The sequence below is a fragment of the Homarus americanus genome, unplaced genomic scaffold, assembly GCF_018991925.1.
Source record: "Homarus americanus isolate GMGI-L3 unplaced genomic scaffold, GMGI_Hamer_2.0 scaffold23110, whole genome shotgun sequence".
Taxonomy (NCBI): domain Eukaryota; kingdom Metazoa; phylum Arthropoda; class Malacostraca; order Decapoda; family Nephropidae; genus Homarus; species Homarus americanus.
This window is the reverse complement of record NW_024752122.1, coordinates 265,480-409,658: the sequence shown is the minus strand read 5'-3', so window position 1 is coordinate 409,658 and position 144,179 is coordinate 265,480. Positions and strand designations below refer to the sequence as shown.

Below are 144,179 nucleotides of genomic sequence, written 5' to 3'. Positions count from 1 at the left end.
TGCTGGTCTGTTACATCAACAACATTATTATTATGGTCCAAATTCCACTGGAGAAAACCCGGTCTGATAATTTCACCAATGAACTGTATCTCATAACCACCAGGAATGACTTAAGGCTCTGATACCTGTCTGGTGTGTGTGTGTGTGTGTGTGTGTGTGTGTGTGCGTGCGCTGCGTGCGTGTGTGCGTGCGTGCGTGCGCGTGCGTGCGTGCGTGCGTGCGTGCGTGCGTGCGTGTGTGCGTGCGCGTGCGTGCGTGTGTGTGATAATAATAATAATAATAATTTTAAAAGAGCTTGGCAGCCAGAAGGCTGAAAATATACAGTTACATATTTGGGGAATGGGTTTCGAATTACAAATAATATACAAGTAACATAAGTGATATAAATAAGATATATAATAACTAGATGGGAAAAGCTCAAACTACAGTGCATTTCAACATAGTGACAGTGCAAGGAGTAGTGTTTACTGGGAGTGAATACACTGATTTATTACAAGTTATTGATAATTTTTACAATGGTTGGGACTGGGCTGTTCTTATAGCGATCAGTTCGTGCACGTATGGGCTGGATGCGGTTGTGGTGTCGAACAGCAATTCTCGGACTAGGGATCTCAGGTGGTAGTAGGAGCCGGTGTCGAGGATGGTGTAGAAGCTTCTTACCAAATTTGCAGATGAGGTCGTGGTGATGGTCAGTGAGAGTCGAAAGGGTCAGTGTGTTGAGCGCTTCTTGATATGTGGAGTTGTTGTTTTAGAATATCTGGCCACTTCGCCTTTCGGCTATTTCGGCCGGAGCTGCTGTCTTCTTTGTTCTTCTGAGTCATTCTTGAGGGGTTTTTTATTCTTGGTCAACATTCTTGCACTTTATTACTCTGATGGCCTTCTGTCTTCTTTTTCTTGGTGTTGTTGTTTTGGTTTTTGGACGGGTTATGCGATGAATGGCTGATATGATAGTGAATAAATGAGTGGGGGATGAATCAGCCGGTGCCAACATCGTAGAACCGGCCATACCTCTGGGCGCGACATCTGAGCACGTTGTGAGTGTGGACCGGGGTGTAGGAGGGCAAAAGACTGTTGTATCCGGTCCAGTGAGCAGACATGTCGATGTCAAAAGGTAGCTCGTGGATCATTCTCAGGACGCGGAGTATGGCGGTCCTCTCAGTATGTCGTCCCATTTGTCTCTTAAAATGGTGCATTATGAGCCATGAGTCGTCTAACTCACAACTCGTAACGTAGTCGAGGAAGACGAGTGCGTGGAAGGCGCAGGTCTGGTACAATGGCTGTTGAACTATTGCTTGTACAACTGATACATCCTCGTAGGGGATGCCGTGACGGTCCACGTATTCATGAAAGCAAACATGTACTGGCCGGGGTGTGGAGTCGTGGTAGAGGTACCGGCCATCGGGACACCGGTACAAGGATACACAGTGGTAAACATCCTCTCCCAGTGACACTACCAGGAACACTCCCTCACCGGGTACCAGAGGAGGCAGGTACTGTAAGTAGTCCTCTTCGACATACCGGACACGCTGGCCGAAAGGACGACTTGTGTTTTCCATTATCAGGCACACTTCTTCAAGGAGAAGCATTCTTAAACTTTTGTAATATGGGTGATAGGTCCCCAGGTACTCTACATCTGTATCGAATTCACTCATTTTTATCTAACTTTCTGGGGGTGGTGATGAGGGAAGAACAGTATATGAAATTGAAATTTGGGGGTAAAGACAACTTTCTTATGCTATAGTGATGACGTTGGTGGTGTAGTGAAGATGTTGGTAGTGATTTAGTGATGATGTTGGTAGTGTAGTGTAGTGAAGATGATGGTAGTGATGATGTTGGTAGTGTAGTGAAGATGTTGGTAGTGATGATGTTGGTAGTGATGATGTTGGTAGTGTAGTGAAGATGTTGGTAGTGATGATGTTGGTAGTGTAGTGAAGATGTTGGTAGTGATGTAGTGATGATGTTGGTGGTGTAGTGAAGATGTTGGTAGTGATGTAGTGATGATGTTGGTAGTGTAGTGAAGATGTTGGTAGTGATGATGTTGGTAGTGTAGTGAAGATGTTGGTAGTGATGATGTTGGTAGTGATGTAGTGATGACGTTGGTGGTGTAGTGAAGATGTTGGTAGTGATGTAGTGATGATGTTGGTAGTGTAGTGTAGTGAAGATGTGAATGATGACGTTGGTAGTGATTTAGTGATGATGTTGGTAGTGTAGTGTAGTGAAGATGATGGTAGTGATGATGTTGGTAGTGTAGTGAAGATGTTGGTAGTGATGATGTTGGTAGTGAGTGTGTAGTGATGTTGGTAGTGATGATGTTGGTAGTGTAGTGAAGATGTTGGTAGTGTGATGTAGTGATGATGTTGGTGGTGTAGTGAAGATGTTGGTAGTGATGTAGTGATGATGTTGGCAGTGGTGTAGTGAAGATGTGTGTGTGTGTGTGTGTGTGTGTGTGTGTGTGTGTGTGTGTGTGTGTGTGTGTGTGTGTGTGTGTGTGTGTGTGTGTGTGTGTGTGTGTGTGTGTGTGTGTGTGTGTGTGTGTGTGTGCGTGTGCGTGTGTGTGTACGAGACATGTTAAAAGGAAGAAGGGGATCTCTTCTCATGGCCTAACTAGAACACAGAGGCACGCGGAAGACTGTGTACAAGCGTTGTCAGGCGGGCCACTTGATCCTTACTACCAGTCACTGTAACACTCTCTACACCCAAAAAAATTCCACTCCTAGAGGCAGGGACATATATGGGGTCTTGCTGACACATCTCGAACAGATGCCAGACATTTAAAGTTGAACCTGAAAATATAAGACTATTGTTGGGATAATAATTTTATCTTATGTATGTGTTGATCTGCTTCCAGAAATAGATAGGGTATTTTAAATAACTTTTGTCTGTCTGTCCGATTTTCTTGTCAATTCGTTGCAATGGTTTTTTTTTTACGAACTGAAATGTTCTCATCTGCTCTGGCCAAGCTTTTCAGGGTCGATACTTCATAATGGTCAGCTCTTTACATACAGCTCATAATTCTAGTAAAAAAAAGGGCTCGTGTATGTTATTGACTGGTATGTCTTAGCAAGTATTTACGATGCAAATGTCCTTCAGTATTGTCCTCTTGTGAAGTACCTGCGTAAGTCATGCACCACACCCCGGCAGTTTCCTTTTCCTAGACCAGTCTCCACCTTTTCCAGTACCCAACGGCGAGAGAGACAGGAGAGAGCTTCACCAATATATGACTGTTTTTATGCATTCTTGGGCACACTTGTATTAGGTATTGCGAGTCACTCTGTTGTGCTTTACTTAGCCCTCGGCACCTGTATGACCCGGGGGATGGGGGGGCGGTGCCATTACTGGAGGTAAGGGGGTCGTAAAACTTCGGGAATTTCGGTATAGTGGATGGTGAGATCACCCTCTAAAAGTAGTCGAAAATTACCCCCAGAGAAGATTTAAAATGATCTTACTAGTTTGGTGAGTGATGAAAGAGAGAACGCACACGCACGCACACACACACACACACACACACACACACACACACACACACACACACACACACACACACACACACACCCAACATAAGACTACATTAAACCAGTGTTGGTCAGTTAGAACTTTAAGTCTTGGAAATGCAATGTGTCAGAAATAAAAAGTGTGTTTTGCGGTGGGAACAATTTAGAAAGTTTTGTAAGTAATCATGTAATAACAGTAACTGGACTCCTGACTGCATTTCTTTGCAGTCTTTCAGTTCCTGTCAGTTTCCGGTGTGGTTACTTGCAAGGTCGGGGTCGTAGCGGCCAGAGGGAGAAAGTCTGCCAGAAGGGCGACGCCTGGAGGGTGATGGTACCTGCTTGTCGCCTCTGTGTGCAGCCCAGGTGATGCTGGTGGCTGGTGGGCACTGGTACTCAGGGTTGTGAGTGGTCGTTGTGGTTCACATTTCTGGCGTCCTGTACGTGTGTGTGTGTGTGTGTGTGTGTGTGTGTGTGTGTGTGTGTGTGAAATATTGATATGCTTATGAGCAGTTTTTGGTGAATCTATCATTACACTTAAACTTTTCGAGAACTATCCTCGTAGAAGCTTTTATTAATATTATTGTTTTTGTTTTCGATGTTTTTTATATTATTAATTTACTTACTAGACTGAATGATTTATTTTGTGGATGGAAATAACAATTCACGTCTCCCACAAACAGAACATTTTGCCGAATTAAACCACAGAAAACCGGAATCACGCACTGCTAGACATGAATGCGACTGTCAGTAATGAGTCAAGCGGAACTTATTGCTAATTACTTATACACTGTGTGCGTAGGTAATATGCATTGGGGTCCTGACAGTTAATTTAGCGAACTGATATGTACATCTGGTAATATAACTTTTGGGGGCACCTGTAATTACTAGTACCTGTACCAACGGTAAGATGTAGGGCTCATTTCATTTACTCGCCATACTTCAGAGGTTAGGATGCTTTACTCACTGGCCTAATGGATCTCACTGGAAGGGTTGACAACATACTCAAGGATTGACATTGTCTTACTCACTGAGAAAATTTTTATTGTGCTGGGGTGGTGAGGTAGGGGAGGGGGAGACATCATAAACAAAGGGTTAAAGTGAATTTGTCTTCTAAGTAGTTAGTTAAGGGTTATGTTCTCGAAATAGGTCAAGATATCGATTTCTAGAATTTTTTTTATCACCGTTTGTCTTGTGGCGATGTTTCGACGGCATCTTAGACAAATCTTGACATCATACGATTTCTTGACATGATTTTAAGATGATTCCAGCACTCGGGTGAACCGGTTTAGGTAATACTTAGAGAACAAACTGTCAAGTTCTCGGCCAAATGACTGTAGGATCACTCACATCTGTCACGGTGCATAGACTGGCTGGTGCTTGGAGCGGAAACCACATCCTTGGCGACTTTAGCTGGGATGCGCCGCGACTCCCCAATATTACCACTGACTGTTTGAAACTTTCTGTAATCTGGATACAGTATTTAGGACGAGGATATACAGGTAGACGAGGAAGACGGAACATTCCTCCCCCGTGCATGTCGGTGAACGATTTAGAGACTCGTTTAACCTCGAAGTGATTATAATCAAAAGAAAAAAAGTGTCTTGACTCTGGAGAAATTTCTGGGGAATAATTTCTGTGTTGAGGTCTCCTGAAGTTCTGTTTTTAACGTGTAACTCTTGATGAATTTTATATATACAAGTAAATTTGTTTTCATTCTTGTTTGGTAGTAATAATATATTTTTTTTTTAGTAATTTGATCTTAATAATAGTAATAATAATTATTGATGATAAGTAAAAAACACTAAAGGGTAACAACAGTGTACCATATCCCACGTAGCTGTTCTTTGACTAAGACAATATTAATTAGGTATTATATATTAACATGTTGAAGTACACGCTTTTATACCTGATCTATTATTATTATTAATGTGTGTGTGTGTGTGTGTGTGTGTGTGTGTGTGTGTGTGTGTGTGTTGGCACTGGCACCATACATGTGGCTACACTATTGCACTCCCTGACACTGGCGGATTCTTATCTATATATAACTGTATATTCTTCTGTGCCTTTGCTTGTATTTTATATTTTACAGTGTTGGTGGAGTGGTGGAGAATGTTTAGGAGTGTGTGGTAGTGTGGTGGAGGGAGTGTGTGGTGGAGGGTGTGGTAGTGTTGTGCAGAGGGTGTGGTGGTGTGGTGGAGAGTGTATGGTAGCGTGGTGTGGGTGAGGTAGTTTGGTGGAGAGGGTGTGGTAGTGTGGTGGAAGGAGTGTGGTAATGTGGTTAGGGCGTGATAGTTTGGTGGTCGGGGTGTGGTAGTGTGGTGCAGGGGGGGTGGCGTAGTAGCGTGGTGAGGGTGTGGTGGCGTGGTGAGGGTGTGGTGTTGTAGTAGCGTGGTGAGGGTGTGGTGGCGTGGTGAGGGTGTGGTGTTGACTAGTGAGGGTGAAGTCAGGGTCAGTCACTCAGTCCCTCGGCAAATATTGGCTCCCACTATGGTAGCCTCTCTCTCTCTCTCTCTCTCAACATAAAAACAACTTTCTCTGTGACAAGTTTCTCAGGCAAAGTCATCTGTGTATACAACCGTCACGTGTTTCATGCAACGGCGTGAGTCATCTTGTGGGAGGGGAGGGGAAGGACGGGGAGGAGGGAGGGAGGGGAGGGGAGGGACGGGGAGGAGAGAGGGAGGGGTGGTAAACCTGGAATGACGGTATGCGACCCCACTCTTTCCCTCAACACTCCAAACCTCCTTTACCCTCCACTCCTTTCCCATTCTCATCTTCCTTCCCACTTCCAACATTCCTTTCATCTCGTGCACCCTACGTGAGAGATGTATTATTATTATTATTATGAGTTAGGTTGGGAAGGTAAATTCCCTACCATGGCTCTGCGTTCCCAAGAGATGTTTCCCTAGCACTGACTGGTTGGTTCCGTTTTCTGTGGTTTATATCGTTGACTCTTTATAATTTTCTGTTTTGGTTTGTGTCGTGGAAAATTCCCATGAGTGTTTTCCAACTTATTATTCAACCATTACGTTTTCTGTAATGTTTCCTGAATCTTGTTCGCTCATCAAGGAGTAAATATTGAGTTTCACAAGTTTGGTTTGGCAAGAAGTAAATATTGCTTTACCTTTGTATTAGTTCAAGCGTAAATTCTAACCTTGACTTCCACTTTTATGTTGTTTTAAAGTAACACAAGAAACAATAATGTCTTAATAATTGATGGAGGTTATAATGTAATGTATTCCACAAAGTTGATTAATTTAATGATTTGTTTCTGTTTTAATTAATGCAGTTTTGTATAATGAGATTAAATTCATACGTAAAGTAGGTTTATATCAGAATTACAATTTGCCATCAGTGTGTGGGAGTGGGTTAAAAAACTGGTATTGGAGGACTGATAAAAACATGAGCCTCTCGGGGCCTGACCTGACCAATATCTTAAAACAGGTTGTGGGTCCTTTGTGTTGACTGTGTTGTATGTGTATTGTATAGAACATGTTAAGTGGTGTGTGTGTGTGTGTGTGTGTGTGTGTGTGTGTGTGTGTGTGTGTGTGTGTGTGTGTGGAGTGGGTAACTGACTTTATTTGGGAGGAAATGAAGGAGGACAAGTGCAGTGCCGGTCACATTGTTTCCTTATCTAAAGATGCTTAGAGTCATTGTGCCATCTGTACTGTTCCTCGGTCCGCCAGCCCTGTAGAACCCACCAGTTATGTATTCCGGGGTAATAGTTAGCCAGTGCAGTTGGCGAGTTGTCCGGTCTTCTCGGACTATTCCTTGACACTGGGTCATGCAACTCGTTAACTTGGGGTGTGGTTGTTGTGTTGGCGACAGCTTCTACACCTTAAACAAATTCACGCCTTGGTGGCCCTTTGGCCGGCCATCCTCGAGGGGCAACCATTATTATGTTTGTTTTAATTAAAGCTACACTTGGGTGTCTTCGTTATCCACGATCTAAAACTCCGCCTGCCACACATCAGCTCGTACTGCGGCCTGGGTACACCGTTGACCTTCCCACTTACCACCTGATGAACGCTTCCTCTCTCTCTCTCTCTCTCAATGTTCAGTATACACATTCACTCGATTCCACACCATTAATTTAGAAATATCAGCTTTATTCAGGGTTATATACACATTTCAACGTAAGAAATACACATTCAACATCTTGCACATGTAGATATCACAAGAACACTTTCCCTCCCACACACCCAGTGACACACTGAGATTCACAGGTCCTGGAGCGATCACCCAACCGAGGCTCTTCAAACACTAGTGTGAATGATGGTGGCCGTTTGTTACTGGATTACATTTGGGGTTGTGGCTGGAGCCTGGAAGTTCCCTGTTTGCTTAACCCTGGTGTGTGTGTGTGTGTGTGTGTGTGTGTGTGTGTGTGTGTGTGTGTGTGTGTGTGTGTGTGTGTGTGTGTGTGTGTGTGTGTCTCCCCCATGTTTCCACTTCTATTAAAATTTACATCGTACTTGCATGTTTCTTAGCTGTTAAAATGATATCGAAGAATTTTTGTGTACAGTCAGATATAATTATCGTTTGTATATTATTATTATTATTATTATTATTATTATTATTATTATTATTATTATTATTATTATTATTATTATTATTATACGATTTTTATTATTTATTTTTATTTTTTTGCCGACCAGGGAAAGCTTTGTAACTCTTAAGTTTAGTTTACTTTAATTTCCGGGCGGAAGTGGAATTTCTTGAGAGAAAGAGAAGGTTGTGCGTGATAGAGGGATCAGGGAACTTATTTTTATCGTAAACATTATCAGAAAATATTGTGAACCTCAGAATAATACACGGACACGGTTCTTGACTCAGCCCCAACGAGAAAAGAAAATCTGTGTAAAATATCTAGCTGAAATATTTATCTTTACTCTCGTAAATGATCCATGCAAAACCCAGAGTTATTTTTCACAATAGTTATTTATTTTAGTGAATGATATAAATAACTGAATGTATAAAAAAAAAAGAGGAAAGCGGAGGATTCAAAGAAAGTTGGACCGAGAACATACACTCAATAAAAATGTTTGTGGAAAAATTAAACTGAAAATAAATGCAATGTTCGTGGATCTGCGGAAGGCGTGTAATTGGGTGGATCTAGTGGCTCTCTGGGAGGTGTTGAAGATTCTGGAGAAGGTGAATAATGCTGTGTGAGGCAGTGGAGGCATTTTATAACAGTAGTAAAAGGAAATGTGAACGTAAACAAGAGGAGGAGTAAGTGAGAGTTATGGGGGTGTTGTGAGGTGGGAATGGGAGAGGACTGCGTTATGTCCTCATGGGGGTGTTGTGAGGTGGGAATGGGAGAGGACTGCGTTATGTCCTCATGGGGGTGTTGTGAGGTGGGAATGGGAGAGGACTGCGTTATGTCCTCATGGGGGTGTTGTGAGGTGGGAATGGGAGAGGACTGCGTTATGTCCTCATGGGGGTGTTGTGAGGTGGGAATGGGAGCGGACTGCGTTATGTCCTCATGGGGGTGTTGTGAGGTGGGAATGGGAGAGGACTGCGTTATGTCCTCATGGGGGTGTTGTGAGGTGGGAATGGGAGAGGACTGCGTTATGTCCTCATGGGGGTGTCCGACATTTATTAGACAGTGGTAAGGGAAATGAAGGCAAGGTTGGCAGGTACGAGTGACAATGAAGCAGGATGATGAGGGTTGTAGCCATTGATAACAAACATTTCAGAGTGCGGATGATGCCGTGTCCTTCGCGGAGAATGACTAGGAAGAGAAATGATTGTTTGGAATGACAGACGTTGTAAACTGTTGAGTAGTGGCATGAGTAAAGATAGGCTCACTGAGGTAGTATTGGGATATTTGAGGAGGCAGGAGGAGTGGTATATAGGGAAGAGGGTGTACAGGGGCAGTGCTACATTCTGGGAGACACAGATGGAATAATACATTATCTAGAGGATAGCGAAGGACGGAGGAGACAAAGGGGAGAGAAATAGAGAATATGAAAGACGGAGGAGACGAAGGGAAGAGAGATTAAATAAAGAACAGGGAAGGACAGAGGAAATAAAGGGAAGAAAGATTAAATAGAGAACAAGGAAGAAGACGAACGGAAGAGAGAGCACAAGGGAGGTATGTAGTGATAAGCGACCCGGAAACTCCTCTCTCATGGTCACCCTCCAGGAGGAGTATTTTGTTCTTTTTTTTTTTCTTTACGGGGATCAGCCCACCCGGGCACAGGTCACTGACCCACATCAGGGCCTGGAGGGCGAAAAATGTAATAATAATGATAATAATAATAATAATAATAATAATAATAATAATAATAATTCATAGTAAATACAATTATAATGAAAATAAATATTCATAGTAGATAAAATTTATAATAAAAATAATATAAATAAAATATAAAGTAATAATGATAACAACAATAATAATATCAACACTGAATAATAATAAAGAACCATAAAGAAATATCCCCCAAAAAATCAATAGTGAGAAACAATATATGTTTGTTGTGTTGTCAATAGTAAGAGAAACAATTGAGACCCTGCAGTTGTGTGTAAATGAGGCAGAAAGTCAGATGAGCAACCTGGGACTTGGTCACAATTTTTTTTATGCTATATGTCAGCAGGGTCTACCATTAGACAACACATTGTGGTGTTGTATATAAGATAATAGGAGGTTAGTTGGAAATTATAGAAAGAATGGGTGTTTAATTATCGAGGAGAGAGAGACATCTGTTATTGCAGTTCTGTATTTGTTAGTTTTTTAAATTGCATTTTGTCTTTAATTTGTATTCCAGTGTTCTATTTATTTATTTTTTCATTATAACATTGTCCTTTTAGAATAATAACTACGAAATCATAATATATATAATTTTGTCGTGTGACAACTGTTATATAATGTGTAATATTATACTGTGTTTGAGATTTGTTTTGTGACAGGTGATGGTAGTTCAAATTTTTTTTTATTCCCGTTAGCAAAATTGGAAGTTGAGTTGGATGTTGTTAGGCAACAGAAGATACGTGACTGGAACCTGGAATCTTGTGACTGGACATGCTAGACATTTCCTGGTGTCTGGTATTTACTGATTAGATATACAAACACATATTCCCAAGTATTGTAATCTGTACGTTTGAGAGCAAAAAATATCTATGACAAACTAAAAAAACAGATGGGGATTATTATTTTTGTAAGGTAAAATCATGCATGTGGTGTTTTTATGAGTTACTGTATATATCACCGAAAAGTCTGTCCAGGAACCACTGTAAAATCGCTCGCAACGCCCCTTGACGTTCCATAAACACAACAACTGCATTCCAGTCAATTACACAATATTTCATAAATTTTTCTTCAACCTCTGAGATTATCTTTTGGACTGGAAACTTTAAGCACATTATTTTTATTATTGCCCTACAAGATAAAGTTTTAATGATTTATTAATTTATTATGCAATTAGATTCAACGATCCCATATCTGTGAAACTGTTGTGTGTTGAATTTATCCTGACGCTGCACTGTATTGACGTTCATGAAGTTAGGAGCTCCTCTGGTTGTGTCCGCAGCTGTTGATCAGTAGTGCCACCGTGTTCCCTTCATCCATTGGCGAAGAGGAACTACATTTCCTCTTTGTCACTATTCACTTTTTTTGTTTCTTTATTTACGTTCCTTATATGCATATAATGTTAGTTTTATTTTTACATTCCTCTTTTCTAAGGATGTAGTTCCCCTCGCTCATATCACCGACCTTTATGTATTTTAAGTAAACTAAATTGTTATGGGACCTAATTCATGTTTGCGTATAATATAATGAAAGGATGAGTAGTGATTTTAATCCAGACATTGTCCGCTGATAATTTTTTGAGTTAGTCATATGTGGGTGTTCGTTTTCTGTAACAACTGAGAGAGAAAATGGAACTTCCCACAACCAGAGCAACTCGTCTACTACCTTGACCACAACATTATCGAGGAATGATCGTGGAATTTAATATTATAAACTTAATGCATGGATGAAGCACAGTAAATTATGTGGAAATAAATTAAACTATTTAACACAAGTAAATGTAGTGCTATTTGTGTATTGCTGTTACATGAAGGAACACATTTCGTATTTTAATGTTGTCAAGTACAGAATTTAAGAATCCATTAAACAAAAATTGCACAATACCATTTTTATGGAGAATCTTCTTAGTTGTTAGTTGTGGATTATGATAATGAATCTTATTTCACGCTTCTGAGCAGTGACTAATATATTGTTATTGTTCTTTCTCCCCGTCAGGTGAGTACAAAGCTGCCAGACGTAGTAGTGTTGATGGGAGATGGGAGTATGGTAAGTGTACTGTTGATATTTCTTTCTTTCTTTCACTCGAGGACCACAAGCTCTTAAAGATACCTCCTGGCATAGTGCTTTAACTGGCCTTATTCTTCACGTAGTTGAGTATTCTCTTACAACTATTCGTTTCGCCAGAGGCTCCCATTCGTGTGACTAACTGATGTATTCCACTAATGAGGGTTCGTCAAGTGAGGTGGTGATCTGTCGCAGTTCACAAAGTTTGCTGGGTCCTCTCTCTCTCTCTCTCTCTCTCTCTCTCTCTCTCTCTCTCTCTCTCTCTCTCTCTCTCTCTCTCTCTCTCTCTCTCTCTCTCTCTCATTAATCACAGCTGCACTGGACTTGTATGGATGGGGAAAGTTAGTTAAGCTTTTCCTCTGTCAGCATTTAGTGAGAGGGTAGGAGGATTGTCTTATGTGCGGCGTGTTGAGGTCTTTATTGTATGTTGTATCTTATAATTCAGAAACCACGATACAGGGATAGACATTGATATAGTTACAAGGAATTCAAAATGATAATTGTAAACGAGTCTCAATCAGGATTTAATGTAACTTAACGTAACCTAATCAACCTAAGTTAACCAATTCTAACATAATTTAACCTTAAACCGACCTAATCCAAATCAACCTAACCTAACATGACCGAACGTAAATCCATCTTTACCTAAAAAAAAATACAGTAACCTTGCCTATCCTAATCTAACACAACCCCACGCTTTCTAACCAAAGGTATGTGTGTGTGTGTGTGTGTGTGTGTGTGTGTGTGTGTGTGTGTGTGTGTGTGTGTGTGTGTGTGCGTGTGCTGCTTATCTCTTATCTTTACAATCTTTATGGTTGTGTGATCGGGTTATCTCTTAATGTGCATTCTTGGCTGATGAGTAAAGTTAGTCTCAGGTAAACTGACGTATAAACCTTGGGGAGTTCACCTGAAGGAAAGTACACCTGTCAAATTTAGGCTTTTGCATATGTGTTGTAAATGTGCAACTTGTCTTTTAAAGTCATAAATTGCTCTTTAAAACCACAATTGGCCATATAAAGCCATAAATTTCCCTTTAAACCTATAAATTACTCCGTTCGGTTACATCTGCTGCTTTAAAAAAATATTGCACCTCATTCCATACAGCGCCTTTAAAGTATTGTAGCTCCTTTGGGCTAACTGTAAAAGTCATTTAGCTGCTTTATGGTCATAACAGATGTTTTAAAGTCACTACAAACTCCATGAAATTCTCATGGCCTCCTGGGACTAAATGCTCCTCTCTTGTCTTCGGAGGTCGTACAGATTTCAAGTCTAGCTCCCTTAAAGTCACCTCATGTGGCCTCTGGGACTAAATACTCCTCTCTTGTCTTCGGAGTAGTAAAAACTGAAATTTTGTTTGTTTACAATTGATTGATTTCAGAGTCAAAACACTTCTCCCGATATAGCAATAATGTCCACGAGATGTTGGGAGTGACTTACGACTCTTAGGTGTTTGGAGAGGTCATATTAAGAGCTCAGTGTTGATGTGGAGTTTTGTTTTGAGTCACTGTTTATGTGTATGGGTAAATACGTTTAGGGTCTGTCTATAGGCACGAAAGTCAGAGTCCTGCTGTATCCCTGAACTGATCCTTAAATGTGTAATGAACTAAGATTTCTGGTTGGTTAAGATGTTTGAACCCTGAGAATGACCTTGTTTAAGACTGAAGGGCTGACACCAGACTACGAGACTGGTGGAGCAGGAGAGGTGAGAGGGTCAGAAGATGCCTCACCAGAATTTGATTTTCCTCCTGGTTGAAGTAGGATTTATTTGAGCGTCTCATCTCTACTTTTTGGAACAGAGCTCAATTCTGTACATTTAATCAGGGTCAAGAACTTAGTGAGCGATATAATCTATTTCTTCCAGCTGCTTCGTACAGTGAGCTGGCGTGTTATAAACCTATTTGTAGGTTAGTTCCCGTGACAGCTTAATGCCATGAGTAAACAAATTGTCACACACACACACACACACACACACACACACACACACACACACACACACACACACACACACACACACACACACACACACAAAAGTAGCTCGATTAACACCTTCACAGGTATATAACGGGAAGTTTACTTGTCTTAAAGTACAGACAACTGTTCTGATGCTCTCGTGATGTGTTCTCCGTCTGTTTGTCTGCTTCACAACTAAGATGATCAGCCAACAGTAAGACAGGTGTGGAAACCGCATGCAAATTTTCGTCTTGAGTGACACAGCAGACTGTTGAAGGAGGTGCCGTAAGTTCACACGCCGCGTCGCCGGGAGAGCTTCACGCTGCTGGCTCATGTACTGTTCGTCCGAGTGAGGAGGAACGTCTAGTCTTCTGTTGGGTATTAGATGCGCTTGGTATGACGCCAGGAACTCATCTTCATGGAAATATGCTTCCTGCGTCTCATGACAGAAACGGTGTGTATAGATCGGAATAATGACTTGAGATCCTGCTAAATGTATATGGATGTCTTCTATTTTCACCATCGATCCTTCAAGCTCAGGCGTATATCATCTACGCATGAACGAGAACGGATATTGGAAAAAAGTTTACAGACTGGAAAGCTTGAGTCGTGGTAACGGAACGCCTGACCCGAGGGTTAAAATTATGTTCGAGTCATATTTAAAAATTTGAGTTATGATTTTTATATTTTCAATGAACGGTGAATACTCGACCATCCTCGATGATGTTAGCTTCCGGGTGAGTTACGTGACCAAAACACTGGTAAACTGTGAAGGTGAGATCATTATCTAGTCTTACCTTCACTAGACCACAGTGGATAATTCTTGGTTATTGTACTTAGTGGTAGAGACGTCTGGGGGTCTCCTTTGTTTTAAATATTAGAGAAATAGCAACGGTAATGGTATTTCCAGAGTCGCAACTTGAGAGAAGTTTATGATTTCGCTGACTGGGAATAAATTTTAAAGTTCTTAATATGTCGCAATAAAGTTTTGCAGCTATCGTAATATGTAACTCTGTAACTAATATGTTACTGCAAAAACAACCTAAACTTGAGGCAACCAACTGCCCACACAATATCTCGAGCCAGAACTTGTAAGAGTACGGACGCACCACCACGGTCTTGTTTCTTTACAATAAATCTTGATTCGCAAATATTCTGATAGATAGAGAGAGATGTTTCTTTCCTATCTCAGCCCGGCTGTAATAAGTGAGGGCAGGCCTGCGTGGCTGATGCTGGCGACTGACATCTAGATGTTTCGGACTCGCCTGTTTGAGTAAGCAGATCGTTGCCTGTAACTCCTGTCCTTTCCTGTAAAAAAGAAAAAAACAAGTCGGTAGAAGTGGTGGTGGTCGTGCCTACAGCTCACAGTCAGGGATCCCCAGTTAGCTGGGATGACAGCCAGGCACTCCTCGCCAGGGGTGACTCAGAGTGCCACTACCAGATGGGAAGTGAAGAGTGTTGCTTCCTGGTGTGAGTGGACTGGTGCAGGCGTGTGTAGGGGAGGTGTGTTTGTCTCACATTACTGGTAGTGTTGAGACTATAGAGCCATCACTTACACGTGACTTAGCATAATAAAGAAGGTTCACCATCATCAGTGGGTAATGGAAGAAGCTTAATGCATAGCTTGTGTATTAAAAAAAAAAAGAGAAGCGATAACTACGATACCAATGTTGACAGTATACAGCTCATACACAGTAGCTAAAGAAAGGACTGTATATGAGGAGTGATGAAAAAAAGAAAGTAGAGGAGAGCAGCAGCAGCACACAGACAGTAAACAGCAGCAGCAGCAGCATCAAGGACAAAACAACACGGCACCCAAATAGGGATCTTGCGTCATGGTGCCGCTGCTACACTGATGATTGTCCTTCCTCCTCTGGTCTGTTGCATCCGCCCGGGCCTACCCCCCCCCCTCCCCCCATTACCCCCTTTCCCTGTCCTCCCCAACACTATCCTTTCCTCCTTACTCCCCCCTCCCCTCCTCTCTCTCTCTCTCTCTCCACCTCCCCACCTCTCTAATGGCACACTCATTCAACCAGTCAATCTCTTCCTACTTATCATATTATTCTTGCTACTTCCTGAATTCATTATCTCCATATCCTTTTCTTTCTCCCTTAGCTCCTGTTCCTTTTTTTTTCTTTTTTTTTTATTATTTATTGGCCACTCCCCTACATCCTTGTGTAAGGTGAAGCGCAGAAGCGTTTACAGTGCCCAACAGGGAAGCACGCTAAGAATGGGGGCTAGGAAGTGTGTCCAAACAACTTCCACCGGCCCGGGAATCGAAGCTTCTGTTCCTCTTCACTCTTAGTTTTCTTTCTCGTTTTCTCTTCGTGTTCCTCTGGTAGACTTGAATATTTTTTGTTAACTGAAGGTCTTGTATTGCCACATCGTCCCCGTGTTGACGTTACCGAAAGATTATTGATGATCTTCTCTTTTTTATGGTTATTAAACTGAAAGCTACATTACACGGTGATGAAATGAGACCTCAACACTGTAAATTATATCCAACGTGAACTCAGTTAATGTGTGTGTGTGAACAGCTGCCAAATATTACAAATAAAAGTATCACCTCAGCAGAGTTTGATGTTTGGACTTAGTTTACCATGACCAATTGACCCTACAGTCATAAAGAAGTACAGGTATAAATAAACACGGGAGGTCGACACGGGAGACCATTCTGTTTTGTTATTGTAATCGTTAATACTTTTATTTTATCGGTATTATTATTATTATTATTATTATTATTATTATTATTATTATTATTATTATTATTATTATTATTATTATTATTATCAATTCGTTTGCGAAGTAGGGAGACGTTGTTTTCTCTGTTCGTTGCTTTTTCAATTATGGGTCAAAATGAATAGCTTAAAACTGATTAGGTTTGTATCTTTGTCCAATACTTCCTGGTAATTGTTTTTATTCTCACGTTGGATTTTTCTTTTTTTAGGTCGGCTAAAAAAAATTCTTTACAAATACTTTTTTTTTTATTAAAGTAAGATTTTGGTATTGGTAATAATTTAGTTGGCTCAGGTAATAAAAAAACAACACCTGATTTTAGGAGTTGTGGTTTATTATCCTGTCTTAATTTAACCATTATACATGAGACGTAAATGATGGTTAAATTAGTGTTGACGTTTTGGGACCTTATTATTGGTTGAGGTTTAGCGTCTTGCCCGTATAATGTGACCGTGTATTATGTGTGACTGTGTGGGAGCTCGGGACGTGTTGCAGTCGCTGGTGAATGTTGGTTTCTTTAGTATTATGATTATTATTAAACCTTGCCATTATGTTTAGGTAGTGGCATACCCCCTGGAAATTTGCGTGGGTTATTTACACAGTTATGAAGGAGTCACTTAAAATTACTACTTACGCGACTTTTTGTATTGATATTAGTATGTATGTACAGTAGAAACTTCGTCTATTATAATGTGCAATTTCAGTAGATTTTCCTTTGTAATAAATATCGTCATAGACAAATTTAATATTAGCGTATTATAATCACTATGGTGAAATACGTTGAATAAATTTCTTTCGATCTCAAGAATAATTTATATTTTAGTAATATTGGTTGACTACTGTAGGTAGGCTTCGCCCTAAGTCCACCTGAACGAGTGATGTTCTTCTTTGCTCACTGGAACGGAAATTCTCCTTTGACTTCCTGTTTTGATCTCTTCCCAGTCACAGTTACACAGCTGAAGTCTTATGTTATGCCTCTTGGTGTGTTCATTGAATTTTATCGTAGTTTTCCCTCACCACCACAAGGCCTTCGTTTACCTTCTCGCAAGGTTGAGGTTCCGTGCTTGGTTGCTCAATTGTGTAAAGTTCCTTTCCTATTTGTATAGCTTGTTTTATTTTGAAGTTTGTTTACTTTCGGTAGAATATTATAAATTATACCTTTATACACTAAAACTTGTGTTGCTGAGTGTCTCTTAGAGTCAGTCAGCCAGCCAGCCAGCCTCGACATAGCCGTCTGCCATATTGGACTTCGAATTGCACCAAAGAAAACGGAGAGGCTTGAACCCGCTGGGGACCCTGGACTGCAGTAGTTACGTTGGAGTCGTTGGCGACGGTGGTGTTTGAGCCCGAGTGCTCGATCGGGAGTGTCTTAGTGGTGTATCAGTGAAGTGATTTCTGACTTTGTGAAAAAATTTATTTGGAATTGATATCAGAGTTATATAGTGTTCGATGTGCAGAACTGTAACTTTATTTTGATTGATAACTTAGAGGGTATTAGAACCAGTGTTGCCGGTAAATATGTTAGACACACTGTAATTTCTAAGGTCTTGATCGTCTAAGACTCTTTACGAAGAAACAGTTTTAAAGACCATGGAATTTGCGAAGTTTGAACATCTCTAAACATGGTGACTGTAGACATAGAGGAAAACTGAACATAGTAACATAACATCGTATGGAAAAAAAGGGAGAGCGCCTGAGTGTACCGGAGGGAATAGCAGGAGTGTGACTAATGGTCATGACGCACAACCTTGCGTCTAGTGTTACGACAGCAATACTTAGGACCACCACCACCAGCTCGACCCCTGGTGCCGCGCCCTGTCCTGCCTGCTGGCCTCTCTCGGAAACTTGCTAACTCTCCCTTGCTAGCTTCCACTCTCGTGTTAGCTGTTACTCTACTGTTACCTGAAGTTCTGGTATTAGTTGGCACTCTGGTGTGATCTTCGTTTCAGTTACTCTGTATACCACCTTCAGTGTCAGCGGTCATTCTCATTAATACTCTCAGCCCGACTTTATTGTGGCTGTCATTAACTCCGCCACCTTTCTCACCAGCTGTGACTTTTAACCACCTCGAGTTTAGCGGTCACTGACAGCTGAAGTGTTCTAGGTGCCAGTTGTACCATAGCCCGGATGTTATTAATTCCCTTCCTCATCCTCCTCTTGTTGGCTTTCGCCGAAGCTGTCAGACAACACCCGGGTATTCGTGCGGGTGTCTTAAAATAGCTTGTACAGTATACGGATATGGGAGGAGAGGGGAGGCTGGCCTGCTGGTTGGAGGCAACAAGCATCTGCTGTACAGGGTGGACCCGCAGCCTCCTGGACTTGGTTCATATCATGGATTTTATTTATTTTATTATGTGTAACCTGAGGGAGACAGCATTGTATATTTGTTGAGGAGACCTTCTTATATTTTTGCTGTAGAAGTCGTCGATAATTGTGTTAAAATATGTTAAACACTTTTAATATTTGGGATATAGAAGCCCGAAACACACCTTAGTGAAATGTTATGGCTTGTACCGAGTAACTTTACATTAAGAATACGCTGATGAAGCCTTCAGGTTGTGTATGTGACTCCACTGATTATAGAACCCGGATCAAGTAATCCTGAGCTCTTATACGATGTAAGAGGATTTAGTATTGTATTAGTGTAAGCTTTTTTGTACAGCTGTTCTCCTCCACCGGATCCAGTGTTCTGTACCTAATGCTTTGACGTTCAGGACCAGTGAATATATTTTTTAACTGGTAGAAATTCAAATACTACTGGATTTATCTTTATGAATTTGCAAGATTTATACCGATTATGTCTGGGGAAAACGTTAGCAGTTTATGCCAGGTGCATATAATAACTCTCGAGGGTTTATGTGTGCGGCATACGTAATTGAAGTGAACGCTTGAAAGCTTCACTTGGTTCAACAGAAAAAAAATGTGTTAGTGCAAGTCGTTTATACATGCTGTAAGATAGTGAGTGTGCGGCTTCTTCGGTTTAAGCTGTAGTTGTGAAGAAAAGGTCATACCAATGTGGCGGTTGTTGACTCATGATGCGCCTCTCTCTCTCTCTCTCAGAAACACACACACACACACACACACACACACACACACACACACACACACACACACACACAAATAAAATAAATAATAATAATAAAATAAATAAATAACAATAAAATCGCCGCGTACTATACTGTCATTTGCGGGAATAGACCATAAGATTAACCAAGTTCTAGTAATGATAATTGCTGCAGGACGCCTCTTTTGATATTCTTGTTCCTGGGTATTGTCATCTTGGTCGAGTGACTGACGACAAAGCTCACCATTTATGTTCATGTGTGCCACGTTACTCACTACTCTCACTGGATTTTGTTGTTTCTCTTGTTCCAGTACTTCGGTAAGGCCTTTATTCGTTAATCACGGGATATCTAAGGGCATTAGTGATACCAAGACACATACTGGATATTGATGTACTTGTTACGTGATTACTGAGTTGTAGTTGATCTTTGTTTACTGATTATAAAATTTGATGTGTTTTAGGAGCGTCCAGTACTAGTTCAGGAAGGGTTTAGCGTCTTTCTGACTGGGGGAATATGAGGAGGCCTTCCATTGTCTTGTTTACTGAGTCTTGTGTAAAATATCATAGTTAAGGAAAATTGATTGTAATGCTTATTTACTTAGCGTTTATTCTTGTACCCTTGAATTGTTGTGCATAATTGGTATTCGTTGGAAAAGTTTGTAATTAAAGTTGACCCACATTTTATTTATGGTTTTCTGAGCACAGGGCCACTCAGGTAACACTTCCACGTCTTAAGTTCGTTTGTATGTTACATAGTTTTGTTGTTTAAGTTAGAGTTGTAGTGTCCTGGGCCGAGGTGTGCAGCGCTTAACGAGTGTACTAAACACAGAGGAATGTGTTAACAGACAGAAGTTGGGTGTAGGTATAGGCGGTGTTGCAAGCGTGAGTCATGTGAACACTGTGGTCAGGAGAGACAACATTCATGACGGCACTGTGTACATTCACTGCCGTAACAGCTGCCGCTACACTCACAACAAGACCTCTCCTCGACAACACTCTTAAACGATTTCAAAGACTTAAAATAAGATGCGAAGGATAGATGATCACTGGAAGTCTTCACAAACGACAGTACAGTACACTTATTCCTTCATGTAAAAAGAAACTGTATTATACACTGCACAAGACAGGCTTCACTGGTACCCTATTGTAGTATACTGTATCGCCAGTGTTGTATTATTTACCTGTGAGAGTATATCCGTGTTATATAAGACAACATGTGTCACTCATTGAGTCGCGCCTCACGTACTATGTTTCCCGGCTGTTGTAGTAATGGTTCAGTTGTTACCTGTGGTTTATAGGCGTGTTGTAGCGTCATGGCGGGTCACCTGTGTTATGTAGCCGCTGTAATATTATCTCACTGTGTTTGTATGGATCATATACTAAACCTGTTATATGTATCATGACTTGTATATATATATAGTTTATAGCTATTGTAATGTTGTTCGTTTTATAGATATATAATTACGATCCATAGGTTTACCTCATTAGTGGAATAAGTTAAGTTACGTTATATTTTGATCATCAGTCATGACTCTTGATGTGTGTGTACGTTATGTTGACATATCTGTACGCTATCGTTGTTGTGAAAGAGTTTGGAGCACAGTGTCAGTCACTATTACAGAAGCTGTTATCGCGTGCGTTGATAACATCACTCATCGCAAGGGTAAGATAACATCAGATCGTGCTGAGGAGTTTTTAAGATTGAGGGAATACCAAGACGAGATATCACGAGTTGTATGAAAAAAATGCTATTGTTGAGGACCTGGACCAGAGTGAGGTGGTGGAGGGACATGGAGTGTGTGGTGTGGAGGTGGAGTGTGGTGGGGGTGAAGGGTGGAAGCAGATGTGGGAGATGAAACATGGAATGTGTGGTGGAGGTGAAGAGTGGGAGCAGATGTGGGAGGTGGAGCGTGGTGGGGGTGTGGGGAAGGAGCGGACACAGGTGGGAAACATGTGGTTGAGCGGGTGAACTGAGTGAGTGACTGTCATCCCCCATTAATGTCTTCTCCTGGAGGGTCACACAGCCCCGGAAGAGTGAGGAGTCGTGGAGGAAGATGCCAACACAATAGGGTTTGCTACCAGCCTACCACAATAGAGCTGCTAACTCGACAGTGTTGGGCCAGAGGAGAAGTTCAGTTGTATCAGGCTCGCTATCTTCGCTATCAAGGAGAGGTTTTTATCAGGAGGGTCGTCTGTCCTCGGAGTGTCCGTGCATCTCTCTCTCTCTCTCTCTCTCTCTCTCTCTCTCTCTCTCTCTCTCTCTCTCTTAGTGCATTGTTCCAACTTTCAGACATTTTTTGACAATAATGTAGTTTTCTTTTCGCCCTTAACCCGGATTACCTAACGATTATTATAATATTAAATAACGATTATAATTATCACAGCGGACGAGTTGAAAGTAAAAATAAATGGACTTATCCCCTTGTGTTCGGAGTCGCCTCTGAGTGTCCCCTTGTGTTCGGAGTCGCCTCTGAGTGTCCCCTTGTGTACGGAGTCGCCTCTGAGTGTCCCCTTGTGTACGGAGTCGCCTCTGAGTGTCCCCTTAGCGAAGAAAGTTAAAGACCGAATTAAGAGCAAAAATGTAATAGTTCCACGAAATAAAACTTATTTACGGAATGAGGGAAAAGTATGTTCACAGATTAAGGTCAATTATCTTACTATGTGAGCGCGCCACTGACTCTGCCTCGGAGAATGAATAGTTCCTCTGGTCTATTCTATGGACAGCGAAGATGGGACTGGTGAAGTGTGTCTGAAGGTGAGGCGAGGCAGCGGATGTAGGTCATGTTTCTGGTTTACTTGTTAATACCTTTAAGTCGGTTTAATATACGTCCACACACCTGATGTTCTCGTAAATGTGATAAAAAATGTTCTTGTGGGATTATATTATATGTATTGGCGATACCTGAGTTAATTGTGTTCAGAGAATGGTCATAGATATGGGGATTACCTACTGATATTTCTGTATTTTCGGATGTCATGTCACTTGTCTTGATTTTGATAATCTTAACGTAGATACCTGAGTACTTGTGTTGAAAATGTTTACAGTAGCACTTCTTTATTTTGTATGGACATGAAGTGGCACTAGCTATTGGTACTAAGAAGCTTATCCATGACTGCCCAACACAAAATATGTTAAGCAGAAGTCATGATATAACAGTAGAGATTAAAGATAGCGAATTACATGGTTTGCATTTGACATAGGTTTTGAATTGCTATACAGTTGCTTGTCACGGTGGATTTGGATTATTAAATTATGAGAATAATCTGTTTTGAGAGGATATTTGATGCTTATAATTCACTTCGTATCTTTGGCGGCTCTCGAGAAAAACCTCCCAAGTTTTCACCTGTGCGTATAGGACCAATCCCACGTGGCTGTCGTCGTGGCTTAAATCCATGGTAGATATTTCAAAACTCGAACGTTTGATTGAAGGTGATAGATTGATAAGTGACTATAATTCGTGTCCTGCAGCACCCAGACGAATAATTGCACACTCATAGAAGAAAGTTTCACACCAGTACTGAAAACCTCTTCTTTTCCATGAGTGACCGGGCGGGTAGCTCCCACTTCCACCTACGCCTGTCGCACACCGTAACCCACGCGAGGTGATGAACCAAGCAACTATAGCCCGAGAAATGCTGACTTTATTCTTTAACTTTCCAATCTGACAATGAGTAGAAAGTGACCCTTTTCGCTACTCATAAAGACACGGGGGGGTTTATGACTTGCTGATGGGTGATGCAGTATTGAGTGAAGATGGTGAGGATGAATCACACACACACACACACACACACACACTCACTCACTCACTCACTCACTCACTCACTCACTCACTCACCCACTCACTCACTTTTTATCACACTTAACAATTACATGAACTGGAACCCAATATAACCTCACCTGTGTTATGATCGAATTTACTAATGACCTTGTGATAGTTTCTGCACAGGTGTATTGTAGATTACTGATTAACGAGAACACATGGCCATTGATTTTATTGAAGAGGGAAACCTATTCCTAGTAGATGAAGGATAAATTTAGTAATATGTGGAGATTATGCGCGGAGGTAATAATAATAATAATAATAATGAATTAACCTTGGAGACGGGGAGTGAAGGGGAGTAAAGAGAAAGTCGACCATTGTGCTTGACGGTCTTAGTTATAGTGTATAGCATGAAGTTATATATACATTGTGTAGTTATATTGTATGGTGTTATTTATATAGCTGTGTATTCGGTGATTTAAATAGTTAGTTGAGAGGGTTTTTTCAGCCATATATTATTATTATTATTATTATTATTATTATTATTATTATTATTATTATTATTATTATTATTATTATTATTATTATTATTATTATCATTATTATTATTAATCATCCGTGAACAAATTAGTGACCTCGGCTGTCTTGTTCATAGCCTTGACAGGATCTCCACGTGAGGGCGAGTAGTGACGAAGGTCTTGACAAATATTCTTGAAACTTGACCAAAAGACGCGGAGACGTTGTTCTCGGAAGTAGCACGGGTGAGCTTGACACTATGGGCGTGTACAGTACAGGGTCACTTTGGCGAATTGGTGGGCCTATTTTACCAACTACTACCAGAACAACAACTACTACCCCTATTACCGGTACTATTACTACTCTACAACTAACTGGAGATGATATTGATGTAGGTATGTGGATGGTTGTATTGTAATGTAGGTGTCTGTGTACCTGGATATAATATCATTGGATTAGTGTGTTTGAACCTGTTGTTAATTTATGTGGATGGGATTGGTTTAGCGGATGTGTGGATGGTCGTTTGGTGATGGGGATATTGTTTATGTGCAGGTGTGTAGGGGGTTAAAGAGTGTATGTAGTGAGGTGGTCTTTTGATAAATATGGCATATTGTTATGGGTGTGGTGCGGTATATTGATAAATGTGGTGGTGGGCGTTAAAGGTAGGCGAGACTGTGTTGGTGGACATGTAAAAATGGGTGGGGCGTGATGGCAGTGGGTGTGGCGGGGTAAAGGGTGTGGCGGGGTAGAGGGTGTGGTCACATAGTTTGTATCAGCGTGGTTCGGTCATCGCCATTTTCCTAGGCTCGACCATCAACCTTCTGAAATCCGCGTACACACACACACCCACACACACACACACACACACACACACACACAACTGGAAATATATCAGCTTATACGTTATAATCTTGTTTACCAGTTTTCCTTGTTCTTTAATATACTGTATATTATTATGGGTGGGTTTTTCCTCACCAAAACACGGATTCAATTAATTATTCAGGGGTGTTTTTCTCGAATCATACATTATTATTATTATTAATATTATTATTATTATTATTATTGTTATTGTTATTGTTATTGTTTTTATTATTATTGTTATTATTATTATTATTATTATTATTATTATTATTATTATTATTATTATTATTATTATTATTATTATTATTATTGACAGTCAGAACATGACCCACACTCTTCTTAATGGTAGTTGACCTCATTGATCGTTCTTCAGGTATAATTTGTCAACTCTGAAATTGTGTTGACGTTCTTGTATCCTCGATATGGACACTTATTGCCCTCGCTTTTAACCAACGCCGCTACTGGCAGAAGACCCACCAACGTTCGTCTGGCGTGCTGAAAGATTCCCAATAACGAGAATGTCATCTTAAAAAAATCAGAATCACATTAAAAAGTTTCTGTCTCTCAACATCGGTCTCATTTCCTAAACTTGATTCAGGTAATATTTATGAGCCAGGCGTTTTTGAGTGTGTGTGTGTGTGTGTGTGTGTGTGTGTGTGTGTGTGTGTGTGTGTGTGTGTGTGTGGAATAAAGCCCACAAGTGCCATATATCAGGTCAAGAGAGTATTTACTTGATGTAGCTAGGATTAAGGTTTGATGGGATTGGCAGTAATATGTGGTGGCTGGGAGGGAAGTGGGCTAATCTTGTATCTACTCTATATAAAACTATAATATTCATAAGCTGCCTATGGTGACTATTACCTCAGAATTACACCTGAGATGACCTTAATTTCTTACGTTTATTCCACCTAAACACTAACCTAACCTAACCTCACCTCACCTAACACTAACCTAACCTCACCTAACCTAACCGAACCGAACCTAACACTAACCTAACCTAACCTAACACTAACCTAACCTAACCTAACCTAACCTAACCTCATCCCCCCAAATATGGTTAGCGTGGATGTTGCTGTGGAGATTCTTCTTTTTTTTTAAGTGTTGAGATAAATGTCGTGAGAAGTTACTGATGAATAACACTTAATAGGAGAGTTAGCATGAAGTTGGTGGTGGTTGTTGTAGTGGTAGGAACCTGTATACTGTGTTATGGTGGTTGTGGTGATGGTGGTAGTGGTGGTGGCAGTGGTGACGGGGGAAGTGACCCATAAGCTTCGTGGGAACATTTTAAGGCTTCTTTCTCCACCACGGTCCTGATGCTCAATGACTTGTACGTCTCATAAAGTACATCCTCAGTGAAATTTGGTCTTTTATTTGGGCTCGTCTCCGCGTCGTAGGCTAATTAAGGAAGATTTTAACACGTTCTCACATATATTCAGTTATCGCTCGAAGGTTTCTGAGTCAGACGGCCGATTTTCTCCCTAACTCACCACACCACCAGAGTGACACATCAGCTCTTCAGCCTGTAGGTGTTGGCTGGTTTTCAGGTTTTCTTATTCAAGGCTGTGAAATCAGTCGTGTGAAGGCTCATAAAAGTGTGGCTGTACAATTGACGTTTCGATTGTGTTAAAACTGTCAATTTTGATCTACGATTGAAATAATATCACATAAGTTCATTAAGATACACTTGAAAATTCGTTGTTGTATTTAATGTTTTGAGATCTTCTGAAGATTATTGATAAGAAATTAAGAAATAGTTGAATTTAGGTTAACACTCGAGGCTTATTAAGTTTGAAGTGTCACTTGACGTAATGAAGGTAAGCCCTCGGGGCACTAAAACTTGGACCCACCCTCGCCCTTGTTATGGTCACCGGCGGTCCTGTTACCCGCAACACAAGGACGAATGACTCTGTTGTGGTGGTGGAAATAGTTGTTGTTGGGTCGTGACTGTGGTGGAAATAGTTGTTGTTTGGTAGTTGTGCTTGTGGTAGTGGAAATAGTTGTTGTTTGGTAGTGGTGATTGTGGTAGTGGAAATAGTTGTTGTTTGGTAGTGGTGCTTGTGGTAGTGGAAATAGTTGTTGTTTGGTAGTGGTGCTTGTGGTAGTGGAAATAGTTGTTGTTTGGTAGTGGTGATTGTGGTAGTGGAAATAGTTGTTGTTTGGTAGTGGTGATTGTGGTAGTGGAAATAGTTGTTGTTTGGTAATGGTGGTTGCGTTTGATTTGGTTCTTGTGTCCATTCTGGTGTTAGGTGTCGTCATGGTAAGTCTGAGTGCTATAAATACTCTGGAATTTACTCCTGAAACATATCACTTCTCGTTCCTCCGTGTCGAGGCTGTAAACATCCCTCAGGTTAATCTTTTTACAACACGTGTCCTCCTCTGTCTCTGTTTGGTCATTCAGCGTCACTTATCGTTTATACCTGGCTGTGGGGACACGAGGCTGACTACTACAGGTTAATTAAGTAGTAGAGAGCAGGTGTGTGTGTGTGTGTGTGTGTGTGTGGCTACGTTAGGTTACTGTGTAGTCATTATGCTGTTGTGCCCCGTGCTGAAGGTGTGAGTGGTGGGCTTCCTTGTTACTCTCTCACACAAACACACACGTGAGCACCATACGCACATTAACTTTTGTGTGTGTGTGTGTGTGTGTGTGTGTGTGTGTGTGTGTGTGTGTGTGTGTGTGTGTGTGTGTGTGTGTGTGTGTGTGTGTGTGTTTGTGCTGTTCAATTATTTCTTTGACAAATAATAGTTTATTTACATCTCTCTCACCATTCTTTATTACTTACAGAAAAAAAAAATGCAACATTGAACAAAATACATTACATGATGCGTAAGTGTGTTAGGTGAAGCCGGACAAAACCCTGCTCCCACCACGACCCCTCCCCCACGACCCCTCCCTCCACCTAGTGCTCTCTGCCTCATAGTTTGTTTCTCTGCGGCCTCAAGTTTATATGTACAGTATATATATTTGCTTCATGTTGTGGTGTTTTTAGGTTTAGGTTTTTCTCTGCCTGTCCTTTACTTGTAGTGTTATTCATGGTGTGTGTAATTTTGAATATATTTTTTTTATTGTGTCTTGTTTGAGTGTCAGGTGTATCTTGTACTCATGTTTAGTAACGTGACAAAGAGTTTTAGTTTGGGCTTCCTTCCCCATCTCCTCCTGCAATAAATGTTCTTCAGCTCCTCCTTCAGTAGTAGTTCCCAGTTCCTCCCGCAGTAGTTATTCCCCAGCTCCCCCTGCAGTAGTATTGTACAATGTGGACTACGTGGGGGGAGCGTATAACTAGGCTGGATGTTTTCCCTGGAGGTGTAACTTACACTTTATGTTCCCCGGAGTACTAAATTACCCGCTCCACGCCGAGTCCTGCCGCTCTGGCTTCTTGGCTGAATAAATGTTGTTGTTTAATTAGTTCGTGTTGTTAAGACTTGAAGAATAGTCCTTCCACTCCCCATTCAGTGTCCCTATCTCTTCCTCTGCCTTACCTCCTCTTTCTCCTCTTGTAACTTGCTTCTTTACCTCCTCCTACTCCTCTCCCTTTTAACACTATTCTTGCTCTTTCTTCCCCCCCTCCACCCCCTCCACCTATTCTTCGTACTCCTCCTTCTCCTTCTTTCAGTATAACTCCTCTTCCTCCTCCCACTTCCCTTTTCAAGTTTAAAAAGTATATTACATCACTAACATCAAATTCAGGTGTATACTAATATATATTTATATCAATATATACAGTACATTTACGTGATTATTTGAGAATTATGTTATATAAGGGCAGTGGGGTTCTATTATAACTAAATCTATTTAATAACATAACTAGACTCATTATCTATAACCAGTAACTCTAAGAAGACATTATATATGGGGTTTAAAAGTATATATATGAACGTATGGGTTATAAGGAGTGAGGATAGGAATATACGGCAATGTGTTATATATATATTTACTGTATATATGTTCAAGTTTATAATTCGTGTTTAGATAAATAAAATGAAATGTTTGTTTACAATAGATGAACTTTTTTAATTTGTCTTCCCTACAATTCTGTGTTGTTGTACTTGTGTTTAATTGTTGTTGTGTAGGTCTGCTTATAATGGTTGTTTGTGTATGTGTTTGTAATGGTTGTAGTGGTCATGGTAGTGATTGTTATAACCGAGAATTATATAGTTGGAGTTGTGATTGTTGATGGCATAAAGTGATTTGCCACCCATCAATCAACGTCAAGTAAACGGTAAATACACAGGTCGACGAGAAATTAGCTGCAGGGTGAAGTAATCCAGATTGATGATAGGCAGTCATAATTACGAGTTGGGTTAATTACCATACTTACTGTACTTGCCTTGTTGACACCCGTAGTTGGGGGGGGGGGAGGTTAATGATCAGGCTTACATTCTGCTGCACCTCTCGCCCCTCCACTTGCTCTTGTTCTCGCCAGTATACTCAACAGGGCTGGGCTGGGCTGGGCTGGGCTGGGCTCTTGGTAAACAGGGCTAGACTACTGTTTGTAGGTTGCTCAATGTTAGATTAGGGTAGACTAGACTAAGTTGAACTAGACAAAGCTATGCTAGAATAGACTAGGCTAAATTTAGGGTAGACTAGGCTAAATTAAGCTGGACTAGACTACTTTAGGCTAGACTAGGCTGGTGTCATGCACGTCACCTGGAGATGGCCTCGCGGCGCGGTCGATAGCGACGGCTCCGGCGCATGGCAGTTTGAGTCATGTGGGTTACGGGGTGGTGGGGGGGAGGGGGCACCTCATGACCAGCTACCATCTCTGCAACACTCACCACTCCACTCCTTATTCCTCAAGACATCACAAACCCTTCTCTGTATTTTCGTAACCATCCACACATTATTGGTCAATATTCTCCATAAGTTATATAGATAGATCCATTTAATATATTCTTACGTTAAAAATAATACAAATTATGAAACGTAGAAGTTACTGTTGGCGTACGACAGATTACGTATCATATGTTCTGTCTTGTAAGTCATAGAATATATTACCGGCCACGTCAAGCAGTCCTTCCTGCTTAGACACACAAGGACTCAGTCATGTCATATTTACTCTACTCATTTCTCTGTCTCTAATGACCTGCACTCACCTCCAACAGCTATGCCTTGTTTGTTTGTTATCATACAGGGATTTTTGTTGCTGTTCAGGTGTTTTTTTTTCTACATTTGCCACTTTTGGTGTGTGTGTGTGTGTGTGTGTGTGTGTGTGTGTGTGTTTTGGCAATACGGTCACAGTGTCCTGACAGTTGAGTTCCGGTGCCAAGGGTCTGACTGAGGGAAGGACGGCCCCTAATGTCCTTTGTTTCACGTGTGTTGTTTTGGTTGTTGACGGTCCTTTCCTCACCTGGTAGCGTTGTGTGTTTATTGGAAAAATTATTGATGGTTCCTGCCTGTGAAGCTTAGTATAGTGATGTCCTCGTGAATCTTAGGGTAATGGTCTCGTGAGGCTTAGTATAAGGTGGTGTCCTCGTGAAGCTTAGTATAAGGTGGTGTCCTCGTGAAGCTTAGTATTGGGTGATGTCCTTGTGAAATTTAGTATAGATTCGTGTGCTCGTGAAATATAGTGTAGGGTAATGTCCTCGTGAACTTTAGTATACACTGTAGGGTAATGTCCTAACCTAACCTAACCTAACCTAACCTAACCTAACCTAACCTAACCTAACCTAACCCTACCAAATAGTGTTAGGTTGGTTAATCTTTAGGTGAAATAAGCAGAGGTGGAGATTATTCAAACTTTTTATTCTGGTTTAAGAAAAAAAAATTGTGTACTTAAAGAGTTTTAGAAATAACTTGACCAATATTGTTTCACTATGTTTTGTTGTTTATTAAGAGTCACTGTGTAGGGAGCTGGAGGAAGTGGATGGGTGTTGTAGTAGAGAGTTCACGTTTTATTTTTAGGGGGGCAGGTGAAGGACAGCTGTAGTTCAGGTTATGATATATTCATCTCCCGGTACCTTCACCTTTATCGGTCGTTCAGCCTGACCTTGGTGCAGTCGATCTAAATCCAAATATTTCCTGCTCTCTCTCTCTCTCTCTCTCTCTCTCTCTCTCTCTCTCTCTCTCTCTCTCTGTGTGTGGTGGGTGACATTAAAGGTGATAGTTACGCTTGATGTTATGAGTTGATGGAATATTTGTTAGTGATAGCTGCTAGATATTAACGATTTAGGGTGTACTATACGGCATATTACCCTGTCATAGTTATAATTATATGCTCCCCCTTCGCCTTCCTTCCCCTCCACTTGGCTGTCTGGTATAGGGAAGGAGTAAGGCAGACAGACAGACAGACATATAGACAGGTAGATAGATAAATAAATACATAGATAGATTGATAGAAAAGTAAATGGCAATATAAGTGATGGAAAACACAGTACCCAATAAATCCTCCTTGTCTCCAGAGCTTCAGAACGTGTGGACTACTACTGTGTGGCCTCATGGATCTGTGTCCCTCCGTTAATGTCTTCACTATGATTAACTATTTTTTTTATCTCTGTCAACATGATTATGGGGTGAAGAGGTGAGTAGCAACAGGTGAGGAGGAGAGGGGGGAGGGGAGTGTTGGGGATGGAGGGTGAGGGGTTGTGTTGATGGTCTTATATGAGGGGTATATGTGGGGGGTATGAGGGGTATATGTGGGGGGGGAATGTGATTGGCTAGATGTCTGAGGGTTCGTGTTTGGGTTGTTGGTGTGGGCATCTATAAGGCTTTTTGGGTACATAGTTGATAGGTATTATAATAGGTAAGTATATGTATAGGTTGGGAAGATGTATATAGTGTTTTGGTAATAACCCTTTGTGTTACTACTGGAAGGTGTATTGATAACAGTCGTCTGGGGTGTTGGTTTAGTAATGTATGAATCGCTGGTGTGTGTGTGTGTGTGTGTGTTTATCACGATAGAATAGATTATTGGCAAATGCTGTAGCAAGTTGTGTGTCAGACAATATATCAGATTATGGACCTGGTGACGTCAGGGTTATGAAAAGGGGGCGGCCAGCCTACAGTCCATGAGATCAATTATTGTCCCTGGTAGAATGTGGGTTTAGTATGTTTCTCCTCTCTGTGATTTATGTTTCTATTTGAGTTGGTCATGGATAGGAGAAAGTTAACCATCTAGTGAGAATGAAAGAAAAGATCAGGAATGAGGATAGTACTGAGGGCCAGGGCTCCAGTGTGGTTGCTAATGTGTGTGTGGGCCGGACTGGAGGAGCGCCACGCGCCACCCTTCCAGTTTACATTCAACCCCGGCGGCGCACGAACCTCGGAGCTGCTCCTGCTGTTGTCACTGCTGGTCCGCGTTTGACAGTCTTTAATTGGATCACTACACCAGCATCTTCCACACTACACCGCTCGTGCTTCCGAAGAATTTCTTAACCAAGTGTGTCATTGTGGTGTTAAGTGAACTCTCAGTTTTCGCCAGGAACATAAGTGCAAATGTAAAATATGAATCTCAGGAGGAAATACTGAGACACGACTGAAACAGTGAACAATCAGTGTTGGGTGTTTCCCAAGTGAATTAGTATATTCGTGTGATAAGTTACCTCAACACTTGTAGATGATGCGGGATATAATATACTTTTTATAAATGAAGTAACTGGTGCCAAGACACGACTCGACAGTAAAGCTTCGCCACTGCACTCGATAATCTTATGCATTTGTTTTTTGTTTACATCAGGAATGTAAAGTGACAGCTTTGAGACATTTACCACAGAAACTCTTAGTCTTGGTCTGTTAATATTTGGTGATTCTGTCAGTTGTCGCTCTCATAATATGGTGGTGTTATGTTCACGTGAACCTCGCCTGCTGTCGCTTGCTGCGGTATGGATGGTTTACCGACGATTGGGTCCATAACCCGCTCTCTTGTGTGTCTTTTATTTGCCTTAGACGACACCCAGGAGACACACAGGTTTTTGTAGTCTTTATAAATCTATTCTCCGGGGTTACAGGGGTGGGCTGTGGTGTATTGGAGCACTGACTGGTTGGTTGTGTGACGGTGCCGACAACCTCCCTCCCCCTCCTCTACTCTTTCTTCAAGGTTACCAGCAGCGTAATGTTAAAGCTTCTTGTTGTGAACACTGGCATTCCCGCCTAAGCTTCCGGCATGACGTAAAACTTTCAGAACAGACCTCTATCCTCAGCCTTGGTGTATTTGTTTACTACTGACGGACCACTCGTAGGAAGTCTTAGCTGTTACAAGTGTGTGTTGGTTACTTTTATATATATAAAAAAAACTCATCCTGGGTCAGTGATATACATAGATCAATATTAACCTTGGGAGAAATCCATACCTTGCTCACGAGAGGTCTATAGCACTCAACGGTATCGATGTGAATACGTTGGACTCGCTCTATAATGACGTTGATTTTTTGGGTAAGACTCTCAGTAGTAAGAGACGGAAGGGACACTCGCGATGGTGGGAGGGGTTGAAGTCGCCAGTCTTAGTGACTAGGCGGACCACTTGGCATTCTTTTGTGGTACAGTAGTATACCCATGCACATAACAAGTGCCATCCACCTTGTGTGAGTGGTAGGGTAAGCTCCTACTATTGAGTGGACACTCCCTAGTGGGCGAGTGTCCCTGATGTCTCTCGTCTGGAAGCTCCATTACTAACTAAGCCTGACGCTCCTCTCCCTGTAACACCAGATTAGAACGTTTCTTGTATTGCTCCTCAACCCCCATGCTCCAGAACGCTAATTATCCTCACATTACCATTCTTCCCGGCTCCAGGGTTCGCTCTGGTATTTTGACCTTATTTATTAATAGCCTTGCCACTGGTTGTTGGTAATAACGTCGCCACGTTTTTCACTGTTTTGTATATTCTAAAGTGTGTTGGAAGCCTACACAAGATGTTTATCATTGTTATGGAGTTAAATTCTTGTTGGAACTTATTAAAATAATGTGGGATAGCTTACTGTTAGGCACCCGGCGTGTCACTAACGTAAGTGTGGATTAGGAAAATGCTATTTATAGGCCCGTATGCATGTTACATAGCAGGTGGATGGTGAGCAGGGGCTGAGAACATAACCAGCTAACTCTGAAGAGTCTTTTCTGTATAATAAACATGCAGGCGCCTTTATACCAAAACACACAGACAACATATTATAATATAAAGTCAGGATCTTTTGACCCTTGTAAGAAAATCAATGCCAGAAGATAGTGTCATTTATTCTGGATGTGGCGATGGTGCTGGAGCCGGGTCGAGTGTACTTGATGGCATTATAACCTGTGGAGTCCTTGAGTCATAATGATTATTTGGGGGAGACGGAGGAGGGCTTGGAGCCATCTTCCATCATATCTAGTTAAGGGTTTCAGTCACGCTTTGTGGTGATTAGTAGTCGTCGTTCCACTTAACTATTATAATGGTAAGTTTCTAGTCACGTTCTATAATAATTGACAGGAGTCCTCAATCATGATCCAGAATGATTAAAGCAGCTGCTAATCACCAACTTTGATTAGTAATGGTTCCAATCACGATCGTTGGTGATTAGTAATGGCTCCAATCACGATCTTTGGTGATTAGTAATGGTTCCAATGACGATCGTTGGTGATTAGTAATGGTTCCAATGACGATCGTTGGTGATTAGTAATGGTTCCAATGACGATCGTTGGTGATTAGTAATGGCTCCAATCACGATACTTGGTGATTAGTAATGGTTCCAATGACGATCTTTGGTGATTAGTAATGGCTCCAATCACGATACTTGGTGATTAGTAATGGTTCCAATGACGATCGTTGGTGATTAGTAATGGCTCCAATCACGATACTTGGTGATTAGTAATGGTTCCAATCACGATCGTTGGTGATTAGTAATGGTTCCAATCACGATCGTTGGTGATTAGTAATGGTTCCAATCACGATCTCTAGTGATTAGTGAAGGCTTCCAGTCGCCTTGCGTGTTATAGTGTAATGTGGACTATACTCTCTCATGACCATTCTAATTCAGTCTACCTGCTTGAGGGAAGAAAGTTGTGCTCTCACTCTCTCCCATTACTTTCTCACACTTTCTGCCAACTTCACACTCTTCACTGCTTTCACACTTCTTTCCCCCCACTGCTTTCACACTTACCTCCTCCCTCACTGCTTTCACACTTCCCTCTCATCCACTTTCAGTTACCTCCACTTCTACCACGTTCCTCCACTTGTTCACTATCGTCCACTTCTTTTACTCTTCCCTACTTCCTTCACTTTCCTCCACTTCTTTCACTCTCCACTTCTTTCACTCTTTCACTTCTTTTACTCTTCCACATCTTTAATTTTCCTCCACATCTTTCATTCTTCTCCATATCGTTTATTCTTCTCCACGTCTTTTACTCCCCCACTTCCTTCCAATTCTTTCACATTCCTCTACTTCTTTCATTCTTCCACTTCTTTCTCTTTCTTCTACTTTCTCTCCTTCACTTCTTTCACTCTTCTATTTCTTTATATTTCCTCCGCTTCTTTCACTTTTTTCTCCACTTCTTTCTTACCTAAGCTGTAAATTCACACCCTCTACGCCAATTTCTCCCCCCATCTACATTAACAATATGTCAGTTACAATATCTACCTTTCCTCTACTTCCTCTTCCACGTCAGTTTTAATTTCCCTCATGATTTCATTTCTTTTTTTTTTCCCCCTTTAAGTTTGATTAACGTCTGGTTGGATGTAGCCACTGAGGATGGTGGGTGTGGTCATCCTCCTGACATCACCATTTTCTGTTCATCGCCCAATGACAACGTTTTTTATTCTCGGACGGCTTGTGACATCATAGGTGTTTAAACTTAGACTGTACATTATTTTTATTTTGCCTTTGACGTCAGCAAGTATTGTCCACGCATAGTATGAATGGAGTCTGATGACATGACGCTACTAGAGTCAGTCCCATCACATTGTTACAGGGTTATGACGACTTACCACGTCACTAGTTTTTATCCAGTCGTACAGCTTTAACTTTCGAGTAGGAAGATTGTCATTCTTGACCACTCTCACGTGTAGTTCTGGTAACAATTACAGTGCATGGAGGTATTTGTATGATAGCTGGAGAGAGTACGTTGAATTTTAATTATACTCTGTAATCTTTTAATTATTTTGGTAAGTTGGCGATGGTACTAAATCATGTTTATTTTCTACATTAAGATACATTTTATTAAATTTTGATGATAGTTTGAGATACAATGACTTATATACAGCGAGAAAAAATAAGTTATTCACCGTCGCTATTCTCAAAAACAAATTGATTATATTATGTTGCTCCCGCATCTCCTAACCTAACCGTGCTTAACCTAACCTGACTTTAGTGAACAAAGTCTAGGAGATCTGTGACACTATCTTTCCACTAAATTGTGTCATTTGGTGTGTGGTGGTGTGAAGGTATGGCGTGCATTAACCCTGAAGCTGTGTACTCACTGATTATACTGTAGGCGAAGACTTGAGACGCCGTCGTATAGGTGGAGCTTGGTGATTCAGTGGATGGTATCGACCTCATGGGGGACGACCTTGTGGGTGTGTGTGTGTTACGTGAGGGTTACTCATTATCATACCTCAGTGTCATATATCATACCTCTGTGGCATATATCATACTTATCATTTCTTAGTATCATATAATATGCTTTAATACCAGACGTGATTACACCGATTTTCAGAAATATTGAAATGTAAATAAACTATCGTATAGAAACTATACGTATATAGATACTACTAACCGTACCTAACCTGTGTTACGAGGACTGTGTAACAAAGTCTAGGGTGTCACGTGAGGGTGAAGGTATGGGGTTGTGTCACGTGTATAGGGAAGACTTGAGGGCACGTGTGTGTGGTGAGTACGTGACGGGTGGGTGTGTGTACGTGAGGTTATGTCGGGGTTTGTGTTACGTGTGTTACGTGGGGGCACTTTGTCACGTGAGGTGGGTAGGGTCACTGTGTCACGTGAGAAAAGGATGTGAGATACGTGTCATTGTTGTCTGACTTTATATGTCTTTTGGTGCACTATGATTTTTCCTGTGTGTGTTTGTGTTCATTTATCTGTCCTGTAATATGTGTGAGTCTTGGTATTCATGACAACACAGCATAACGGTGATAAGTAGGAGAGATACGTCCATAATCGAGAGAGAGAGAGAGAGAGAGAGAGAGAGAGAGAGAGAGAGAGAGAGAGAGAGAGAGAGAGCGAGCTCATTACCATAAGGCCTTTAACGGCTGACTACATTTTAACGTACTGTGTGTGAGAGCGTTTGGCTGACTAACGGAGGAAGGTCAGCTGAGTGGAGTGGTGTTAAGTACCCTGCTAGCCATTGTTGTGGATGGTCTTCGACAGTAATAGAGCGGTCGACCACACACACCATCGTTGATAGCATATGGTCACTGGTAAAACTGTTTCTTAACGTACAAAATAAGGTTTTCTAATGCTTGGGAATCGTTTCAGTGTAACTTGGGCAGTTTATATATTAAAATTATATAAAAGCAGTATATGTGATACTAACGTGTTTGTACTGAACTCTTCGCATTTACAGGTTTATTAATTAAAGAATTATAAAATAAGTACAGTGGTAACCAAGAACAATATCAAAACTGCGGCTTGACCTTCTGCGTGAGGACAATGTTAAGTGTGAGGTGTGGGAGAGAGTCCCAGGAAGACGACGACGGGGAGGCTGACGGCGACGCTGAGGACCACGACGTCAGATAGCACCAGCACCCGTCCTCCCTCACACCTCCTCAGAAAGCTGTCCTCAAGTTAAAAAGGATTGATAAGAATTGTTGTGCAACTTGTTGATTTGTTCACCTTAATATATTTATTTCGTTGAAATCGTTTAGTGACAGTGACAGTGATATTTGTTGCGAGAAGTTGCAGTTTACTGAAGAAAACAGTTACCGTTGTTATTGGTGTGAGAGAGTTTTGGGCACTATCAGTGTTTGGTGCATTATTATTGAGTAAGGCAGAAGACAGTTGTGTGCCAAAATGCTTAATTTAGTGTTTAACGAGACCACTGTCAGCAAAAGCTACCGTAAGATATAAGTGGTGATATTTTTGCCTCGTAAGTTTGGAACAAACTACCCACAAACTAGTCCTTTCGCCCGTAAGAGGTGGCTAATTACGTGCCCTGGGGGTTCACGGGGTGGCCGCTGCCCCCGCCCCCTCTCATCGAGGGCGTCGACCGGCGAGCTCACAGACAGGCTAAAGACTGGAACGCGCGTTACCAGCAGCAGCATGAAGAACCGCGGTGTGTGTACCAGATCTACCAGCAGGACCACGGAGACCAGCAGTCCAAGTACCAGATCTACCACCAAGACCACGAGTACTCCACCCTATCTGTTGGACATGAGGCGGGATACAGCCGAGAGTTGAAGACCTTCCTGAAAACGAGTCCGCTTAGAAAATGGAGTCAAGAGGTCCTACTTCTCGAGCGTGAAAATGGTGGCAAATTGAGTCTCGTCCTGGAAGAGGAAAGGAAGCAGGAACTGCAAGATGACCTGGACAATGAAGAACAAATGGTACAAGACACAACCAGTGGGGCGCCACCACCAGCCATCCATGAGGCCTGTGGTTTCTCGGGTAACTTGCAGAACATAGGTGACGAAGACTCGGACATTGAACCAAAGGCGTTACATCAGGAGGAGATAACGGACTTGGTACCAGAAGTTTTGCATCGGGAGGAAAATTCACTGGAAGGCACTGAAGTAGACGATGACGACCTGCGACAATCAGTTGAAAGCCTTCAGCTCTCTGTCAAGAGTGAAAGTTCTCCCCAGCAGAACATCTTTGTCTCCGTGGCTCAGAACGAGGAGATCATTAAAGTGGAGGTGGAGGAGAGGGAGAACAACGCGCCTAAAACAGAGTGGAGGAGGGACTCAGAGCAGTACCTGGAGGAGGTCTTCACGCTGGGTGAGGCCATGATAGTCGATGACGTGGATGTCGAGGGTAAGTGTTGTATCTCACAGTTATAATGGTAGAGTACAACATTATTACTACTGTAGTTTTGGTCTGCCTCCCACTCTTTTTACGTCTCATAAGATGACTTGGAGTTTCTCATGGCAAAAGGCTTGAAGGAAGGTTATTTTAAGGACAGTGCTCGCTCTCTCTCTCTCTTTTTCTTTTTTTCTTTCTTCCTTTCTTTCTTTCTTTCTTTCTTTCATTCATAAAGACGATGCTGTTTGCTTGTCCCTGCTACTGTTGGTGCAGATTGTAAAGTAACATTGTAAAGTAACCCTGTATATTCTGTATGGCAATATTAAATGTCTCTTGTTATTGAATTATTAAACCATAACACATCTGATTTTTACTTTCGTATGGGATAAATATTTATTCATATTTATGTCTCTTCAAAATTCCATAGATTCGTATAAAAATTTTGTCCTATCAACTGTGTCTAAACCTCTCCCCTTGCTGTAGTCCTTCGTTTATTATAGTTTAAGTACGACCCTTTACTTAATGAAGCAAAGTTAGCAACAAGGATTAGAGGAAGGGATTGGTTGGAATGTAGGGTGGGGTGGATGGTATAGGATGGGAGGGATGGAGTGAAGGATGGGGTGTGAGGGTTGAGGGATAGGAGGAGAAGAGGTGTAACCAATCTTTAACCAGCACGGTCACCTGAACACACCACCTGGTTGGGCAATGATTCATGACCACCCATAAAAGTTGAGAGAGAGAGAGAGAGAGAGAGAGAGAGAGAGAGGACTTGAATTTGAAAACTTGACTCGAATAGGTTAGTGTAGTAGGTTGCAGGGAATCATTGGTGATACTGTCAGCTCCTCTCACTGTAACTCCATAGTGGTACAGTTACATGCATGGTAAATTAGTTTAAGATAAGTCTCGTGGTTAGGGCAAGTAACGCTTGGGGAGATTTACATACAGAAGAAGCTTACTGTGAAAGGGAAACGTGTCACATGGAAGGGTGTTAGAATATCGTATCATCCATCAGTTACTGAAAATACTATGTATTTACCACAAATCCACGCAGAGCTTTGTGTATAGGACATGTAGGTGAGGAAGTGTAATGATGATGATAAGAACTGCAATAATGATAATAATAATAATAATAATAATAATAATAATAATAATAATAATAATACGGTAACAAAAAAAAAACAGTAATAACAACAGTACAGCAAAAATAATGTCAAACATAATTGACGAGGGAAGAAAGGAAATAATCTCTTCTGGAAATCGTGTATGAGTGAGTGTTTGATGTCCATTGGTTGAGAACTTGACTCGTGTAGTTGATGAAGTCACGTCCCGCGTCACAAGGCTCCGTCAATGTGTTACGAGAGGATGATGGTGATGGTGGTGGTGGTGATGGTGATGATGATGGTGTTAGGTGGTGATGGTGATGGTATGAACTCTTTGATATATATGCCTTGATAACGAAGAGGTAGGAGTGGGGGTAGAGGAAGGTTGTGACGGAGTGAGGCTGAGAGAGAGGGTGTAGATTTGGGATTGAAGTAAGAAGAGAGGTGACTACAGACTGACGCACTACCCTTTCACTCACACCTGATACGACACACACCACCCTAGTGAATGTTGAAGTGTTGTGTGTTGTTGTACCGGGTGTGTGGCGGGTGTGAGGGCAGTGATGGTCTGATGATTATTACATTAGCAGTCTGGTGAAGGGAGGTATATGGGATACTTCCGGGATGGAATAGTGGCGAGAGGTAAAATAGTGTATCCCAGCAACACTCGGGGTATCCCAGTAACATTCAGGGTATCCCAGCAACATTCAGGGTATTCCAGTAACATTCAGGGTATCCCAGTAACATTCAGGGTATTCCAGCAACATTCAGGGTATCCCAGCAACATTCAGGGTATCCCAGTAACATTCAGGGTATCCCAGCAACATTCAGGGTACCCCAGCAACGCTCGTACGCTCAGATATTCCTAGCAACACCAACGACCCAGCAGTAGCTCTCAGACACTCCCAGCAACACACAGGTCACCTCCAGCAACACCGAGGAACCAGGAACTATACACCCCATCACCACTCACGAACCCTTCCCTTAGTTCCTCCACCCCATCACCACTCACGAACCTTTCCCTTAGTTCCACCACCTCCACCCCATCACCACCCACGTACCCTTCCCTTAGTTCCACCACCTCCACCCTCATCACCACCCCTTCCCCAGTCCCACCACCTCCACCATCACCACCCACACGTACCCTTCCCTTAGTTCCACCTCCACCCCATCACCACCCACGCCCTTCCCTTAGTTCCACCACCTCCACCATCACCACCCACGTACCCTTCCCTTAGTTCCACCCACCTCCACCACCACCACCCACGCACCCTCTCTAACCTACCTCTTACATCCACTACCGCACCTTTCCTCCCCCCCTTTCCCTCACACACACACACACTCCAGTTCAGGTGGCAGGTGTCGCCGAGGGTGAATTGGGTCGGTTAAAGTGGTGTGTCGAGGCGCTGGGATGGACGGACACCTGCAGCCTCCCCCACCTCGTCTGCCACTACTGCTGGCTGGCTGGCTGCAGGAGGGACGAGGGAATTGTGTGGCTGGATTTAGTTCCTCTTTGTCGCACCTGGTACCTGTAGGGAGGAAGGTAATTGATAAGAGGAGGTAATTAATTTGGGGAATAGGTAATTGGTTAGAGAAATAGGTAATTGATTTGAGGTAGGGGTAGTTGATTAAAGAAAGGGGTAATTGATTAGAGAAGCTGGTAATTCGTTAGAGAAAGTGGTAATTGATTAGAGAAAGGGGTAATTGATTAGAGAAAGTGGTAATTGATTAGAGAAAGGGGTAATTGATTAGAGAAAGTGGTAATTGATTAGAGAAAGGGGTAATTGATTAGAGAAAGGGGTAATTGATTAGAGAAAGTGGTAATTGATTAGAGAAAGTGGTAATTGATTAGAGAAAGGGATAATTGATTAGAGAAAGGGATAATTGATTAGAGAAAGGGGTAATTGATTAGAGAAAGGGGTAATTGATTAGAGAAAGGGGTAATTGACAAGAGAAGCTGGTAATTGATTAGAAACTGTAAATGATTAATTTTATCAACACAGACGATTGAAGAAAACAGGCGACTGTTTATATACAAGGATAAAACTGATTAGAGACACCAGTCATAAATTAGAGGAAGAGATTGATTGTAAAAGCACATAAGTGATTGGAAAGACAAAATGACTTAATATAAAAAGTTAACTGATGATTAGAAAATTAAATATGTGATTAAGACTTGGATAAATAAACGTTTTGTAAAGAAAAAGGTCATTTACGTTTAAATATCTAAAAATAAAAGTTACTGATTAACAAGAGAAAATTACTTAAAATACTCACACGGGTGATTGGGTAGAGACACAGGTAACTGAGTACAACTGACAGGTAAATTTATATAGAACAGGTATTGGAATTAAGAGCGGGAGGGGGAAGAAGGGGGGAATCATGAGGGTGGGGGGGTTGTTTACTTGATAAAGAGATCAGCTGACAACATAGAGGTCAGCTGACAATAGAAATATCAGCTGACTTATTGTTTCTGTCCCCATACACGTGGTTGACTCCCTGACTTACGGGTTACCAGCTGATGGCCTGTTTCTCTTCCTTACTAACGGCATCATGAATGAGGTACCGTCTGTGATTGTTGAAGTGGTAAATACTGGTTGATTGATTGGATCTAACGAGCGAACTAGGTCACGGATTGGTCTAATTCAAGGTGACGGTTGAGTTGAGAGAGAGGAGGAACGCTCACCCCGTCACCGCTGCAGTGTGTTATTGTTTTTAGGGTGGAGAAAAATGTCAGCCACCCCACCTCCCCCAGCACCTCCCTGTCAGCCCACCAGCCTACCACCCCACATGTCAGCCACCAGCCTACCACCCCCCATGTCAGCCACCCGGCCACCTCCCCCACATGTCAGACCACCTGGCCACCTCCCCTACATGTCAGACCACCCGGCCACCTCCCACATGTCAGACCACCCGCCACCTCCCCACATGTCAGACCACCCGCCACCTCCCCCACATGTCAGACCACCCGCCACCTCCCCATGTCAGACCACCAGCCACCTGTCAGCCACCAGCCACCTCCCCATGTCAGCCAGCCACCTCCCCCACATGTCAGACCACCCAGCCACCTCCCCACATGTCAGACCACCAGCCACCACCCCCACATGTCCCCCACCCAGCCCACCCAGCCCACCTCCCCCACATGTCAGACCACCAGCCTACCACCCCCACATGTCACCACCCCGGCCACCTCCCCACATGTCAGACCACCCAGCCACCTCCCCACATGTCAGACCACCGCCACCTCCCCATGTCCCACCCACCTCCCCCACATGTCAGACCACCAGCCTACCCCCCACATGTCAGCCCACCCGGCCACCTCCCCACATGTCCAGGCCACCCCCACCTCCCCCACATGTCAGACCACCAGCCTACCACCCCCACATGTCAGCCACCCAGCCACCTCCCCATGTCAGACCACCACCCACCTCCCCCACATGTCAGCCTACCACCCCGTCCAGCCACCCCCACCTCCCCCACATGTCAGCCCACCATGTCCCACCCCTCCCCCATGTCAGCAGACCACCCGCCACCTCCCCACATGTCAGACCACCAGCCACCACCACATGTCAGCCCACCATCCACACCTCCCCCACATGTCAGCCCAGCCTCCCCCACATGTCAGACCACCCACACCTCCCCACATGTCAGACCACCCACCTCCCCACATGTCAGACCACCAGCCCTACCACCCCCACATGTCAGCCCACCCAGCCACCTCCCCATGTCAGCCACCCAGCCTCCCCACATGTCAGACCACCCCCCACCCCCATGTCAGCCCACCTCCACCTCCCCACATGTCAGACCACCCGGCCACCTCCCCACATGTCAGACCACCAGCCTACCACCCCACACATGTCCACATGTCAGCCCACCCGCCACCTCCCCCACATGTCAGACCACCACCACCTCCCCATGTCAGACCTCACCCACCACTCATCAGACCACCTGTCAGACCACCAGCCTACACCCCCACATGTCCCCCACCTCCCCATGTCAGACCACCTGTCACCTCCCCCCACATGTCAGACCACCGGCCACCTCCACCACATGTCAGACCACCTGGCCACCTCCCCACATGTCAGACCACCTGGCCACCTCTACCACATGTCAGACCACCCGCCACCTCCACCACATGTCAGACCATACCTCCACCACATGTCAGACCACCTGGCCACCTCCCCACATGTCAGACCACACCTCCTGGCCCACCTCCACCTCCACCACATGTCAGACCACCCAGTCAGACCACCAGCCACCTCCACCACATGTCAGACCACCCGGCCACTCCACCACATGTCAGCCCCACTCGGCCACCTCCCCCACATGTCAGACTACCTGGCCACCTCCCCCACATGTCAGACCACCCGGCCACCTCCCCCACATGTCAGTTCTCGTCTCCGCCTGGACTAGAGTGTTCTTTTCTACTGAGTGACGTCACTGGAGAAGCCAATACTGTGTGACCTGGCAATGTTATAGGCACTCACACTGGTACAGCCACTACTACTACTGTTGCTATTATTATTATTATTGTTGTTATTATTATTATTATTATTATTATTATTATTATTATTATTATTATTATTATTATTATTATTATTATTATTATTATCATTCTTATTATTATTATTATTGTTGTTATTATTATCATTATCATTCTTATTATTATTATTATTATTATTATTATTATTGTTGTTATTATTACTACTATTACAAAAAATTTCCAAATATCTCTATTTTTATGTATTATATTAGTCAATATTTCAAGGTGGTTACTTTCTGGTGAAGATGATTACAGCTGTGGTTCACTTGTTGATCGGTTATTACCGTTAGTTACATCCTTCAGCGGTCAGCTAATTAGCGCTATATCTGGTTTAATGTGGATAATTACCCACTGTTTACTGAAAGTCCGCCATCATCATTGTGACGAGATGTACTTTGCGTGTTGAGGTTTATTAATGTCACTGTCTTTAAGTTTTATTCAGTAGGAGAGAAAAATATCGATAGCCGTTTATAATTCAAGTGTTATCACTCAGTCATGCCTTTGATGTTTTAGTTAAAAAAATGATATCGGTAATTTATTGATGGTATTGTGATGACAGTGGCTCTGTGAGGTGTATCTTGGTGAGGTAATACAGTCGCCTTTCAAATGTGTCTGCTGAAATAAGATTACGATGGAGACAGTTTCTTGCGTTTCCTTCACGTCTGAGCCTCTGAAATATGGTGAGGGTGACGAAAGCTGTGATCAGGTTACGTAAGTCATGACGGTACACCATGAGTATCTAGTTAAGACTGAGGCCATACTGACCACACGCACACACACACACACACACACACACCGGCGCACTGATAACTGCTCAGACCGTCCACACCGGTGCGTCATCACCTGGTTGAAGGTTAATGAGGTAAGGTAAGCAACGTTTACTTTCCATGGTCAACTTTCTTGGGTTTTACTGCTCTTAATGATGATGATGATGATGATGATACGATATTTTTCTCTGCAAGAACACATCATAGTGAACAAAAAACAATGCACAGTTACTGTCTAGAAATCGTACGAGGGGTATAGATTTGTGGAAACAGACGTAATGTAAAAAAATATATATATTAATAATCAAAGTCTTTAACCTTCATGAATTGGCTCTTCTAAACGGAGAGACTCACAGCTAGATACAACTTTTATTATTTTTTCTCAACTTCCCCCTCTCGCCTCCCCCCCCCCCTCGCTTCCGCCGCCCCACTCGCTTTTGTTGTGGATTAAAGTTGTGCAGCTGATAGAGGGGAACTTAAAGTGTAGACAGCTGATGGCGGCGCCCCTCGCGTCCTATTCAGACCCTCACCATTAAGGTAATCGTCCTCATGATGGTTGTGTTTAGTATTGGTGTGTGTGGCTCCCATGATCACTGTGCTTGTGTCCATACATATGTAGTGTACTCATGCTCTTGCCTGTCGTTTAATTCACCGTAATTGACGTGGTGCGTTTAGCCAGAAGTTGGGATATTCCTTTGCTTGTAAACACCTTTTCTACACTACCTGATGTACTTACTTTATACACTTTAGTCTAACCCAGTTTACTGATAGTCCTTATTGGGTTAGATACTCCAGCCTGCTACCCTACCAGACACCTGCCTACTGTGAGCCGAGTTATTGTCACTCTCCCGCCGTGTTCCAGGAGCCTCTCTGTGCCTGGCTTCCCGGGACAAGTTTACTCATATCTCGAAATTGTGTAATGCTGTTTAATAATTTCGAGTTGTACCCCCTTCCCTTCACCACTCTCCCTCCCTCAACCCTCCCCTCCCCTTCCCATAACCACTTTCTATCCCTCGATTCACCCTTCTCCTTTACACCGCCCCTTTTTCTTCCCTACATTCAGCTCAACCCCTCTCATTTTCCTACCTTCACCCTCCTCTTATGCCCCCTTACCTCCCCACCTTGTCTCCATCTCTTGGGATTGAGTGATGTGTGATGTAAAACCTGTCAATTTGTCCTCTGGTAAGGTAGTATAAGAGTAAAACCAATCCCTTGTCTAGCGTTACATACGTTCGTGCCTTCCCTTATATGTTCGTGCCTTCCTTCATCCGTTCGTGCCTTTCCTTATCCGTTCGTGCCTTCCCTTATCTGCTTGTACCTTCCTTCATCCGTTCGTGCCTTCCCTTATCCGTTCGTGCCTTCCCTTATCCGTTCGTGACTTCCCTTACCCGTTCGTGCCTTCCCTTATCCGTTCGTGCCATCCCTTACCCGTTCGTGCCTTCCTCTATCTGTTCGTGCCTGCTTCCTATCGCCCGTTCGTAAATTTTATGGTGAGTTTGGTGACTTTGTTTGATGTGTGGGTAATGTAATGGTGAATTTGATGACCAGTATGATGTTTTTGGTGAATTTGGTAATGTGTGTGGCGTGACTCATGGTATTGGTGATTCGTGTGGTGCCAGAAGGTGTGTGGGGGTGTGTGGGGGTGTGTTGGTGCCTTGGTGATCATCTTGGTGCACCCAGTCAGTCGGTCCACGTGGGTGTGACCTTCGTCCAGTGAGCGATCAATAGCGCTCACCACCACTAGCAACAGGAGGCTACCTACCCCCTTCCTGCTGGTGGTGGTGAGGATGGAGATGGTAGTAATGATGCTGTTGGTGGTGGTGCTGGTTGTGGTGGTGGTGATGTTTTTGATGGTGGTGATGATGCTGTTGGTGCTGGTGGTAATGGTGGTAGTGATGGTGGTGCTGGTGATGATGGTGCTGGTAATGGTAGTGGTGATGTTATTGATGGTGGTGATTATGCTGTTGATGGTGCTGGTGGTAATGGTGGTGGTGATGTTATTGATGGTGGTGATGATGTTGATGCTGGTGATGGTAATGATGTTAGTGATGGTGTTGGTGATGATGTTAGTGATGCTGGTGATTATGGTGGTGATGGTGATGCACGCTACAGCTGTAGTTGATGGTGGTGCTCGCTGCTACGGAGATGGTGGTGATTGTGAAGCATTTCCTGCTGATGTTAGTAGTAGTAGTGGCATTTCCGATTCGGGATTTGCAACTTGTCGATGTCTGGTACAGCTGTAAAGGTGCTACTAGTGAATGATAGTGCCTGGTGCTGGACTCTACCGGGTTTACTGATAATATAATTTTGTTTACATGATGATAACAGCCCTGACGTGTGTTCTATGACTGTTATTAAAGTCAGTCCTTTATGGTGTCAGTCTTCCAACACACACACACACACACACACACACACACACACACACACACACACTCTGCTGCCAATACCTGTCTGTGATATTGATCGTTCGCGGTTGCTTGCTCGATGGCTAAACCAATTTCCAGGTGTGTTTTAACTATGGTTTAGGTTTAAGCGCTTTTGGTATTTAACATCCGCTGGGTTTCACAGCTCTCAGAATTATTAAACATTAGCTGGGTTTAACAACTCTCAGAATTATTAAACAGTCGTTGGATTTAACAACTCTCAGACTTATTGAACATTCGTTGGGTGTAACAACTCAGGGATGTTAATCACGAAAGATACAAATATAAACGAGCGAGCATCAAGAACTGGATTCAGTGAGAGTGAGAGATTTACTAAGTTAGATCATGGTTTGGTATTCAAGATCCGGCACCTCGTCTTTACACTGCCTATCAAGAAGAGGGTCCACATACTGCTCGAATTGGCAATGAAGTGTTCTCAAGCTGTTTGGGTGTAACAATGATTGGGGTAGGACTGTTTATCCTTTGTAAAATAAAGGTCATGTGGATTCTTAAGATGGATGGATATGAAAGTGAAAGGAATGAGGTGGCTCTTTGTTGATCTTCTTTGAGGTTTGTAGGAGTTCTTGAGTGTTCTTGAAGTGAATGCTGTAAAAGACGGATTTAGTACTATTTTTTTTTTATGGGAAGTTTGGTAGAATTCTGGGTTCTGGTAGAGACTTTCGCGATGAAGTTTTTAAAATGGTTAGAAATTGCAGGGAGGAGTAATGCTTTATTGATGTGATGTGAAGTTTAGCAGAGTCGTGGGTGTTGTTGGGAGGGAGGGAGAGAGAAGGTAAAGGCTGAATATGTTAATGCCTCCTGCAAAGTTTACGAGGACCCAGTGTGTGTGTGTGTGTGTGTGTGTGTGTGGTCGTCATTATTGAACTGTACGAAGTCACCAGGTTCACCATCTATGGGTCATACTAGATCACCAGGTCCACCACACCAACATTGGGGTCATAGTAGGTCACCACCAGGTCACTTCAGGTAACTTGGTCTTCAGATAACAATATCACGTGCTCGGGGAGAGTGGTGGTGGGGGGGTGACTAATGGGTCAACATACATGAGAACAAACATTCACTCGTCCTATGTGTTGTGTGTACAGGGTATGTGCGTATGTGTGTTTTCTGCTATATTTACGTATGTGTACATGTAAACTCGTACTTACATGAGTGTGTAAATGGAAGGTTGTCAGGCACGAATCCAATGTGTACCTTGGTAACTTTTGTATCGTTTTTTTTTTCCATTAAAAAAATGAAGCTCCAGGGAACTTTTTTGTTTACTAATAGTGGTGGTAATAGTGATGATGGTAGTAGTACTAGTAGTAGTCATCGTACTCAGGGGGTTAACATTCTTCGTCCTTCCCTTTCAATGTCTTCTAATTAATGTTGTGTATTTATCATTTTCTCGTTTCTCATATTCCCCTTCTTCCTTTCATTATTATTCCTGTTGCTTCTTGTGTATTAATGTTATCATTCATGGTCTTATTTATGTCACTTTCTCTCATTCCCTTCTTTTCTCTCAGTTACGAACGACCCTCGTTATAACCCATCTCAGCTACGACCCACCCTAGATTACGACCCACCCTAGATTACGACCCACCCCAGATACGACCCACCCCAGTTACGACCCACCCCAGTTATACCCACCCCAGTTATGACCCACCCCAGTTACGACTCCAATTCGTTTCACCCCAGTTACCCACCCCAGTTACGACCCACCCAGTTACGACCCACCCCAGTTACGACCTCACCCAGTTACGACTAATTCTCACCCCAGGTAGCTACGACCCACCTGAGTTACATCCCACCCCAGTTGTGACTCAACACACCACAATTTGCTGCTGTCATGAGAAATTAACGTGTTGTTTTACTCACACACTCACACACACACACACACACACACACACACACACACACACACACACACACACACACACCTCAGCTCATGGTAACACTGTAGGTAGCATATATAAGTACTGGAGCTAGGTGAGTAATGGCTTATGGTAGTGAGTGTTTGTGGTGCAGAGTAAGACGGCCACAATAGTTGAGTTACCGCTTTGTATTTTGTTTTCTGTAAATATATAAAGTAAGGTGGCGTTTGTAATGAGTTAGTGAGAATATATTTATTTTGTAATGAGTAAATGGCACGGGAAGAGACGTGACGCAGAGCCAGTGTAAAGATCCATTTACCGGGGCGTATGACACTGGGAATTTAATTAGTATCATAAATAGTGTCATTAGTTGAGGCGACATAATCAATATTTAGACCAGCTCGCCTGACGTCAGTGGCAGCAGCAGCAGCAGCAGCAGCAGCAGGAGGAGGAGGAGGAGGAGGAGGAGGCATACCGTGAATATTTTATACCCGGGTCGTATTTCAGGTGTTTCCGGGTCGAGTATCATGTGAATCCGAATCTAGTTTTAAAGCTCTTTCCGGGTTGCATTTTCCGCTCTGAAGGTAAAGCTGACTGCGATAATCACCCCACCCACCCACCCACCCACCGTCTTTAGGAAAAGTTGTATTCAAGGAAATTCTGGACGATATAATCAAAATTCCTGTATATTAGAGTTTTACAGGCCATTCTACATCATACGATATTGACTTAATAAATGATCTCGTGAATCATAGTAGATGTTTGTTGTCTAATGTTTATTTAGGATGTAGAATGTCTGTGTCTGTCTGTGTCTGTCTGTGTCTGTGTTATGATGCTGACCTTTGACCTCTCTGATTATTTTATTTATCTCTTCTGCTTTTTTTTGTGTTTGGTTCCCTTTTCTTCCCATTCTTGTTCTTTTCATTTCTTGTTTTCTTTGTTATATTTCTCGTCCTCTTTATCACCTATCCTCTTCTCCCCCTCTTCTTCTTCTTCATTTTACTCTTCTTCAACGCTTTCCTCATCTCTTTTTCTCCTCTTCCTCCTCCTCCTCCTTCTTCTTCATCTTCTTCATCCCCCCCTCCCACTTCCTTCTTCACTCTCTTCAGTCCCTCCGTCTCCCCCTCCCTCTACATTTTCCGTATCATCCTCCTCCTTACTTCCTTCATAATCTTCCTCTTCCCCCCTCTCTATTCCTTTCGCCCTCCTCTCCCTCTTCATTTCCTCCTCCTCTCTCTTCACTCTCTTCATCATCCTCCTCCCTCCTCTTCCTCTTTACTCTCTTCACCTCCTCCTCCCCCTTAACTTCCTTCCTCCTCCCTCCTCTTCTCTCTTCACCATCCTCCTCCCCTTAACTTCCTTCCTCCTCCCTCCTCTTCTCTCTTCATTCTCTTCATCACCCTCCTCCCTCCTCTTCTCTCTTCATCCCCCCTCTTCATAATCTTTATCCTTCGTCTCCATATTTACGTAAAAGTTGTGAAAACCAACATTGAGGCAGATATTGCTCTCTGTGGGCTGTGTCGGGGGGGGGGAGGTGATTCAGGGTGGTAGGGTGGAGGATGGACTGGCTGGCTGGCTGGGAGTCTAAGGTTGAGGTGAACTAGGGTGATATGTGCTAGGGTGAGATAAGTTACTGAGATTATCTTGGGTGAGATGAGGTAGAGTGAGATTAGCTTGAGTGAGATGAGGTAGAGTGATGTGAGGTGAAGTGGCTCAACTCACTTTGTTTTACCCTCGTTATCTCACCCTAGCTAGTCGCATCCTAACTCATCTCACCCTGGATCATTTTACTCTGACGACTCAACCCTGCTGCGCCTTCTCCACTAGCAGAGTGTCAGGGGAGGGCTTAAATCACCTTACGAGGAGCGGGGGGGCGGGTGGGGTAGGGGGGGCTGAGTGGGGAAGGCTATCTGGGGCGTGGTCTTGCCAGGCTGGGGTGTGGCTGACCTAGTGTTGGGAGCCAGGCAGAATCTAGAACGGATCCTCTTGGGGGAAGGTGGGGGGAACGAGAGGGAGGTGAATGGGGGATGGAAGAGGGGAAGGTGAGTGGACTGATAACGTTGATGATATCTGATAGTGGAAACAATAATGGTATTACTAATATTTTTAATAATAGTATTAAATATGTTAATGATAATAGTGATAATGAAAAAAAATTCTGATTACTTAAAAAAAGATGATACTAAAATATTAAATAATTGTACTAACAGTGATGTTATAAGATATTAATCTGGGAGTAATGATGATGATGATAATAATAATAATAATAATAATAATAATAATAATAATAATAATAATAATGATAACAACAACACCGGTTGACAAGAATACAAGTAGAGAGAGGTCATTCGTGTGTGCATCGTCTTTAATAAGCCCATAAGCTTGTTCCATATTTAGGAAATTAACAGTAGTAGACATGAACACGGCCACCCGCCACACACACACACGGCTAAATCTGCTGTAAATATTGCATTTGATTATTTATTTTACATCAATATTAAAAAGACTGAACGCACCAGTACTGTTTTTACAGCCACCGCGCTGGTTAAAGATTGGCTCACGTGATGCTCAGTGTGATAATGTGCATGTGTAGTGACCTTTAGCACGAGGTGTGTGTGTGTGTGTGTGTGTGTGTGTGTGTGTGTGTGTGTGTGTGTGTGTGTGTGTGTTTTAGACAGCCTGACCCACCTCACCTGTTGTACTGTAGGTGGTAGTAAATTACTATAATAATGGGCTGTTGGTTCCTCAGGTAGGGTCGCCGTCTCATTATTTTACTGTATTGTGTATTTTAAGCTGATGTATCTTTTAATAATTATTTTAACTTTTAATAATTATATAAATTAACCTTCCCGATGTGTTATTTTTATGTTAATTATAATAAATATTAAAGTTATTTGTTATGTTTATGGTCATTATATTTCATTATAGTTATCACCGGTACTTTACACGGGATATATTTCGTCCAGCAGAATAAGTTGTTTTAACCAACAAACAGGAGATTATACTAAGAAAATTTGCCGTTGTCTGAAGAAATTTTGTTTTGAGATTCAGAATAAAGTTGTGTTCATATATTAATTAAGACGTCACTATTGGTCCATAAAGAGAATACCGGACTTAGTAATGTGTCATGTTGGGGTGACCTTCACCTAAGGACAAGGGGGAGAGATATCTGTGTTAGTTTATGTTTGTGAGGTGCGCGCGTGTGTGTGTCTGCTGTACAAGCTTGGGTGCCTCTGTGGAATGTCCAGGTGAGAGTGTGTTGGCGTCCTGAGCTTATTGCACTCTCCTCAATATCTTCAAGGTGTGGTCTTGTAAAACCCGACTTTTTATTTATGTATTTATTGAAGTATACGTTTACGTATAATTTTATGATAATAGTTGTATAATTTGCAGATAGTTATGTAGTTTTCATGTAACCAAAGAAAACCCAGAGTTTCTAAGATTCCTATGTTAATTTTGTCTCGTAGATGGTGATATAACAGTGCATTTGGATGTGTTAATTAGTGTTTGGTACAATATGCAGATGAGGATAGTTCGATTAACTTCAAATTTGAATTAAAACCTGGACTACATTTTCGCTCTTTTGACCACAGTTATGAGTAAATAAACCCAACGGATAAATGTTGAGATTATCCGTAGTTTGATCGACACGAGTAGCATGGCAGGTGTGAGGTCTACTACCATAAGTGCGCGGGAAACTTAGTAACAATATGAAGATACAAGATGAGTAGCTTGTCGAACACACTTCCTTGAGGGAGGTGATGAGAGTGGTGGTGTGTGGCAGGAGCACCGGCAATACTATAGTGGGTGTCATGCAGTCATACACGTACACAGTAGAGGTGATGACTATGAAGGCTACTGAAGGTGTAGATTCTTGGTCGTACAATTGTTTAGTTCAGTCATTGGAGCGAAGAGAAGATTGTAGGTATTTCCGGTGTGTCTTGTTAATACTGAACTTCTCTTGTATGAACGTTTCTCCTTTAAGATCTTTAGACCTCAAGGGATCACGCCCCAATCTTGCCTGTTTGTAGGAACTAGGGATGTACAGTGTGTTTGTTTTCATTATATTAATAATATGATATTATTATTGTTTTAATGAAAAGTGAGCTTAGAAATATAAGTTACCGTAAGTACTGTGAAGTTGTAAAAAAATATATGGAAGGAAGTTGATACTTTGGATGAGGAAGTTGGCGTGGATCGTACATGGTGGTGTTGAACATGACTTGTAGTGCATGACGGTGCCTGCCATCTTGGTGAGTCAGACTAGTCCTGTGTATGCGTTTGAGTTAGAGGCCAACACCAACGTGACCAGCCCCTTATAATCACTCCCCATTTCTCGCCGCCAGTCTTCCTCCCCGACACATTAATGTTAATATGACTACCATCACCATGTACGGCCTGCTTATCTCCACACCTAAGTCACCACTGTGAGAGTAATTGGTACTCGTCCACCACTAAGTAAATGGAATGTGTATGTGCGTGTGTGTGTAATAATAATAATACTTAATGGTCTATTGAAATAACATGACAGCCAAAAGGGTGAAAATATACAGTTACATAATTGTGGAATGGGTCACCTGATAGATAAATAATATTCAAGTAATATAAATGACACAAATATGATATATAATAACAAGGTGGGAAGAAGGTCATTCTACAAGTAATTTCAACATACTAACAGTGCGGAAAGGTAAGATTGACTGGGAGTAAATACACTGGTTGATTACGAGTTGTTGATAACTTTTACAGTGGTTGGGTCTGGGCTGTTCTTATAGCGATCAGTACGTGTTCGTATGGGCTGGATGCGTTTGTGGTGTCGAACAGCTATTTGTGGACGAGGGATCTCGGGTGGAAGCAAGAGCCGGTGTCGTAGATGGTGCAGAAGCGTCTCACCAAATTTGCAGATGAGGTCGTGGTGATGATCAGAGAGAGCCGAAAGAGTCAGTGTGTTGAGCTCTTCTTGATATGTGGAGTAGAAAGGGGAGAGAATAATCTTGCATGCCCTCTTTTGCACTTTTCTAGGTGTTTCCGTTGTGTGGCATTTAGGAAGGAAGACCAGGCAGGGGAGGCATAGGTGAGCTTGGGAAGTTTGAATGTTGAGTAAACACTGAGGAGCTCGGGCGCCGGAACTCCGGGGGACTTGAGTTGGCGGAGGAGGTGGAGACGAAAACTGGAGGATTTGACAACTTTACTGACGTGTTTTCCAATTAAGTTTGCTATCTATAGTGACGCCGAAGAGCTTGGTGGAGTCTACAACAAGGCGTGTCTTGGGGCCCAAAGTAATGGAGGGAGGTGGGACAAAGTCAGAGGAGAGGTTGATGTGTATAACCATGGTCTTGGTATGGTTGATGGTGACATGGTTCTTGGTGGCCCAATATCTGAGACTGTTCAATATATTCTGGAGGGCGATGTAGTCAGGAGACGAGTTTCTCACACTGATCCTAATGGTGGAATCGTCGACAAATTTCCAGCGAGCAGAGGTTTCTTTTGGGGCATCATTGATAAGCATGAGGAACCAGAGCGGTCCCGTCCCATCTTGGTGCCCCTCGGAAGCGTACGGCTTGGCGTCGGTCACTAAGGAAGTCTGTAAGCCATGGTATAAGAATTGTCCGAAACTGGAGGTTGATAGCTTTGTTGATGATTAAATTGTGGTCGACTAGGTCAAATGCCTTGGTGAAGTCAATCAAGGCACCAGCAACAGACGGCATTCGTTTATCCAGATGGCGGTATATGTAGTCAAGAAAGCTGACAAGACAGTGAGTGGTGGAGGAATTTTTCATATTTCCAAATTACTGAGGATCTATGGCGCCTGCAATATTAGCATAAGCCCAGTCAAAAACGAAACTTTCGCAGATTAAGCTGGGTATTGGGGTGATGGCAATGGCTGGTTGACTTGGGCACTGGTGACACATATGAGGTCTTCCAGTCAGCCAGGCATCTTGCTTGGCGGAGGGAAACATTGATGATGGAACAGAGGGGTTTCATTGGTAAGTCAATGGGGGTGGTGGAGCGCCTTAACTTCAGTTTGTCCAGACGTTTTACTACTTCAAATTCTTCTACTAAGTCAGTGGGAAAGAGGGCTGGTAGGTAAGCAGGGAGACTGGTTGTGTCAAGCCAGGGGAGCGTCTGGCATATAGTAGCGAAATGGTTGTTTGTTTGCTCAGCTGCGTCACCATTAGTGAGATGGCTAAGGAAGGGGAGGGGGTGTGTCTTATTGTTTAGTCCACAGAGTTCTTTAAGCTTACCATACCACTGACTGATGTTGGTCTGCTTCAGGTGTTGCAACTTGGTTGGGTAATAAGACTTCTTTGCAGTGCGTATTTCACGGATGACTCGGTTGCAAAGGGCCCTGTAGCGGTTATGGTCATTGAGATAAAAGGATCTCTCTCTGTTGCATATGTTTTTTGATCCGAGGTGTGATCCAGGGCAGGTCAGTTGGGTGTGATCTGACGGTCTTCTCGAGGAAGAAGAGGCGGTGAGCATCCGTGGTGGTGTTTGTATAATTTATCCATTTGGTGTCCACGTCATCCACACTAAGTACATCAGTCCAGGGATGGTGAACTATCCACTGCCCGAAGAGAGACGCACTGCAGAGTCAGTGATCGGCCTGTAGGTTTTGATTAAGGTCTTTGCAAGGTCTTTGCACTTGGCTGGTAGTGGGAGCTGAGACCAGAACACTGACAGGTGTGTACTACACCCGATAGGAAGCATTGGTTGAGGCGGTTAGTGTGTGTGTGTGTGTAAGAAGGAGGTATCTGTTAATATTAACCATAAAGTACAATACACGGGAGTTAGGGGTGAGTGTCCGGGCAGCCAGCAAGGTAAAGAAGAGAGGGGTGTGGAGGTAGGGAGACTAGACGACACTTCCCACGGTTCACAGGTGGTATCTTGCTCACCTGGGCTGAGGGGAGGCGAGTGTGCGGGTGTTGTTGAGGCTCCTGCTGCTGAACTAATGGATCTTTTAATGGTTGTGTTTATTTGTTTTTAAATTATAATATAAGTAAAACCTTTCTTCAGAATTCTTATTATACATTTATAATCATTGTTTTTATATCTTATTGGAGTAATTTCTTGATGTAATGACTTCTGTAAATATTAATCTCGATAATTGGATTTCATACAGGATATTTTTATATTTAATTCAATTTCTATATCATAGTTTGTCAGGTGATTTATCCATACGGCGATATTTGAATAATAATTTCTCAATACAAAAATATTTATAATAATATTCACTCATATTCCTTCAAAATGACTAACATTTTCTCTTTCTCTCTGCAGGTGAGTAACAGTGGGTGTGTGAGTGTAGTGGAGACCAGAGGAGGACTGTAGTGCGGTAAGTCTGTGAAGAATTTTCATACCCGGTTGTTTCAAATGATGTAGAGGCGCCTGAAAACATTCCACTGAAAAAATAACCTTTATAATATGGGTCCAAAATAGCCCTATAATGCGGTATTTAAAGATTCTATAATATGGACTTAAAAGAGTATAATATGGCCTAAAAATGGGTATATAATAAGAGCAAGAAGAAGTCTATATTATAGACCAAAAACGAGCCATTGTGAATAACAGGTAAGGAACTACATGCGACTATTGAGATTTTTAAACACAAGAGAAGAAGAAAAAATACGAAGAATATCCTAAATGTACAGCCAAATCTTCGAGAAAATTAATAGTTTCGTTGTTTAGAATCACTCATTGAAGTTGACTTTACATTTTGTATCGATAACAAAATGTACAAACGTAAAATCATTTCGTGAATTCCTTTTTTTATCTTGTAATATATTTTTTACAGGGTGTGGCGTTTACACTGGAAAATACTATTTATATTTACATTAGCAAGGCCATCATCCTAGGGGGGGGGGGGTCAAGGCTAACAGAGGTCGATGCTCATAGTTATTGTATTTTTGAGTGAAGGGAAGTGCTTCATCACTCGGCGGGTCACGAGGCTACCGTGACCTCAGCACTGTACCTCACTGTACACCTGGTGATGATGATCCACTGCTTTGTACTGTACTTTGCCATTGAAAAACAACTATAAATTTGTCTGTTTATCTATCTCGCTCGTGTTTGGAAATATTTAATAACAAAATATGTGGAAATTGACTTAAATTTAAATGTAAATAAGAAGTGGAAAGAGAATTGTTGGAAAGGTTTTCTTGATAAACTTAGGAAATTGTAAATAATGTTTATCGTAAACAAGGATGTGTGTTCCTGCGTCAGTACTCTGAATAAAACGTGTGATGAATCAGCCGCCGTGACTGATACAGCGGCCTCACACACACACACACACACACACGCACACACGCACACACACACGAGAGAGAGAGCAAGCACATGATATCTGTCTGTACACATCAAAATACATACATATATTCATTCGTCAATACGTGGACAGTCATCTTTAGTACAGTCTCTCTGATTTGGTCCAGGAGAGATTTGCACTATGCCCTGTGTGCAATAATTTCTAAAAGACACTATCGATTGAAGTACTGTGGAAACTTCATGCATTTTATTATACTTTACCACAGGATAACAATAACTTGTTTTAAAATTCATACATTGATAGTACTGTAGTCACCTTGTGTACATTGCCTACGTCGGTGGTGAAGGGTTTTTAAATCAGATTATAAAGCAACTGGCCCCCGGTCTTTGCCATCAGCTGTTGGATCAATTCTAAACACGAGCGCCGTCTTTGTTATCGACGCCATCACCAAGGAGACCGTCACTAGGGAGTGGTGTCAACAAATACTGTACTGGGGGATTACGTCATATACGGGTGTGGGTGATGCTATATATAGATGGCGGGTTATTAATAGTGTAACGCCTCCTTGTGTAATGAGAATATTAGGTTATTTGACGCTAATGAGTTAATTTCTATACATCTCTTGAATATCTTAGAGTTTTATCCATGTAGAGTAATTAAATAAATCCTACTAAGTGAACACCAATATGTTTCAAGTCTCATTCTTTGATCGATAATTAATCCAGGTGTTCCCCAACCAACCTTATACGGAAGACTTGTCCAGCACTAGGCATTATTACTTAATGTCCGAGTCTTATTGGGGGTGAAGCTTGGCGGTCTCAATAGTGCGAGGTAAAGGGGACAAACATATAGATATTGAACAACCTTGTTAGTTGACTCAGAGTCCGGGGCCTGGCTTCTAACCTAACCAAATGGAACTTAATCTAGTTCAACTTAAGTTAAGCTCATGAAACTTAATTTGGTAGTGAACTTAACCTAACTTAACCTAACCTACCCCCTGTGGTTAGTGGCCTTGGAGGATGGTCAAGTATTGGTGAATTGATCCCTTGTCCAGCTCTCATTACTGTCGTTCCTGTCCTTCCGTGACTGGCCCAGTGTTGACGGATGGACGGGGGCGAGGGGAGATTCTGTCTGCACGTTCTGTCATTATATCTTTAAATTAATCTCTGTCAAATTACCTCTCTCTCTCTCTCTCTCTCTCTCTCTCTCTCTCTCTCTCTTAAGTAACCGAGAATATCCCCGTAAACAAGAATGAACTAAAAATGACAAAATAAGTGTAAACAATTAAGAAATATATCCCAGGATAAATATTTAACCATATATATAATATAGCCGATGGTGGGGGGTCAGTGTCAATGGTGGTTCATCTCTGTGGTGGTGGTGGTGGGGGTCAGTGTCAATGGCGGTCTACCTTGTGGTGGTGGTGGTGGGGGGTCAGTGTCAATGGTGGTCTAGCCCTTGTGGTGGTGGTGGTGGTGGTGGTGGTGGGGGTCAGTAACAATGGTGGTTCATCTCTTGGTGGTGGTGGTGGTGGGTGGTGGGGGCTCAGTGTCAATGGTGGTTCATCTCTTGTGGTGGTGGTGGGGGTCAGTGTCAATGGTGGCTCATCTCTGTGGTGGTGGTGGTGGTGGTGGCAGGTCAGTACAATGGTGGTTCATCTCTTGTGGTGGTGGTGGGGCCAGTGTCAATGGTGGTTCATCTCTTGTGGTGGTGGTGGTGGTGGTGGTGGTGGGGGCCAGGCCAACAGGTTCATCTCTGTGGTGTGGTGGTGGTGGTGGGGGTCAGTGTCAATGGTGGTTCATCTCAGGTGGTGGTGGTGGTGGTGGTGGTGGGGTCAGCGGTCAATGTTGACTCATCTCAGGTGTGGTGTGGTGGTGGTAGTGGTGGTGGTGGTGGTGGTGGTGGTGGTGGGGGCCAGTGTCAGTGTCAATGTTGACTATCTCAGGCGGTGGTGGTGGTACATCCTGTGTTGGGTTGTTTAGTCCTTAGTGGTCCCCATCCATGCCCCACCCCCCCTACACCCACCTTGCCACCCTACACCCCACTCTTGCCACCCCTACACCCCACTCTTACACCCTACACCCCACTCTTACACCCCACACCCCCACCTACCACCCCACACCCCACTCCACCACCCCACACCCCACCTACCACCCCACACCCCACTCTTGCCACCCCACACCCCTACTCTTACCACCCTACACCCCACTCTTGCCACCCACACCCCACTCTACAATCTCTACACCCCACTCTTACACCCTACCCCCCACTCTTACCACCCTACACCCCACTCTTACCACCCTACACCCCACCCTACACCCCACCCTACACCACACTACACCTCATACTGCTAAAAATTCCCTCAATATTGCTCCGCATTTTTTGTTTTTGTTTTAGTATTTGAGAAGAAAATCTCTGAAGAGAATCCCAATTTCAAAAATGAATTCCGTCCTCGAAATATATATTATAAGTATATCTAATATATGTGATTTAATTTGATTATATCGTAAAATTAAGTAATTCATAAAGATAAAGGCTTAAAATTCTTCCATATCGGACGTGAAGATAATATATACAGTAGGTGCAGGTAAATTAGTCACTAGTCTCCCCAGCAATGTATTAGAGAAAACGGGTGTGTCTGTTGGTCTGCTCATTTTCTTTGGTTGAGTCTTTAGTATAGTGAGGCCTGGTATAAACCATTTTCTTTCATATATACTTACCGTACCTTTCTACTTCCTGATTATTCCACATAAGTATGATCAATATTTTAGGCTAAATATTAACCACCCTATGCTATCCTCCCAAATAAAGTTAGGTTGGTTAATCTTCAGGTGAAGTAAAGCTGAGGTGGAGATTTTTCTGATGATTGCTTGTGGACAGAAGTATTCAAGAATTCATTTGAGTTGCTTGAAAATTCGTCGGAGTTGCTGTAAAAAATATACAACAAAACTAAAGAAATTTGTGTTAGAATACGGTTCCTATTTCAGTAAAAGTGTTATAGTTATATTACACTTTCTCTAGTAATACCCGTCCACGAGGAATCTTTATGATATGGAATTAAAAAAAAAAGGGGGGTCTTGGGAATTCCTTGTTTTAATGCAGTAAAAACAACTCGCTTATTCATTTGTCTTGAAAGAAAGATGGGTGCTTGTGTCGATGATGTGTAGATAGGAGAGAGAGAGAGAGAGAGAGAGAGAGAGATCAGTGACTCGTCTTGGTCTTCCTTCACTCTTCTATCAACTTCTGAATATAAGAATTAAGGACACGTCAGGAGGTCATACTAGACAGACCCGTTCACACCCAGTCTCCATCACTCCTATATCTGTCCAAGCTATATAGTTGAAGCTTCCCAGTAGTTCCAGTTAATGATGGTGTTTGGTAACTTGTTTTATTCTTCCACTACTCTGTTTCCAAATATTTACCCATTTCCATCGTAAATATGGATTTATCTTATTAAAGACCATTGCTACGTGTTCATTCCTGATTGATAGATTAAGTACCTTAGTTATATCATCTTTATTTAACCCCATCTTCCATTTATATATTGGTTCTATCGCCCCTCACTCTACGTCCCTTTGGAGAATACAAATTCAGTTTTATCTGTTTTTATACTCAAGATGCCTAATGTCCGGGATTAACTTTGCCATCTTTTTCTGAATGTTTTCTTGGGAGTAAGTATATGTCTATGATGGCGCCGTACTGTATATTTAAACTCTACCAAAGGGACAAGTCCTCACAGAATAAGACATGCATCACATCTTGAATCCCTCTTATTGATGCTCATCCCTTATGGGTTATGGCTAACAGTCACCTTTCCTCACCTCACATACAGATGAACTTTTTCAACATTGATAAAAACGGTATTTAAATTTCCACTGTGGGGTCGATGTACTATTGAGGAGGACTCGACGTTCCTGGAGGTCAAAGGTGAAGGTTATCGTTGTGGTATCCGTGACGCACTCCTACAGGTCCCCAGCCGTTACCATCACCTCTTCCTTCCCTGACCAGATATCCCTCCTCCTAGTCACTGGCCTGGCACTTGACATTATTAGGGACCTGCCACGCTTTGCTATAAACAGATGAAATGTACCGGGAATTCCCCCCCACCCCCCACACACTCATCATTCTGTCACTTTATGTAACTTGCTGACAAAACCCATGACCCTTCAGGCTTCCACGCCCTTAATGCATGAGGCAAGCATGAACTCCGCATGCTTCCCAGTTGAGCACTGTAAACGCTTCTGCGCTTCACCTTGCACAGGATGTAAGGGGGTGCCCAATAAACTAGCCCCCTCCAGGGCAATCTGTAAATCTGTAATCCAGCCCTGAGTAGCGACCTGTCACATCATCTGGCTGAAAATACGGATATTTAATTGGTATTTGTGTGAATAAGACATATTTTTTCACATGGTTTTCTTCTGTTTTTGAGAACACTGATACTGTCTTTCGTTGCTGATAACAATGATATACGAAATCACAGATGTGGCTGCCGAATGTATATAACAGTAGTATTCTTTCCTTAGGGTAGCTTCTCACCTAGGACACTATTAGTCGACCCAGTTCTTAATAGGTACCTGACTTCAATTGGGAAATGTATACGGTTGAGTACACTCTTTTACCTCGTGTACGGTAACTGAGAATGACACTGATATTGTTCTCTGTTTAGGTAATTGTTATTATTGTATTGTATCCGCTATACACGCTTGAAGATATTTAATACTGTTTATTATGTTCATATAATCCAGTGAGCAGAAATATTAGTTCTAGGCTTAAATGAATAACTGGTAATCAGGTCTCATAGTTTATATTCAGTTGAGTGAAATTTATTCAGATTAGTAAATTGAATTAGTGTTTTTAACGTTTAATATAGTCAAGCGAATCAGTTCGTATTGTGGATGTTAATATTTCTAACTATTTTAATGAAAAATGGTCTAATTATTGATAGAACCTGAAATAGCTATTCTCGATATAGTGAAAAGACTCTTAGTTATCATACAAAGATCAGATTAGTAAAGATTATATGGTTGATTATTGGATTATAATTTAGTTAGAATTATCAAGTTATATCAAGGAACGTAATTTTCACAACGTTAAATCTAAAAGTTTCAGAAATTTATAATATATACTTTCTTATTACCATTGAACCTTCATGCACCTGTAGGAAAATTGTTCAGTAGAGATGGAGCTCACGGTCTCAAGGTTAATTGACTTGCTAGGCCAGGTACTGCTGCAGGTAGCTTCAGGGTGAGTCAAAGGTCACGCCCCCTGACGCCGCTGGGTACCGCTTGGAGTCTTGGCTGCCTCGAGATTCCCCGGAAGGTCAAGTTAAATGGGAGTGAATGGTGGTCGTTAAGGTGTGAGATGAGTGTTGAAGATTCGTGACTGTGGTAGAGATTCGTATCTTGGCTCCACCGGTTGTTGGGTGGCTTTCAACAGTTGTGTGTCCCGTTAAATATCATAGAAGCTTTGTTATAAGTGTCGGAAGATTTACTCGAGTTGTTGGTTAGAAAAACTGCAAAAGCTGGATATTAACGATAAACAAGAGAGAAGAGAAGTTAGAAATTTGTTCAGTAAAGATCAGGAAGAATAAATAGAAATACAAATAGGAATAAGGAAACTCCCAAGTGACATCTGACGGAAACTCAAAATGTAAACACCAGATGCGTCGTATGGTAACAAGACCCGGGCATGTGGAGGGTGATGAGGCAACCGGTGGGGGTACAGCCTAATGACTCATCGTTCTTTGACTCCCACAGGTGAAATGCGGCTCTTACCTCACACACAGCATAAAGATCACTACACTGTATCATGACCAATGTATCTTGGCACTTGGAGACTGCTGTGGGTTAGATCTTTCTTGACTGGTACCGGTGTTGCGATAGTCATGGTCGGCTGGTTGGTTCGTCTTTTCCCTTTGCTTGAATAATTTGGCTGGGTAGCGAGAGGAGAGGTTTCTTCATCATTCGCGGGTTCAGTTTTGCGGGGCACTACCATGTAGGAGCCTAATGTGAAAGGCCCCACAATGGAACGTCCAACTACTATTCAGGGTCCAAGATCGTCCCCACCATGATAGGATTTCCCGTGCAGGGTCTCCACTATGTAAGGACTTTACCATTCAGGACTCCAATTGTGGAAGGATTGTACCATGGAAATCATCGTTTAAATACACATATGGCGTCTTGATAACTAAAAAAGATTACTCACGCCGTCCATTTTAAAGAGTTCTGTGATGTAAGAGAGGGTTTGAACAGTGAACACTCCATTTGTTGTGGTAAAACTTAAGTATATTAAGTACATTAAATATTTACAGTGGCAGTCCATCACCATCGTTTAAAGGAATCTTGTGGCCATTTCATCTTAACATTGGCTAGGTCACACACACACACACACACACACACACACACACACACACACACACACACACACACACACACGGGGACCTGACCCCTCCATCTCGTCCAAGAAATAAGATATGTTATAGTGATCATTTGCATTCCTCATGTTCAAAGATTAAGATGAGGAAAAGAGTGAATATTTTTCACTTCTCTCGGCAAGAGAAGACTGTGTGATGGGTGGTGCGTTATACTGCTGCGTCTTGATCAAGGATGACCTCACACTGTCAACATTTACCTGGTGAGACAGAGAACCGTTTTCTGTACCTCGACATGTTGTCAGGGTTATCTCTTATCCTCAGAGGTGTGTGTGTACTTCCTGGGAAATATTCAACTGACTAAAAGAGTGTCAAGTAATTTGCTACAGCCTGTTGTTAACGGCTGGTTATGGTCTGATCTCTCTCTCTCTCTCTCTCTCTCTCTCTCTCTCTCTCTCTCTCTCTCTCTCTCTCTCTCTAGTCATTCTAGTGACAGGGGATATCATGCGCCTAAAGTCCCATTAGGGACAGTGCGTATAGAGCACTGCACTCGACCACCTTCACTTACCCAGCTGTAGAGTTCGGTGTCCTTCACATCTTGTTCAACTGGTGGTGTCTCAGGAACAAACCAGTGAGTCTTGGGACTAGAGGTGAGCTCTGTGTCTACTCGGCCGCGTCATTCCTGTTATAATTAATGCTTATCTTAGTGCTAAGCGTTATCGTGATGCCGGCTGGTGATATCATATTTCTATCTAAGACCCGTAATTTATCAACAGGTATTAACGTCACCACAATTTTAAGGACTAAAAAAAACGCTTCCTTATAATAGCTCTTGTGGAAGATACTCAGAGGATCCGTGTTGGAGAGGCAGAATGTTGTTGGTGAGAGACGCTACCTAAGTTGGATTAACTTTCTTAATCACAATTTAAGGAAATAATTTAAATTCAATTTAAAAATTCACAGTTTCTCTCCTGTGTTGATGGCGGTGCAATTCTGAGGCGGCTGTTGTTACTGTACTGTACAACTCTCACATACTGTCTCACATCTGATGGCATCTAGCCAAGACCCTTCTCTTACTCCTCATTCTCTTACTCCTCCTTCTCTTCTTCCTCCACCTCTTCTTCTTCTTCCTCCTCTTCTTCCTCCTCCTTTTCTTTTTCCTCCACCTCATCCCTTTTATTCTCCTCCTTTCACCCACTTCTACTTTTTAAGTTTCTTTATTATTATCGTTCAGTATTTCTATGTTACCATCTATACACAGTCTCCTTCCCCCCTCACATATTTCTAAAAGTCGATCATCAACTGGGGTTAATGGCGTGGGTGTCTGGTAACATAACATAACACACAACATTCCACAATCAGTAAATGAATGATTGAATTGAGAATATTGTTGTCTTGATATTAAACAGACCTGAACGTAACAAGGTTTATATTAATAAATTAGATCAGATTCTTCCATAAAGACCAATGTTACAGTATATTAAGGTACCAACTGGGCTGTGACCCCCTTGTGTACTGTGTTCTCTCTCTGCTGGATAAGATCATCTGGTATTGGCCAAATAAAACATTAAAAGTAGCATTTCATAGTAAAGGAGTTAACTCTGAATTTATCTTGACCTTGGCAGATAACAGAAATTTGTCTTACTGTTAGTTAAGTAAAGGTAATAATCATTAATTAGGAACAAAACGAATCAATATGTATTATGACAAACTTGGCGTAACCTTCATGTAACGCAATAGTTAAGTAAACTGTGTTGAATATAGTTATCAATTATATATACTTACCAGTTATATAAAAGTATAATCAGTATAAAAATATTAATAATACTGTTATCAATATGTGGATATACTTATCAAGGCTTTAGATCACCATGAGTCTTGGCTTCCACGTTTGATAACTGATGATGAAAGTAGTGACCAAACAGTACTGGGGTAGGACAGAGTGAAGTTGTTAATATATATACTAATAAAAGTTTCATGGCAGAACACTACACACACACACACACACACACACGCACATACACACATACACACACACACACACACACACACAGTGGTGAGTGTAGTAGGAAAGATATACGAACCTGTCCATGGCCACCGCTCTCTCTATAGGACGAGAGTCATTAAGGCAGAAGTTTATTGGTATTTTTAGGTAAATTCGATGATCTATAACTCCAGGTTAATTAGTACTCGGTTCTTACTCTTATTTACTATTTTGCGAAACTTTCTAATCAAATTAATGTTTTAATACACTCTTCAACCTGGTTCTACTCGGACGTTTTCTTATTTATGGATTATGTTTTGTTTCCTCGTGAATCTGGTTTGATTTACTCCTGCTATTGGCGGCTTCATATACTAACACAAAATCGGCTTTGTTTACGCACAAGTCACCATTCAGTTGTCTATAGTTCAACCTCCCTGCATTCATCACTACTTTTACACGTGAGTTTGGCTTCATTAATCATAATTTTGGCTTTTTTTTTACTCATGTCGCCTCTTTGCTCATTGAATTTGCTTCAGTACTCATGTGTGGCTTGAGGTACTCCTCGAATCGTCATCCCTCTCGTAAGGTTTTCTTGGGGCCCCTGTTAGTCCTGCCTGCAGTCGTTACCTCATGTTCCAAGACCCTGATCCTCCTCACGTACTCTGTTAGTTTTACTGATAACTAAATACCTAGTGATAAGGGGTTAATTCTCGGCGATAACTCTCTCTCTCTCTCTCTCTCTCTCTCTCTCTCTCTCTCTCTCTCATTTCAGCTGACAGAGTTCATGTGTTTTATTTTAATTGAAGTTTATTGAGGTCACGTGCTGGAGAGGTCACCTAGGCCAGTTGGCTCACTGCCTTGAGAAAGTACGATGAGAGAGAGAGAGAGAGAGAGAGAGAGAGAGAGAATTTACAATCGGTCATTCAATAAATTTCTTAATTTTCCCCTTCTTCCTCCTATTATTCACCTTCATTTTCCTTCTCCTATTCCCCCTGCTCCTCCTATTCCTCTTCCTCCTCTTATTCCTCTTCCTCCTCCCTCTCCTATTCCTTTTACCTCTTCCCCCTCCTCTTCTTCCTCCTCCTATTCCTCTTCCTATTCCACCGTTTATTCATCTTCACCTTTCCTCCTCCTATTCCTTTTCCTCCTCCTCCTCCGCCTATTCCTTCTTCTCCTTCCTCCTCCTCACCCCTCCTAGGAGGCAGGCAGGCAGGGGTCACCTTCAGCTGCAGGAAACACAACAGGGAGCGGCAGTGACGCTGACTGGCCCTTCTACCTGACGCTGCTTTCCTACGCTTTTCATTGTGACCCTCTTGGCTTGCTGGCTGACTTGGTTGGCCGGCTCGCTGACTTTATTGGCCGGCTGATGTTTCTGGCTGACTGATATAGCTGACTGGCGCTGATGGTCGGCTGACGATTTGGCCTGTTTGTTGACCTTTTTGGCTGGTTGACGTTGCTGGACGGCTGACGTTGCTGGCTTGCTGATCTACCTTTAGCTGGCTGGCTGACGTTGCTGGTCGGCTGTCTGTGTTGGCCGGCAGACATTGCTAGCCGGCTGATGTTGCTGGTTGACTGACGTTGTTTACTGGCGGTGAGAAGATTTTTACTGAAGGTTGACTGAGTAAAGAGTCCACATCAGGTTCAAGGGGGGTGGGGGGGGGGTGACTTTGGCGGTTCTCCATTACAAGCTAAAGTTACTTAAATATCCAGTGATAATTATTGATACTAGAACCTATTAAGAATTACGTTGCTTCTCCTTTTGTATAACTTAACAAACACAATTAGACTTAGCGGTTGAAATACAAAACAAAAATGAATAAATACGAGATACTTAAACTAACGATTAGCCGGACAATGTTTATGAATAGTGAATAATCATGTATTTGTTTATTTATAAGATGGATAGTGAACAGGTAGAGACTCGGTGGTCGGTAATATCAGTATGAAAAATGACGAAGTCCAGCTGAAAGATGCAAGTAATTCCTTCAAACACTAGCAAGCAATATGTTAACACCAGTGTGGACCAGCGAAGGAAGGGGGTGGAGAGAGGGAAAGGTGTGAGAGGGAGGGGATGGTGAGAGAGGAAAGGTGGGAGAGGGAGGGGTAGAGAGGGGGTAAAGGTGGGGAAGAAAGGGAAGGAAAGTGGGTCATTTGTAGTTCTCGTATCCACATCAACATGGCCCTATAAGAAGGTAGAGTCGAGGGAGGGGTGAAGGGAGAGGTTGATGCATTCTTGTGGACTTGAGAAATGGTGGAGGAGGGATGGGACGGAGAGGGCATAGGGGTGAAAGAAGAAGAAGAAAAATGAGGAGGGGGAAGATGGAGGTTAAGTGCAAGGTGTGTCATGTTTACAGATGTTGACACTCTTACCCGGAGGTGATGTTATGAAGGAGTGTCTCTTGTCAGGCTGGAATATGGTAGGTCTGTAGGATGGTGTGGTGGTTAGGCGGGATGAAGATCTCTAGATGGGTAAACGAGGGAGGGAAGAAGGGGAAGGAGGAGGTTAGACAACGTGAGACTTTCAATAAAGATCCAAGTGGTTTACATCTTCTTGAATGTCCAAGCTAATCCGTGGGAATTCGAAACTCTTACGCCTCCTCCTTCCCCACCTCCTCCTCTTCATCTTCCTCCACGTCTTTCTCCCCCTCCTCCTCTTCGTCTTCACCTTTGAATGAATTCCCTGATTCGAAAAAAAGGTTAAATAAAAGAACGACTCCTAAGTTTGCTAATGTCAACAGTGTACTGCAGTAACCCCTGTCACGGCACGTCTTACTCTCTCTCTCCTCTGCTGTGTTGTCTTTCTCACGGCAGCTACAGTTTCTCAGTGTCATTTTGTCCCTCGGGGAAGTTTCCGATAAATAACAGCAAGTCACAGCAGTACAGTGCTAGCAAATATTAGCTACGACGGGTTGCAGAGTAAGGCTTCCCCGTTTAGCTGCAACAGGTGGTACACTCAGGAATTGAGAAATATTTTGGGGTGAATTATATTTGACTCATTTATATTCTTGGAGTGAAATATAACAGACTGTCTCGGCATTATTTGCTTCCGTGTGTTCCTGTGTTGGATAACGAACAAAGCAGCCAACTTGGTCTGTGATGGATGCGGTGCGTTGCCAGATGACATGGAGCAAAATATTGACATTGACTTGTGTGGTGTGAATGAATCGAAGAAGAAAAAGACTGTGTGTTTGTGAAGCGTTGTCTCAATACCTAAACATACAGCAGCGTGGATGTTTGGTGAGAAGAACTCGAGAAGACAACGAGAGTAAATGATCGATTGTGAGTTTTGAATGAATCCAAGAAGACAAGATGTGAGTGTGGACGATGATATGCCGGGGAACTCTTATTTATAAAAACGTCACCTGATATTTTACCAATTTTTTCACCGTCCAAGAAAAGAAACAAACTTTCGTATGTCGTACGAATTCTTGTGAGCATAATAGTTACAATGCACTTCAGAAAAAGAGAAACGTAATTACTGCGTGTCGAAATGAACCCGGACCTAAACCACGAAAACTGTTGACTGACCTTGAACCACGACGACACTGGCCAAGTGATGGTGGGTCTTGTTTTGACCTTTCAGTTGGAGATAACCGCCATAGAGTGTTAATGAGGACACGTTGACGATTTTAACACTTGTTCTCCCCTACCTTGATCAATACTGCCTTGTTGAGGTTGACGAATTGGTAGTTTAAAATATAAGTTAGAGCAATGTTTTAATAAGAATTTGTTAAAAGTGTTAATTGACCTTCTTAAATAATTCACTGACCTTTCAATAAAGTCTCATCCACGTCATAATTTATTTTGGCAATAACAATTTTAAGTAACACTTGTTAGCCCAGATTAAGAGGATTTAGATCAAGACCTCAAGTAGGCGTATTATTCAAGTTTTGTGTGTGTGTGTGTGTGTGTGTGTGTGTGTGTGTTACACTTACTTACAAAACCCCATACACACTACCTCATGTATAGTGGTTACCATACTTGGAAGAAGACAGTAGTTATCTTCCTCATGAATAACAATGTTTACTATTGAGTGGCAGCATACTGTACGGTGGACAATATAAGTGTCAAGAAGTTTAAAATGGTAATGTCTTGTTGATTAAATTAACCTTATATTGTGTCAATTAACATATTTACATGTGAAAATATTTCTTAAGGATATTTCAGCTTTAGATGAAGAAAAGTTTGTCCGAATATATGATGTTGACTCTGTGGTTATTTTACTGTGGGTGTTTGTTTACCTGTCCAATATAGCAGGTGTGTGAGACATCTCTCCGTCTTGTTTGTGGCGGAAAACACCACCACCAGCACTTGTTCCGTCATTGTCATGCTTATGGTGGGTAGTTTTCCTTGTTTATATGTATTGTCAGTTCCCTTTTTGTGTTTTACTGTAACGTCTCTGGAATTATGTCTTTGCACTCTGTTTTTGTTGTTTATTCTCGTGTGTGTGTGAAATAATAATAATAATAATAATAATAATTACCGGTTTATTGAAAGAGCTTGGCAGCCAGAAGGCTGAAAATATACAGTTACATATTTGGGGAATGGGTTTCGAATTACAAATAATATACAGGTAACATAAGTGACACAAATAAGACATATAATAACTAGATGGGGAAAAGCTCAAACTACAGTGCATTTCAACATAGTGACAGTGCAAGAAGTAGTATTTACTGGGAGTGAATACACTGGTTTATTACAAGTTATTGATAATATTTACAATGGTTGGGACTGGGCTGTTCTTATAGCGATCAGTTCGTGCACGTATGGGCTGGATGCGGTTGTGGTGTCGAACAGCAATTGTCGGGCTAGGGATCTCAGGTGGTAGTAGGAGCCGGTGTCGAGGATGGCAGAAGCTTCTTACCAAATTTGCAGATGAGGTCGTGGTGATGGTCAGTGAGAGTCGAAAGGGTCAGTGTGTTGAGCGCTTCTTGATATGTGGAGTAGGAAAGGGAGAGAATAATCTTGCATGCCCTCTTTTGCACTTTTTCTAGGTGTTTACGTTGTGTGGCATTTAGGGAGGAAGACCAGGTAGGGGAGGCATAGGTGAGCTTGGGAAGTATGAATGTTGTGTAAACACTGAGGAGCTCGGGTGCAGGAACTCCGAGGGACTTGAGTCGGCGGAGGAGGTGGAGACGGAAACTGGAGGATTTGACAACTTCACTGACGTGTGGTTTCCACTTTAGTTTGTTGTTTATGGTGACGCCGAGGAGCTTAGTGGAATCTACAACCAGGAGTGTGTTGGGACCTAGAGTAATGGAAGGGGGTGGGACAATGTCGGAGGAGAGGTTGATGTGCATAACCATGGTCTTGGTATGGTTGATGGTGACGTGGTTGTTGGTGGCCAAGTTTTGGAGACTGTTCAATAAATCCTGAAGGGCGGTATAGTCGGGAGCAGAATTGTTGACGCTGATCCCAATGGTGGAGTCGTCGACATATTTCCAGCGAGCAGGAGTTTCTCTTAGGGCATCATTGATGAGCATAAGGAAGCAGAGTGGTCCCATCTTGGTGCCTTGGGGGACGCCACAGGTGAGTGACTGAAAGGTGGAGACAGCCCCTCGGAAGCGTACAGCTTGGCGTCGGTCACTGAGGAAGTCTGTAAGCCATGGTATAAGACTTCTCCGAAGCCCGAGGTCAATAGCTTTGTTGATGATTATATTGTGGTCGACTAGGTCGAATGCTTTAGTGAAATCAATGAAGGCGACAGCTACAGACGTTTTTCGTTTCTCGAGATGGCGGTATATGTAATCGAGAAAGCTGACAAGACAGTGAGTGGTGGAGGAAGTTTTCATATTGCCAAATTGCTGAGGGTCTACGACTCCTGCAATATCAGCATAAGCCCAGTCGAACACAAAACTTTCACAGATTAGGCTGGGTATTGGGGTGATTGCAATAGGTCGTAGCTGATTTAAGGATTGTGGGCTGGTTGACTTGGGCACTGGTGATACATAAGAGGTCTTCCAGTCAGCTGGGCATCTGGCTTGACTGAGAGAAGCATTGATGATGGAGCATAGGGGTTTAGCAAGCTCCGGGGAGAACTCCTTGAAGAGTTTCATTGGTAAGTCAATGGGGGTGGTAGAGCGTTTTAATTTTAGTTTGTCCAGACGTTTTACTCCTTCAAATTATTCTACTAAGTCAGTGGGAAGGGGGGCTGGTAGGTAAGCAGGGAGAGTGGTTGTGTCAAGCCAGGGGAGCGTCTGGCATATAGTAGCGAAATGGTTATTTGATTGCTCAGCTGCGTCAACATTAGTGAGATGGCTGAGGAAGGGGAGGGGGTGTGTCTTATTGTTTAGTCCACAGAGTTCTTTAAGCTTACCATACCATTGATTGATGTTGGTCAGCTTCAGGTGTTGTAATTTGGTTGGGTAGTGGGACTTCTTTGCAGTGCGTATTTCGCGGATGACTCGGTTGCGAAGGGACTTGTAGCAGATGTGGTCATTGAAATGAAAGACTCTGTCTTTCTGTTGCATAAGTCTTTTGATCCGAGGTGTGATCCAGGGCAAGTCAGCTGGGTGAGATCTGACGGACTTCTCGGGGAAGAAGTGGTGGTGAGCTTCCGTGGTGGTGTTGGTATAATTTATCCATTTGGTTTCCACGTCATCCACGCTAAGTACTTCAGTCCAGGGATGGTGAACTATCCACTGCCCGAAGAGGCGTACTGCAGAGTCAGTAATCGGCCTGTAGGTCTTGATGTAGGGTCTCTGTACTTGAGTGGGAGTGGCAGCTGGGGACCAGAGCACTGATAAGTGTGTGCTACACCCGATAGGAGGCATTGGTTGAGGTGGTTGGTACTGGTCCGCTAAGTCAGTTAAGATAAGGTCAAGGGTATTTTGACCGTGTGTGGGGAAGTTCACAACTTGTGATAGTGACAGCTGGTCCTGGATATCAGTGGTGTCAATTTCATTATAATCCCCACATAATACTAACTTGGCACATGGGTACCTAACTCTGAGGTGATAATGAGATGATTGATAAGAGTGTCTCTGGTAGGTGAGTGAGGCGGATGGTATGCTATACAGATTATGATGGAAGCAGTGTGGCGCGGGTGGGCCCGTGGCACAACACGCACCCATAATGCTTCCACATCTGCTGGGACTTGAACATCCAGGCGTGACGGGCGTAGGTCATCTTGACAGAAGAGGGCAACGCCCCCTCCGCGTCTATGTGAACGAAGGTGATGAAAGAGTTGATATCCCTCAATATGACACGTTTCGGGCACAATTTGCCAAGCCTCACATATGGCAACGATGCTCGCGGCGGCTGACCTGACTGTAGTTGCCAGCTCGTCAAACTTGTTAGCTAGGGAAGTGACGTTGGATGGCAGTAGAGACGGGAGATCATACCATATTCGTGGGACTTCAGTGTGGTGGTATGGTCTGTCAAGGGTGGGTTTCTCCGGTCTCCTAGTGGAGGTTACTGTCCTAATGGGCTTATGTGTATGACGGCCCTTTCTACGGCTACGCGCGTGGAATATGTTCATGACTTGAGTCGCGCGATAACACTGCTATCAGGATAACCGTTCCCACACTTTAGATGGTACAGAGTGCGTCGGGAGTAAGTGATTGGTGGCCATCTGTTGATATCTGTTGTGGGCGGACGGAAGTGTTTGTCTCCGGTGGCCATAAAGTCACTGACTGCACTTTGAGGGCCTCTGACACTGGTAGACATCTGTTAATATTTGTCAGTCGTAAAGACCGTGGGTCTTTGTTCCTGGTGCTTGGGGTCGCCGACACAGTTTTCACGATATATGTAAACACCGCGGTGGTCCTTGTCACTGGCACTTTGAAGGTGACCGATAAAGTGCCCACTGTCTGACTTTTCCTTGGGGTGCACTATCGGAGCACTGTATGATAAGCACTTATTGCACTGATGACTTGAATGTTTTGCTGAGAAAGTCCCGGTCAGGTTAGGTCGGGTCCAGTCACACTCAGTATTACACTGCTGTGCTTTTGTGCTTTTCCTTAAGTGCCCTATAGGAACACTGCTCGGTAATCAATCGTTCACTAATCACTAGAATGTTTTGCTGAATAGATCCTGGTGTAGTAAGGCTGGTAGGGCATTGGGATATAGCAGGGGGAGGGGGCAGGGCCAAACAGACTCGGCCTGGCTGCTAAAACCGGGAGCGCCTTCAGGGCACGTCTTGTCTCACCGACGTGTGTGTGTGTGTGTGTGTGTGTGTGTGTGTGTGTAATAATAATAATAATAATAATTAACGGTTTATTGAAAAAGTTCTGCAGCCCGAAGGCTGAAAATATACATTGGACATAATGTTATACATACATTGGTCGGGTTTAACAAAAAGCCTTCATTAGAAAGGTAAAGAACATACAGTGAACATACAGATTAATGTGAGTGCTTAGCAAAAAACGTAGTGTAGTAACTCCCTCCCAGATGAGTAGGAGGGACCTCACACGTGGTGTAGTAGTTCCTCACAGGTGTGTTATGAGGGGGCCTCACGTGGTGTAGTAATTCCCTCACAGATGGTGTTATGAGGGAGCACTCGTGGTGTAGTAATTCCCTCACAGATGGTGTTACGAGGGCCTCACGTGGTGTAGTGAATTCCCTCACAGATGGTGTTATGAGGGCCCTCACGTGGTGTAATTCCCTCACAGATGGTGTTATGAGGGCCCTCATGTGGTCTAGTAATTCCCTCACAGATGGTGTTATGAGGGGCTTCACGTGGTGTAGTAATTCCCTCACAGATGGTGTTATGAGGGGCCTCACATGGCGTAGTAATTCCCTCACAGATGGTGTTATGAGGGGCCTCACGTGGTGTAGTAATTCCCTCACAGATGGTGTTATGAGGGGCCTCACGTGGTGTAGTAACTCCTTCACATATGGTGTTATGAGGGGCCTCACGTGGTGTAGTAATTCCCTCACAGATGGTGTTATATGAGTGAGGTGTGGTCCCAGGCCTTCCTATCTTAGACGGATTAACACGTCGCTGGCTGTTGGGTCTCACGGGCCGTTATCACTGGGTACCTGGGACCTCACTGTGTGAAGGTCAACTTGGGTACCACTGTTACTGTTGAGTTGTTCTCACTGACTTAAGCACTGTTCACCACTGTTCACCTCTGTTTAACACTGGTTCCATTCCTTTCCCAAATGAAATAGTAACTTCTGGCAGAACATGTTGATATTCCGATGGGGAGGAGGGTTCAGGGGAGGGGGTTGGTATGGGCCAACATAACAGTTGACCTGGCTGCTCTGAGAGGAGCGCCAGGTACGTCTTGACCCTTCGGTGGTCAAGGATGTGTGTGTGTGTGTGTGTGTGTGTGTGTGTGTGTGTGTGTGTGTGTGTGTGTGTGTGTGTGTGTGTGTGTGTGTGTGTGTGTGTGTGTGTGTGTGTGTGTGTGTGTGTGTGTGTGTGTGTGTGTGTGTGTGTGTGTGTGTGTGTGTGTGTGTGTGTGTGTGTGTGTGTGTGTGTGTGTGTGTGTGTGTGTGTGTGTGTGTGTGTGTGTGTGTGTGTGTGTGTGTGTGTGTGTGTGTGTGTGTGTGTTGTGTGTGTGTGTGTGTGTGTGTGTGTGTGTGTGTGTGTGTGTGTGTGTGTGTGTGTTGTCCTTCATTTATGTTTATGTCTGGTGGTCAAGAATACCACCCAGGGCATAGATCACTGCCCCACATGTGTTGTGTCTACGTGCAGTCAGGCTCGTCTTAAGTGTGGTACTTGCCTGGCTGCTCTCTATCCCTTATGGTTACCTGCTCTCATCTTCTATTGACGTCACCTGGGAGAGTACCTGAAAGGCTGCTTTCCTTTTATGTATATGGTTGATTAATTCTTGCTTCCTTCACCTGATAATCATGTGACGCTTCACACTGACCCACATTAAAGAGTCATAAGAACATAAGAATGGAGGAAACTGCAGCGGGCCTATTGGCCCATACTGGGCAGTCCCGTTTACACCCAACCCCTATTGCTCATATAAGCATCCAACCTATGTTTGAAGCTATCCAGCGTATTCGAGTTAATGATGATATTTGGTAACTTGTTCCATTCATCCACTACTCTGTTTCCAAACCAGTGTTTACCTATTTCGCTCATAAATCTAAATTTGTCTAATTTAAAACCATTGTTACGAGTTCGCTCCTGGTTGGATAGTTTGAGTACCTTTGTAATGTCCCCTTTGTTTAGCCCTGACTTCCATTTATACACCTCTATCAAGTCGCCCCTCACTCTACGTCTCTCCAGGGAGTGAAAATTAAGATGCTTTAACCTGTCTCTGTATTCAAGGTTCCTAATGCCCGGGATTAGTCTTGTCATTCTCCTCTGAATTCTTTCCAAGGATTCTATATCCATTCTGTAATACGGTGACCAAAACTAAACTGCGTAATCCAGGTGTGGTCTCACAAGAGCAAGATATAATTGTAAGATGACCTCGCTAGTCTTGTAACTAACACTCCTTTGTATGAACCCAAGTACTTTATTAGCCTTGTTATGAGCTAAAACACATTGTTTACTTGGCTTAAGGTTCCTACTTAGTACTTATCATTACTCCTAAATCTCTCTCGCAGTCGGATTTCTCAATGGCATCGTTGTTCATCTGGTAACTGGTTTCCCTGTTTTCATCTCTTATACCGAGTACTTTACATTTGTCCACGTTGAATTTCATCTGCCATTTTTCAGACCATTCGAAAATTTTTTTTATATCCACCTGTAGTTTTGCAGAGTCCTCGTCAGATTTAATAACACGTCCTATTTTAGTGTCATCAGCAAATTTACTTATGTTGCTGTCTATGCCGCTATGGTCAGTTATTTTCACCTGATGTCACATGCTGCTTCACCTTGGGCTGAGGGAGGCATCACTTCACTCCTCTTGACTCCTACACCAGCTGTTTTAGTCTCTTGTCATATAATTCCCCGCCAGTGTCCCCCCCCCCCCTTCTTTTTTCTTCTCTTCCTTTTTTCTCTCCATACCTTTTCGTTCCTTTATTTTTATTTATCTCTCCCTCTCTTCCTTTTCCTTCCCCCTCTTCTGGTTTTACTCCTCTCTTTCTCCTCCTCCTTCTCCTCCTCTTCTCAGTTTCCCCCTCCCACTCCTCCTCCTTGTTCCCCCTCCTCCTCACTATCTTATCAACAGCACAAGTCACACACACCCTTCCTGGGTCTTTATCAAGTATTATCACGTTCGCCCCTGATTGACTGACTTGTTAAGCATTTCCTTCTGGCCTGGACTGACTCCCTAATTGTTCCCCAGCGGTCTCCATGGCCTGCAGGAGGGAGTTGCCAACCTCTCATCGATGGGATCGGGGAACTCCTTATGGTTTCAAGGATTTAGTATCCCCCATCGTTCAAATATATGAGCTGGTTGGATCACTATTGTTTAACATAGGTTGGGGGGGTGGGGGGGATAAATTCCACTATTATTTGACATAGAGTTAAATGAGGTTTGGTTAGGTGGTGCGGGCTGGGTTGTCTGTGTTAGGGTTAGGTTGGGTTGGGTTAGGTTAGGTAGTAGGGGAGCTTGTTAGGTGTTATGGTTAGGTTGGATTTGGTTACATGGTAGGGGAGGTTGTCTGGTGTGTGTGGGGTGGGTTGTTGAGCTTAAGTTTTCCCTCCGAATTCTGTAATCATTCTTACGATACATGTCAACCCATAACTCTGGCATCCATTTACTGTTAAAAAAATAAATAAAAATAAAAAAAATCTCACATAAATTATGACACTACCATAAGTGACCATCATCTCTGCGCCGGAGCTTAAACTTGGACCTTTTAGTTGCGTTCTCACGTATCTGGTTCAGGAGGAAGTGACAACGTGAGCTTCCCTGTAATTCCACATACTACGATGAAGTAAAGGTTGGCAGGTATGGATCATAGAGGATCCGAAGGAGGGAACGTAGTAACGGGGGGAGGGGGTGGAGGAGAAATTGGGAAGGGAAGGAGGATTGGAAGAAGACATGGGAAGGGAAGGAGGATTGGAAGAAGACATGGGAAGGAGTGGATGGAAGGAGGGAAAGGGGGAGGTATCAAGGAGCAGAGTGTGTGTGTGTGTTCAGTCAGTGTTGGTTGGGTTGGATGGACTTTTGAGGACTTTATCACACAGAGAGAGAGAGAGAGAGAGAGAGAGAGAGAGAGAGATGACTCTAATGGGTGGACGGGAGAGAGTAGGGGATCAGCGGAGAGTAGGTGGATCGGGGAGAGGGTGGGTGAGGGAAGGGAGAGAGAGGAGCAGAGGGAGAGAGAGGTGAGAGAGAAATGCTAAAAGTAGGGGGAGAGGTGGAGGCTGGAAGGTCACCATAGGGCAGAGAGAGGGGTCCTGGTGGGGTAAAGTAGGGGTCACACTAGATAATTATAGAGGAAGGGTGAAATTGAGTTTAGCATGTGGGAGGGGTGATTGAGACGCGTGGATGAGAAAGAGGGGGGGGAGGCAAATAAGTTAGTGGAGGAAGGGGTAGGGGCAGGGAGCCGAGCAGGGAGGCAGGTGGGAGTCGGAGGGAGGGAGGGGTAGGTGGGAGAAGGAGGGTGGGAGTGGAGGGTGAGAGCGGGTACACCTGAGTGTGGTGGCCAGGTACAGAAGCAGCGTGGTAGTGGTGGCGCTGGTGGGTGTGCTGCGTCTTCTCGTACTTGTCAGACGCCAGCGTGACAGTGTTGTTATGTTGTGATGGTGTTATGGTGGTGCTGGGACAGTGTCATGGTACTCAGACAGTGTCATGGTACTGGGACAAAGTTATAGTGCTTGGTTACAGTGTTCTATTGTTGGAACAATGTTATAGTGTTATGAGATTTTAAAGTGCAGGAATTTATGATGCCAAGACAGTGATATAGTGTTACAGTGATATGACAGTGTTTTGTATTACAGTTGTGAGGTCGTGTTGACCTACCATAGTGCTGGGGCTCTGATATGGTGATAGCACTATGTAATTTATGGTACTGGGACTGGTATGGTGTTGGAGGAAGTGTTTAATACTGGGACACTTGGGTCTTATGACGATGTTATATTGTGTTATAGCTTGATTGTAGTGCTGGGACAGTGTTATAACCTAGTTATAGTGTTGGGACAGTGTTATAACCTAGTTATAGTGCTGGGACAGTGTTATAACCTAGTTATAGTGTTGGGACAGTGTTATAACCTAGTTATAGTGCTGGGACAGTGTTATAACCTAGTTATAGTGCTGGGCCAGTGTTATAGTACGTTAATGTTAAGACTTTGATTAACGGTGTCTGTGAGTGATATGATGTGAGTTGTGACAGTGTTATAAATAAATTATAATGTTATAGTGATGAGACTCGGAACAGCATTGTCTCAAATTCATGGTGCTTTAACAGTGCCGTAGTTCACGACTGTTTCGGAGTTCATGAGTGTCGTAGTTCATGACAATGACGTAGTTCATGACTGAAGTAGTTCACGACTGTGTCGTAGTTCACCACAGTGGCGTAGTTCATGGCATTGTCGTAATTCACCACAGTGGCGTAGTTCATGTCAGTGGCGTAGTTCACGACAGTGATGTAGTTTAGTGACATGTCATTAGCGCACTGACTTTATTATTAAATTCAATAGGATCACTGTAGGTTATATGGTTATATTGTAATTTTCATAACAGAGAGAGAGAGAGAGAGAGAGAGAGAGAGAGAGAGAGAGAGAGAGAGAGAGAGTATCTTGATACATGTATGCAGGGTCAGTCCAACAGAAGCAACTCTGTGGTTTTATTTCCGCATATGATAATTCTTTTCGTATACATCAGTTTCCCAGAAGCATAAATGTCTGATGTGAGATGCCGATGAATTGCTGGTTCCTGTATTACTTCTGAACTGTTGGGAAATATAGTGAAGGTGTACCTCAGTAAACCTAGAATTTACTGTTGTTACATTGTCTAGACGTACGTAAAATAACAGAACCCGTGTTGAAGAAAGTTGTTTGACGGGTTTTTAATGTATCGAAGAGTGACGAAAGAGAGAGAGAGAGAGAGAGAGAGAGAGAGAGAGAGAGAGAGAGAGAGAGAGAGATTATTTTCCACCGCTGTAGTTATGCTGTAGGATTGGTTGTTGTTGATACTGTAGGCTGTTACTGTACAAGTTAATGGTACACTAGTATAGGCAAACTAGTAGTAAGTGTAATGGTTACTGTATTCTCCTGAAGATCCTGAGGTCACTGAGACGAATCATGGGTGTGACTGTAGAGAATACTTACTCCATATTGGCGGTGTGTTAGCGACTCCCGTTGACTTGTGGTTACCGTATTCACCTAAAGTTCCGGAGGTCTTGGGGGTCGACTCCAGCTCGTAGAATCTTAATGTGTGTTCACTTTTACCTGTTCCTTGTTGGTGCTGTAGCTTACCTTCTGCTAGCAATAGATTTGTTGGTGTTACAAGTCGCAGAATAAGAAAACAAAAAAAAAACATGAAACGAGAGAAAATGAGACTTGTGGGTGAATGAAGACGGCCGTATGTGGTGGGCGTGTTAAGGACGGGCTGTACTGTACGTTGTAAGATGATGTAATGATCACGGAAGGTGGAGTCGTAACTGTAGAACTATAAAACACTTACTTAGTGCTTACTCCCTGCGGTATTATTGTAGTGCCCCATTTGCGTGTCGCGTGTGAAAGTGTTGCGGCGGTGGTGTGTAGTGTTGGGGTGGCACGGTAAGGTTAGGTTAGGTCACTTCCTGACCCCTCTCCCACACTCTCACTGCGCACCATCCACATAGCATCCCCCGTTGTCGGCGTCTTCCCCTTGAGTGAACATACTGGTAGTAACAAATTTCGACTGTAACTTCAGGTTGAGAATATTTATCCAGCAAAATAGATCCTTAGTATTTCTGGCTATGATCTCTTTGTCTCTGTCTTTCCCAACAAGGCCATTTGAAGAATTACGATATAACACTTCACAAGTTATATTTCAGCTGAATATTATAGATAAAGACTTTCTCCCCTCCCCCTCTTGCGACACAGTCTTTGGCTGAAGGTTTGGGAGTTGGAGAGATTCCAGACAACGAGATGAACAGATTAGGCCTCGCATGCCTAGTGAAAGGTAGACGGACCCGGCAGACTAGCCTCCAAGACGTACATTAATCAACCAACGTCAATTTTCACTCACTTTCTTTTTCACCTTTACTTATCATTATGGTACTTTCTATAAAGCTCTAAGGTGAGGGAGTACTATATAGCGCCTTCTTACCACATGATAGTAACCTTACCGATACTGTCATCACTTGCTCCGTCAGTTGTATTGGTCAGGCACCACTGTTACCAAATTAATTACCTGAAAGTCTTTATAACTGGCGCTGTACCTCGAGGCTTCAGAAGAAAGTCCCACAAACTAAACTACTTTCTAATAGGTAGTTTTGTTTATACTTGCTTTAGTTGGTAAACGCTCCTTTTACGACTCTCCTTACAATACTAATGCGCATATACCACTATGTATGTATGTATGTATGTATGTATGTATGTATGTATGTATGTATGTATGTATGCTTGTATGTATCTATGTATGTATGTATGTAAAGAATTTTGTAAATTAGTGTCACTCTTGTAAGTTCGTCATTGTAGAATTATGAGTGATTATTTGGAGGAATTGTATGAGAATCAACCATAGCGAGTGTTCATTATGTGGTATTAGGTTAGGTTAGGTTCGGTGAGGTTAAACTAGACTAGGCTAGGTTATGTTAGGCTAGACCAGGTTAGGTTAGGTTAGTTTGGTTTAGCTTAGACTAGGTTAGATTAGTTTAGCTTGGTTTAGCTTAGAGTAGGTTAGGTTAGGCTATGGTCGGTTAGGTTAGAGTAGGCTTTGGTTAGGTTAGGTTCCTGATGGTGATGTAGATGTGTAACTCAAATTTGCAGATGAGGTCGTGGTGATGGTCAGTGAGAGTCGAAAGGGTCAGTGTGTTGAGCGCTTCTTGATATGTGGAGTAGGAAGGGGAGAGAATGATCTTGCATGCCCTCTTTTGCACTTTTTCTAGGTGTTTCCGTTGTGTGGCATTTAGGAAGGAAGACCAGGTGGGGGAGGCATAGGTGAGCTTGGGAAGTATGAATGTTGTGTAAACACTGAGGAGCTCGGGTGCAGGAACTCTGAGGGACTTGAGTCGGCGGAGGAGGTGGAGGAGGAAACTGGAGGATTTGACAACTTCACTGACGTGTGGTTTCCAATTTAGTTTGTTGTCTATGGTGACGCCGTGTGTGTGTGTGTGTGTGTGTGTGTGTGTGTGTGTGTGTGTGTGTGTGTGTGTGTGTGTGTGTGTGTGTGTGTGTGTGTGTGTGTGTGTGTGTGTGTGTGTGTGTGTGTGTGTGTGTGTGTGTGTGTGTGTGTGTGTGTGTGTGTGTGTGTGTGTGTGTGTGTGTGTGTGTGTGTGTGTGTGTGTGTGTGTGTGTGTGTGTGTGTGTGTGTGTGTGTGTGTGTGTGTGTGTGTGTGTGTGTGTGTGTGTGTGTGTGTGTGTGTGTGTGTGTGTGTGTGTGTGTGTGTGTGTGTGTGTGTGTGTGTGTGTGTGTGTGTGTGTGTGTGTGTGTGTGTGTGTGTGTGTGTGTGTGTGTGTGTGTGTGTGTGTGTGTGTGTGTGTGTGTGTGTGTGTGTGTGTGTGTGTGTGTGTGTGTGTGTGTGTGTGTGTGTGTGTGTGTGTGTGTGTGTGTGTGTGTGTGTGTGTGTGTGTGTGTGTGTGTGTGTGTGTGTGTGTGTGTGTGTGTGTGTGTGTGTGTGTGTGTGTGTGTGTGTGTGTGTGTGTGTGTGTGTGTGTGTGTGTGTGTGTGTGTGTGTGTGTGTGTGTGTGTGTGTGTGTGTGTGTGTGTGTGTGTGTGTGTGTGTGTGTGTGTGTGTGTGTGTGTGTGTGTGTGTGTGTGTGTGTGTGTGTGTGTGTGTGAAACACCCGAGTCACCGTAATGATAAGAGTCGAACGTTTAGACTGGTTTTAGAGTGAAGGGTGAAGGGGTTTCATTATTATGTGAGGGCAGAATGTAAAGGGGATTGATTCCATGTGACGTAAAGGAGTTTTTATGAGGTCTGATAAAGAGATTTTATCCCTACTACTATCTAAATGAAAACCGCCACACCATCTATACACATATTGGGCATTATACAAGGTGTTAGCTGTGGAGGTGAAGGGAAAGTGAAATAGCTCTGAGGATATTCTTCATTATCACATTCTCCATTTCACTCTTAACATCAACAATCATTAATTCTTTATCATTCTCTTCCTGTTAAGAATTGCCATAAATAATAATGCGTGTTTATGGCTGCCAACTGTGGTCAATTTGGTCATCAACATTTCAAGTCAATTGTACTGTTGTGAAACTTGTTGAATGGTCACCAATATTAGGTACAGCTTTCTTCATTATTTACTATAGCAACACTGAACTAATATGTAGAATTTATAAATATTTCTGTATTGTCGTCTTTCAGGATAAAACAGGGAGAATTTTGTCGTTGTAGATTTTATTATGGGGTTAATGGTAGTTGTCGTGTTATATAAATGACAGAGTTATTCAGGAGTCTTTGTGGTAGTCGTTGTGGAAACTGGAGCTGAAATTGAGCCGCTGGATTAAAGTGATAGTCGTGGGAGGTGTGTGTGTGTGTGTGTGTGTGTGTGTGTGTGTGTGTGTGTGTGTGTGTTATCCTCTGCTTTTTTATTTTGTGTTCGTCACATCCTGGCCCCACGTGCACCTCCCCTTGGCTGTAACCACCAACAACCTCTAGATATTTTATTTTTTAAGACAGTTCACCTTTACAATACGTACCCAGGGTATAAAATTCGACCTTTTGTGTAATATCTTAGTGATAGCGTCATCTTATTATCATATCAGTGAATTAAGGTTTTTTTTTTTAAAGCTGTACACCAGGGAGCGGGTACCGAGTTCCACCCGCGTGATGAGTGAGTCGGGTGGTGGGTACACAGGGACAGGTCGTAACTCCTGCCGCGTGGGGATATCGTGAGCCCACCTACGCTGCCGGTTGGCTTCAGTCGGGTTTTATGGTTTTATATACAGTGATGGGAGACGTCGGCGGGCGAGTGGAAGGGCGGGTCGCGTATTGTTCTGTGATGAATGGTGGTATTCTCTTGTATAATAACGTCACGTGATGTTATGAGTGTGAATTGCATCACTTTACATGTCTTGTTTCCTGCCCTCACGGTCCCTGGTTTGCGTTTAAGGTATCCCCAGTCTACCCAGCTGTGTATGAGTACCTAACTTCACAGCTGGATCAATAAAAGCGGACTAGTGCAGTGTCGATCATAGTGCCTCCTTGTGTAGCAAAACAGTCAGACCTTCGGGACCCACATGCACGGTGATACCTGGAACTCATTGACAACAGTTTATAAATGTATGATATATGAAATCAATAGTGTATGTTTTCATAAATCAGCGTCAAATAAACTAAGTTTCAGTAGAATTTGATAGAAATATTATTGACAGAATGAGTAGATATAGAGGCTGGTGATGGGTTTGTTTCTCACACACAGTGCAGGTGTTTCATCACTAACTGTAGCAGATTAAAGTTGGTTTGAGGTGAGAGGGAAAATATAATGGTAAAACTCGTTCAGTGTTTACTCGGGAATGTAATGACCATGGTATTTTTCAGCAGCAATAAAAGTATTACCAAGTACTTTAAGATGTTGATTTTAAGGTTGGTAACAATTAATGAAAACAGAAAAAAAATAAAAAAGGACAAAGAATAGTTTCACGTGAGGAAAAGAGAACCGTAACTAATGTCAAAACGGGTACTATGTATCCTAAATAGTGTTCGAGTGAGAGAAGAGGGAGCGTGGAGGAGGAGAATAGTAAAACCTCGCCGAGTTCCTGGGTCTACTGTTAGTCTTCCTTCAAACGATGGATTCAGCGGCAGTCATCGCCACGCCTCTGGGCTCTGTCCCTCCCAGAAGTCATCCCGCCTGTGAAGAAGTGAAATATGAATTCCAGTGTTATACAGACGAGAGACCTGATTTTAGCCCTGTTAAAGATGTCGGGAACTACAGAGAAAGAATCAAGCCGTTTAGAAGGGCGTCGTCCGGGGGGAGGAGGTGTCTGGGGTTCGACAGAGGGCAACATGTTGATGGTCATGCCCTGAAGGTAGCGTCAAAGATAATGATGCTGAAGAACCAGGTGTGGCTCAGTCAGGAAGACTTGACGTTGAGAGAACCCCAGGACGTGTATGCAAGTGCCGTGCCCGACGGGGCTTCTCCCCTCGGTGCACGCATGCGTATGGGCGATATACTGACTAACTCGAGTGTTCCCAAATGCCCGTGGTCAGGGACCATTTCTGACGAAGCCTCTGCAACAATGACCAGGTTCTCCTCACTTGAGGCTCTTAATGACTCCTCTCCAATACCAATTATCCAATCCACAGTTTTCAAATCTTCAGAGAACATCTCGTCCCCCTCCCCACCAATAACCCAAGAATTCTCAGCAAAGAAGAAAGTGCGAACAATCTCACATTCAAACTCTACATCCTCGAGTACCTTAACACCGTCCTCAGATGCAACTTTAAGTCCCGGGGAGTCAGTAGAGGTGCTAGGTGCTCCCTCAGTGACCAACTCTCCAGCTGCACGCTCCATCAGCCCTAACCCATCATTCACACTATGTCGGGGAGATTCTGTGGACGGCCTCTTCATCTCCTCTTCTTCCCCCACGCCGGAGTCTTCTCTGGAGCCTCTACACGTCGTGTCATCACCCACTGATTCGCATCAAAGTCCATTCCGCCGGCAGTTGTTCCAGTCTTTAATGACGCGACAGTCGGCCCTGGTTGCGCGGGTCAGTCGACAGTCGTGTAGGCTCTTGGAGACTATGCAAGTCGTAGCTTCCCTGGACTCCACAGCTCACGAGACTCAGGTCCAGGCCACATCCTCTCAGCCACCTAATGTATCAGCAAAATCACAGCAGGAAGACGTTACCCAGACATCATTATTCAACGTCGGAGTTAGTGAAGAAACCAACAGTGAATTGTCAAAGACTCTTTCGAACTTTCAATGGGAGGAAACAAGCTCCCTGACCCTAGGAGAGGAACAGGAGTTCTCTTCTACCGGGAGGTTGTCCGAGCGGCTGGTGTCCATATGTGACTCCGGAGTGGGTTGGGACACAGACGACGAGAGACGATCCCTCTCCAGAGGGTCGTCCTCCGCCTTCACCGAGGACAGTGATGGAACCGTCGAGGATGACCAAGGTAATATATCTTACATTCTAAAACTTTAAAGTGTGCAAATTTGTTATCATCTCTTCCCCAGAACTCGCAGAACACAGCATCATGCAGCATTTTCTCTAACATCTCTCATTCAGTTTTAAGTAGTTCACAAGTGTTCAGCTGCTTCAAGACAAGTTAGCAGAATGGGGTAGGTTCAAATCCCCATATTTCATAAACAACTTGTTTGATGGGGTCCTCTTTATGTAAGAAGCTTGAGGTTTAGCGCCCACGTCCGATGGCTGAACTCCCTAACTGACAAATTTAATTAAGATAAAGCACAAATATTAAATAAGAATATTTTGACTACAAAAACTTAAGGCCCGCTCATACTGTGGGCGGAACGGACATATTCTTACGCAAATTGTCCGACCGAGTGATTCAAATTAACAACACAAATCTCACACTATAATCGAATAACATCTAATTCGAATTTTTCAAATTTTATCCTAGAGGGAAGACAGTTTTCCTCCCCCTTGAAAGACAGCGAGTCGTGTAACGGGTATTAGCTGAGTAAATAATAATACCCACCACGGCGTCGCATATCGTCTGTCTCTGGACAATTTGTGTCAGAATATCTCTTCCGGCCTCCGTGTGAGCGAGCCCTTACCCTCTTCACTAAGTACGTTCACTTAACATCAGCTGGGAGACAACATTGCCATACAGGACAGACTCTCTACTTTATGATGCTGAATGAAGTATCTCGTTAATATAGTTAAATGTGTAAATTTCATGATAAGTTTAGTTTGTTATTTTTCATGTTTTGAGACGACCGGTTAGTTTCCTGCAGGTATGTCTGACCTCACGAGATATATTCACTGTACGAAACATTAAGAATCAAGATCTAGATTATTTGTTTCCGGCAAAGTACATTAATGAGACAAGTTATGCTCATGGTAATTTTCTCCTGCCTCGAGGTAGGAGGAAAAGTTTAGTTTAGGATTACGGTAATTACGGTGGATAGTGAAGGACATCCCGGAGTTGACACAGTGGAACAATAACATCACCTGGCATATTCTTTACCTGAGTAATATACTTGTATATACGGCATCAAGTCAGAGATAACATAGACTTCATTGATCGTGGAATCTGATATTTATTTGCTTTATAAGAAGAATTGTGAAGGTGGCAGTAAAACCCTCACAGTTGGCTTTAGCCAAAAGGAAGCAGGTTAAGGCCCAGAGGATTGTCCAGTGGTTATCGTCCAGTAAACTCTATTATCAATGCACCTCACGCTGAAGGACACTCGACAATACTAACGACATTGACTTATTCTGATTGAAGACCAAGAGAACAGTCAAGGCTATCACCTGTACCAAGCAGTGTGTACTAAGTTAGCATCAGTTTCTTGTCAGATGAATGCGGAGGGTTAGGTGTTATAAGAAAGGGTTTATTTTCTTTATACAAGTACTACTTTACATGGCCTCCTGAGTCACTCCTCTTCTAGCCGTTGGGAAAGAAGAATGTCTTGATATATTTAGGAATTTATTCAGTGATCGAAGTCTGCCTCAACTGTACGCAGCCTACCTCACTAAGCACCAATACCTGACTTTAATCACCAAATTGGATTTAATATTTACTGTGTGTGTGTGTGTGTGTGTGTGTGTGTGTGGTTGGTTGGTGAGGGTAGGAACAACCAGTGGTTGGTTTAATTACATATGCAACGACTTGTGACCTCCGACGTGCAGTGAGAGTAAAGTGGGGTGGAGAGGAGAGAGAGAACACTGAGGAGAGGTGTGGTGTGATGTGTGTGTGTGTGTGTGTGTGTGTGTGTGTGTGTGTGTGTGTGTGTGTGTGTGTGTGTGTGTGTGTGTGTGTGTGTGTGTGTGTGTGTGTGTGTGTGTGTGTGTGTGTGTGTGGTAGGAGTAAGAAGAGGCTCGTGTAATCATGTGAAAGGGGCCACACATAATGCTCAACCTGATTGGCTATCACTGCCTGGTAGAACTCGATAATGATACTGATTGGTCCAGATACCTAATGATTCATGGACATATTCCAGGGTATTATTATTGTTATTATTTTTATTATTATTAGTAGTAGTATTATTGTTGTTGTTGTTGTTGTTGTTATTACAATGTATACCTCGCTATAGTGGCAGCCATAATACGCTAAGCTATGTGGTGTTCACGTGTGTAGCATAATAAGTGTTATATCGTTCAAGGCGAGACTAAAGGAAGAGCCTTGTGGGGGATTCAATGCCACACCTTCCTGCCATCAGATCCTGTATAGCTCAGCTTTGTAACCAACTTATTAATAGAACGAGCTTTAAATTGTAGTCTCTTGCGCCAGGTGATTAGTACGGCACCTGTTAATAATTATTGTAAAACCCAAATTTTAAATCTTGATATGTAGTGCAATGGCTCCTTTTTTACAGACCCCTTAAAATGAGCACAAAAACCATGTTGATTACCTCTAAACCATTTACAATGATCACACGTCCTTTCAATTACCACAAGGCTCCTATTAATTAACAAAATATCTGTTAAATGACATTAAACATGTGTAAATTGGCACTAAAACCCGGTAAATTGGCACGTAAACCCGGTAATTGGCACGTAAACCCGGTAAATTGGCACGAAAACCCAGCTTTATAATTAACATTAGGTGTTGTTGATTAGTACACCAACCATTGAACACAGTAACACGGGTCGTGCTCTCTACTCCCTTTACCCTTTCTGTATTTATAAACTTGTACAATCTAAAACCTGTTCAAGAGTCTCAAAACCAGTCTTATGTAAGAGCTGAAGCATATGTACTCTTAGCAGCACCTTGCTTTTTGTACCATCAAAACCGTTTCATCGGAAATTATCATGTAAATAGATAAGAAATTTCCTTTGCAATAAATATATGTGTCAACTCGACATAATCCTGACAGCTCTGTCCTCTTGTTCAACCTTATTACTGTACGACCCAGGTTGTACTGCTCCCCCATTATACTTGTGTTTTTCAATTCCACTGCAATTTACGTATATACTTATAATATAAATTAAAAAATAATAATAAATCAATAAAATTAATAAATATTGAAGTGATAACCGTGGTAACATTATGAGATGTTCTTATTACCACCATGCTATTGTACTATTCCAGACGTTACTTAATGTTACATAATACTTCCTTGAGATCAATGTATAGTATATATCAGGTGTCTACAGGAGAGCTCAGGTTCTCAACTGGCTCAGCCATGTTAATATTGTTATTATTATCCACTCTGTATCAGTGTTTCTCTGGCTAAATAAAAGGTTTCAATTCAATTCATATCGTACTTAGTGCCTCATAGAATCGAGTCCAGTTCTGTCTATGATTTACTATCATAACCAACTATAATTTAACCTAATCTAACCTAACCTATGTTAATCTAACCTATGTTAACCAAATCTAACCTCACCTATGACCTGTACCGTGGAGTGCTTTTAGGATTACCTGGTGAGTGACCTGTGACACCCTCCCCCCACCAGGTGTTGGTTCATAAAGTGATGTCGTAAGGTACCTTTCTAATAGATCCGTCCTTGACTCTTATCATATAATAGCAAGAAGAGCCTACCTGTGTGTGTGTGTGTGTGTGTGTGTCTGTGTGTGTGTGTGTGTGTGTGTGTGTGTGTGTGTGTGTGTGTTTTATTTCACCAGGTCACGTCATCACATTCCCCCTAAGATGCAATACATGTTAACCATATCTTTGCCATGAACATTTATGTCGTATCGTCACAGTCAACAATCTGCAGTAATTGTTATTAACTTTTCATCTTCACTCCAAGTCCGTGCGTGTTGCTGACTGGTAATGCCTCAGTAAGCCGGAGAGGGACCTTGATATTTTGATGTTTGTCTTATCGATAGTACAATACCTGTTTATTATTATTGTTGGTAATAATAATACTTTAAGTACCTGTTGTTATTAGTATTGCCGTTTTTAATATAATTAGATATCAGTATTAATTCTTATTATAGGGGAAGTTTTTCATTAATTAGGAAATTTTATATTCTAAGTTACATTTGATAATGGCGTATAGTTTTAAAAGATGATAACTAAATGTCAGTATGATATTTCAATACTTACAAAAAGCCTGATGTGTAATAACCTTAACATGAACGATTTTCTGGTATTAAAAGCTGCTGCTGGGCGAAAGCAAACACGACTCGATGTATTAATGAGTTATAGTTGGTGTTATCTGACGACATACGTAGCAGACATTAACTAGACGTTTTTGTTGACGAAGGTGACCAAGGCAGGTGTGTGTGACGCCTACTAGATAACACCAAGGAGAGGCTGGAGGACACAGTTAAACACACGACCTCAGAAGAATACAATGTGTCAGGCTGAGCACGGTAGCGACTCACACACCCAGCTGACACATCAGTTCAGAAAATGTGTATAAAGGAAACGTAAGGTGACATGACAACAGCAGTGTAAGTGTGAGAGAGACAATGTGTAGTTGGGTTTATGTGTTCTATGATTTTAACATGTTAAACCAAAAATAGAAAAGGTTAAAATATATTATTAGTACTATTGCCTTTCTTTTTAAATATTGTGAAGAATTAGGTATTTTTCCTTTTAGTGACGGCCGGACAAGACAAACAAAAAATCGTAACTATTATTTATTTCGGTCGTCTCGAATTCCTTTTAGAACTGCTCTTATTTCTTTTTATTTATTTATTTATTTATTTATTTTTTTTTTTACACAATGTTGGACGAGACGAGAGATGGCCAGGGGGTAATGTGGACCTCTGCAGTACAGTAGCTAGTACGTGTTGACGGCCTTGGTTGTCCCCGGAAGAGTATGCTAATAGAATAACATTAAGGCCATTTAGAGTGCAGGGAATGGCTCTAGCAATATGTTATACAGTATCTGCCTGTACATGAGAGTCGTTTGGGAAGATATACGTCGAGCACTGGCAGATTTATTATATACACAGTGGAGCCTCCGGTCTGATGTATATATTTGTTCAAAATACAGTATACACGCCCGTCTGTGTATACTGTATCTTGAATTTTATGCCTTAGCAAAAAGTGAGACAAATGTAAGCGGGTGTAACTCGGTGAGGTTCTACAGTAGGTGGGGGGGCAGGTAGCTTGATTTTAACTCAAACACCTAAGGTACTCTCCCGTCCACCCCCCCACCTCCCCCCCAAAAAAAAAAAAATTCAAATGTATATTATTTTGTTACCACATCATGACGTGTTGGGGTGTTGACTGAGTTCAAAGGAAAATTTCTTAAATATCAACAAAGAAAAGTCTAGAGAAAGTCACATCAGACGGCATTAGTTGTGTCAGGTTTACGGTGAAGGAAGGCGGCAGCTATGGGGAGGAGGGATCTTAACACCCCATCCCCCCTCTCCCACAGCCCTTCCCCTCCCCTCCTGCCCTCCCCCCCTCCCGGCATTCATCCTCCACGTCACTTACTGTGCCCTTCAAAGATTACTCAAGCGAAGGGCGGCTACTTTGTCTGCAGGTTTTCCCTTACGTAATTCCTTAACAAAAAATATATTTGTAGAATGATGGCAATAACAACAGCAAGGAAAAACAATAACAATAATAATAATAATAATAATAATAATAATAATTATTATTATTATTATTATTATTATTATTATTATTATTATTATTATTATTATTATTATTATTATTATTATTATTATTATTATTATTATTATTATTATTATTATTATTATTATTATTATTACTATTATTATTATTATTATTATTATTATTATTATTATTATTATTATTATTATTATTCAGCATGTTTACTTAGGTTAGAATATATAAGTATGAAGTTACCTTATATATTTGTGTTTAGATATACGGCAAGAAATTAAATCTTAAAGAAATGGTTTTCATCATGAAGTGTATATAATTTACTGTTCGTTATATAGAAGGAAGCAGAACACGAGGGAGTTCTTACATCTACGGCCTAGTATCCCTCCTCCTAGTCACAGGCCTGGCACTTGACATTATTAGGGACCTGCCACGCTTTGTCATAAACAGATAAAATGTACCGGGAACTTTCCCCCCACACACTCATCATTCTCTCACTTTATGTAACTTGACAAAACCTATGACCCTTCAGGCTTTTACGCCCTTAATGTACGAGTCATAAAGGCAATTATGAACTTTTCATACTTCCCTGTTGGGCGCTGTAAATGCTTCTGCGCTTCACCTTGCACAGGATGTAAGGGGGTGCCCAATAAACTAGCCCCCTCGGGGGCAAATCTGAATCTGAATCTACGGCTTAGGACTGTAGTACTGTGATGACGTCACTCACGTCAAAAGTTGCCTGAGTCTTGGTCCACACCTCAGCTCTCTCTCTCTCTCTCTCTCTCATATTTTTCGTCTCCCTTCTCTCCTTCTCCTTCTTTTTGTGCTCAAGGACACCCACTTACAGTTGTGGAAACTCACATCCTAATATTCAAGCACACATTCATCCATAAGAAAACACAGACTATATATATATATATATATTTATTTATTTATTTATTTATTTATTTATTTATTTATTTATTTATTTATATATATATATATATTGTGTATATAATTCAAAAGCCTCTCCTCCATCTTGGAAGAATGCTAGTTCACCCAGTCATCAACAAGCTTATTACCCGCCCGATGGTGCACTTGTTTTGCTGAGTGTTCAAGGATTCTTGTAGTAAAGTTAAGGAGGGGACATGGTCCTTCACTCGGGCCAAGGGATAGCGATGAGAATGTTCTGTCAGTGATAATGTCAGTAGGATTGGCAGAATTTATTGCAGAAGTGAAGTAATGTCGATAAGCACGTAGGCAATATGTTTCTACCCCTGTCTCCCATCCTCCTCCTCCCCCCGAGTTTTCCCACGTGGCGTCCCGGTGAGCCGACCCCCACAGGCCACGTCTTGCCCTGGCCTTACCTGCAAGTAAACAGTGTCTCAACCCTTCCCCTAGGCATCGTCTTCGTCTAACACTTTTTTGTATTTTAGCGTTCGGGTGTATTTTTTTGTCTATTACTGAATTAAATTGTATTAAAGTATATGATATACTTCCTAAAGACCAAGCAATTTTTGGTAAACTTTAACTTGAAAATATTTTTTTTTATTTGTAATATTCTAACCAAACCGGACATTGATAATATATGTATGGATATTGTTGATGGACTGAGCTGCTCGGGTGACGATGTTGCAAGACTGTTGACAATGTTGTTCTCACTCAGCCTGTTAGTCTTCACAGATATATATCAGGAAAATCACATAAAGTCAAGTTACTTTAACTCTACGCTAATTTAATCCAATTTTGTTTAACTTAACTAAAAAATCTAACGTTGTCTTAGTAAATTATCTTAAGCTAACTAAACTAACCTACCTTTATCGTAACCTAACTTAACCTAACCTGTTCACCTAAATTAACGTACCATCCCATCCTAAACCTAACCTAAGCTAGCCTAACCTAACATAACCTAACGTAAACCCAACCTAACCTAACCTAAGCTAGCCACTTATTCCATGATCTCAGTGACATCATTTTGTTCGGTGGGAAATTTTTTGGATGATTTTTTCCCCATTGGGATTTTTATGATGGGATTTTATTTATTTATTTATTTTTATTTATTTATTAATTTATTTCATCATTTTTTTGTGGGGTGGGATATGTACTTTGTATCGTTATAACCTCCTGGTGCCTGGCCGAGTCGTCGTGTTTATGTGGTAAGCTGTTGGTCACACGCCTTCTGAGTGGTGGCCTTGTTGATGATGAAGGTGGGTCAATACTCACACATTGACAGCTTGTTGCCTCTTGTGTTTGTGATGACTGGCAAATTAAATCACTGACTGGCTCTACTGTTTGTGTCGACTGACTGACTCACTCTGGATCTCGTGTTTGTGATGATTAACTGATTGACTGACTCTGATTCTCACTGGTTCTATTGTTTGTAATGACTGACTGACTGACTGACTCAGTGGCTTATGTGTCCTGTTAGTATTTTATAATCGTTCAGGGAAAAACTTGATGAAATCGGTGAGAGAATTTGGTCAGTATTTATATGTATTCAATTTTGAGCCCACTCACCTGGTATGTGCCCAGTCACCCCTCTCATCTTGTTATATCCCTCTCACATTACTCACTGGCTAAGGTAACTCACCACTGTAGGTTCTGGTTCACTCGTTTACGGAAACCGGTTCAGCTTTTCTCCCTTATTTTAACTGTCTAATTTTCTTTCTCTCTCCCCATCGACCTCCTCCCTCAATCACTTCAAGCACACCACTTGTCAGTCCCCTTCCCCCCAACCCATGATTTCCGTCGAAAAAACACTTCATCTTAATTTATGTTAATAATACAAAAACGAAAACAGCGAAAATCAGAAACAAAAAAATATTCAAGACAATGAAACACAAAGTAAGAATTTTGGTTGAGGTTAATATTAAAAGACCGGTCACCGTCACTTGATCAGCTAACCACCGTTACTTTGTCAACAACAGGAGTAGCTTCACACTAATGAAGGTGGAGGAACCCCTTGTATACTTATTTTCGCCCAAATCTGTAAAAAAAAAAAATAATTTCAGCCAGGTGGGAGAACGTTCGTCTGGCATAGCTCCTAAAAACAGGAAATTGCTCATACTCTCGCTGTTTTTTTGTAGGAATAAGTACTCATGGTCGCTCGTATGGTATATGCGGGTAAGTACAGTACATAGTAATAGTGTGGTGATCAATACTACAGTGTGCTAGATACATACACAAGTAACCTCGTTTCTGGGTGGCCAAGACACCTTTAATTTGTCCCGTAACTGTGGTAGACAGAATTCACTTAGGTACTATAATAATAATAATAATAATAATAATAATAATAATAATAATAATAATAATAATAATGATAATAATGAAAATAATAATAATAATATTAATAATAATTATTTCCGGTTCTTGTTTGTGTAATTTCGACGCATTTATTGCCCGTCATATATGAAAACTTAAATAAAACAGACGCTCTCTTGTACGGCCGTAGTGACCCCTAGCAGTTGAAGGCCAATAAATCAACAGAAGTTTCACAAACCCACAGTTAGAAGAGAAAATTAACACGCGACGGTCACTACAGAATCTGGGATATGTCTATTTGTTAGGTTTCATGGAGCTCTAGTAGTTAGTCGAAGTAAATAATTGATCAATAATGCATTTCTTTATTTATTTTTGCCCCCGTGGACAACTACTCACGGTATATTGCTGTATATTCATTAAATGACGATTTATGCAAGAGTTGCTTAACATTATGATGAATGTCTCACTTCTGATCTTATTTTTGTGAGGGAGAGACTCAGTGAAGGAAGGAGGGAGGGAAGGCAATCAGCCAAGCGGTGTCTCGAGGAAATGCATTTTGACAAAATTATTAGCGTATACGAGACGACGTGGCCTGATAATTAACCAGGGTTAATGTTGTTTACTGTCATAATACTTAAAACTCTTTATAACTGGCAAAAATGTGTATTCTGATGTAATAAGATTTTAAAGATAAGAATCACATTTTCAACAAGAAAATGTGGAAATCGTAACTTGGCTTGTGGTTGTGTTGGTTGCCCCCTGTTATTTGCCACGTCTCATGTGTTAATTATAAAATGTTTATCATGCTCCTTTTAACATCTCTTATAGTTGAAGATGCCTTATGTGCTGTAGTTAATCGATTTTTATACCTTTATCATGTTTTAATACAACACTTTCCCATAAAACGTCAGAGCTACCAACTATTCCTGGCTCATACAGTGTTTACCAAAGTTGGGCCTCTCTCTCAAGGTTGGGGAGCTTGGGGGAGGTGAAGGGATTCTTTTTTTTGGGGGGGGGTCGCTATACCTACTGTATACTCTTACTACTGAACTGATAAAACTGAAATTGATTAACCCAGCATGACCATCCCTTCCCCCCACCCCCCCCCATCCCACCATTTCTCTCGGTTAAGAGGACTGCGCAAGGTAACACGACAGGGGGGGGGGGGGCACAATTCACCCACTATTCCCACAATAAACTTTTTACACAATATCCTTTTTAGGATAAAACAAACAGAATGACGACACGGTGTTTTGAACATGAGCGAGGGCGTTTTGTGGCTTGGTGTGGGAGGGGATGGAAGGGGAAGGAGAGGGGGTGGGTGGAGAAGACTGAAAGCTTCAGAAAGTCATCCTGTTGGCGACTGTTTGCTGAAACCTGTACCGCCATGACATCTCGCTAGTGTAAATAAATGTAAGCAACCCTCGTACACCTCACCTCTCACGCTGATGGTGGTGGAGGAGGTATTGGTGAGAGAGAGAGAGAGAGAGAGAGAGAGAGAGAGAGAGAGAGAGAGAGACACTAGCAACAGCACGCCATACACAAAAAGAGGAAAAAATACTTACGACAAAGATCTTGATTTATGTGTTATTAAGGCAGGTGACAGGTGACAACACACACAGTTAGATTCATCAAGGGACATGGTGCACCTGTGATGCTGTTACTGAATAAATAAAGTAAAAAGTTGTCTTTGTAATGTGTTTGTTCGTTGTATGAATACTTTTCTCGGTGTTATTGGCTAATGTTTTTTCGTAAGAATTTATAAATCAAAGCATTATAATAATAATAACAATAATAATAATAATAATAATAATAATAATAATAATAATAATAATAATAATATTAATAATATAAGAAAAAGATGGCTAAATGTTTTATCAGTTTTAATATTATTTCTTCACAACATCTCGACTGCATAGTAATTTGTTCTCAAGAAGACAATTTATACATTTATCTTCTGCCAGAAAGCCATTAGTGAGTGTATAATGTTTTGTACATCACTTGGTGAAGGTGTAATCAAATGTACATTGAACAAAGGCTACTTATAATTAGTGTATAATGTTATGTAGTCTTGACCTGCCCTCCTCCCTCTCCGCCTCTCCAAGTGATGGCAGTAGTCATTTGCATGTAACACAATACATTGACCCCTTCCTCCTCCTCCTCCTCCTCCCGAGTCACCTGCTCCTAACCCCTTCACTTCTGGACATCACTTTTAATATTTCATTTGGTTAACGACTGACAATTTTATTCAGCCTAACACTGAACCAAGATATTTCCTGTGTGTGTGTGTGTGTGTGTGTGTGTTAATAAGGGGTTTGTTAGGGTACTTAGATGCTGGATACAATGGCTGACGACTTTGGCTATCTATTGGGGTCAGATAAGAACTGGTGTAAAACTGTTGGTCTAATGTAGAGATGTGTGTCAGGTGGCGCCGCAGGTACTGTTAGCTGATGGAGGTTTGGGGAAGCCATTTTATGAGGACGACGTTATATCTTGTAATTTGTGAAGGAGATTGTTATTGATTATTCCCACGATTATAACTCTTACCTGTACCATCATCATCACCACCACCACCATCATCATCATTAGGTTTGATAACTTGACAGACTCTTCCGTTGATCAAACATGGCGTCATCGTGTAGGTAGGAGTGCCCATGACACTTAATATATTGTATGCATTTCTCTTCGCCATGTCCTCTAGGAAAACTTGTGCGTGAGTTGTTCGTTCTTTTGGTGAATCAGATTCACTCAGGGACGCGGTGATTCACTTTTGGTGGGACAAAAACTTATAATTTACTGTTAATCATTTCAGACGTTCGTATTGTATGTGATTCACTTGGGACAGAAACACGGTGACTGGTTAAAATTAATCAGTCTTGATGGAATAGATGTTTAAATTCGTTCAAGGGTTAAACCTAATCTAACATAACCTAACTTTACTTTACTTGGCCCAGATGTAAGATTGTTGTTTAAAGCTGAGTGGGTGAGTAGGAGGAGAATGTGTATATATATCTGAGTGGGAGGAAGAATGAGTATCTGAGTGGGAGGAAGAATGAGTATCTGAGTGGGAGGAAGAATGAGTATCTGAGTGGGGTGAAAGAATGAGTACTAGTGTTTTTGAGAGGCAGGAGAAGGCTGAGGGTACTTGACGTCGTCACCTTCACACCGAGCCAGATTCAGATATCAGATTAGTGAGTGTTGTGTTCACTGACCTGCTTAACGACCCGCCACCCACAGCACTCCTCTCTTACCACTAGGAAGACTTTACCATTCATTGTTGTTCGTATTTACTACTGATAAAGTGGTCAGGGTTGCTCTCTCTCTCTCTCTCTCTCTCTCTCTCTCTCTCAGGAAGACGAGAACACGAAGTACTACTCAAGAATAAAGGCTCCCTCCCTCCCTCCCTCCCTCCCTCTTCCTTCCTTCTTCCTTCTCTCACTCCCTCCATCCTTCCCTTCCCTTCCTCACTCACCCTTCTCTCTCTCTCCATCCCTCCCTATTTCCACCCGGGCTCACTCCTTTCCCGCTTCCTTCCCTTCCCACTTCTCTCCTTCTAAGTCCTAGCACGGAACATCCTGGTCTTGGTGAGAGAGAGAGAGAGAGAGAGAGAGAGAGAGAGAGAGCAATAAACGTTTATTTTCTTGTACAACTTAAGCGTCATTTAACCTTCGATTATCTTCGTAATGTCAACTTTCACCTTTGTTATCACCACCCTTTTCACCTGCCTCAACAAAGATCCTTCTGAGAGCCTAAGTTTATGAGAATACTAAGTCTTTGGAATTAGATTTTATTGGCACGTAGATACGGGTGAGAAAAATAGACTAATTTTCTTTCTCTATCAATGAAGCGGCAGCATTTTCACCCCAAGACTTGTATCCCTAAGTTTAGCCAAGAGGGAAAATTTTAGATTTTTTTTACGGTGCAATGAGTTATCACGTGACCTGCAGGACTGTGATGTCAACTACAGCCTGTGTTTGCCTTTAATATGTGTTTTTGTATCGGATCTAAGACAGTACAGCCACTTTTGTCTTCACCACATTGTGTAGAATCTCAGGCAACACCGAGGCTTCTAGTAAAGAATAAGATAGTATAGGGTGAAAATTGTGGGACCTTACTGAAAGAAAACGCGACCATCCCTCATCATTTTTATCCTAGACCCTCCTATATTTATTCATTATCTGATATGCCATTTTTTCACAAATTATCCTCGTAAATATTTACCCGATATTTTAGTTCTGCATAAATTTTATTCACTATTACATTTCTTACGTATAACGCTTAGACAAAAAATAAAATTTAATAAAAATTGTCTTTTCAAGTTGTCTTAATAAAGGGACTCTCTAGTTTATACATTTAGATGAGAGTTCCTTTACTTGTATTACCTTTATATTGGTTACACTTCTCGGTATTAAATATTGACGTCAAGAACTTAAGCTAGAGCCGCTAAGGATAGATAAAGGTTTAATCGTTTAACTGTGTCTATACCAGGTTATGTAGATATAGTACAGTGATGCATGGAGGTGTGTGTCTAATATGTAGAAACAACAATTGTATGTAAAGTTTTCACCCCCATAGGCTTGTTTAACTTAACCTGGGTCACGGAGCTGCTGTCATCAGTCACTGACACCTGGGACTGTCAGGATACTGTCTATTGGTAACAGGTGTGCAGTCAGATACTCAGGCATAGTCAGCACGGGCACGTACGCAGTCTTCCACTCAATGCAAGAAAATTTGTCACACAGCACTTATACACGCTAACCTTGACTTGTCCGGGAAGTAGGTGTGTGTGTGTCGTAATGGGGATAATGTGCGACACAATTACGGGTTAGCCATCACCACTATTCTAGAAGCGACGGAGTACCGACCTATTTAATGACATCACACGATAAAAAAACGGGCGGTATCTCTAGGGTCGGGGTCCTGTAAGCCTATTACACCGGGTAGAGGATAGATGGGACACACCAGACTACCAAAGATCCGGATCTAGGGACTACCTACCTGGGAAGCGTCGCGTACGCACAAAGTTGTCCTCTGACTGCCGCCGCCTCAGGGTGTCTCTCGTAACCATAGTCTTAGTTTCATGTTTCCTTGATCTTTTAGACGGACTTAACCTTCCCCCTTCCTGAGCACACACAGGTAATTGCGGATAATTTACCTCTGTAAGGAATCATCGTAAAAAAAAATATATGCAGTGTATTTACTAAAAATGTGCGAGTAAACAAATTTGAGGTGATTAATTAAATCCCTGCCAATGTAGTTTTACGTGTTCTCCAAAACATACTATCAGTACATTACACGTAAACGCTATTTACATATGCATTATTAACACCTTCTAATTTTTACTCATTTAAGGGAAGGAAATCTCTAACAATACAACTCTTAAAATTCTTCCAAGTATCGCAAGATGGCGTGGTTGTAACCATAAGAGGTACTGTTTGTTTACGTCTCCATAGCAACCTATACCATCTAAAGTTTATAAACATTAGCCACGTCTCATTTTTTATTTTTGTGGAATATTTTGTCTTTTTCTGTATACAAATATTTAATAAATTTTACGTGATTATTCAGAAAATTTTCTTTTGGTAATTATATAGGGTTTAATCCTATATAAATTGGCATATGATATATATATCCTTGTATAATATGCACTGTCCTGTTGCTTACTATCTGTAGTCTCTTATCTTTAATGCTCCTCCTCGTCCCCCTACAAGGTACACCAACACCCCCTCCTCGTCCCCCTATAAGGTACACCAACACCCCCTCCTCGCCCCCCTATAAGGTGCACCAACACCCCCTCCTCGCCCCCCTATAAGGTACACCCAACACCTCCTCCTCGTCCCCCTACAAGGTACACCAACACCTCCTCCTCGTCCCCCTACAAGGTAGACCAACACCCCCTCGTGCCTCTCTCCTGAAACAGCTGAGTATCAAGTGTTGAATCTCGTCACCCTGCCTAGCCTGTCCCAAATCTATGGCCAGCGTCACCACACCTAAGTAATATTCCCTTATGCCGTAAGATACACCGGGAAAATCTTAAACCTTCTTGTGAAGTGTAAAGAATTTTCTTTCGGAGGAGAAACGTCATATATCACAGAGAACACATGGAAGCTGTTGAGAGCTCTGAAAAATATGTGTTGAGGAGTGAAGATTGGCAACCGCAGAGAGCGGGTTTGGTTTATCCAGGACAGGTAAAAAATTAGTCCATGTCTACAGTATGTGTGGCGGCGATAACACGTGGTCGTTAGTGGCTTTGTTATTGTTATGATGTGCGCAGATGCGACATCATTATACAGGAAAGGAAGATTTTTACTGACAGTTTTGGACGGCAGATTAACTCGCCAATACTTCACAGTTAAAACCATGACATATTTAATGAGTTGATAATGTTTACTTAATTCAAAATACAAATTATTTCAATCACTTAATCACTATAGTAATTAAATTTTGGGGTTTAATCTCGCAATGTCATCGTCGATAAACACTAAAGAGCCCTCAGAGAGACCTGGCGCGAGTGACAACACACATCAGTTGCCCTACTTAATGTGTTCCTTCACGCAAGACTCACGTTACCTGAGCAACTCGTCCTGAGGGAGTACCTAACACCACCAGGTTGTTGTGGCATATGAGCCATGGGCTTAGAGAAGGAGGAACAACAGCCATCTCGTTCCGGGTTCTGTACAAAGGCGTTCATCACCGTTCACGAAAAGAGCTCGCAATCCCCGCCATGTCTCAGGCGTTCGCGGGCAAGAGTGAGGAAGTTGCCGCTGGATACCTCGCGGACAAGAAGCGCCCTAAGAGATGACGACGTAAATAATGTAAAGTGTGGACGACCTCGGAGTTGCTCTTGGCCCAGCTTGGCACCTCAGCAGAACGTAGGTAAGACAAAAACACGGTAGATTGTTGGGAGGCAGTACCCAAATTCTCAAAACTTCTTCAAAGAATATCTCTTAGAGTTATGACCGAAGATGCGAGAAATCATCTACATACGATACAGTCTCAGTACACTATCGTACCACCTAGTTCACCATCTGTGTGTGATCAAGTCAGTCAAATGCTTATTCATACCGCCAGTTAAGGGTAATTGCAGTTATTTTAGGCATGTATACAGTTATTACCCAGGGTGTCATACTTTAGGCCGTACAGTATAGTTGAGTTGTGATATGCATGTTTAATTCCAACTGTTTCCATAATTCACACGTAGGAAATCCAGACAAGTTATTTCTTTCACGAAGACACTGAGAGCAATGACTTTGAGGCATTTTAAACGTTACTTATTAACGAGTGTGGCTGGCAGTGCAAGTGTGATTGGGAAGTGAAAGTTAGCGTTTGAGTGAGGGAGAGTGGCGAGTGTAGTTGTGATATGAAGTTGAGTGTGGTTTTATAAATGTATATGTGTGACGGTGTGTTGGGTGTTGTTATAATACTGTTTGTGTAGTCTGTGTGCGTGGGCTGGGGTCAGTGTGCTAGATGTTGTTATATTAGTGTAGTTGTGAAGTGTGCGGTGGGTGGGGGCAGTGTGCTGGGTGTTGTGAGGAAGGGAGGGTAGTGGGTGGGGGGTTAGATTCAGGCCTCAGGTTCTTGTTTCCACTGGGAGGGGGGCAACGCAACCACCCGTCTCCCTTGTTTATATACCACACGTAGGGGCAGGCATAGAAGAAAAGGATGAAGAAAATAAATATAAGAGAAAACCGACACAGATGAAAGTGAAGAAGACGAAGAAGAAATAAAAATAAGAGAGAGAAGTCGAATAAGAAGACGAAAAAGTGAAAAGCTAAAGAAGAAGAAGAAACCGCAGTTTTAAGACCTGCATACAATAAAGTTTTCGATAGATCACTATGACAATGCTAGTGAGGGCGAGAGAATCATTGTTAAGTTGTTCTTTAGAAGGTTAGGTTAGCTATTGTTAGTCCAGATCATGGGGAAGACGTCTCCCATAGGAACTGATTCCCCAGAAAAACGGACGAAGGGCCCGGTAGGTAGGTTAGGTAGGTACTGGTCCAGACTTGTTCGCGTTGCAAGAACTGGTCCCTTATATAACTAGCAGGAGGTAGTACCGGTACCTGTCTACGTATGTGCCTCATGCCTTACGTCCCACCCCATCTCGTTAACCACTGGAGAAAGTTTGTAGCAGTGTGATTCCTTTTTAAGTAATACTTTAAGATCGACTTGAAATTGAGATATTGATTTAATGCATCAGTTCCTGGGTTTAAGGTAAGCTGTAAAGGTGGAAAACTCGCTAAATTATTACAATTTATCTGCAAAAAGCTTATGTGTTTTCTATACAAAATTTCATAAGTAGAAGTTATATAACAAGTGAAGAAAATATAACCTACATAATTCTGTTTTTCGTTGGTGAAAACCAGTGTGTATGTATGTACATGATGTTCTTGTTTTAACGCAAAATGGAATCGGGGAAGTTAAGTGAAAATATTAGCCACCACGTCTGTCAGAAATCTGTAAGACAAGTTTAAACTAGATGAAAAAAATTTAGTTTAATAACTCATTTCATAAAATAAGAGGAAACTTAAGGAAATAATGCAAACAATAATCCTGTGTGGGTGTACAATCATCTCGATCATCTCTCTCATACAGTTTCCACATTCGGCAATTAAATATCTCTTGGTCAATCTTGTGTAGAGGGGTGATGCTCTAGCCGACGACTGCTTGTATAACTCTTCTTATTTATCAAATTTATATGAATGTATATTGGGTAAAGTGCAAGTCAAAATAGCCACTCCAGTCTGATATAAGTCAGAGTAGTGAAGATTGGCTGCCTGCGTTTGGGTCGAACGCCCCCTCACCCAGCAGGGCCTAGGAGTTATATAAATGAAATCGTAGACGCCGGCTCCCCAAGATGTTCCCTAACTAGTGAAGACAAACTCTCACTTTTTTTTTATGCTGGAGGTTTGTTGTCCCATATTGACAATGAGTGATGTGAAAAGGCCGGATCAAGTGTCAATGATTTTTTTTAATCTTTACTCATCTGCGGTGAAGCGTTAACCGAGTCTCTTAAGTTTTATGTAGTCCAAATATGAAACTCGAAATGTTAGACTATTATACTGTAATATAGTTTAAATAATGGTAATATTGTAGAAAACAGCAACCGCATAATTCCGGAAATTCACTACACTCAATCGATAGAACTATTTTTTCTATGATCATTGCCTTATATTACGTTAGGTTAGGTAATATATTTTTTATCAGATTCTTTGGTTGCTGTAGTCTGCAATTTTGCCTAATCAATTTCCTCCAACAATAGAGTAGCACTTTATAAGTCACTGAACTAATGGAATGCGAGGGAAATAATAAAAGCATAGTTTACCATTCAGAAGTAAGCCGAAATCCAAAGAAAACTAAAGAGTACAACCAACCGTAGAAAACGAAGCTCACCATTGGAGCCATAACACAAGTAAACTAGACATGTGTCCTAACACCCCATTCCGCCCTCCCGTAAGAAAATCAATATCGACGTAGGGCGGCCGTGTGGGCCCGCTGGCTCCGACCTGAGGAGGGAAGCAAGGTGCAGATAACGGCTATTGATCGGCGATGACTCCTCTGATCTTGTTGGCCCATTTTCTTCGGCTGGTGGTTGGGGTGAAGAGCAGCCTTTTTATGCTTATGATGCCATAATGAGCTGACATATTATAGTGATCTAACAATATTATGGTCTTTCTGGGTATATTGTGAAACGTGAAAATACATACGCTGCTCTAGAGAACGACTGTTATGACAGAAAACAGGTCATCAAAACCAGATAGCATCGCACTAAGTAGGCCCTCACCCTCTCTCCTTTCCTCCCGCCCTCTCTCTGCTCTCACTTTGTCTCCCCCTACGCCTCCCTCATTCCCCCAGCTATCCCTCTCGCCCTCTCTCTCCACCTCACCCGCCGCCTCGCCAACACACCACTCGAAACGCACTTAACTCCAGAGCGAGACTCGTCCCTCTATTACGGGCTCTTATCTTTGTTCCTCTTAATTGTAGATGCTGAAATGTATTAGTCTGTCTTATAGGGAGGGCACTGAAGCTTATCACACGAGGTAGGAGTAAACACGTAAGTCACGAGAGAGAGAGAGAGAGAGAGAGAGAGAGAGAGAGAGTACTTTTCAAGATGATTGAAGAGTCGGATGTCGTCCTTCTCCTCCTCCTCCTTCTCCACCACCAGGCCTCCACTATTACCCCCTTTCTCTCGCCTCCTCCAGGTTTCTAGGCCTTTGGCTTACGCTGTCCTTCTCATCAAACTTGTATTTCTAAGATCACTGGTAAATGCACCAAGTTTGGATATGGAGCCCTTGTGGTGGTGTCGTTTCGTAATGAGTTTCCAATTTTTCCATCAGTAGGATTTTGTCTAGAAAAGTTTCACACACACACACACACACACACACACACACACACACACACACACACACATACATTATATCTTTCCTTTTATACATGTTAAGTTATATTGTAAGTAATAGATTTTGCTACTTTTTCTCGTATGTAAAGTATTTCCTGGATCCCATTTCCGTGGCTGCGTCTCTTCTTATACAGCATCACACGTTCCCATCATCTTGCGGGTCCCATCATCTTGATATCTTGTGTCCTGAATTGATTTCCTCGATGGCGTTAAAGATACCTGTTAAAACATTTAGGTCAAAATTTGTCCATCCTACCTGTGAAGTTCTTACTACCTGGTGTGTCAAGTTGAGCCATCAGCCACTTATCTTTAACCTTCTCTCACCACCTTCATATAACTTGTAGCTTTAACACTGACACACCTGAGCCTCGTTACCAGGCATCCGGAGTCGAGGACTGTCGGCTAGGAAAGGACACCCTTCACAAGATGTACCGGAGAAACGGAGAGAAGGGCAGTAGTTCTTCAATACACGTAAATGTTGTTGGATTAGAAAGTTATTTGTGGTTATGCTGGGATATATACGTCTTGAGCTGTTAGTCATAATCAATAACTTACGTTTTATATGGCTGTTGAGCTGCTTCGTAAATGTTCCTCAGTTTCCGTCACCTCTTCCATTTTGTAAAGACTCTTAGAGTTCTTATCTATTTTATAAAATAATCGTATACCACTGTCCACCTGCTTAATTTTATATGAAACATAAACGCTGGTCTGGTGATCAGCCGTCGTCAGTGTCAGGTTAAAATCTTATCTCTGCTAAGTTCACCCACCAGTGTGCCAATGTGGGGATCTGGGTTTTGCCACCGAGTGTTGGCAGGCTGACTTGTAGGCTTGAACAAGGTAGGGTAAAATAAAGGAAGTTACTGACTCTGGTTACTACTTAGGTGATTAACTCTACCTGTCGGGTTGACCCTCCCAATATTGGGATCCTGGGGTCAGTGGGTCACTATCCCTCAACACTGTGCTGGGTCATGCCAGTGAAACCTCCAACGGCACCACTAGTTAACACTACCACTGACAGCAACACAAACTGTAACACACCACCACCAGTAACACTACCACCACCAGTAACACCACCACCACCACCAGTAACACTACCACCACCAGTAACACTACCACCACCAGTAACACCGCCACCACCAGTAACACCGCCACCGCACCACAGCACCCTACCAATAACTCTCACCGTTAGTAACACCGCCACCACCACCACCACCACCACCAGTAACACCACCGACACCGCCACTACCACTAACACCACCGCCAGTAACATCACCACTACCAGAAACAACACCACCACCACCAGTAACACCACCCACACCGCTACTACCACTAACACCACCACCACCTAGTAACACCGCCACCACTAATCAACACCGCCACCACCACCAACAACACCACCGCCACCACCACCACCCTGGTAACACCACTGACACCGCCACTACCACTAACACACCGCCAGTAACACCGCCACCACCAGTAACACCACAACACCACCACCGGTAACACCACCAGTAACACCGCCACCACCAGTAACATTACCACTACCGGAACAACACCACCGCCACCAGTAACACCACTGACACCGCCACTACCACTAACACCACCACCACCAGTAACATCACTACCAGAAACACCACCACCACCAGTAATACCACCAATAACACCACCACCAACCACCAGTAACACGATCACCAGTAACACCATCACCACCAGTAACACCACCACCAACAACAGTAACACACCACCACCAGTAACACCGCCACCACCAGTAACACCACCACTACCAGTAACACCACCACCACCAGTAACACTACCGCCACCAGTCACGTACCAATACTAGTAATACCACCACCAGTAACATCACCACTACCAGTAACACTACCACCACTACCGCCACCAGTAACATCACACCACCACCACCAACCCTCACTACCGAAACACCACCACCACCAGTAAACCATAACACCACCACCACCACAAACATCACCATGCCCACCAGTAACACTAACCACCACCACCACTTAACACTAACACCACCACCACCAGTAACACCACCACCACCACCAGTAACACTACCACCATCACCAGCAACACCACCACCATTATCACGACCATCACCAGTAGCTCCTCCCCCAGGCTACACACACACACACACACACACACACATACACATGGCGTTTCCTTGGTGCCTTCACACAGTTCCCATCTTGCGTGAAGAGTCATTGAAGTTCACAAAGGGAGCTCTTAGCAGTGCTGTTTTGACCCTCGCCCTGGCCTTGACCTTGGTTCACTTGTAAACAAAGTTGAATCGCGTCGTCCCAGACTATTCCCTTTGATCTGGCAGCTTTGTTGAAATTGGACCTTTAATTTTTAAATACGAGTGTGAAGCATACATTCATACACACACACACACACACACACACACACACACACACACATATATATATATATAACAGCACTTTGTTTTATATAAATACACCCAAATGAATAACACCAAGTTATTCACGACCAGATTACTTGGTTTGCATCTTTCTCAAGGGTCAGCTGATTTAGCAAACACCAGCTCACGCTCAGAGAGTGGCAGTTCACTTTCTACCACTGGACAGGGAAGCTGGGTACCTAACTCAAGTGTTATTTCAAAATGTTATTCACCACACTTCCCTGGAAAGAATTTACAATGTATTCTCTCAGATTGTACCTGTGCATATTACCTGCAAGTCGACAATAAAACAGAAAATGCCAAGAAGTGTTTACATCAAGACCAGCCACTTAAAAGTTCCAGAACTTAATTAAAACAATTAGTGTGATACCAAAACAGCTATCACTCACGCACGCACGCACACATACATACATACATACATACATACATACATACATACATACATGTTTATATAATGAGCCTACTAATAACAAGAACTTTCATATTGAGCGTCTTGGATTCTTCTCCGTAACGCTGCCGTGTTGAGGTGGCGCAGCTTACGTAACATAGCCCGTGTCTGTCAACCAAGGTCAATAGACCTTGCTGTCATCCAACCTAGCCCTCGTCAGAAGTCTTTCATGGCTTTGGTTTGCTTAGTGCTCCGAGATGTTCACCGTGTTGTCAGGATCTAAGGTGAGAGATCGTTGTTGTGACGGTGGTGGTGACGCTATTCTTGTTTAGATCCGCCTGGTATATTTGGCTGGTGGGAGAAATAAAAATAGAGAAATAGATTGAAGAGTCTGGGAGACATTCTGTAGCTTTCTGAAATATATTTTTTTTTTCAGTTTGAATAAAATATTGTGTATTCCTTGTCGGCTGGCGCTTGCGCTCCTCTCTCCACACACACACACACACACACACACACACACACACACACACACACACACACACACACACACACGAGATACAAGAACTCTCTCCAACACCCTGACAGATCTAGGCTACCAAGACCACGCGATGGGTGTGTAAAACGTGCAGATTTGCGACCAACCTGAAGGAGGCAGGGACGAGGACTGCTAGGTGTGAAGAAGCCTCCTGTTCCTCGGGACGTCGCCTTTACCAACCCACAAGACAGTTTATAAGACTCTATAACCATCGACATTACCTCCAAATCTTTAAATTGTTTCACTCTAAGTTACTTCTCCTTTTTATGAAAGATTTTGTCAGTCAAGTGACCCAATCCCCAATTTCACTGTATGTTACTTCTCTCTTCTATTTTTTCTAACCCTTTCACTGCGTGTCACGCACTTGTCATTTTATTCTGGCCACCGCCAAGCGATTTTATTCAGCTTAGGGTAACCTGCCGCTGTGAAAGGGTTAATATATATTTTCAGCTATTTGGCTGCCATATTCTTTCTATAAACCGTTTTTTTTATTAATTATTGTTATTACACACACACACACGCACCTATAATAATAATAATAATAATAATAATAATAATAATAATAATAATAATTATTATTGTTCGCCCCTCGTGTACAAGGTTAGCCGGCCCTAGGGCCACCTAGGCATGAATTTGTTTAAGGTGTAGAAGCTGTCGCTAACGCAACAACCACAACCTAAGTTAACGAGTTGCATGAACCAGTGTCAAGGAATAGTCCGAGAAGACCGGACTACTCGCTAACTGCACTGGCTAATCATTACCCCGAAACAGAATCCGCAAATCGATTAACATCCAGGTTCCCAATTACTGCTGGGTAGACAGAGGCAAATGGTATAAAGAAACTTGCCCATAGTTTCACCCTGACCATTACACTATGGGTCGCACACACACACCCACCCCTACAGACACACACACACACACACACACACACCCACCCCTACAGACACACACACACACACACGCACACACACCATCTGCCAGGCCACACTTCTTCCTTGTGAGTCATGGCGTCGACGTCTGCGTGTACGGGACCTTTTGACAACATTGTTCTCTGGTTTCTCTTTACGTAAGTCTAATTGTCACTACCACCACCACCACCACCACCACATGACAGCACGCCCTAACCTTTCACCCAACCTACATAGTACCTTTACAAAATACAATTATCTTCCTCCCCAATCCTCCACACAACCAAACTCTACTACTACTACCAACACCACCACTGAGCCCTCACCTTCAACCAGGCAGGCCACTTCTCTCTCAGCTGCCAGGTACTAGAACTCACCACTGTGCTTTAGTTATTCTGACCAATTTTTTCTTGTCACTTCACCACTACAACTAGACCTGTCACCAATTCTTAATCCTACGCCGCAAGTCACACACACACACACACACACACACACACACACACACACACACACACACACACACACACACACTCTACCACCAACCCAAACCATGGTGATCATCCGTACATCTTCTGATACTACAACTCGCGTCCCGCCACCACCACCACCATATCAACCATTCTCTCCATCCTCCACTCTTCCCTCCCTCCCCCTTTCCACCCCTCCCTCCCCTCTACACCTCCCTCCCACTCTCCGCTGCTCCTTATCCTCCCTCCCTCCCCCGGCCCACTCCCGCCCCCCACACTCCCCGCGCACTCGCACACCCCTCAGCCGGCACTGACGAGGCATCAGCCCAGAGACTCGCACTCATTCCCGCACCTCCAAGTCTCCTCCTCGAATTGTCCCAGTTCCCCTTTCTTTACCATCCCCTCACCTTGTCGTGACAGCCCTCCATCGCTTATTCCTACTGTCAGAAAAGTAGGAGGAGGCAGAGAGAGAGGTAAAAGGGTTGTTGGAGCGAGATAAGATGTGAGGGAAGTGTGAGTGCAGGCCCAAGACGGAGAGGGAGGGAGCCGCGCGCTTCTTGAAGGAGTGGTCGATCGTCCGGAGTCATCGGTACACACACAACCACGCTCTGCTGCCGTCCTGGCGTGTCTACACGGGATTATCTACACAGCTGCTGCCATGTGTGTGTGTGTGTATATATGTGTGCGCTGTCACGTGAACTGTGTGTATACAACCTGGATGGCTAGCTTGTGGTGGTTATAGCCAGTTAGTCTGTCCAACCTGTACATGACAGATGAGTGATGAAGTTTTATGTTTTGAAAATCTGAACAATAGTTTTGAAACATGCGGCGGTTTATGTTGTCGTGTATGGTGTTAAGAAGTGGGGGCTGGTGACAGGGACACGTGCTGCCACGTGCTTACACCGCCCGTACGCTTCGCAGACACCTGTGCAACGCTGATTCTGCGTATTGAATTGTTGTAGGTGTTGCTTAGTGACAGTGAATCTGTGTTGACTGTAAACAATAGTGTGCACATGTACTGTTGACGCACAGTTACTTTTTTGTGCGTTGTTCATGTGCAGTAATTGTAAATTATGCTGTGCAGTGAGAACTTGTGTTACTTGTGCAGCAAGAACATGTGTGTTTGTCGTTCATATAAAGTTACATCCACACAGGTTAAAGTGCACATTTGTATTAGCGATGTAAAGTGATATGAATGATATAAGCCTCGGTGCAAATGGAAATGGATTATTATGTAAGCGTGGGAGCCTCGCACAACTGGTGAGCAAAGTGCGTATCGACCTTGACAACACAGCTGAGTCTACGCTATACACCAGAGGGAACCTCTCGGTGCCCTGTTGTTGTTGCCGAACGATGAGCAGCATTAAGATGGGATGGACAGAGAAACAAGCCTCCGCAGGCACCCATCACCTAAATAATTCAAACGTCGGCCGCCCACCGGAGTTGAGGGTGGGTGAGGAGTGAGGGTGGGCGAGGGGCGGCCGCCGCCGACGGGAGGGCCACCAAACCACTCTGCCGACCCGCTAGCATTGAGTGGTGGCGCCGCCCCACGGTTGCCAGGGAGGCTTATCCCGAGTCTGCCCACCCTACCTACCTACCTACCTACTTACTACTACTCCTCTCTTCCTGCCTCCCTACCTTCCCCACCTACATACCTCCCTCTCTTCCTCCCACCCTCCATATACTGTATTCTCTCTCGTTCACTCTCGGACATTATTCTCATCCTTCTTTCTTATGGTTATTTGGGATGGCGCGGCAGTGTAGTGTACAGAATGGCAATATGTAATGGTGTAGTGTTCAGTTTGGGGGAAGAATGTTAAAGGGGAGTAATAACTATAGAACAACCACCAAGAAGAGCAAACAACCAGAAAATTATAAAACAAGAATTTGAACGCGTAGAAACTTGAATAAATTTATAATAAGTGTAAGGGCAGATGAATAGAGGAAAGTCATACATATATCAGACAAAATGAAATAATAAACATTTATAAATAAACCTCAAAGACGTTTAAATGCAAGTCAAAAGTATTTAGAAACTAATCAAACAAAACGGGGGTCAAAAAGCGTATATAAACGGGTTGGACTTATAAAAACAAGCATCAAATTCCTGAAAGTGGCAACGTGTGTGTTTCAAGGGGGGGGGGGGACTCAAGTGCAGCTGAGTGCACCTCGCCCCTTGAGTTGCCTACACGAGAATGTTGGTTGGTTGGTTGATTAGGTTGCCACTAGCTTGTTGATGCTCCGCCCCCTCAACACCACCACACTGAGAGCACCACTGATGCTTCACGTCCATCATCACCTTCACCACCACACTGGTTATTATCATTTGCAACATTACCAGTGGTACACCACCATTACCACTCCACCACACTGGTACACTATCACCACCACTTCACCAGAGAGACACCACCAGCTGCCGTAAACCTTACTGCGAGACAACGCCGTTTTCTAATAAAGAACGAAACGTAGACGAATGTAATTGTTGGGACTTTGAAACGGCGAGCCATAAATGGTGTAGTGGCAACTGAGTAAAGTTTTCAAGGTTTCTGAGAGTGCAGTCAAGTGTAGTGCGTTGGCCACCACCAGACGAGGTAGTGGGTGGGCTGTTGACGCTTCGCAGAGATTGCTCATATTTATAACGCCAACCTTAACTTAGAGCTTAAGTGCACATCATGATGGCACTGGTTTGAGCACTTAATTGGCGTCAAAAGTGTTGTTCAGTTTTTTCAAAAGATGAAAACGTTAAAAACATTTTCCATAACATCAGGCCTAAAAACATGACTTATTAAGCAATAACACAAAGACTGGCGGAAATGGCGTCAAAATTACCAAAAGACTATCGTAATTCGACCCGTTTTTTTTCTTTGAGGAAATGTGCGTAAGAAATATTTGAGGATCCGGGACTTGCAGGTCGATAGACCGAGGTCATTGCTCGCCTTATACGCCAACCCACTTGTGATAACCCTTGTTTATATATCTGTCCTCTGAGTCATGTATATAAATCTGTCTGAAGGAATAACTCTCTCTCTACACACTTTTTAATCAAACGTTTTTTCTTACCTCGACTGTTAAACATTTTAGACGCGATAATGAGGTACCTCCCTTAAAACCTCTATGATGTTTATTCCAACTGCCATAGATGTTTAGCGTACTGTTGCAGGTGTGTGTGTGTGTGAGTAAGAAGGGAGTCCTCCGCCTCCTCCTCCTCCTCCTTTTTGACACTTTGTCGTTACTCAGGTTGCTGGAGCGTGTGGGGGGCAGTGGGAGTGGAATGTGCGGGTGGGTGGGGATTAGGGATGGGTCGTGGTGGGTTGTGGGTGGGTCGGTATGAGTTTTGGTGGGTTGGGAAGGGATCGTTATGAAAAGAAACTAAAAGTATTTATTTAACGAGAAGTAATACAATTGGAAAGTATTTAGTAATATAGATAGGTTAGGTAATTACACGTGACTGAGACTGTTGAGAACTTGTAGATCTTTTTATTTCAAGTTTATATTTTATGTATGATTAATGTACTTAAGCTTATGGCATAAATAAGCTGGAAAATTTAGTGTACAATTTCAGTTCAAAATTCCCTCAAGACACTTTGGATTATGCATAGTATTACAGCTGGTGAACTTGTCATTGTGGACCATGTAAAATATTGCTAAAAAATGTCGAGAGAATATTGTCCTCAACTGTTCAAAGAATATGTTAAGTTGACTATCATAGAGGTTTCATTCCTTTGTTTTTGTTTTATTTCGTTATGTGAGAAATCCTGGTAAATTATGACACAAAATATGAGAATCTCACATCGTTACACAATATCATTCGTTTATGCAACACAAAGGACACCAATGAAAACCATAAGGAGACATATTGTACATTAACATTTTACCTTGTTCCACACCAGCTGGGATAACTTGTACAGCACACTTGTTCTTGGACGATTGGTATATTAATTGAAGTGACTTATAAGTAGAGGAGTATTTAGGGTGGTAGGCGGTGTGTGTGGTAGGAAGGCGAGAGGAAGTATGGTGTATATACAATGGTAGACGAGCGGGAGGTAGGGAGTATAGTGGTAGATGGCAGATTCGAGGCGGCGAGAGTTGGCGGGTGAGTAGAACGGGGCAGGAGGGGGGAGGATGTTGGCGGGAGGAGAGGTGTAGGGAGGCGGAATGGTGGCGGCGTGTGGTAGGTAGAGAGGAGGATGCTGGAGGTGGCCTAGTGAGAGAGAGGGAGACAGGGGTGAGAGTGAAGGTGAGGGCTGACGTGAGACAGTTCTTTGTCAACAAGAATGGATTTATAAAGCGTAAGAAATGTCAATATTCTGAGTGTCGACGGTAAAGTAAGACTGATCTTTGAGGCATGAAAAATTTATATAGTACTTCAAATATAATACATCGTTGAATAATATCCTTAAATATTGTGTTTCAAAGATCATAATATCTTATGTTTATGAATGGTGCGATGGAAGTCTTAATGGGGCATAAATTAGGTTAAGGACCTGTTTACAGTAGAGAGATCCAGTTCATGTATTTCTTCCCGGCGCGACACCTGGGAGGGGAAGTCCCTGTTGCCGTCCAACCAACATCCATATTTAGAAATGGATTTTTAAGCAGACTAGGCTTATAGATACGTTACTACTGGATCTCAGATTAAGTCGACAAGCAGCTTATTCTGTGGTTATTATTCAGTGATATGGTTCACTGTACTATACTGTGGCACGACGGAATTTAACAACGATTTTAGTACCATGTGTGTGTGTGTGCGTATGCGTGTGTGTGTGCTCGCGCGCGCAATTCAATACAGCTTTCCACGTAGAATTAAGGAACTTTGTGAATCCACTGTCAACCGATGAACTGAAGGATATTCCGTGCGAAATACACCTTTTCACATATCCGTTGAGACATTGTTACATAACTATTTGACAAATTTCATAACCGAATGACAGAACACATATCGAATGACAATCTAAAATAACTGTTGGTGGTATGTCATTCTCCAATTGTTACATTCTCAAACTATATGGAGACTCGGTTTATTGTTCACGTCTGTCAATTTCATAACTTACGTCAATCACTTCCGTTAGCATGAACCAACAGTTATTTCAGCTTGTCATTCGATATGTGTTCTGTCATTCGGTTATGAAATTCATCAAATAGTTATGTAACAATGTCTCAACGGATATGTGAAAAGGTGTATTGTAGATTTTTGTGAACTGGAGTATGACATCCGTGAAGCTACAATTCCTTTTATATACTGTATGCAGTACACCCGGGACTATTAACAGATTTTTCCGTATTTCCCTCAACTACTAATATCGCTAACTCCTTCTTATAACACTGTCTTAATCCACATAAGTAAGATTCTCGAACGTAGGTAGGATTAATTTTATCTTTAATGTGAGAAAAAATAAGCACCTGTCTGTCCGATTATTGGAGTTACCTGGTGGCTTCCTCCCTCCCTGTAGTGTGTACCTGGTGGCCTCCTCCCTCCCTGTAGTGTGTACCTGGTGGCCTCCTCCCTCCCTGTAGTGTGTACCTGGTGGCCTCCTCCCTCCCTGTAGTGTGTACCTGGTGGCCTCCTCCATCACTGTAGTGTGTACCTGGTGGCCTCCTCCATCCCTGTAGTGTGTACCTGGTGGCCTCCTCCATCCCTGTAGTGTGTACCTGGTGGCCTCCTCCATCACTGTAGTGTGTACCTGGTGGCCTCCTCCATCCCTGTAGTGTGTACCTGGTGGCCTCCTCCCCTGTAGTGCCTCCTCCATCCCTGTAGTGTGTACCTGGTGGCCTCCTCCCCTGTAGTGTGTACCTGGTGGCCTGTGTGGCCTCCTCCCTCCTGTAGTGTGTGTACCTGGTGGCCTCTCCCTCCTGTGTGTACCTGGTGGCCTCCTCCATCCCTGTAGTGTGTACCTGGTGGCCTGCTCCCTCCCTGTAGTGTGTGTACCTGGTGGCCTCCTCCTGTAGTGTGTACCTGGTGGCCTCCTCCATCCCCTAGTGTGTACCTGGTGGCCCTCCATCCCTGTAGTGTACTGGTGGCCTCCTCCATCCCTGTAGTGTGTGGCCTCCTCCCTCCCTGTAGTGTGTACCTGGTGGCCTCCATCACTGTAGTGTGTACCTGGTGGCCTCCATCACGTGTACCTGGTGGCCTCCTCCATCCCTGTAATGTGTACCTGGTGGCCTGCTCCCTCCCTGTAGTGTGTACCTGGTGGCCTCCATCCCAGTAGTGTACCTGGTGGCCTCCTCCATCACCTGTGTAGGCCTCCTCCATCCCTGTAGTGTGTACCTGGTGGCCTCCTCCCTCCCTGTAGTGTGTACCTGGTGGCCTCCTCCATCCCTGTAGTGTGTACCTGGTGGCCTCCTCCATCCCTGTAGTGTGTACCTGGTGGCCTCCTCCATCCCTGTAGTGTGTACCTGGTGGCCTCCTCCATCCCTGTAGTGTGTACCTGGTGGCCTCCTCCATCACTGTCCGCGTCCCTCCTTGCAACCACAGCACATGAAAGCTCCTCCGTAGCCTCACCTGTGACGTTCCCTTGATTTTACGCTTCGTTCATTGTACAGTAATAATTGTAACAGTAATATTAACTATGGTACTGTAATAATAATAATAAAAATAATGTTTGTAATGGTAAAGATACGGTAATAATAACGATGATAATATAGGCTACCATTAAAAATAACAATATAAATTTTGTATATATTAATAACAGTGCAATACTGATAATAATAACAAATAATAACGATAATAACACTCAACCGTCTCCAACAATGGTGTGTTCGTGTTCATTATGCTGGGACACGGTGGGCGTCTCTGTGATGAGTGCGTGTCGTCGACCACCCCGAGGACACGACCGCTGCATCTCCCACCCCCTTACGCAAACACACAAACACATTCGCACGCACTATCATATACACATGAGTTATCAAAAATATATATTATTACTCTGTATGAGAGAGAGAGAGAGAGAGAGAGAGAGAGAGAGAGAGAGAGAGAGAGATGATGATGATGATGATTAACAGTGTATTAACAAATACAGCAGCCATAAGCTGAAAATATACAGATGACATAAATGGCACATACAGTATATAATAACAAGGGGAGAGGGTCATTTACAGAAGAATTTCAACACAGTTTCAGTACAAGAGTGAGATTGGTAGGGAGTTAGCACACAGGTTAACTACGAGTTGTTGATAATTTTTCAATGAATGGAATTGATCTGTTCTTTATAGCGATCAGTACGTGGTCATTTAGGCTGGGTGTAGTTGTAGTGTTGAACAGCAATTCGCGGGCGAGGGATCTCAGGTGGGAGCAGATGATGACGAGGATGGTGTAATAGATTCTCCTTAAACTTACAGATGAGGTCATGGTGATGATCAGAGGGAGCCGAGAGGATCGGTATATTGGGCGCTTCTTGATAAGTGGTGTAAGAGGGGGAGAGAATAGTCTTGCACGCCCTTTTCTGCACTCTTTCTAGGAGTCCTCTCTGTGTGCCATTTAAGGAGAATGATCAGGCAGGAGAACCATAGGTGATCTTAGGAAGCATGAATGTTGAGTATAGACACCCATCGTCTCATAACCAAGGGTTATGAGATGAAAGCAGAAAGACTTGACAATTGTGCTGACGTGTGCTCACCAATTCAGTTTGTGAGTGTGCGGGAACCTACACGAGGTTTACCTACAACTGTGGTCTGCTTTAAAATATCATGTGTAGTGGTTCAGAAGTTATAGAACTTCACGTGTAGTGGTTCACAAGTTATAGAACTTCACGTGTAGTGGTTCACAAGTTATAGAACTTCACGTGTAGTAGTTCACAAGTTATAGAACTTCACGTGCAGTGGTTCATAAGTTATAGAACTTCACGTGTAGTGGTTCATAAGTTATAGAACTTTACGTGCAGTGGTTCATAAGTTATAGAACTTCACGTGTAGTGGTTCACAAGTTATAGAACTTTACGTGCAGTGGTTCATAAGTTATAGAACTTCACGTGTAGTGGTTCACAAGTTATAGAACTTCACGTGCAGTGGTTCATAAGTTATAGAACTTCACGTGCAGTGGTTCATAAGTTATAGAACTTCACGTGCAGTGGTTCATAAGTTATAGAACTTCACGTGTAGTGGTTCACAAGTTATAGAACTTCACGTGGAGGGGTTCAGAAGTTTTCGAACTTCACGTGTAGGGTTGAGAAGTTATAGAACGTCACGTGGAGGGGTTCACAAGTTATAGAACTTCACGTGTAGTGGTTCACAAGTTATAGAACTTCACGTGGAGGGGTTCAGAAGTTATATAACTTCACGTGTAGGGGTTCAGAAGTTATAGAACTTCACGTGTAGTGGTTCAGAAGTTATATAACTTCACGTGGAGGGGTTCAGAAGTTATATAACTTCACGTGTAGGGGTTCAGAAGTTATAGAACGTCACGTGTAGTGGTTCACAAGTTATAGAACTTCACGTGGAGGGGTTCAGAAGTTATATAACTTCACGTGTAGGGGTTCAGAAGTTATAGAACTTCACGTGTAGTGGTTCAGAAGTTATAGAACTTCACGTGTAGTGGTTCAGAAGTTATATAACTTCACGTGGAGGGGTTCACAAGTTATAGAACGTCACGTGGAGGGGTTCACAAGTTATAGAACGTCACGTGTAGTAGTTCAGAAGTTATATAACTTCACGTGGAGGGGTTCACAAGTTATAGAACGTCACGTGTAGTGGTTCAGAAGTTATATAACTTCACGTGGAGGGGTTCACAAGTTATAGAACGTCACGTGTAGTAGTAGTTCAGAAGTTATATAACTTCACGTGGAGGGGTTCACAAGTTATAGAACGTCACGTGTAGTAGTTCACAAGTTATATAACTTCACGTGGAGGGGTTCACAAGTTATATAACTTCACGTGGAGGGGTTCAGAAGTTATCTAACTTCACGTGGAGGGGTTCACATCTATTGTCTCTACAATATTATCAGTCTGTTACATACTTGAGTAAAGTAGGATTGCTTGTCCACATGTCTGGCTAAACATTTTGTGAACGTGGATCGTGTGCTAATGGGAGGAGATAATTGTATGAAATTTGTCAGACTTTGAGGACAGTAAATGGATTACACTAGTTAAATTATTTCTTGGTTATTCCAAATGGTGGAGTGTCGGCCATTTTGTCTTACTGGTTTCAGTGGGATTATGTCTTTTATGTTAAAATTAGACAATTTTATGATATTTTGCCACATTCTGGTTCGTATGGGGATGATGGAGGTTTTATTGTGTTTTATTTAATTCAAAATGGCAGACTGGCCAATTACATTGTTTACATACCGTAATAATATTTTGTATCTCATAATGCTGTTACACTCCGATGCTTCCTTCCTCTATCACTGGGGAGGATAAGGTGCGTATTACTGTGTTGTGGGGGTCTTGTTGCCCCGTCTGTCTCATCTTTATTAGTGCATTGTTTCAATTATAGGGAATTTACGTTCAATATTATATTTGAGTGTAAAATGAGAGGAAGATCACAAAAACATTGTTCAGGTGGATGAATTCTTTAGGTTTGTGTAGCGTGACCTATAATAATTATTATTACTGTAACCTTTATAGTGAAACTATTACCAGAAATTTAGTGTGTCGAAAATGTTGAATTATACCCTTGTTATTATTTTCTTGTCATCGTTAATTAAATTGTGACATTTCTTTTTCAGAAATAAGGAAAACCATTGATATTAGATACCTCATGTTGCAGGACGTTACAGTGATAAGCCAAACGTACTTTAGTGCAACAATGCCCACCTATACCTCAGGGGATCGCTGACTAGTGCAGGAAGCGTACAAAACATGTCTTAAAGTTTACGATGTCTTGAAGAGCAGGTGGGGGGCAGTGTTGTGTCCTAAATTAAGGTGGTGTGTGTGAGGATGCTAGAGGGCGTCGGAATGCCCCTGGTGTACAGCACAGGCGGGGCAGCGGGCCGCGAGCAGAGACGCCCAATGTGGACACAACATGAGAAGGCGGTACTGAGACTTCTCATGCGACAGTACGCTGGTGTTACTGAGTTCGACCCACCGGACGTCCATAAACACCCCATCAGGAACGAGATGTGGCGGCTCCTGACGGCGAGATATAACGCTCATCCACACGTCAGGTCCCGCGACACAAAACAACTAAGAAAGGCGTGGGAGAATCTCAAGTATCGCGCACGCAAATTGGGTTCAGAAAGTCAGAGAAGTGCGAGACAGCAGAACAATAGCGTTGAGTCAAGTTGGCCTCTTGATGGTGTGACGCTGCCCGGACCACCGTCACCACCCCTAAACAACACCACACCCAGGGAGGCTGGAGAAGTGGGGGACTGGAGAGGAGAATCCGAAGAAGAATCTCACAGAAATCTAGATGATATTGAAGAAGTAGAGAAAGACGTAAAAGACGAAGTGGAGGACGATCCTCTCCAATCTCAGGAAAGTCTCGATCACACTCACCCTCTCAGTGATCGAGGACCAGCTGTGCTAAACCTCCACCCACTGGTGTCTTCCCTCTTAAGTGGTGGTTTAGGATCATTAACTACTCTACCATTTTTGACATCTAATCCAGGTTCTCAGCTGGCATCTGGGCTTCTCCTTCCTCATGCTGTGTCATCCTTTTCAACAGCGGATTCTGAGCTATGTCAAACGATTCTGAGGTCTTCCATGGATGCCACTTCCATTACCTCCACCTCACCAACGACAGCTACCTCCGCCCCGACTACGACCGCCACTACCTCAGGCACATGTACTTCTACCTCAGGGGCGTCCGTCACTATTAATGGTGTTTCTCAGGCAATTCTAAACACATCTCCCAATACCACATCCGCCCCCTCAACTCCCGTAGACAAACACGCAAGAACAGACTCTCCAGCTGAGCCACCATTGGATGACCGTCTTCATCAGCGTCTGTCAGGTGTAGAGACCACAATCCGACACACGGAGGAACAGCACCAGACACAACTGCAGCTGCTTAGATTACAGATAGCGCAGTCTGTAGCAGAGCACGAGGCTAAGATGAGAGTCTTAGGAGCACAGCTAGAGTACTGGCAGCGGCGTCTTCGTGTGCAGCAACGGGTCTCCAACGCCTTGTCATCTATCACCCAAAACGACCCCGATTTTGAAGATGAGCCGCCAGCTTGACCTTTCGTTACCTCCTTTAGTAACTGTCCCTGTCGAGAGTAGCAGAAGTATTTCGTTGCAGGTAGAATGCTAGAAAGGTTGTGAATAGTTATCACGAGTGAAATAATGTCAAAATAGTAGTTCTGGTAGGTAAAACAAGGGTCAACTCCTACAAGATCAGGCTGGAAGTCATTCACTAGTATGATGTAATCATTCCAGAAATGTTTGTGTAAGTAGTAAGTACAGCGTCGTACCCATGTCGTTGGCCTCAAGTTTGCACTATCAATACGGCTATTAGATTGTTCAGGATAAGGAAACAAGTATTACAAAATAGTCATTACTGATTTACCTCAAGAGTGGTATGTATGTATGTTGATATATGTGAGCTGTAAACAGTGAATGTGTATTAAATAATAATAAACCTCCTGGATGTGTGTGTAGGCCGGAGTGTGTGTGTTGGGGTCGGCCAGTTGGTCAATACCCGCCACTGCTAACAATTATATTTTGATGCACTCACCCTGGCTCAGCTGTTCCACCACTCAGCTTTAACACATCAACCAACTGGCACTGAAGGACTCTCACATCTAGAGTTTTTGGAAGCCTGGAGGATGTATTGATAATGGAATATGTTGTCATGCGTCTCAGTGATTGTTCCCACACTCTGGTACTGGACAAATCTACCTACAAAAAAAAACCTGTACATATTCCGTATACCTGATTGTATTTACACAGAAAATATATTTTTAGTAAATCATTGTGTGGTATATCATCAATAAATAAGATGAAGTATTCATATTTGATTACCCGTATACCAATGTACACACGATCAATAAAGTATCTGCACATTCCGGGCGAAAGAATCAGACACCACAGACGATGGCTATTGCAAAATTCCATATATCTATTGATAGCGACACTATCTATTTTATGCATACTGCAGTGAGTATTTCTATTATATGCACATTCAGAATAAAATAGATTTATCTTGCGAACTATGTATAGCGTCAAAGGTGTAATGATCATTTAGGAAATCATCGGACCTAATGTGCTCAGATACTGTTTTGATAGTGTGTTGAGTAAAGATTATAATGCTTCAGTGTAAAAGGCAGACAAGGTTTGTGGTGGCAAAGTACAGTACAGTACTGATAATTTTATATACACCTACTAAAAAATTATTCGGCATCCTTGGCTCTGATACACCCCCGCAACGATCACTGGTACAGAAGCCGTGATTACGTGGTATGGTTGGTACCTCTCTCTCTCTCTCTCTCTCTCTCTCTCTCTCTCTCTCTCTCTCTCTCTCTCTCTCTCTCTCTTTACACACATACAGAGAGAGACAGGGGCACCAACCACACCACGTAATCCCGGCTTCTGTACCAGTGATCGTTGCGGGGGTGTATCAGAGCCAAGGATGCCGAATAATTTTTTAGTGGGTGAACATCTCAACAATAATACATACAGCTGTGTACAGTATACAAATTAATAACCAAAGAACTTACATACATACATACATACATACATACATACATACATACATACATACATACATACATACATAGCTAATTGAATCTGACCGAAAATATCCAATCGCCATTAAATGTGTTTGATTATTAGTTTACTGGTTGTGATGATTCTTCTTAACTTAGGGTTCAACAACTCTTGGATTATGTATAGAAATGATTTAAAACCCAGTAAGACAATATGACTGAGGTGTGTTTAGCTATTATTGGCGTCCTGATAGAGGTTTATATTATCCCCTGTTTACCTCTGTTACCACAACCTAGGAAGAACAGGTAAGATAATTGTTTCTGTTACAGTAGTTTGAGGTCATTTGCAATATTAACATTGTAGTGTTGTCTTTATAATAATAGAATGTCAGTGTGGAAAACCTTCAGTAATACTCTGTCATGGGTTGGGGGAACGTCATGACAAATAGTAATTATCTCTTTTTGGTATAGTAGAGGGGACTGGAAGTGTCAGAATAACTTCAGTGTACTCTCCATGGACCGGAAGTGTCATGAAATAAGTATTCTACTTTCCATTGGCTGGAGAAGTGTTGCGAAAAAAGGAAATGTACTTTACCATGGGTTGAGGGATTTTATATGAAGTAGAGTACGAGTATGCTGGCTTTTGTGGGTTGGATGTCGTGAAGGAAATTAGTCTACTCCTCATGAACTTTGGACAGTGTCATAAAAAACAGTAAATTTATTTTGGTGGGGATGCAGAGGGTCAATTAAAGAATAATCTGCTTAGTCATATCTGAATAAGAGGAGGGATATAGGAAAAGGCTTTGGTAGTCTCAAACCCTGGACACTTACTTAAACTGTAGGGAGAATGAGGATATATTCCAGTGAGGGTCCAATAATAATAACCACTATGTTTCTTTTGTTACAGTGTTATGCGGGAACCGTGTAAGCCAGATGACCAAGACTTACAATGATATTGATGCCGTGACCCGCCTTCTCCAAGAGGTAAGTGACCCATCTTGTTGAGAAATGTTCTCTTGTTAAACTTCAGGTATAAATCACTGATAGTCGACATTCAGATGCTCATGTCAGTCATTCATAATATGTTTTAACTGCCAATAAATAAGAGGTTAAGCTTAGACCAAAGATATATAGGCTGTGGCGGATGAGGTATACTGTACTGTACTTGGGTAGCGAAATTTAAGAAATTAACTTGACCTAGATATCAAGGGTATTGACGCTGGCAACTGGTGTATTGCACACACACACACAAACTTTTTTTTTTTACTTTACTTTTATCCTCTTCACCACTGATCGGCTCGTTAGCCTCTTGGGCGATCGGTCACGTCTCTGTTACACACTGTTGGCAAGTACTGGGCATGCACCGGCTCCTGAATGTACCTGAACCCGCTCCAGTGTTGGTCAAGTCTGGTCTTGAAAGAGCTCACACTCGGTGCCATGACACCACTTTCTGGTAGATTGTTCCAAGAGTTCACAACTCTCACTCCGAAAACATTACCTTTCACAGTTTTCTGGGCTTGTGGCTCCTTCAACCTTTAGCTGTGACCCCTTGTGGGACCAGCGTCCGGCAGCTCCAGGTACGGGCACTCTACTGAGTAGTGCCCTTTCAGATGTTTATACACCTCAATTAGGTCCCCCTCGCCCGTCTGTAGTTTAAGCTAGGCAATTTCAGGTCCTTTGGACATTTTCAATCAACTGACAGTCCCTAGCATATCTTGGGGACCAGACAGGGTGACAGTACTCCAGACGGGGCACCTCACTCTTGAAGACCTAATAATGTAGTTGCCCAATTCACCTTCTTCTCGCAATGGCCCAAGAACTTCAGCTTGTTGTTATCATACCCTCCTAGGTCCTTTTCACATTCAGTCTCAATTAATGCAGTTTCTTCATCGTGTTGGGATATATGATACGCCTCTTAACTGTTGGTATGTCCCAGGTTCAGCCTCTCACACTCGTTACATTGAATCTGAGCAGCCATTTCTTTGACCATTCTTGAAGCTCACAGATATCCTTCTGCAGCTCTTCACAGTCTGCTTGGTTCTTAATTTCCCGAAATAACTTAATGTCACCCGCAAACATTTGTATAGAGGAACATACAGCGTTAGGCATGTCATTTACTGTATAAAGCAAACAAACAACAGCGGGCCCAATACACTGCCCAGTGGTACCCCGATTGTGACGGGTACACATGGTAATTTCATGCCATTAATCACCACACTAGGAATTTTCCCCATATCCTGTACCCTTCCAGTTTAATTTTCAGCCTTTCATGGGGTACGCTGTCAAAAGCATTGGCATCATGTGGTATGCTGTTGAAAGCCTTGGCGAATCATTTGCTTCATCAATCGGTTATACTGTACTATTAACACACACACACACACACACACAGCAAATGGTGCATTTTGTAAACAATATGTTTTTGTCTTCAATATTTTCATTGGGTGTTTAGTACTGTACAGTACTTTACTTTTACAGGTACAGTACTGTATAGTATTTTTAATTTCATTGTTACTGTAATATTTCAAAGCACTATGGCCTTGCAGAAAGAGAAAGACCTTGAACTTGCTGCCAAGATCGGCCAGCAACTCTTGAACCGCAACAAGGTCTTAGAGGAGCGCAATGCCATACTTGATGCAGAAGTGTCCGCAGCCAGTGACAAAATTACACAACTCAAGCATGACCTGCAGATGAAAACAGACTTACTGCAGATTTACACCAATGATGTAGACGACACCAGTAGTTGTGAAAGTAAGTTACCGTACATTATTTATGGGCATCAACTTCTTTGTTTTGTATTCTCTATGTTGTGTATATGGGAAGCAAAACATGTTAAAAATATTTATAGCAATTATTTTTACAGATTTGTTCATTAATGTTTGATTTAATAAATTAAATTCACTAATGTTCCTTTTATAGTTTTAAATAGATACTGTATGCTGTTCTAAATTCTGCAGTCCATCACCAATCTTTGTAAATACCTGTACTGTACAGGTACTATAATTGTCCTTTAAGATTTTAAAGCTTTGAAATTCAGACAAGAATTGTTTGCATATAATATTTCTTTTTTCTCCATAAGTTTTAAAGAATTTAGAACAGAGTTACAGAGACGAGTACAGTATGTGATACATCCTTTTCCACAGCAACTCCAACAGGCCTGCGGGTAATTAATGTTGACATCCTACAACACCGAGTGAGGAACTTGGAAGATGAAAACAGAACCTTACGCCAAGAGGCCTCCCAGCTGGCCACTGACACCCTGGAGTGTGAAGACAAAGAAAAAGAGCTGGTCACAGATGTCATCAAACAGCTTAGTAAGTTTTCCTCACTGATATGATGAAGTACTGTACACAACTGTACTTAATGTAAAAAAAAATTAGCATAAACTATTGTAAGTAATCCTTCAAATTTATTTGTCCCTTTCCTTGTACTGTAGTGTACAGTACAGCATGCCCTTCAAATTCGTGGGGGTTAGGTTCTCTAAATGCCCGTGAATCACCAAATCTGCAAATAACATTTGCTGACTGGGGGGGGGGGGGTACATTTTTACTTGTGTACAAAGAAATGTATATGTATATTCCCCGAAGGACAATTATTTCTTTTACCTGTGCTGTATATAAATAATAATGGGAAAATCCTCTCACAAATAATCAAACAAATATAGTATTAAAAATGTTGAGTCTACCCTCAAGACTACTACCGGTACGTGCTTTGTTAGAGTAGACTTGAGGGTAAACTCAACATTTTTAATATTACATTTGTTTCTGATTATTTGTGAGAGGATTTTCCCATTACAGTACAGTACTGTATTATTTATTTGTATGTGTTTACACACACACTCATATATACAATACAGGTAAAGGAAATTATTGTCTCTAGAACGAATGGCTCCCTGTCCCTGCCGGCAACTTTAAAACTACCTGCAGACATTTTTGGGTGCATCCAGGGTGTCATCTGCAAGTAATAGAGGACCACGAAATAAAAATATGCGAATCTGTAATCCCTGTAGAATTTCACATTCCCAAATTCTGAATTCCTTCTAATTCAGACAATAATGGTGGCTTAAAAATCTGGTTCTATATTGAAAGCTCTAATAATTTGGAATACACCATTATATCCCAAATTGGAAAAGTAACTTAGTGATTTTTCTAAATACGTATGAAACTAATATGAATGTTAGTTTTGCTATTTTTAGTCTGCACCTTACATAGCTTTTATTACAATAGTTTTTGTATGATAAAAATACAGCAGTCATGGATATGGATACTGCATACAGGTACTGTATTCCTCTACTTACGAACGAGTCACGTTCCTGAGGCTTGTTTGTAAGTCCAACTTTACTCTTGTAGATACCAAACATATTGTAAAAAACGAAAAGATTATGGATATTTAGTACAGCTATGCCCTTTAATACAGCCTAAAAACCTGGCTCACTCTTCTCCTCTTAGGTAATGTTTGTTCTATCTGGAATTTTCTTCAAAATAATCCAGTCTCATCCACATTAAACACCTGTTCTGGCAGGTAACCCCCCTCAGTGTTGATGTTTGTATCTCTGAAAGTTTGTAAGTTGAACGTTCTTAAGCAGAGGAGCACCTGTATTTAGATATTTGTGACACGCAGTACAGTATATGGAATTTATTAAAATTGATGAAGTTGCTGTAGGATTAGGTGTAGATTCAAGAATTGGTGGCCTTGTACAGTACAGTATATTGTATATGTGTGTGCCTCCCACTACTGTACTGCCTACAGTAGTTTATATCACAACAATAGTGGTTGTGATTCAAACTGCTGTAGGCAGTACAGTAGTGGGAGGCACACACACACCTACAATATACTGTACAGTACAGTATTGTGCTTTTGTGACTCTTTGTGTAAAATGAAAAAATCCACCTAATTTGGAGCTACAGTGTTTGCAGTTTTGTAAAGGTTTAAGCTTCACATTCAGGGTATTCTGTGTTGTAGAGGGATGCTGTTTTAAAGTTGGTTATTCCTGCTTATTTAGTTTTATCCTCTTTGCCACTGATCGGCTCGTTAGCCGCTTGGGCGATCAGTCATGTCTCGGATTACTTTTCCTTTTCATTTATCCTCTTTACCAAAAGGTTGGCTCGCTAGCCGCCCAGGCGATCGGTCACTTCTCTGTCACGCACTGTTGGCAAATACTGGGCATGCACTCTCTCTCTCTCTCTCGTTATCTTTGGTAGCCTTCATTGTATCATTCTTCTCTAGTACCAAAACTTTATGTTCACTTAGAACATCACATTAACTTGTTTGCTCTTGTGTGTTTTTCTCAAATACAGTACAGTACAGTACAGTACAGTACAGTACAGTACTGTAATTTATGAATAACAGTTGAAGGCAATTCATTACAAAAATACAACAATAAACCTTAAAAATCTTTACTGGTACTAATAGACATCTGTACATCAATAGGTGATGCAAATTTACAAGTCGGTCAACTTAGCGAAGAACTCGCAAGGAAAGTGGAGGATTCTCTCCGACAACAAGAAGAAATCACACACCTCCTCGCTCAAGTGGTTGACCTACAGTCCCGTAGCAAACGGCTGATGGTTGAAAATGATGAATTGGCCAACATGGTGGGAGTGGCACGAGATTGCCAGCAGGAGTTAACAATGGAGTTGGCTGAACTAAAAGAAAAATATGCAGAAGTGCTCGACTTATTACACGATACACAAGATCAACTTAGACGGGTGCAAAGGAAGGTGAGGATCTGTTTGTCATAAAGGAATACTATCATGAAAAATATGATGATTTTTAACACCTTTTGCCTCTTATATTGTGGTACTATTATTGTAGTCATCCATGTGTTTTCACTGTGTTTTTCTAAATATATTAGGCCAAAAAAGTGCTTGAAGAATTGAAGTAATAATTATAACAGTGCTACCATCACTTAAGAAGCTTACATAGGATGAGATGAATAATAACACAAAATCCTATAACTCTAGCAGCAGTTAGTGCAGTTGTCTTGTTATTTCACAGAATGTGCCAGGGAGTCGTGGTCACCATCTCGGCAGCAGCCTCTTTAGTTCTCCTTTCAACTCTGGTGGAAATGACTCCATTGCCAGTGAACTCCACTCTCTTAATTCCATGGGTGATGAGACAGGGAAGGGACCCAGGTGTGTTCATACTTTACAAGTTCTCCCTTTATACCTTTTCATCTGCATTTTAGTAAACAATATTTTTAACATCATTGTATGCAGTTGGTTTAACACTTTCAGTATTTGTACTTTTAACTTCTGTTTATTTGATTGTATGGTGAGTAGTAGTGCATGTGAGTATGCAGGTTGCTTGAAGGCATATATTGGCCAATATTAAAATAGCAACAGGATTGATCAGTTAATTCACAATCATCGAGATTTTCTTAAGGTTTATCAGACACATTTTTTTTCATTGTATTAGAGTATCATGGGCCATCTTCCTTCTTCTATATAAATCTCCACCTTGTACAGGTACCACCTCCTTCTTTATTAACTTAACCATTATCTTTGACTGTGGACACCATACAGCTTTGAAATAATTTAAAATAATGTATTGATTTATAAAGCTCCTGTCTCTGGAAAACATAACATATATAATAATATATATATTATTGTATAAGAGTATGCCTTCTAGATGTAGCACATATTTAACATAAATTTTTTTTTTTTAAATATAATGGGGAAAATTTGAAGAGCCACCTGAATTCTCTACCCCCAAATTTTTCTTATAAGCAAGTCAGATGGCTGTCTTATTCATGTACGTGTAGATCTTGTGCATTTTGTATTCACTTATGGGTAGTAATGTAGTGTATGAAGTTTTGCATACTAACCTGTAATTTCTTTTTATCAGAATAGCATTTTATCATTCTTGAAATTCAGTGTGAAGAAAAAGGTTTAGGTAATATTAAGCTGTTATTACATTTATGAAAAATTACTGAATTCACCAAGGGATATACAATTATTGGTGACAGCTACATCTGTACTTCAACAGCAAGCATGGAACTCTGCCGATGTGTGGCTTAAGCCAGTCAGCCCTGTACCAATACAGGTACCAGTTACCCCAAGGAAAAACTCACTGCTTGCACCCAGAGTTTCATTGTGTTCCTAAAATCTAGCATACAATTATTATGTCACATAAAATAAATTTATGATCCATATAGGCAGTAATTATTGTCAGTACAGTACAGTGTTGTGTAATGGTGGAGGAAAGTCTTCAGTATGCTTGGCTGTAAAGTATTTTCTCTCTTATTCTGGATTTTAGTAACACCACTGCTTTTTTTATATGTTTTTCATGTTCTGACACAATTTGTAAGCTTAGTAGTCTGAAAACTGCAGAATGATTTATTGATACACAAGTGACTGGTTGCAAGGAGAGAATGCTGATCGCTGTTTACTGTAAACTGAAAAAAAGTTGTTCTTATTTTGTAATTGTAGGCATGATACAGTATTTAGGCAGAAGATTGGGGTTTTAATTTAAAGACACATTTAAACAGTACATTTGCTGCCTAACACTGGCATTATGTGCACTACTCTTACATGATTTTTGTAACTCAGGATGCTTTATAAGCTTTACTACAGTACTAGTATAAATAGACTGTTACATTAATACTGTACTGTATTAACAAATAAACAGTGCTTACTTCACATATGTACATCACTATAGTTTTCTGATGCTTTCATACTTGTTTACCTCCTCTGGCCTGCCAAAGGTGAAGAATATGTTGTGTGTACCTGTCAGCACCTTAAAAATACAAGTACAATCAGTTCTCCTATAACTCATGCGGTAGTTGCATTCCTGAAAAACACCGCATTATATTAAAAACGTGTTGTAGTAACTATTGATTCAATGGGAATTAAGGGTTTAGTGGCATGGGACCAACCTGAGATCCACTTCAACTTTCATATTACAGTGGTCCCTCGGTTAACGAACACAATTCGTTCCAGAAGGTTGTTCGTTAACCGAAAATTTCAATAACCGTAACCATTATTTCAATGGGTTTTTGGTTAATTGGTTCCAACTCACTAAAAATTACCTTAAGTAAAAAGAAAATGCAGTAAAGTACACTTACTTTGATGTGCGTATGTAGAAGGCTCCTGGATGATGATGCTGATGTGAATTTGAAGTGGGAGGTGGAGGAGGAGAAGGAAGTGGGGGTGGAGGAGAAGCATTTTACTGTTCCTTGGAAGGTGAGTCACCTTCCATGAAAATGGCGGGTGAAGAACTCGGTAATGTTTTGATGACTGGGCGACCTTGTGTGCATCCTGCCCGAGCCGCTTCCCGCGTATGTGAGTAGATGCACCGCGTAAAGTGAAAGTCTGGTTCTGGCGAGGTACCGCGTAAATGCGAAATTGCGGAAAGTGAAACCGCGTAAAGCGGGGTATTACTGTACTTATGGCTGAAATGAATTTGAAAAACATTGTATCACATTTCAGTGAAATGTCATGTGTTTACTCAAAATATTGCATATGTGTTTTACAGTAAATATTTGTAATTTGATTTATTTTTTAATTAGATTAATGAATTAGTGCAGTACGTACTGTATGTGTGGTAAAATAATTGCATTATTAATAATGTTGTATGGTATTGTACTCATTTTTCACTCACTGCATACAGTACAGTACTGTACAGTACACTCTTACTTATTCTATTTTTATTTTATGCTCTGTGAAGTATTTTTTAAGAACACACTCTACTTGAATTCATACACAGTACACAAAATTGCAGTAATGAATGGATGAAGCTTTCATTATCCAGGCTTTGTCACAATGAGTTTTTGCCAGTGCTCAAAAAGTCTAGGTGCACAGCTAGAGATGTGGTAAAAGCTTAAGATTATGTCTGATTTTCTTTATATAAAAAAACTACTGTATGTACCATTCTTTCTTATATGCAATAAGCATAGACTGTATAGATAATATGATTAGAGAGATTGTATAAGAAAGAAAAATGACTAGTATCTCTTGAAATACAAATTTCACAAATCCTAAATGGAGTTGAAACTTATTGAAAGGAAAAAAGGAATATTGTTAGGGGTGCATGTAGAGCATTTAAAATTTGAGATGTTTCATTATCACTGTTTTATGGCCATTTTTTGCACTTGCATGGGTTATTCATGGTTACATGCTGGCAGCCCTCCAAGGTACACAGTCTGTTGCAACTATTCTCTTCAGGTTCTTATCTCTCGGGTCATTTATTACAACCTCTCCCCATATTCTACCCCCAGCTCTCCTCCCCTGCCACCTTCAAACAAAGCAAAATGTTCAGAAGTCCTGGACATAGGTTTATTAAAACTAAGAATTTTTGCAATAAGATCAACAGGAAAGAGTGAAAATGACCAAAAGAACAAATATTTAAATTAAAGTACAGTACTATTTTATAAATGTGAAGGACTGATTAATGGGTTTTGAAAAGAAGAATTTACAACTCAGTATACGTGATGTTAATTGGATGAGGTGTTTCCTGTACGAAGGCTGAAGTGGTGAACAATTACTGTGTTTTGCCAGGCATTGAGAGGTCAGAAGGTGTTAGAATACTTGCTAGGTTGTAATTTTTGAGGATAACTCTTGACCTTTCAAATGAATTGAAATGACTCGTTTACATATTCTCTAGTATGAGATATTCAAGCTCGACAGGTAACAGAAAACTATTTCAGACTTGTTTGATATGAAAAGAAATATAAAAGACATTCAAAGCAGTTAACTGCAAGTTTATAAAAAAAACCCATGTAATTATGGAAGTGAAAAAATGGTTTTCAAAGTTTATGAAAATTAGTATATACTGGGTATACAATATAGTACAGTATACCTACTGTATAACAATTCATAATAATAATAATAATACAGTAATAATATATGGTTGCCCCTCATGTAACAAGGATGGCTGACCCTAGGGCAACCTAGACGTGAATTTGTTTAAGGTGTAGAACCTGTCACCAACACAACAACCACACCCTAAGTAAACGAGTTGCATAACCTAGTGTCAAGGAGTAGTCTGAGAAGACTGGACAACTCACCAACTGCAGTGGCTAACCATTACCCCAGAACACGATCCGCAAGTCGATTAACATCCAGGTTCCCTATTACTGCTGGGTAGGCAGAGGCAAATGGCATAAAGAAACTTGCTCATAGTTTCACCCTTCCTGAGGATTGAACCCTGGTCCATTCGCTTGCAAAGCGAGCATGTTGACTATTATACACACACACACACACACACACACAAAGTGTTCAGTAAATGCTGTTTTCTACTATCTACCTTTTACTGGTTCTCCTGATTGTGCCTTTATTGACTTATTATGATGCTTCCTTTTTCTTTCCTTTGCTAGTGTTTACTGGTTGGGCTGAGGCAACCCGCTTTCTCTCCACATGATCTTAAGTCATTGTCGTTTGCATCATTTTGTAATGGCCGAGTCAGCTTGTAGAATAAATGTATATCAGGCAGTGTATGAGTTTTTAGATATAAAATAAACATTTTAGTGGGTGACACATGTGAAGAAAATTATATATTTGATCACCCTTCAAATTCTCAGAAAAATATCAAACAAGATGTTTAAAGTATTTATGTAGCCAATAGTGGAGAGCAAGAGACTAGTAATGATGGGCTATGTGAGTGTGGTACATGGATTGGGAAAGCCAAGTGGACATATACTGTAGATATGTCAGGTAGGATTGGAAAAATCAGCGTAGGTTTTATGTACAGTATTAACTTAATCTTTACGTCACTGATACTATTTTTTCCAGATATGAATGAATTGCTTAATTTTCATAATATACAGTACTTTTGATTACATACACACAATGTTCTTAACTTCACATCATTGTGAAAAGTGGAGTAAAAAGTTATAGACACCCAATTGACATGCCCTGGGATGATAAAGGGACTTTAATGAAGAGGAAATGTGAAAAGTTGATTAGCAATAAAAGGTTGTAGGATAAGATAGGCTGATTGTATTGCAAGGTGTTGAATGTGAAACTAGTTATTATTATATGTGAAAATGGTGATAATCTGAGTAATGCTATCTTTAAGAGGCCACTGTGCTTGATAGTAAGAACCAGGGATTTGATTAGACAAATAACACGATGAACATATCTGGCATTATGTGTTGAGTCAAGTCTTGTGTGTTGCATTTAAAGCTTTATTTTATTTCATTTAATTTCCTACAGTCATGCTTGCTTTAAGTTAATTTGCACTGTCTCTCTCCAGCAGCAGTATGCGTCGCACATTTGACACCGTGCGTCTGACAGGCAAATACGTTGGCTCAGGATCACAGGGTTCTCTCAGTTCCTTGGGATATGGAGGATCACTGCACTCCACGCCTACCCGCCATCTGCACACCCCATCACATATGGCAACTCCTACACATATGGCATCCAGTGGGGGCACCTATGCTATGTCTTATATGGGTTCCCAAGGCTCATCTGTCTATTCTGGGGGATCAGGACATCCATCTTTGGATTCTGGTGCAGATTCTGATGCTTCTATGCACACAGATTCAGAGGATAACTACCCGTTAGTATTTCTTTGCACAACATTAATACTGTATAGAATGTGCTTTTGAATCTTTTTCCTCTGTATGGACACCATGCTGTCTTTTGGCATCCATATTCGTTTTCTCTCCCTTTCTCTCTCTCTCTCTCTCTCTCATGCAGATATCTTTGGTTATTGGTTCATGAGCAAACTTCTATATCACTGATAAATGAGTGTTGAGAAATAGAATTTAAAACCAAAGTGTCCATAAAAGATTGCATGGGGTATACATTGTGAGATGTGTTGTTACGTATTAAGAATAATTAAATTTAACTGTGTTTTATGGTGCTCTGAAAAATTATATGTTATTTTGATACATGTTACTGTAGAATATTTCCTTCATAATAGTTTTATACAGTAAATTAAAAGTAATTGTATTCCCCCCTCCCCTAGTTATAATTGGATGTAGACTTTACACATTATTGAAGTGGAAATATTTATTTGGAACAGAGGAAGCCATTTAGGTGTACCTGGGTGGCCAGGGACACCAGATCTAGACTCTTGCCTGCGTCGGCTTGGTCCTGGGAATCGTTCAGGAACACCATCACAGTTCTTACCTTATGGATGCCGTACTCCTGATTCCATCATGTCAACAGGTAAGAGGATATTTTCATTTTTGAATATGAATGTTAGTATACCATATTAACAACTTTGAGGTTCATTACATTTTCATTTATGAAGTCTTCATCAACTGAAAATAAAATCATAAATCTTCCCTTCCACTTTTTCTACCTTTCTAACTAAACTTATTTTTTTTCTTTAATGGAAGTTGAAGTTGTCTCAGATCTTAATTTTGATTACAAGTCTCCCACTAGAACTATCATGGTTGACAATGCTCAATCAACTTACTGTACTACCTTAAATACAGTTAGTGCCTGGTTAATACAAATGATACATTCCTGAAAACTTTATATGGTAAGTGGACATTAATTTCCCATATAAACCCATGTTACAGATATCCACCAAAAAGAAAACACTTCCCCAACTTGCCACCAATTATGACAGAATGGTGAAGTTTGAGCAATACACTTAGAACATTGAGCAAGTATACAATACAGTAAAACCCTCCAGATTAATTGGGGAAATCCAGTCCATAATAAGCTAATTTCCAGATAAATCAATTTCTGGAGAGGGTTTATTTAATCCAAAAAAATTCTGGATTAACACTGAAAAATCCAGATGAAAAATCCGGATGGCAATACGGAATGCCATCTGGTGCACACAAACTCCAGCCCCAGCCACTTTGCTTACAGGCCAGTTGCACTGTTACAGTACTGTGTGTGCATATCTTAACTCTGTGGACTATTTGTGACTTGTGGACTATTTACCATAACTTCTAAAGGCAAGACAACTTCAAAAGGAAGTCAGAATAAGGCCAAAAAGGAGTTTAGTTTGAAGGACAAGCTAGCAGTTCTGAAAGATCATGAGAAAGCTGTGTCTGCAAAAGATTTAATAGAGAATTATAACATGAAAAAAAATTCACCATCAACCATATCACCAACTTTTTGGGAAACACTGTATGTCTGGTAGGTACAGGAATTATATATACTATACTGCAGGTTAGTGATTCAAGTGATCAAAAGTGTTTATTTATTTTTGCCATCACGTGGGTAGAGCCAGACTATTTCATGTTAATCCAGACTCAATCTGGATTAACCGAAGTTAGTCCAGAGTGGTTTGCTAGTCCGGGTAAAGCAGAAATCTGGATAAAACGAGTCTGTATTAAAAGGGTTTTACTGTAGGAAAATTGTCTTGCACAGAAGAGACAAGGAAAAGTGTGGATGTGTAAGACATTTGGAAAAAGGGGGAATGAGCAGTGAATACAGCATCTGTCTGTGTCTGCAAATGGAATTACATTAAACAGGTACTGACTGTGTCCATATTCATTAATACATACAGTATGCAGTATATACCCTATATGTTTGTGTATGTGTGTGTGTGTGTGTACAGTAACATAAAAGGTCATATGTTATATAAGTAACTTCTACCCATACAGGTAGTGGCAAGTCTGGTTTGAGCAACTTTGGCAGCAACAATGCCAGTGACTGGAGATTACCTCAAAAGTTGCAAATAGTGAAGCCAATTGAAGGATCTCTGACCCTCCATCAATGGTCTCGTCTGGCAACACCTCATCTTGGTGGCTTGTTGGAAGAGAGAGAAGGGGTTGCTATCAAGGTATGTATTTCTTAAATTTTTTATATATGCATTTGAACTGTTCAGTTTTTGTCATCTATGCATTTTGTGCTTGTTGTCTTTGCTAATTTTTGTTGGCTTGATTTCTTCGAAACTTAATAGAAGACCATGGAAACCACATTTTTTTAAACTCCGTGGATGCATATTTTGATGGTATTATTAGTAGGGGATTCCCTTGTGCACAATTCCTTGTTACCTATTTTGTGTTTATAAAAAAAAGGAAAAAAAATGCAATAATGGCAATGTCAGGTAGTTTTGTTCCATAGAAATAATTAGTTAAACATGAGCTTCAGTTGTATTGGATATTACACCTCAAAACTGTACAACTACTCTTTGATTCTTTGAAAAGTGTGTGACTTTAACACTTACTGGTATGTATCCCTTGCTGCATCATGTGACTCAAGCCTGAATCATAAACTTTGTTTTGTGAAGTTCAACCCTCAAATTATTTCTTTGTTGCCAGTATTTGTTGCCTGGCTCTGCTGTGCTCATCATTGTGCTTTTAAAGGCAAGTACAGTACTGTACAGTGGTCCCTAAGTTAACGAGCAAAACTCCGAAAAGTTCTTATGTTCTACAGCTTTAGCTACAGTTGAACCTGATGGCTTGGCAACTTCGTCATCCGAGTAAAAACACACACAACAACATTGGCTGTCCTTATGTTTTCAACTTTACCACCACTGGTGGGTAGAATTTTTGTTTTAAATTCAGAAACATTAATTAAAATATATATGAACAGTAAATAAGTGTTGCTTTCATATTCTTATGTAAAGTAATGACGACATGTTTTCACGTGTGCGCATGCGCACTTACATACGCAATCTCTCTTTTTTCTTTATCATTATCGTTAGCTACTTCTATTGTTCCATTTATTAACATTAAATAACATAACTTAAAACAACCATATTAATTTTACTACAGCTACAGCCAGGGTCTTATTTTCTTCAGTTTTATACGTAGAACCAGTCAGTCACTGGTTTTGTAATCAACGAAAACAATGCTGTGTCATTTCTTCGTGTGTTTTAATAGTCTACATATTATTAATGAATTGTATTGCTCATTTTGCACACATAAACATTTATTCAATAAAAAAGACATTCAGTAATAAACAAAAATGAATCTTTTGTACATAAGAGAAATGACGCTGTTAACACGATTATGCATGTCATCTGCACGTTGGCGGGCCATTCAAACCCGTCGAAATTCAAGTTTCCGCCGTCAAAATTTTTATTTATTTATTTTTGTGTGTTCCAATAAAATACGTTAAGAATTAAAAACTTGCGAAATTTGAGAAGCTACTATACGACATTTAACCCTTCAATATGTCTTCAAAGAGACCATGATGCAGAGAAAGTGGTGCTAGTGCTTCCAAGCATAAGCACAAGTCACTATCTATCCAGGAAAAGGGTGAATTTCCATGGTCCGGCAATTTCCATGGTCCGGCACCGGTCAGGTCCCGAGGTTGCCGGACTAGAGAGGTACAACCTGTAGTTTATTATTTTTTTCTGAAAATATAACAATAATATAAAAAACAAAATTTTTTTGTGGATGTGGTTTACAGTACCTCTTTCTACACACCCTGACACCCATTTTATGTCCAAGTGTGCGTTCATGTGTACGTTCCTGCAGTTAGAGCATTTATAAATGCTTTGTATATGCGATAGAAATAAGATAATCTCATTTAAATATTCATACATCAGTTCAGTAAATTAATGTGGATGAAGCATAATATTGCAATTGGTAAAAAATTAATTTTAGTATAATTGTTTGTAATGCTTACCAAAATCCCTGCTGACCTAAATATTTAGTGTTTTAAATCTAACTACACATGTGTCCACTTACTAGGGTGGTGCTGGTGCTGAACAGTTGAATCTGGATGTGTACTCAATGTCTGACCTGGAAGAGGATGAAGTAGAAGAAGAGAATCCAGGCAAGAGGTTCATGTCTACCTCGGGCGTGTTCACCTACACCAACTCAACCATACTACATCCAGATGATCAGACCAATCTCACCCCAAGGTTAATATCTACTTTTACTAATTACTTACTCATATTTTACTTTACAATGATTTTCCTTTCTGTGTCTTTTTGGGTACACATGTACTTTCTACTCTCTCTATTTAATATAACCCTCCTGAAACCTTGCATCTTTTGGTTCACTGAATTTCAGTGATCAGAAGAAACTTTAAAGAGAAATACTGTATGTGTTTTGTTGCATAACTTTTTTAACTTCCCTCCTCATACATGTTGCCTTAACACTCACTTCTACTTCCATAATTCCACACTTAACTGATCTTCCTGACTGACTAAGACAGACTTGGGCATGGGACAATTGGTACTTGAGTTTGTATTTTGGTGTTAGCTGACTTAACATACCATACAGAACTTGTACATGGAATTTAACTCATACTTTATTATTTCTTCAAAATATGTACATTCACCTGCACTAACACTTGGTATAATGGCTGGCACATTCTGTGAGATGTGCCAACTCTGTGTTTGTTTTCTGTTATTAAAACTCCTAGAATGGCCTTAAGAAATGTCACAATGGTAGCCAGACTAAGGAGGCTAGATAAGCATTCCACAGAGCTGTCACATCATGCAAAATGCCCTAGTCACTGTACCAGGTATAAGCGCAGGTGACTGTATATAGCTAACTGGTCTTGATTGCAATGGATAAATTATAGATATATTAAGATTGAAGAATGAGTGATGGTGTCACAGTCTGGTAAAAGTGAATTCTACAAGAAACACTCAGGCAGTGTGGAAGTCCTGAGACATTTGTTATCCCTCATATGAGCAGAAGACAAATTAATTTATTTAGATTTTTCCTAATTTCCTAATAAGTTTTTACAGTAATTGGGTGTGCATTAACTTCACTGTACTTATCAGCAAAATGTTTGGTAAACCAGTCCTCAAATACCTGAGCAGTTACCCATGCCTTCTTATTGGCTACCCAATGAACAGGCAACATATTCTTACTCATTCCTTTTAATGCACAAGGATTGAGGGATTGGTAGCCTGCCAGAGGCTTGAGCTTACAGTCACCTGCTGCATTGCCACATAAAAGGAGAGTAAGCCTGTCTTTCGCTGCCTTGAAGCTTGGTGTAACCTTCTTCTCTTTACTGGTGCATATTGTCAATGACATCCACTTCCAAAATAGCCCTGTTTCATCAACATTGAAAACTTGCTTAAAGCTATACCCCCCTTTGCTATGATAGATAAAACTGTCAATATCTCTAAAAATATAACTCAAAATAGGTAAAAATTTAGAACATAATACACTCATTGAAAACTTTGACTTATTGATAGTGTGGAAGATACCTCGGTGAGAGTAAGTCAGTACTCTCCAAACATTGATAGAGGGAGGTAGCACTCAGCTGATACCCCCCCCCCCTGACCACTTTGTTGCCTTTTGTCAAAGTTTGTTCTACAGACATCATGAGTGAGCAGTTGAAAGGTAATTAACCCCTAAACCCTGGGTTAGGGTGCTGCTGGCAGTACCCCCTCCCCCCCCTTCCCCCTTGTGGGGATAAATCTAGAAAAAATCAACCTTTCAAAAAAAATAATAAAAAATGGAGGGAAAAGGTGGACGTTCTGGAATGTCACCCGGGGCGCGCTGGTCGAACTTTCTGGAACGTCACCCAGGGCCTAAGGGTTAAGAGGCCCTGGGAGAAAATTTTAAATGTTGCACTGCAAACGGTCTTAGAAGAGATAATGAGATAGATCCAGTAACCAGAAGAAAAAATAATATAAATGTATAGTGAACTCAGACATGGTTGAGGAGGAATGACAACTTTTAAACTTTTATTAAGGGCATTTATCTCAAAATAACCTTTTTCACATTATTTTTTTGGATATTGGCCATTTATTCACCAATTTAAAAAAAGGGGGGAATGCTGAAAACATTCTATACAAATGCACAGAAGGAAATTTTAATATGTGTAAAATTTCAAAGCTGTAAAAAAAAAAAAATAATATTCAGAAACAGATTCATAAACCCCAAAACACTTGAGTAGTTTTCAAGAACGGATGTTATACTCCAAGGGATATAAATATAAATGTACCTGTAATTGAATAAGAAGAAAGGCAAAAACTGGATTTTGAAAATGGATGTCTTTTTTTTGGGGGGTGGAAGATGATTGTAATCATGCATATGTCATGAATAAAATATCAAAACACTTGAGCCAAAACAAAAACACCACCTTCTATACCTGCCAAGCAGTTCCCTTGAGACATTTTTTGTGGATATTGTAAGATGGGCTGCTGCTGTTTTCAAATACTGTACTGTACAGTGTATTGTTATAATAATAGTCATGTTAGTGCATATTACATTTTATTTTTTCATAAATTATGCAGTAGTAGCATCTAATCCAAAAGCATGAAATTCATTGCTATTTAGCCTGTATTTACTTTTCAGTCTACGTCAGACACAAGTCAGTGTAATGCCAACTTCATCAACTAGTGTTGTCCCAACACCCAGCACTCCTATGAGGGCTCCATCATGTCCCCCTTCACGAAGAGGGTCTACAGCCACATTTTCCACAAACACTGGATTAGCAAAAGTTCTGAATGAACGAGGAATGAACATCACAAGTAGATTTTCACCAACAGCAACACCAGCCAATAGTCCTACAAATTCCAGACCAGGATCACCTGAACCAGAGGGCTACAAGTTACCAGGTTAGTTTTTTTTTTTTGTGCAGTGGTATCCCTGTAGTATGAATGATTTAGTTTTAGCAATAATTCAGAATTGCTTAGACAATGATAGTTTATGTTTATCATGCAAAAGATTTTAAAATTTTAAATGTTTTCAGGCCTGGAAGACCTTACCAAAACCTTCCACTATGGAGCCAGCCTTCTTCGTCGCACTTTCTACAAGGATGATCCCTCAGCCCCTCAGTCTCCAGCAGGTCCACGTGTAAATCTTGTTGAGCAAGTACAGGCTATTGGTGTAGATCGTTTTGTTGGGTCATCTGATAGAGCACTAACTGTTGGTGGAATTGTGATGTCACGTCCTGCAACCTCACCTCTCTTACACCTCTCCAATCTCATAATGAGCAGTGCCAAGACCTCAACCATCAGTAGCACAACATCCTCTACCACAACTACTACTACCTACTCTTCTGCAGATGCTGGTGCAATTATGTCAACTCCTAAAATTCCATCTCCTGGAGAGAGACGCCCCACACTTCCCTCTGGTGCTCTTATGGGGATTCCAGGACATCCAGGGTCAGGTCACCTTGATAATCGTCTCAGTCAGCTCAAACCTGGTCAGCGTGCAGACTTGGGAACTGTTAGTGGTCGTCCAAGACCTACTTCTCTAGGTAGTGCACCGCCACCACGTGGTAGTGGAGTTGAACAAAATGTTGGAACAGTAGGATGGACATCATTTGGTCGTAAAGGGGGGCTACTGTAGGTCATCTTCAATTTCCTCTTCCCAGTTGGGTGCTGATCTATCATGGTGCTGTTCCCTGCAGTACATGTACAGTATATTGATGATAAACCAAAAAAAATTAAATTTTTTAGAAGCTGCAGTAAATGCTCATAATTAATGTCAAATAGTTAAAATGTGAGTTATATACTGTATACAAATATGATAAACATCATATTTTTTTAATTACTTGCATTGCTTACAGGAACAGCACTGGAACCAGTTATTGTTTATCAAGTGTTATGATACTTAGTATATAATGGTGTGGGTAGAGGAGTTACAAATTGAATGGAATCTGGGGTGTTTATATTGAGCAGATATGTGTGTGATTTAGGTTGAATAAACTTTTTGTTTTTTAGTTACTATGTAACTAGTCAACTTGGGATATAGGGATCAAAGGATATACTTAATATTTATTTAGTTATTTTCTAATGATAGATTATAGGGAAGTTTAGGTCCAGGTTTCTACCATCGGTTTTGACACAAGTGTGTAATGGGTTTAAATACCTAAGTGGTATTTACAATCTAGAACAAAATATGTTTATGAAAATAGTATTTTCAGTGATTGGGTTTTTCTCAAGCTTTTTAGTAAATGCTTGGTCTACCGGTCAAACCCGTGCCAAATAATTTATAGCTGTTTGATTCTGTTACCTGGACACCTTCTGCAGCTAATTGGGTAACATAAATATGTTCAAAATCATTTTCAGGCAAAATCTGAAAATTGCACACCCAGTAGTTAAATAATTTTGTTCAAAGATTGTGACTGATCAAGGAGTACATTCCCTCACCATACAGTTGATATTATTTTCCATATGATAACTAAGAAAAGTTTGATGATGGAGAAATTATTGTCATTCATAACTTGAATATCAGTCATAATCGTTGATAGATTAATTAGAAAAATATAAAGGAATGTTATAACTGTAGGGTAAGAAAGATGTCACAGCACACATTGACTTTGGTTGTACTATAAGCGGCAGAAGGGGTCTCGTAAGGGAGATCCAAGCCTTCTAGTCACAAATGTACTGTCAGAATTTTAAGCTTGATTCATTACTGTATCTTTTAAATGTGTCTCTTTTTAACAAGTAGAAAGATTCTGACAATATTGGACTATTATTTGATTCTCAAAAATTGTTTTTTATTTGAAGTGAAGGTTAATTTTCCATTTGATCTGTCTAATTATTATTTATTTTTATAAACATTGGATTACTGTTGTCCTTCGTCATGTATTACGGTATGCTTTTCTAGTCCACTAGTGGCCCTCTGTATATGCAGATGACCAAACTAGTGTCCCTTGCCTTTTGTATGTTTTAAATTTAGGTGGGTTGCTCTTCCCATATTAATTTGAGTTACACGTTAAGAAGCTGTTGATTTATTTGTATGTTAATAATTTCTGTGTATTGGGCTTCAATAGAAGTAACAAGTAAATTAGTAATTTTTTTTTAGAAGTGAGACTCTATACCAGTGAAGTGTAACCCACCAAGAAAAATCCACATTGTAAGCAAGAAGATAGAGCATTAATACCCCTATTGTAGAGCACAATTGCATCAAGCCTCCAACAGCATTTTCAACCTACCTATGAGCCACAGATTAAGAAGCTTGTCAGGCAGTCATAGGTTAAGCCAGAAGTCTCTCCAGTACTTATAGCCCTATTAAAACTAACCTTTAGACATTCACCTAGGATTCTGTAGTCTGGCAGTTTTAATAATTTTCACTGACTTTCAGACTTTTATCTTCATGGTTATTTTATTTACATGTTTTTCAGTGGAGCAATTTTTTTTACTTTTTTTTTTTTTTTTTTTAAGGTATCAGCCCCGAGCACAGGTCACCGACCCACACTGGGGCCTGTGGGGTGAAAATGTAATAATAATGAAAATTCATAGTAAATAAAATTTATAATAGAAAATACACAAAAATAAAATAATAATGATAACAGTAATAATTATAAAATAATAATATATTAATAAAATAATAATAATAATAATAATAATAATAATGAAGAAATACAAGAATGAAAAAAAGATCAAAAGTGAGAAACACGACCAATATCTATGAGTTATTATTATTATTACATTTTCACCACCCAGTCCCCAATGTGGGTCGGTGACCTGTGCCCGGATGGGCTGATTCCTGTAAAAAAAAAAAAAAACTTCTGAAATCCGAATAATTCCGAAATCTGGAACACATCTGGCCCCAAGGATTTTGGATAAAGGATTGTCAACCCTTATACATGCATATACAGCTCCTCCCTGACTTACAACCTACTCGACTTATGTCCACCCGCACTTACGACCTGCCTCAGTCGTACCAAAATTTGGTCAAATTACGTATTTTCGAGTCCCAAAGTCGGTACACAGACAAAATTTTCATCTGTAATTCACTTTAAAATGGCTGGAAAGCTTAAAAGTGGGTGTTTTGTGGTGCTGAGAAGAAAAACACCCCCATTTTTCATTTTCTGTGTTATTTAAGGATTTCCGACTTACGACCATTTCGACTTACGACCTGGATGTCGGTCCCTAACCCTGTCGTAAGTCTGGGAGCAGCTGTGTGTATATATATATATATATATATATATA

At 41.8% G+C, this 144,179-nt stretch overlaps 2 protein-coding genes across 7 annotated transcripts; both read left to right on the top strand.

The window, feature by feature from the left end:
* Nucleotides 1–37,165: 37,165 nt before the first annotated feature.
* LOC121854959 (trafficking kinesin-binding protein milt-like) lies at nucleotides 37,166–141,976 on the top strand. 3 transcript variants are annotated; one of them, XM_042349777.1, is made up of 12 exons: nucleotides 37,166–38,571; nucleotides 123,373–123,449; nucleotides 125,009–125,213; nucleotides 125,606–125,776; nucleotides 127,893–128,182; nucleotides 128,460–128,596; nucleotides 133,656–133,961; nucleotides 134,430–134,575; nucleotides 135,976–136,154; nucleotides 138,016–138,188; nucleotides 140,590–140,852; nucleotides 140,987–141,976. In XM_042349777.1, exons 1-12 carry the CDS (start codon nucleotides 38,142–38,144, stop codon nucleotides 141,586–141,588), a joined length of 2,979 nt encoding a protein of 992 aa, XP_042205711.1. In that variant the 5' UTR covers nucleotides 37,166–38,141; the 3' UTR covers nucleotides 141,589–141,976. The 3 variants fall into 3 exon arrangements, with proteins under 3 accessions (XP_042205711.1, XP_042205710.1, XP_042205708.1); XM_042349776.1 differs by lacking the exon at nucleotides 37,166–38,571 and adding an exon at nucleotides 84,380–85,965 and having other exon boundaries at nucleotides 133,659–133,961; XM_042349774.1 differs by lacking the exon at nucleotides 37,166–38,571 and adding an exon at nucleotides 84,381–85,965.
* On the top strand, nucleotides 110,191–121,767 carry LOC121854960 (myb/SANT-like DNA-binding domain-containing protein 3). 4 transcript variants are annotated; one of them, XM_042349778.1, is made up of 2 exons: nucleotides 110,191–110,360; nucleotides 119,547–121,767. In XM_042349778.1, exon 2 carries the CDS (start codon nucleotides 119,758–119,760, stop codon nucleotides 120,997–120,999), a length of 1,242 nt encoding a protein of 413 aa, XP_042205712.1. In that variant the 5' UTR covers nucleotides 110,191–110,360; nucleotides 119,547–119,757; the 3' UTR covers nucleotides 121,000–121,767. The 4 variants fall into 4 exon arrangements, with proteins under 4 accessions (XP_042205712.1, XP_042205713.1, XP_042205714.1 ...); XM_042349779.1 differs by lacking the exon at nucleotides 110,191–110,360 and adding an exon at nucleotides 110,371–110,547; XM_042349780.1 differs by lacking the exon at nucleotides 110,191–110,360 and adding an exon at nucleotides 110,371–110,551.
* Nucleotides 141,977–144,179: the final 2,203 nt, after the last annotated feature.

Excerpts from the sequence above, each read along its gene's own strand:
- LOC121854959 (XM_042349774.1), top strand. The coding sequence starts at position 84,636 with ATGGATTCAGCGGCAGTCATCGCCACGCCTCTGGGCTCTGTCCCTCCC. Across the intron at positions 123,450-125,008 it reads TGACCCGCCTTCTCCAAGAG|AAAGAGAAAGACCTTGAACT; the intron begins GTAAGTGACCCA and ends ATGGCCTTGCAG. Across the intron at positions 140,853-140,986 it reads AGAGGGCTACAAGTTACCAG|GCCTGGAAGACCTTACCAAA; the intron begins GTTAGTTTTTTT and ends AAATGTTTTCAG.
- LOC121854960 (XM_042349778.1), top strand. The coding sequence starts at position 119,758 with ATGCTAGAGGGCGTCGGAATGCCCCTGGTGTACAGCACAGGCGGGGCA.